General features: G+C 53.0%; 4 protein-coding genes and 1 long non-coding RNA gene across 22 annotated transcripts; 3 read left to right on the plus strand and 2 right to left on the minus strand.

The window, feature by feature from the left end:
* Window positions 1-257: 257 nt before the first annotated feature.
* TMEM42 (transmembrane protein 42) lies at window positions 258-16,128 on the plus strand. 2 transcript variants are annotated; one of them, XM_036218885.1, is made up of 4 exons: window positions 258-477; window positions 2,151-2,297; window positions 8,183-8,260; window positions 14,981-16,128. In XM_036218885.1, exons 1-4 carry the CDS (start codon window positions 310-312, stop codon window positions 15,074-15,076), a joined length of 489 nt encoding a protein of 162 aa, XP_036074778.1. In that variant the 5' UTR covers window positions 258-309; the 3' UTR covers window positions 15,077-16,128. The 2 variants fall into 2 exon arrangements, with proteins under 2 accessions (XP_036074778.1, XP_015996810.2); XM_016141324.2 differs by lacking the exons at window positions 8,183-8,260; window positions 14,981-16,128 and adding an exon at window positions 2,915-5,330 and having other exon boundaries at window positions 267-477.
* ZDHHC3 (zinc finger DHHC-type palmitoyltransferase 3) lies at window positions 5,549-52,712 on the minus strand. Of its 12 annotated transcripts, none has more exons than XM_036218883.1 (10): window positions 52,481-52,712; window positions 51,264-51,501; window positions 37,257-37,454; window positions 35,881-36,210; window positions 26,363-26,487; window positions 21,032-21,128; window positions 20,302-20,383; window positions 20,097-20,192; window positions 16,127-16,257; window positions 5,549-7,310 (listed from the first exon to the last, which is right to left on the minus strand). In XM_036218883.1, the coding sequence occupies exons 4-10, from the start codon at window positions 36,184-36,186 to the stop codon at window positions 7,053-7,055; spliced, it is 1,095 nt and encodes a 364-aa protein (XP_036074776.1). In that variant the 5' UTR covers window positions 36,187-36,210; window positions 37,257-37,454; window positions 51,264-51,501; window positions 52,481-52,712; the 3' UTR covers window positions 5,549-7,052. The 12 variants fall into 12 exon arrangements, with proteins under 12 accessions (XP_036074776.1, XP_036074775.1, XP_015996796.2 ...); XM_036218882.1 differs by having other exon boundaries at window positions 51,264-51,522; XM_036218884.1 differs by lacking the exon at window positions 52,481-52,712 and adding an exon at window positions 7,861-7,892 and having other exon boundaries at window positions 7,086-7,310; window positions 51,264-51,803.
* Window positions 22,689-26,356, minus strand: LOC118601605. The gene is made up of 2 exons (XR_004950355.1): window positions 23,496-26,356; window positions 22,689-23,380 (listed from the first exon to the last, which is right to left on the minus strand). It is a non-coding gene; the product is annotated as an uncharacterized LOC118601605 (long non-coding RNA).
* A 57-nt stretch (window positions 52,713-52,769) lies between the features above and the next one.
* Window positions 52,770-82,232, plus strand: EXOSC7 (exosome component 7). Of its 4 annotated transcripts, XM_036219149.1 has the most exons (9): window positions 52,770-52,861; window positions 60,452-60,553; window positions 60,853-60,947; window positions 68,082-68,247; window positions 72,415-72,485; window positions 75,631-75,754; window positions 76,818-76,973; window positions 77,683-77,719; window positions 79,884-80,114. In XM_036219149.1, exons 1-9 carry the CDS (start codon window positions 52,805-52,807, stop codon window positions 80,066-80,068), a joined length of 993 nt encoding a protein of 330 aa, XP_036075042.1. In that variant the 5' UTR covers window positions 52,770-52,804; the 3' UTR covers window positions 80,069-80,114. The 4 variants fall into 4 exon arrangements, with proteins under 4 accessions (XP_036075042.1, XP_015996813.1, XP_015996812.1 ...); XM_016141327.2 differs by lacking the exons at window positions 77,683-77,719; window positions 79,884-80,114 and adding an exon at window positions 81,387-82,232; XM_016141326.2 differs by lacking the exon at window positions 77,683-77,719.
* A 3,287-nt stretch (window positions 82,233-85,519) lies between these two features.
* On the plus strand, window positions 85,520-97,349 carry CLEC3B (C-type lectin domain family 3 member B). Of its 3 annotated transcripts, none has more exons than XM_016141328.2 (3): window positions 85,520-88,878; window positions 92,757-92,855; window positions 96,797-97,349. In XM_016141328.2, the coding sequence occupies exons 1-3, from the start codon at window positions 88,770-88,772 to the stop codon at window positions 97,195-97,197; spliced, it is 609 nt and encodes a 202-aa protein (XP_015996814.2). In that variant the 5' UTR covers window positions 85,520-88,769; the 3' UTR covers window positions 97,198-97,349. The 3 variants fall into 3 exon arrangements, with proteins under 3 accessions (XP_015996814.2, XP_036075043.1, XP_036075044.1); XM_036219150.1 differs by lacking the exon at window positions 85,520-88,878 and adding an exon at window positions 88,949-89,724; XM_036219151.1 differs by lacking the exon at window positions 85,520-88,878 and adding an exon at window positions 91,338-92,039.
* The last annotated feature ends 23,648 nt before the right edge of the window (window positions 97,350-120,997 follow it).

The raw sequence follows: 120,997 nt of genomic DNA on the forward strand, positions 1-120,997 counted from the left end.
CTTCTATAAGAGCAACCGCAGTACCAGAGTCCAGGCCCCCGACAGCGGTCCTGCGGCGCTCCCGGGTAAACCTAAAAAACCTAACCCTGGGGCCGCTCAGCGCTCGTGGTGGTCCCGCCCCCGCTGGCCACGCCCCCGATGGCCACGCCCCCCGCTGGTCCCGGCCCCGCGGGGCCCTCGCAGGACCCGAATTGGCCTTTCTGCTCACGTGAGGTTCGCATCACGTGATTCCGCTGTCCAATCGCAGCGCGCGCTCCGCTTCGCCAGTGGCAGGCGCGGCGGGCTCGCGGAGAGGCGGCGGTGGGCACCATGGCCACGGGCACCACGGCAGCCTACCCCGACGCCCCCGCGGAATTCCCGCCGCACCTCCAGGCCGGTGCCATGCGGCGCCGCTTCTGGGGCGTGATCAACTGCCTGTGCGCTGGCGCGTTCGGGGCCCTGGCCGCCGCCTCCGCCAAGCTGGCCTTCGGCAGCGAGGTGGATCCCGGGGCGCTGCGGCGGCGGGCGGCGGGCGTGTGGGCCGAGCGCAGGAGGGGCGCCGCGGGGCCCGCGGGGCTTCGGGGGTGGGCGGGGCTTGGGGCACAGTTAGCTGCCTCACCCCAGCCAGTCTCTTTGGCTTGGTTCGCAGCCGGGCGCTGCCATTACTTGGTGCGGGAGAGCAGCCCTCGATGCAGTGAAGTGTAGGCGCCCAGTGTAGGCGGTAAGAGACGTCAGGAACTGAGGCCTCTTCCCTTTCCGGGGAGAGCTGGTTCCCTCGGGGAAGACGCACACCTCCTGCATTTACTATTCCCCGTTCATTTTAAGCCCCTGTACCTGAACGTTTCTCTTCACGTGAGTCTTAATGTGAGAAGCCCATCTCTTTACTCCGTAATTAACGAGTGTTTTGACCGGTTTATCCTTTGCCTGGAAATTTGAGAGTTTGGGAAACGCTCTGGGCATTTCCCTGATGCTGAGAATGCCTCAGCTACCTCCCCATATCGGCTAATGTGTAGCTCTTTGCATCTGAAACCCAGGGTTAGGCCCTGCCCTGGTCGGGGGACAGGCTGATTCTTTAGGTTTAAGCCTATTTAGGCTAATCCAGTGGGAGCTGCCATGCTGGAGGTAGGTATCCTGTTGGATGTTAATTCTTGGAGGAAATGGTCCAAAGTAGGATGAGTGCCTATGAGACTTGAGGTCTTCTGGTCTTTAGCTGTGTACCGGGTCTTCATAACCCTATATATAAGCAGCCTGCCACTGGCACATACAGTGCTTATGTGCAAATTATATGAAGACATCCCTTAAGACACCCGTTCGGCTGCTGGAAAACTCTTATGAGAAATAAGAGTATGATGTTTAGATGGGCACAACCCCCAGAGGAAGCAGCTTTGTCCGCTGGTACTGGACACCTGTCAAGGGGGGCTGCATGCCCTTTGTGTAGGAGACCTCTCAAGATTCTTCTGTCAAGGCGCTCTCCTTTGAGGGAGGGGAGGAGGGAGCGAGGGAACTGTGCACGTTCTCCAAAAGAAGCTGGGATCACCAGATAGTGTCAGGTGGTTTCCCCTAGGCAGGGTTGGGTCTTGGTTAAGGCCTGGGTTTGAATCCTGCCAGCTCCCACCAGCTGTGGCGCTTTAGGCAAGTTACTGCATGCCTCAGGTTACTTATCTGTAAGACGAAGTTAAGGAATAAATGAGAATGCACTTAAAACAGTACAGGGCCTGGCACAGAGTAAAAGCTCAGGAATGCCCAGTGGGACAAGCCAGAGCGGTGGAGCCAGGAAGTGAGGACTCTGCCCCTGGTTTACTCACACTACAACCAAATAACAACAACTTGGCCCTCGGGACAGAGCTTCCGGCACTATTCAGTGCGGGACCAATGAAGGACTGGTGTGAAGTAGAAAATACTGCTGATGGCCTGGCATCACGTGGCCAGCAAGATGGCCAAAGAAGTGTTATCTCTGAATTTGTTCCAGCTGTAAAATGGGTGCGTTGCCCACCGAGGGTTAAGGGAAGGCCTGACAGGAAAGCTCTGAGGGCCCCCCGCCCCCAGGCTGATGGGATCTCAGTAGGGGCCCGGCTGCTAGTAACCCTGGCCTTGGGTGTCCTGTGAGGGGCTTTGCTGGCTGGTTGCAGTGCCCAGGCTAGTCATGGCCACAGCGACATCTTCTCCTGCAGGCGAACGTGGGCTGCTGCGCCTTAGGCATCATTGTGATGGCGGTCACCAATTCTCTGATGTGGACGTTCTTTAGCCGGGGCCTCAGTTTCTCCATGTCTTCAGCCATTGCATCTGTCACGGTGACTTTTTCAAATATCCTCAGCTCGGTGAGTAGCCTGAGGGTACGGGCCCCCTGTCCCATACCTGGGTCCTGGGTGGATTGTCCTTGGGTAACCCTGCTTTCCCAGATGGGAGAGAGGACAGGGACTGTAGCAGAGTTTGGGCTGTGGCTTGACCCCTGGTGGCTGCTCTCCGAAGCTCTCAAACTGAGGAATTCTCAAGGTAGTCGGGAATGAAGTCCAAGGCTGGAGCCCTCATTCAGGTCTCTACACAACCCAGCAGTCTCCCGGGGCCTGTGACCTCTAGCATGAGACGCAGAGGGTCTAGGTTCTTCCCTCTGGTGGCCGAGACCAACCAGGTGGTCTGAGTCCAGTCCGTCCTGCAGTCAAGGGAGGGAGGACGTGGTAGGTTGGCCCAGGTCAGCAGACACCAGGGACCAGCTGCATGCTGGGCCTAGGTGCCAGCCTCTGCTGGTCTTTCTTGTCCCCTTCGCTGGGGTCCAGTGCTGTGAGGAAAGTATGAGGAGTGTGATTTGCTAAAGGTGACAGCTGGGTTTCAAGCCCCAGACTTGCGGCTCCAGATCTTTCCTCCTGCCCTAGGAGGGCGCTCAGCTGCAGGAGGGGAGGTCGGGCGTCCCGGCCTCACTGTCGTCTCTGCCCGGCAGGCCTTCCTGGGCTTCGTGTTGTACGGAGAGTGCCAGGCGGTCCTGTGGTGGGGTGGCATGCTGCTCATCCTCTGCGGACTGACCCTGACCCACAGGACTCTCCCACCAGTCGGGAAGGCCCATCCCCTCAAGCAGCAGTAGCATCGTGTGGCGGGGTGGACGTGCCGGAAGGACACATCCCAGGGCGCTCTGGGGGTGCAGGCAGACGCTGCCCATGGAAGCGGGCCTCTGACGAGCAGCTTGCGGGGCCAGCCCCAGCTTCTGTGAGGGGAGGCACGTGCTCGGCAGTGTTCTGCCTGAAGCCACCTCGTGACATCTGCACGCTCACCCTCCCGGGCCCACCCAGTGAGCCTCGGCCCCGGGGGCCACTCGGCTTCATGTGTGGACTGAAGCAAGCTGTAATTGTAGTCCTTCGGCCTGACAGGCCAGTTGTGCAACATGGAAATCAGCGACGGGGCGGCCTCCCGAGGACGTCGCGCTGACGAGTCAGGCTCTGTGTACGGCAGGAATTGGTAAACTGGAGTGACGCTGATTTTGTAAGTTAAAACTACAAAATAAGTATGAAGTAATAAGTGTGGAATCCTGATTCTTTCCTACAGTTTTTTTTTCCTTACCTAATTTTTTGGAGTAAAAGGGAGCAGCCAGGGGAGCTGCAGTTCCTGCCCCCGTCCCCTGCCCTAGGCCTGGGGTCCTGCTGCTCTGTGGCCTGCTGAGCCCAAGTGCAAGGTCCCTTCCTGACGCCACCCTGGCCGGCGCTCTTCAGAGTCAGGAGGGACTGTCCATTCTCTTGGGGCTCACGGAGAAAAGCTTGACCCCACTTTGGGGACTAGTGTTATTTTACTTATTAGGAAAGAAAACTGGCCCAGAGGTCGCTCCTACCCCGTCTTCTCACTTGGGGCCTCTCCTGTCTTTGATTTTCTTTCCCGGATTCTCGTAACTTATCTGTGTCTCAGACCATGTGGACGTGGTTCAGAGTCGGTGTGCTTGCTGCCTGCACGGTCTCCCCGTGCAGAGCTTCCAGTGTGACCTCGCCCCCTCGGCTGGCCCCTGAATGTCTGAATGCTTCAGACATTCTCTGCTTGGAAAGGGACATGGGCGCTGGCGGTACAAGGGTCATGTCCAGGCCGGCTCCTCCTCTCTCTGCAGGGGGTGCCTCCATTGCCCCCCTCATTCTTCATGGCACAATTTTCTAAAACTCCCACAGCTCCTACTGATAGGGACCTGGCCTCAGCCCACCTCTCCCCGATTTCTCTCACGCTGCCTCCTTGATACCCCAAGGACTGAGCTCCAGGACTCCACAGTGTCTAGAAGTCAGGGCGATGTGGAGGAACCAGCGAGACAAGCAAGCAGAGACAGCGGCGAGCTGGGGGGATGGCCAGGCAAGTGTGGCGTCCAGAAGCATCTGCAGCAAAAGGAGTGACCACCCAGCCTGGTTCCCCTGAGAGTCAGGTAGGGGGAAGCCTGAGACATGGCCATTGGATCAGGAGAGAACTTTGATGGGCAGCTCTGAGAACTGACGAGATTAGGGTCAGGAGGCGAAGGTGGGGCACCCCAGTTGATTCAGAAAAGACGCCTGACAAAATTCACCCTTTTGTGATAAAAACATTCAGCAAACTACAGGGAAACTGTCTTAACATGACAGGCCATCTGAGACAAGCATCAGGCTCGAGGAAACACTGAAAGCTTTCCCCCCAAGGTTGGTGCTGTCCCCACTACTGACTGTCCCGGCCAGAGCGGTTAGGCGTGCAAATAGGAAAGGAAGTAGAACTGTTTTTGTTTGAAGATGACGTCATCTTGTATGTAGAAGATTATCTGAAGGTTCCAGGAGGAGGCTGCCTACTCTTTGTCAGAGGCCACAAGCAGGCCCAGGGGAGGGAGCCCCTTCCTCTGAGCCGGGGTCCGTCGTCATCCTGGGAAGAGGCACCTCCTTGTGCCAAATGAAGCTCTGCTGTTAATTGAAGCCCTTCCTTCTTGTTCTGCCCTCCGGAGACTTGCTCACAGGATCGGCATCTTTAAATTAATCTCTGACAGCTTCGAGATAACCGTGGTCCCTTGGGTCACTCACTTCTTTCTGTGAACAAGCATCTTAAAGCATCTTGTGCTGGGGGTCACGTGGGCACTTGGGGAGCCATCTGTACTTCCCAGGTTGAGACACTCTCCGAGGGGGTTGGGCTTTGTTACGTCGGGGTCCTTTGAGGACACCCAGCCTCTCCCTCAGGCTGTAACCCTACCGCACATCCTCCGGCAGAGGCTTGCGTACGTGCTGGTTGAATGATGGTTATTCTGTCTGTTATTTACGTGACATTCGGGTGGTGAGCTGGACTATAAAGTCAAAACCCCTCAATCTTGGGCGTTCTTGCCCCAAATGCCTACCTTCATGGCACACAGGTGTTTAATAAATGCTTACCGAACAAAAGGTGATTTCTCCTGGGAATGTCACACGGGCGATGACCCAGAGAGGAGGGTGTAGTCACTCCCCGCGTGCAGCCTGCAGCCCGGGTGCCGCTTGTCTCCCATGCTGCAAATGGGAGGACGCTTTCTTTGAGGCGCCCTCAGGTGACTTGAGAAGGAGGACACCGCCCAGGGGTCGGGACTGGACTCCCCTGCTGAAGATGGGAGACTCCGGCCACTGAGGTCAAGCAAAGAACTTTATTCAGAGAAAGGCAAGGTCGGCCCTGGTTTCATTTTGACATCAGCTTCAATGCTGCCAGTTTGAGGCCAGAGTTTGTTATGTCATCAACACTGCCACAAGAGAGAATGCCACGGTCGTCACTGATGTGAGGACGCGAGGCTCGGGTCGATCAGGCTATTACCCGCATGACGCTGGCTGGGGCCCGGCCCGGCCCTCCCAGAGCGGGCCATGGCCTAGGTCGAGCACCAAGGTGGCCTCAGTGAGGACAGAGGGGCCGGGTCCCACTCTGCAAGTAAAATGTCTCCCTGCCAACCAATCTAAGAGCAGAATGGCTTTGGGGCTGGTGGACAACTCTGCTTTCGGACCAAGCTGGCCCCAGGAAAGAGCAGTTTAAAGCTTGCGCAAGGACATTCCTCAGGACCTTGGGGTTTAGTGCACCCTGAGACCGACCTGCTTCCCTTCTCTGACCCCTAACCCTGCCTCTCCGGGGAGCCTGTGCGCCGTCCACCATGCTGACACCCCCAGGGCTGCCCTCGGGGTTAGGACAACGTTCGGGCCCCATGGTCTGAACAGCTCTACCTCGAAGCCGGAGGCAGCTGCTTCCTGCCCTAGCTGGGCTGTCACGGGCTGCAGAGCCGACCTGGGCTGCCTACCTTGTTGTTAATAAATATTAAAGCTGATACGGACCAAGAAAAGAGGCCTACAGTCTGGGCGTGGGAGCCCCTGCCTTCCTGGTTGCTCTGCCAAATTTCTGGTCATTTTTGCCCATGCGAGCTGTTAGACTCCTGCCAGGAGGGAAAGTAAAATTAAGTTCTCATGGGGGAGGCGGGCGGGTCCCGAGGAGCTCTAAATAGGTCCTTCCCCCTGCTCCCTGCTCCGCCTGGGAACGGACAGACCTGTAGCCACCAGGCAGGACAGCTTCGTGCTGTCTGACTCGGGAGAGTCTGGCATCTGTAGGACTAGACGGTAAAACACTAGAAGGCCGCCATGCCTAGGTGCTAGGAAGGTCTGATTCGGGCAGGCGGCAGGGGGACCCCCTTCCCGACTGTTTCCCAATGCCAGTGTCCCACCCTGCGTCCCTGGGTGTCCCTGCCCTGTCCTTCCCTCATGACATCATGGCCTTAGTTCTCAGAAGCCAGAAGGCAGGGCCCCAACCTCCCCAAGAGAAGACAGACGTCACGAGAAACGCCACAGGCACGTTCTTTCCTGCCCTGGCCGCCCGGCTCAGCCCCCTCGGCCGCGTGAGGACGCCCAGGCGGACGCCCCTGGCTGTCCGTCTCCGGGCACAACTCAGACCCAGAGACAGTCTCGTCCTCCTCTGTCGCCCTAGTCCGCCCCCACCCCAGACCTGGCCCGACGTGGGGGGAGGGGGGAGGGGTCACAGAGGGTGGCAGTGGCCTGAGGGGAGCAGCGGGATGCAGGGGAGCGCGTCGTGCCCGTGAGCCCCGGGGCCACGATGCCGGGCTGACGGCGACTCGTCACGTCTGGCCCTCTCCCGCAGCAGCATCACTCATCCGTCACCTCCACAGAGTCCTCGTCCTTAGTGTCCCCTGAGCGCTCCTCTGTCATTTCCGTGTTGTCGGTCTCTGACGTCGATGCCGCCTGCTGCACCCAGTCCCCGTCACTGAGAGGCTTGGGATGCCACGGTCCGGAGAAGGGGTTGAACCAGTTCAGGGAAAAGGTCCCACCAAAGATGTCTTGTACGAACTTCCAGCTGCCCCTGTACTCCCTGGGCTGATGCTTGCGTTTGAGGCGCTCGATGCCCTGGAGGGACAACGGGATAAAGAGGGTCAACGTGGCGCAGCTGCGCCCTCGCGCCCCGCCCCCCCCCCCCCGGCCCCCGTACGGCAGGACACTGCGGCCCAGGGCACGTCCTGCGCTGGGAGGCCCCTCGGAAGGCACGGGCGGGGGGTGGCGTGGAGTGGCGCAGCAAGCAGGGCCTTCGAGGGACTGGGTGGTGCCTCCCCGCCCCCCCCCCCCCAATGGGGGTGAAGAGCTGCCAGCCTCGCTGAGCAGGGCCAGCTGTGCGCTGGGCCACCTGTCCCAAGACCACTAAAAAGGTGACACCTCCCTAAGTGTTCGAAGTCGCTCCCCCCACAGCGGGCCCAGCAGACGTAGCACGATGACCGGGGGAAGGGGAGAGCACGGGAATCAAACGACACGTGCGGCGAGGGAGCAGATGTGGGTGCGGCTCGGACAGCATGCAGCGGGCGGCCGGAGGGAGCACGGGGTCACGGGGGGCGGGGCGAGGGCTGGCGTCAGGCCCGCTCATGCAGCAGACGCACCCTGCGGCCTCTACGCGCTGCCCACTCACCTGCCGCTGGGTGTTGGCTGCGACTCAGCCGCCTGGCCACAGAAAGAGGGTGTTGGGTAAGGGGAGAAGCTTCAGAGTTACAGGCACAGCCGGGCCAGCTCCGCAGGCCCACGGCACCCTCCCGAGGCTTTCGCCCGCCAGCGGGGCCTGGGCGCTCTCCATCTCTTCCAGAAGCCAGGGGAACCCGCGGCGGGTCTGTCAGCCACGGGCCCTGCTCATTCACCCGACTCCCGCCTCAGAACGGCCCCGAGTACCTCCTTCTAGGTTTTCCTTTTCACACAAGATCCTGCATAACTGGTCTCTAATCCTTTCCGTTAAGCAGAAAGAGACACTGAGGCACACACGCGGACTGAGATCTGACCATGCCCTGGGCTACTTCCTCCCACGCCATCGCAGAGATGTAAGTTTCTTGGCTTTTGAAAAACATGTAGGTAAAAGAATCTGATATCAGAGTATCTCCTCATAGGAGACTTATTAATTACAAAGGGTAAAACAGTAACTTTACGGCAGGGAAACTGCAGATGTCACCTTAGCCACGTCAAAGTCAACATCACCAGTAATGAGACGTATCAACATCACGTGCCTTCACATGCAGTGCGTGGAGAGAGCCAGAACGCCTCTCCTGGCCCCAACGCACAGCCTCCCTCGTCTGGAGAAGACACCGGGTGAATGCATGTGGGGCATGTCACAGAGCTCCTGGCCCACTATCTTCGACAGGCTCGAAGTCTAGCGCAAGTGTTTTAGAACCAGACAGAAGGGGTGCTTGCATAATATTATGAACGTACCGAATGGCACTTTAAGGTGGTTAATTTCGTTATATGAATTTCACCTCAATCTAAAAAAAAAAGGCCAAGTTCATAGAAGACAAAGACCGAGGCACCCTCATGGGTTGGAGGAGACTAGGGATGTGACAAATGATGCACTGTGGTGTCCTGGAACAGAAAGGAGTGTTAGTGGGACAACTGGAGAAGTCCGGATGAAGTACATAGATCAATTAATAGCATCGTATCGATGAACTTCCAGGCTTTTACATTTGCGTTATGGTTATGTGACGTTTTTACACTGAAAAGACTGACTAAAGGGCATATGGGAGCTCTTTCCTCTATTTTAACCACTTTTGTCAGTCTGATATTATTTCACAGTCAAAAGTTTTTAAAAATAATCTGAGACAAAGATTTGTGCAATACACTCCTGAACACTGAGTTATAGTAATGAAAAGTTGGAAACAATCGGAATGTCTAATAATGATGACTGTATAAATTATCCTGTAAAGCACGGCACTATACAGTTCTTAAAAATGGTGTTCGGACGTTTTTGCATGACGTTGGAAGATTCTGACAAGGGAAGAAAGCAAAGCTGCACGTGGGGATTTGTGGTTACCTTTGGGGATGGGGCTTTAGATGATTCGTGTTTCTGTGGACTTCCCACACGCTGCACGTTTTCACCAACGCAGAGGTGTTACTTTTACAATTAGACAAAAGAGCTGTTTCAGAAAATGGACCTTGTCGACAGTCTCGAGGGAGCCGCATGTGGTTCATGAGCGCGGGACACCGCTCAGCCTGCGGACTGGCCCCTCACCAGCTGGGCCCTGCTGAGCAGAAGCGGCAATGGCCAGCTGAGGCGACTTGCTTTGGGGATCCTGCATCCTTTCCTGGGTGATCATCCGCAGCGTGTCAAGAGAGGGGTTTTAATCACGATTGCAGGGGAGCTGAGACACATGATGTTTTGAGGGAGACAGTGGGGAAAGGAAGCCTTCAGTGAGGGAGGGTGCACTGGCCGGTGGCTTGTGTCTGTTTCACGGTGAATTCCTTTTCTTCTGTGATGTGGTTCTCAGCTCAGATGTGAATTTACAAGACACGAGAAAAAGCCCCATGGGCATGGAGGTCCCCAGAGGGAAACGAAAGCCCAGGATGTGTGCACATGCCCGCTCCAGGTTCCAACGACTCAGCCACACCACGCCCATCTGGAGGACCCCAGCTACTCTTTCCCTTTGCCCTTCTGGGCCAGTTCTTCACCCAAAGGGCCCATTGGTGTCCAGAAGCCACCGACCGGACAGATGAGAGGTGCAGGACTGCGGGGCACACCAGTGTCTCGGCTCCCCTTCAGACACTTGGGTTTCTCAGCGCTCATTTGCTGGGAGGCCACGGCTTGTGAGGGAAGAGGGGCCGCAGTGGGCACAGCCCCTCAGCACCACCGGGCCCAGCAGCACACAGCGGGCGGCAGGGACCACTTGTGAGGTGAGCCCCCGAGCCCCACGTGGATTCTCGGACTTGAACATGCATCAGACTCATGGCTGGGCTGCCGAAATCCGGGCTGCGGGGCCCCGCCCTCAGAGTGGGGCCTGAGAACGTGCATGTCTAACAAGTTCCCAGGAGCTGCGGATGCTGCTGGTCTGGGTGACGCCCTTCGGATGTACTGCCTCGCTGCGTCACCAGCAGACTCTCGAGCGGGATGCTAGCAAAATCTTCTCTCCACATTTCTTTGGTATTTAAGGGCCCCTTCTTGGCTGGGCCTCCTGACCCCAGGTTGGCCCACCCCTCAGGCTGAGGCACTGTAAGCCTCGAGAGAAACTCAAGACCCATTAGCCTGGCTGGGACAGCCCACCCTGCCTCCCAAGCCCTGGGGCTTCTGTGCGATGTGACCTCACCTGCGTGCTTGATAAACTTTTCCTAAATTGAGCTCACCTGAGAGCTTCCTGCATTGGGAAGGTGGATCCTAACTTTCTAGGCGGCCTCGCCAGAACGAGCAAAAGCTGGTTATTCAAGGTGCCTTACTTTTGGTTCTTCCAGGAAAGAAGTATTACAAAAATGAAATGGTCACGACTGAAAGATTTGGCACATGCATTGCTACCCGAATTCACCCTGCGTGTGTGAAGTCACCAAGCCGATGTAAATCTGCAGATTTGTTTGGACCTAGGGCTTTTGCATGGTCAGCCTGGTTGCTTTGCTATGACTATGAACCTGAAGTTGACAGGTGGGGAGGAGTCCCCTAATCCAGCTCCCATGTCACCTTCCTCTTCATTTTTCACTCGCGCTCTGCAGAGCCCACGTTCTGAAAGGCTATGGCTGCTGGTGGTGCGTTTCCCACGTGTGCGCCACTCAGTGCCGTCGGAACCTGGTGCCGAGGCCCGGAGCTGCGCTGCCTTTGTGTAGAGCAGTGGTCCCCGACCTCTGTGGCACCAGGGACCGGTGCGCCTAAGAGAATCTAACGCCTGGTGACCTGAGGTGGAGCTGAGGCGGGGATGCCACTGGGGAGCGGCCCCAAGTGCAGATGAAGCTTGGTGTGCTCGCCTGCTGTTCACCTCCACTGGCCACGGCCCGGGGGGGCGGGGGCCGCTGGTGTAGAGAGGTGTCCTCTTTCATTAGACGTCCGGGAATCCTGAGGAGCGTTCAGGGGAGGCCCGCTGCTTCCTGTGCCACGCCGGGCTGGAGACCACTCGCTGCACTGCAGACGACAGCCACACGCCTTAGGCATTGTGCTCGCAGTGCGTTTTCCATCTGAATGAAAACGAAGCTGGGATCACTTCCCACAGGGGACCTTGTGGCAAGCCTGTCCTCTGAGGGCAGCACTGCACTCTGGCTTTGAGGAGTGGGGGACATTCATCCTTTCAGCGAAAGGGCTCGTAAAACCCCAGAGGCGGAATCACCGGGGTGATTCGGCAGGAGCCTTCCTCTGGGGGGACAGACGCGGTCGCTCAGGTCTGAATGATGAGCTTCTATCTTTAGGACTCGAAAAAAAAAAAATACATCTTCAGCACTATCTACTGCATTCCTTAGTAATTCCATGGGGGGAAAGAACTCGGGTCACTTTAAAAAAATGCCCTTGAAGATAGGGTGGAGGGCCTCCAAACACTTGGAGCTTTCCCCCGCCTCCCAGGGGGTGGGTCCCAGAGGGCCAGAGCCTGCTAACCGCAGCCCGGACCGCAGCAGACAGCACAGTGGAGCCAAGTCGAAGTTAACGGCAGGGTCGCAGAGCTCTCTGGCCACACGCTGAAGGGATGGCGGAGAGCCCCTCGAAGCACACGCCAGGGCCGTCCGGCGGGCCGGCGGCACCTTCCTCTGGCTGCCCACTGGGCGGGCAGAGGAAAACGGGTCTCACCCCCACAGCCAAGCCTAGACGCAAATGCCGCAGACCCGATGACCTTTTCTGTAGCAGCCGAGGGTCCCCGAGCGCAGGGAAGGCACCCGGGGCGCAGAGCCCGGTGGGCGAGCTTGGTCAAGACGGGGACCGGACGGCCTTTAAGAACAACACAGTGAAAACCGCATTCAAGAGAGGAAGCAACGAACACAAAACACCCAAACTCACGTCGGCTGCAGGGTAAGGCCGAGAGCAGAGCGCGGTCAGAACGGGTTTTGGAAAAATTTTATTGCATTCTGTTTCCATGTGGAAGCACTGACAGGTGAAGAGGCAGCAACGTCCCACTTACTCTTCTGAAAAAAGTCACATGGCTAGGTTCGCGGTCCCCCGGTCCAGGCCTGGGTTAGCACACCTTGTCCCCCACCCCCACCCCAAGCAAAAGCTGAAAAAGAGGTTCGTGGTGATTGCTTAAAAAATCAGATCCACGCGTGGGAGTGCGGATGGGCAGGATTCCGATTTCTGTGGTGTTCGCGTTCGCTGGGCGCTCCCTGTCCCCCCAGCCCGGTCCCCAGGCCCACCTCCTGCAGGACACTCCACGCAGGGGGCGCCCCCAAGCGGAAAAGCTACCCAGCCCCAGCACCGCAGGCTCGGGTGTGCCTGCCCACTCCAGGCCAGGGACCGGGATGGCCGTCTGCCAGCTCCGCAAAGCCAGGGGCCTGGAAGGTCGCCCCTGCACCGCGGTCTGCCTCACGTCGGGACGAGTCTCCCAGGTTAAAACAGACGAGGCGTGGGCACGTGCACATTCAGGGGTCTAACGTCAGAAAGTGAACCCACTTCGGAGATTCACGAAACGAGGAGGAAGGGCTGACAGCGGGGCGGCCCGTCCGGCGCGGGGCCGGCCCAGCAGTGACATTGCCGCGTCTCGTCAGTGACACTGCTGGCTGAATTCCTGCTAGGGGGGCGGGTGGCGCGGGGCCGGTGAGAGCAAGCGGACGGAACAGAGAAGAATGGCGCTCGCCCGACATCACGTGACCTTTCTCTTCTGATTGTGTAAGGCATTTTGGACTGGAAAGACTTCTTTCCTTCAGACTCTCCCAAATAATCCCAGGGAATGTAACTGGTGGTTCAGACCACAAATAAGACCCTTTCACCTCCCCCTCCCCGCCCCCCAGTCATTCCACACACCCCGAGTCCACAAAGTACAAGGCAAGCAACTGATTTCGTGGATTGGGAGGCAAACTGTGTCCAATGCGGGATGAGGTCACTGTGTCAAGGGCCCTGCTCAGGGCTCCCGCCCTGATCCTGCCCCTCTAGGCCACCGGGGTTACGCGTCCATCTTCGGTGAGGTTTTACGTCCCACTGGGGTGCCCGTCACTGCCTCCTGGGCAGTGGGAGGCCACGGGCCCGCCTTAGCTTCCACAGCCAGGGCTCCGGACTGGTCCATCCACGCACCGGCATGGCGTCTTGCTCAGTTAGTAGAAGTGGGCATGGCCCGGACACAGCGCCCTCCACGTTAGTCATGCGAGACAGACAGCAGAGAGGAAACCAGAGGCCAGAGAAGTGATTTTAAAAAGGAAAAAAGAAGAGCAGCTTCGGTCACCAAAAAATAGAAAGGATGATCTTTAAAAAATAAAACATGGGGACTTTTTTTTTCTCTGCAATGCTCAGCCATTTTACTTGAGACATAAAAAAGTTTTAGAGTAGTTGTTTTTGTTTCTCGGTCTAAACATTCGTGAAAACGGGTCGGACGGTAGTGCTGTGATGTGGTTTGTGTCTGAGGGGCCATGCTGGCCAGGGGTCCTTCAGACCACATACTGGTACGGGTCTGCCTTCCCTTGGTCTGGCGTGGCAAAGGGGCTGGCCCAGCCTAGAGAGAAGGGGTGGCCAAAAACGGCTTTCATGTTCATCCATTTTGTTTTTTTAGCCCATCTTCTCTCTTCCTTTTTCAATTGTTCTATTCCCTGAAAACAAGAACAATCATACTTTCAGTCAAGCACTTCACTGCTGTGGGTTTGGGGGAGGGGTGTCCATTAGCTTGAGGCTAACGCAGTCAACGCTTCCTCGTTAAAGCTATAAAGCTAACTACACAATATATCTTTCTTCCCTTTCTCTCATAAAAAGTGTTTTGAAAAAGTCATATTGTTTTGTGGGGTGGGGGTGGGCACATGTTCGCAAGTCCCCCCAGGAAGGGCGGGGAAATGAGCGCAGTCGGCGGGCACCTAAGCCTCTGCGCCTAGCCTGCCCATCCGATGTGCTTGGTCACGTGATGGGGACGTCTACGCAGACTTTGGGGACCTCGCCGGGCTCTGCGGAGGCATTTCTGGCCGGGGGCTGGGCTCTGTGTGGGTGTGCCGTGAAGGCTTCAGCAAGCCTCAGAGCTGGCGATTGTGACTTGGGTTCAGTTCATAGGAAGTCTGAAGTTAGTACGACCACTTTGCAGACAAAAAAAAAAGAAAGAAAAAGGAACAAATCAAATGGCTGCTCGGGCACTGTCAGCTGAGAAGGAGGGACAGCGGGGAGAGACCGCGGTGAGGGCAGAGGTCACCAGATGAGGAAGGAGAAGGAGTTAGTACAGGTTAGAGGGGGCGCACGGACAGACCAGTCAGCCTCGGTCGCGGCCGAGGTCTTCCCAGTGCTCCCACAGGGAGAAGAAGTGTGACCCGAGGCCACCTCAGCAGTTGTCACGGAGCCTGTGCCACTCCCCCTGCCTGTTACGTCTCACGGGAAAAATGGGGGCTGGCGAAGAAAGCCGGTCCCTGCCTTTCCCTTCAGACGGAGCTGGCCGGTGGGCAGGGCCGGCCTGCCACGGCCTCCCGTGAGGTGGGGGACAGGGAGGGGGGCTGCGGGGACAGCGCAGTCGGAGTCTCTGTTCACAGCCTACGGGCCGACTAGGACGGCCGGGGTGAGGGGAAGACATGGGGCCCCCCCGCTTCCCCTGCCCTCCCCCACGACTGCCTTCAGGAACGGCCTGCGAGCTCTCCTGCGGGCTCCCCCCGACCCAGGGCGTGTGGCCGGGCAGCACAGTCACCTCTGGTCCCCACAGGTCTCATGCAGAGAAGCCATGTCACGTATAGTGCTTGGACACACGGCTGGACCTACATCACTGGCGACTATTTCTACAGAAACTCTTTCGCAATGACGTTATTTCTTACAAAACAAGAAGTTGCTGAGAGCCACGCAACTCTAAACCGCCGGGAGTCCCACAGGTGACGACGGCGCCCTGGCAGGCAGAGTGTGCGCCTCTGCAGCCGGACGCGTGACCCGCCGACGCGCCACACCCACGGGGGTCCTTTGCCTCCCTGGGAGCTCCCGTCCAAGGTTGACTACCCAACGGGCCCGAAGCCACCCCAGCCCCTCGGGGTCCTCCACGACTGCTGAGAGCTGCCGCCGCAGGGGGCCCTGGGAAGCCGGGGGTAGCGCCCCGGCGAAGTCACGGCCTCGCGGCTCTGCCCCTTCCCCCCGGCGCCCCTTCCTTGGGCTCCAAAGCCAACAAGGGAAGAAGGGCCCACGCCACGCCATGGACCGGCCACCCCGAGGCTTTTGGACACCTGAGCAAGGTTGGGAGGTGCTGGCAGTGGCCCCAGGGGAGCTCCAGTCCAGCTGGCAGCTTCGAAGCCCCCAGACGAGGAGCTGGGAGGAGGGGGAAGGTGGGGGCAGGGAGAAGGCGACCAACGAGGACCAGAGCTGGGCCAAGCAGAGGCGACTTGGAGGCCAGGTGAGAGCTTGCTACAGCTGATCTGGGCTCTAGGTGGGGCTGTGTCTCCTGACTCTGCCCTCAGGACCTAGTCAAGAAATCGCCTCCTCTGGGACACTGACCCTGCTTGTGCCATCCGGGTTAGGGCACCCTTTGTCCACCACTTTGTCTGCAGGCCTGTGGCCCCGGACGGGAAGGGCGTCCGAGTGCCCAGCAGAGTGCCTGACACCGGGCAGCAGTCACACAGGACCATGCTGGGAGAACTGAAGGACTTGTGGGCAAGGGTGCCCCTCCCCAAGGCTGCGGGGCCCGTTCCGGCTGTGACCTGCCGCGCCAGCCGCATGGCGGGAAGACCTGGGTGTGCACGAAGGCCCAGCATCCCTGCAGGCCGGGGCCTGGCCTGGGGCTCCCAGGTCCGGCCGGCAAGCAGCGCCCCCAGCAACACCTGCCCGGGTCCAGCCCTGGCGCGGAGGTGGGGGCCGGCCACCCGCTTACCGTCTCGTCCGTGCAGATGGAGTGCACCTGGGTCCCGAACATCACCGACGTGAAAATGAAGAAGAGCAGCCCCTCGAAGCACAGCAGGATCAGGAGGATGACCGTGGTGGGCGGCGAGAAGGAGCTGCACTCTGCAAGAGGAGCGCGTGGGGCTCAGGGCTGTGGCCTGCTGCCCGCTGCCCACTGCCCCCCGGGCTGCCACTCCGCCTCCAGCCCTGCTGGACTTGGGGCCTCCTGGGTGCCACACGTCTGGCCTCCAGGCCTCGGCGGGGACCACCCTGCCCCGCACCTGGCTGCCCCTCCCTCACACTTGTCATTCCTTGCTACTGCCTCGTTCCCTGGCCAGCGGGTGATGTCTGTCTCCCAGTGCCAAGCACGGTGCCTGGCACACAGAAGGACCCGGAGCCAAGGCATGAGGGCCTGACCCCACCACAGGAGAGCCTCTCCTCCTCAGGGCGCACACTGCGCGTGGCCCAGGTGGAGGGGCCTCAGTGCAGTCCTGGCTGTGAGTTTCCCAGGCATTTCTGTACCAGGCACTGCCACCCTCTGCACCTGTATCTGCTCAGGGGTGAGACAAGGGCAGGACCTAGGATCGCTCGGTGGCTTTTGGATTTGCAGCCCGCCGGGGGCAGTCTGACTGCGGGCTGGGCCCTGACCCTGCTGGGAGGTGAGGCCCACAGGAGCACCTGAGTCACTGAGATTGTCAGTCCCTGAGCACGGAGTCACCTCCTGGCCCAGAGCAGGAGCTTTCGCTCTCCTGGCCCCCCTACAAGCTCACACTGACCTGGGGTGTGACCCAGGGCAAGTCCTTGTCCCTCTCTAGGCAGAGCAACGAGGCTGACTACATGTGCGGTTTTGTTTTGTTCTGTTTTGAACAAAGTCCAAAGCAGAAGCCCAACCCACCGACGAGAAAAGCAGACGTGCCGTGGGAGGTGGTGGGGCGAGCAGGGGGAAGCCCCTCCTCTGGCTCCCTGCTATCAAGGCAGTGTCTCGGGACCCCCCGGGGGAAAGTGGCCCACACGGGGCGATGGGGACCCGCCGATGGCAGTGGTACCACGGTGCAGGCCCGTGGGCTCCGTGGGGTCCTGCCCTCACTGACAGCCGCCCGTGCCTGTCAAGCCCATGTCCCTCGCTGCTCCGGGCTCAGCCGGCCTCCCTGGTGGGAGAGGGGAGTCAGGCCTCCCTGGGCTTTGGGAATTCGAGGGTTAAGTTCCCCCTCGGAGCCTCCCTGCTGGCCCCTCACAAGAACATCAGGAAGGCCACAGGAGGTCGTCTGGGACCAAGCTTGGAACTCAGCTCCCAAATCTGGGGTAGGGCACAGGTCGTCTCGTCTAAATGCCCGGATCCCCTCACGATGGTTTACCACCTCAGGTCCTTGCTGGTCAGGGCTTGGCTGGGTGCCCACAGGTATGGCAGCTGCCGGCCTGGCCTTGGGGCCGAATGGGGTGGTGGGAAGGGTGTGGGCTCCAAGTCGAGCAGACATGGCGGGGTGCGGATCCTGGCACCGCCTCCTGTCACAAGCTCTCGCCAAGACGCCTCCTCTGAGACTCCGTCCCAGCCCGTGTCTTTCCGGTCCCAGTCACTGTGGCAGCCCGTTTCTGTGTGTGCTCGCCATCTGCTTCTCCCACTACACCTCCAGCTAGCTCCAGGATAGGGGGACTGTGGCCCCTGCTACATGACCAGCTTGGGGCGCTGCTGACGACAAAGCAGTCTGGGCCAGAGGCCGGGGCTCTGGGGTTTGATTTGCCCTCTGTACGATGGAATGACTGGAAAAACGTGAAAGCCTAGGCACAGCTTGGCCTCGGCCCAGTACGGGGGGTGCTCACCAGATGGGGGTGCCTTGCTCCCTCCTTACCCCCGAGCTGCCCTGGGCCTGGCACTGGGGGCAGAGCCCCATGCTGCGGCCCGTCCCCTATCTGTGCACACTTTCAAGCATCCTTCTCCTCCGGGGCTGGCCCCTGGAGCTACGAATGGAGTTTGAAGGGGCAGGAACCGGATCCGGGGAATGGGGAACCACCTCCCTACCCTTCTTTAAATATTGACTGTAAGCGCCCTCACATGGGAGACGGGCCCCTGCCCCTTCGTACGCAAGCCGGACGGCCCAGCAGGTCACCCGCGGCTGCACTGATGGCAGTAGCTGCCGCACACGGCCAACTCTCAGGCCTCCACCTTGGGGACTGTCCCGCACCCTCCCAGCCCAGCTTCCACAGGAACTGGGTGCCTCGAGCCTCCATCAGGGATCGAGCCGAAGACAATCAAGAACGTGCGGGGAAGAGCCGAGTACTGGAATCGTCCAGACAGGCTGCAAATCCCCGCTCCAGACTCGGGCTGGGCTCGCAGGCCCTCTCAGCTGTGTGAGCTCAGGAACCTGCTCAGCCCCCGTGAGCCCCGACTTTTGTCACCTGCACTGTGGGGAGCATCTCTCCTACCCTGCTGGCTTGTCACAAGGTCGAAATCAGCCACTGCTCAAAAAGCTCGGTGGGCCATGCCTGGCTTTAGTGGGCGTTAAGAAAATGGCCCCTGTCAGCTCCACTCCAAAGCCAGATGCCGCCTCGCCGAGTCTGTCATTCCCGTCGCTGCCTGTGTCTGTTAACCTGGCGACGGTGGGCAGCGTTTGCGATAAACTGTCCTTGTCAGACTCTACTACCAAGTTGCCAAGGCCACATCGGGAAATGAGCTGGACCGCCGGGCCTAGAAGGATGCGTGCACTTTCAGAATGTTTACCGGGGACCGCGCCGGTGGCCCGCCCAGCCCCACAGAACGGTGCGGGCCGCGGGAGTCCACTCGCCGCCCCGTCTCCTCCGCACCGTCCGCCAGCTTGACCTCCCCGCTCCAGCATGTGCCTGATCTGCGGTGCTCATGAAAACAGGGGGACGTGGTGCTGTGGATGAACTGTGTCCCCCAGGTTCACTCGTTGAAGCCCCAACTGCCCCCCAATGTGACGGTATCTCCCAGAGGGGAGATGAGGGTTAGATGAGGTCAGGATGGCACTAGTGCCCTTATCAGAACAGAAGCCAGAGAGCTTGCTTTTCTCTCCCTGCCATGTGAGGACAAGGAGGGGGTGGCCATCTGCAAAACCAGAAGAGAGCCTGCGCCAGGAACGGAAGCTGCTGGCGCCCTGAGCGGACTTCCGGTCTCCAGGACGATGAGAAATAAACGTTCTATGGTTTGCTACAGCAGCCCAAGCTGACGGCCACACGCGGGGTTCTCTGCTCCTAGGGGAGGTCTGGCCAGACAGCGGGGGACAGGCGCAAACTATGAACAGAGGCACGGAAAGCTTCTTACTATCCGGGCGGGAGCTACAGACACTGTCCTTGTCACAGCCTCATGAGTTCTGGGGGATAAAAGAGCAAGAAAATGCCAGGAAGAGCAAAATTCCTAAGACAGTCCAACGGAAAAGGGGACCTGCCAAGGGAAAAACAAGAGAAATGGGATGTTCCTGCTCGGGCCACCTGCCTCACAGGCCGTAGGTGTGAAAGGGCTGGCCAGGCAGGCGGCTGCTCGTAATTCCTGCAGCATCTAAACTGTTTTTCTCGTTTCTCGTTTTTATTCTTCTCTAACGTTTTATTTATTTATTTGTCCAGCACCTAGTCTTTCCCTCAGAATTTGCACAATATTCTGGTTGGAGCTCCTTCCTCGGCATTTCACATTTAAATGTGATACTTCCTAAAGCAGGAAGGATCTGTCTATAATCTTGATGTAAATTAGTGATTGAGCAGTTAAAAAATCACCACCACAAAAACCAAACAAATTAACAGAAAACCTCCACATCCTAGCCAGAAAGTTACAAATGGATTTCTGCAAGATTGGAATAAAATGACCTTTGAATAAAGTGCTTCGCTTCACTTCAGGGAAACAAAGGCTCTCCTCTGTGGCCAGGCCTCCTACTCCTGGACACGCCCCTTGGCCGGGCCAGCAGCACCCCTGGGCCCGGCTCAGGCCAGGGCCTCTGTCCAACTCACGACTTTACCTGCGGAACTGATTTTAAGGGGCCCCCTTTTTTCACGAAGGGAGATTTGGGCCTCTGCTCCTCCTTTCCTCATCAGTCCATAGGCTTGCAGAAGATCTAAAAAAACGGAGTTGGCCCCTGGCACCAGACAGAAACAAAGAGCCCACCCCCTACTGGGGTCACGTCCCACCCACGGAGCAGGCAGGAGAAGGTGGCCCATACTCACTTGTCCAATCTTCTTCAAAGCAACGCAGGAAGTGGAATCCCACCATGATGAGGGCGTGCAAGGAAATGAGGGCTATATACATCTGAAACAGGAAGGCAATGCAGACGCCATTGTTGTGAGAACTCTCGACTGCCAGGCTCCCAGCACGGGGCCGCTCGGAGCCCCCCGCTCGGGAACGCTCGCTTAGGGGGAGGACACAGAGGCATCTGGAGGCTCCCCCACCGGTCCCCCAGCCCCGGCCTCGGGCCCGAGTGAGCAGCTGTTCACTGCGAGCGTGTGGAACAGCAACAGAAACAAGTGGCCAGCACCAGGCGCGACCTGGGCTCTGGGTGGGCTGAGCCGCCCTGGAGCGCTCCGGGCCAGCTGCTCCTCCTCACCCGAAAGTCAGGGCGCTGGCTGCCAACAGCCCCTCCAGCCTTCACACTAAGTGCACCCCCACCTACCTGCAGCTGAGGGCGGCTTGCACTCATCACCAAAACTGCCTCCTTTAGCTACTTAGAACAGACACTGGAAATGGGAGCCAAGAACACGGCCCTTGCTTATAGCCAATTGACTTGAGTCATTTTTCTAGATGCTCAAACGAAGAGCTTGGGAACAGACAGGCCCTTGTTGGGCCGAGGAGAGCTTGGCAGGGAGGCGCGGGCCTACGCGGCCAGGCAGTGTTCTGAACGGCGGCGGAGCACACCGTGAGTGCTGGCGTTTGGGGGGCAGGATCCGCGAGCCGACTTACTGTAAACAGGACGAAGTACTTCTGGTTGTTCTCGCCCACGCAGTTGTTGACCCAGGGACAGTGGTGGTCCATCTTCCGAATGCACCGCTTACAAACACTGAAAAAGCCCAAAGGCAGACGTTCAGGGCCGTCCTCACGGGCGGGTGTTGTGCTGGGTGTGTGTGGAGGGGAGCGCGGGAGGCAGCGCTCGGTCCCGCAGAACCGCGATGCCGGCCCGGGGGACAGTCCGGTCTGTTTACCGTAGAGACGGGGCGGCGCGGGCAGGGACTGGAAAGCCGCTCTCCCGAGGGAAGAGTGGGCCGGGAGAGCAGTGTTTCAAGAGGACAGAATGAAGACGCGGTTTCAAAACCCTGACGGGATGAGACGGGATGAGACGGGATGAGACGGGATGCAGAAAACAGCCGCGCCCGGTTTCCCCAGAAGACCCCAAACTGAGGGCTGGTTGGAGCTTCGGCAGAAGCGTCCGGGCAGGAAGGGCGCGCTAGGGGAACTCAGAGCGGGGTCAAGTGCAGAGCATCTCAGGGTGGCAAGAAACCCGCCTCCAAGAGCCTTCCGGCTCCGACATAATGGCCGCTTAGCCAAGAACAGCAGCAAAGGCATTCCGTGTCGATCAGATGATCTAATTAATTTGCAAATTACTGACTTGCTAGCTATTGGGATCATTTCTGGCCAGTTTCGAGCTTAATTAATAGCAAACGCCCTCCCTGCCCCTCTCCGGACAAAACGAGGCACGAACACGGAACCAAAGTGCACGGGCACAGCTGCCTCGCGAGGCTCAGGCTTAGGAAGGCCCGTGCGCCAGGAGCCGCTTCCTCAAACCCCTCCAGTGCGTCAGGATGGGCTCCTTACCTGTCGTGGGTGCGTTATTTGTTCGAAACAGTTTGAAACGCGATCAACATGAGCTTCCAAATAACCCGATTAGATTTATTCTTTGAAAGTTCCTCAGTTCCCACTAGCCTTTCTGTCCACTCGTTTCCATGATGGACTTTATCTCAGCTTCCTGCAGGGGCTGTGGGCTGTGGTGGGTGGACCCCGCGGGAGGGGCGGCCTCTGGGCCCTGCTAGAGAAGGGCTGGACCCGCTGACGGGGCTGGACCCGCTGACGGGGCCGGACAAGCACTGGAGGAGCGCCTCTGGCATGGAGGTGAGCACCCCAGACTCCAGTCCAGGGGCGCAGGCCACTTGGGAGGAGGGCTCCGTTGCCACTACGAGGTCCTACCGCCTCGACTCGGAGCTGCAGGGCTCATCCGCGCCCCGAGGAGGAGGTGCGGCCTTTGCTGAGCACAGCGTGAGCTCTGGTGGCAGGGCAGGCCTGGGTCAGACTGGCTCGACTCCGAGCCTCAGGCTCCCCATCCACAGGAAGTAGCGCTGACACAGGACAAGGCGAGAACAGACCCCGGGCCTGGCTCAGGCCAGCGCTGGAGTCACTCTGGTTTCCAGCCTTGTTTTTCTCTACAACTTCAAAAGGCCTCGCTAACACATCAGACCTGGCCCAGCACAGAGATGCTGGCCCAGCTCCAGAATCTCCCTGGGGCCAGGAGGCCAGGGTAAGGACGGGAGGCAGGAAAGGGGCATGGAGGAAGTAAAAGGAAAGTCAGGTACCTGCACCTCCATGACCTGCCCTGTCCCTGTTACCAGAAAAAAAAACACGAATGACATACAGTTCACGTTTTAATCGGTAACACCTGTTGGCAGCACATGCTTTCAAAAGGCCAGACAAGCAGACAGCGAATCACGATGCTCACGATGCCTCAGCCACCAGGCCCCTTGTCCCTCCATAGAGTCCCTCCGACCGCTAGAGCCCATTTCTTGCATGAAAGGTCAGAGACAATCAGCTCGGGGTTCTCGGCCCCCTCCCCATCTCCGGAACAAACCCCGGGGGGGGGGGGGGGCTCTCCGCAGCAGGCTCTTGAGCGGTTTCTCTTCCGTCCACACTTACTTCTAAAAGAGGGTTCAAGTGGGCACTCGGGGGCACTGTTTGCTCAGCAGAGGTGCCCAGGGGCCTGGCATGCTCTGAAAGCTGCCCGAGAGTCCACACAAGCCCTCTTGGCAGACCCGCCTCGCCGGACAGCCAGGTGAGAAAACCACTCATCCTTCAGGGGACAGGGGAAGTGAGCCTGTTTCCTGTTTGCAAGGCACGAATCGCCAAGACGGCACCTCTCCCTCCGGCTCGTGGGGTTGTTCAGAAGCAGGCTCCTGGGCCAGGTGGTGGCACATGTGGTGGGGGGTGTGTGTGTGTGTGTGTGTGTGCGCGCGTGCGCACGTGTGCGTGTCCATCCATGCTGGTGGCTGGAGGGGCTGCCCAGAGGCCGACTCACCCATGGCTCACAAACACCCAGCCTGAATGGCGCTGGGGCCGGGGCCTGGAGAGGGCTAAGGCCAAGGCCTGGAGCTGGGTCCTTGAGCAAGTCCGTGAAGGACGCTCCGGGCCCAGGGTGCTGACTGCCCACACCAGGCTGGTCCACCTCTGGCACCATCTGTCATGAGGAAGCAAGCATGCGGGCCTCCCAGGATCTCTGACGCCCCACTGGGGAGTCGGTCACCTCAGAGCCAAACCTCTGCCCAGCCCCGAGGCACGGTGGCCGGGGGCTCCGCGGGCCCCCAGCGGCAGCCCCTCCCAGAGGGCCCTGCTCCACCCTCGCCTCCTGGCAACGCCCAGCACCTTCTCTGAGGCCCCCTCGCTCGCTCCTGCTCCTGCCTAGCCACGTCCGCCAGCCCTCCCCTCGCACTGCTCTCCGGCCCGGACGCCATGCCTCGTGTGCGGGGTGCCGGGGGCCGAGGCGCCCCCCCGCACAGGCCCTGAGTGCCTGGCAGCGAGTCCCAGCATGCAGCAGACAGAACTTCCGAAACAGCGGTGTAGCTGGCGGCCTTGCCTGCGGGGCTTCCAGGCCCCTCCTCTGTTGTTAAATCACCGCTTTAGAAGAGGGAAGATGCTTCTCCAACCGTCTTCCTCTAGGTCCCCTATCATTTTTCAGGCCCCAAGTATTTCCTTCACAAGCTTAGGGGAGCCCAGTAGTCTCGCTGGCTCACGTGCGTTCAGGTTCTCTTGCACTGTGATCTCTCTCCGGGGGCCCCTCCTTGGTGCTCAGCCCCAAACAGCTGGCGGAGGCCCCCCTGCCCACCTGGGTGATGGCTTCGCCGTGGAAACACAGCCGTGTCCGTGAGGGCCCCGTGTCTCCCTCTAAGGAGGCACCCACCAAACTGCACCGCGGTGGCCGAGCGCGCCTGCCCTGCCTAGGTCGGGGCCACGTCTAACCCACCACTGCAGCCCAGGGCCAAGCCCAGGGCCCTGCTCCGCAAGGGCGGCTGAGTGAAGGCGCCAACTCTACAGACCGAGATGCCCGGGCAGGGAGCGGGGAAGACACAGCGGGGAGGTGCCAAGGGGTGCTTTCCTCCCACACCTCGCGCACTAAGATGGAAGTTATCAGCAACAAAAAAAGGCACCTACCACATCCTCCTGGCCCCCACGCAGAAAATATTTGGGGTGAGGCAGTGCAGTGGAGAGAACATTGCTCTCGGGCCCCCCACTTTGGGTTCTGGGTAAAGAAATTTAGCTTCTCCAAATCACCCTCTGCAGAACTGGCCCTGATATTGCTCAGGGTTAGATATAACATATATAAAATTCTTTCGGAACAGTACTAGGGCTACATAAACTTTACCAGTAATCACGACCATGGGAAAGATGAAACAAGACTTTGGAGGCGCCCGGAGCAGTCCACGACCGTCTCAGCCCCAGCGTGTGTGTGTGTCCAGCGGGGAGGACCGGTGTGAGACTTTGCCAAGGCCAGAGCGCTCCACCTCCTTGTGCGAGAACCTCACATAAGCCTGACGCCTGGGTGGTCCAGGGTACCATAAACGGCTCCCCGCACAGAATCTCCACACGCTTCCATGGTCGCTCCCCTTGGACGGAGGACCCACCCACACGCCCCCGGGATGGGAGGGACACCTGCGGGTCCAAGTTCACGGAGCATCTGTGGTGCCCACCAGAGCTCAAGAAATGGGAGTTTTTGGCTCCTCTACTGGGCGGACAGGAGCCCGACAGCTGGCAAGCTCGACGCCAACCTCCTCTGACCAGGCGGCAGGCCTTCGGCTCAACCAGTCGTAACGCCAGCTCTGTCTGGTGATCCGGGAATTCTGCTTATCCACACGACTGTGGGTCCCCAGGTGGCGGGGGCCGGCACGAGCCGCCGCAAAGGAGCGCTCGGCGGTCAGCACACGCTCTCTGAGCGAGGGACAAGCGCCGCACAGGCGGCCTCGCTGCTCCAGTCCGGCTGAACCGGCAGCTCTGTTTCCCTCGAGCCGACTTGTTCATGCGCCCTCAAGCAAACCTCCCTCGCCCATCCCGAGGGGGAGGCCGCGGAGGCGGTGAGGGCTCGGGGAGGAGAGAGAAAAGAACCGCTTGACCCCTTTGAGCCTCAAGTCCTCACCCAGGGAGTCACTCCTGTAGCAACGCTGTCCCTGAGAGGGACCATGAGGACCACAATGAGGTGACCGAGGACGAGACAGGGCGGGCGGAGGTGCCTGGCAGAGCAGGCGCGGACTGTGGGGTCCACACGCTGGAGGCCGCCGCTCTCCTCTGAGGTGGGGTGGGCAGTGAGGCCCCCGCAGAAACGCCCCCTTTCAGGCACCCGCACCTCTCACACGACCCACACGTTTCCACGGCCTCCGACTGGCAAGGGTGACCTCCCAGCATCATTCCACAAGCACACACTGGTCTGACGAAGGGACCAAGGGACATGTTTGTGTTTCTGCAGTTCAACATTTAAAGCTCCCTGGTAATGACAAAGTGCGATTTTTGGCTAGCTGTCTTCAAAGAAATCTAAAAACCAAAAGGGGAAAACCATCACGGATGTGATGGGGAACAGGCCTGGCTGGATTCTGCAACTGCCGCACCCCCCGAAGTTCTGTGGTAAAGAAAAGCTTTCACTCAAGGGCGACCCTGCACTCCCCGCACGACTGAGGGGCCGCCCCTTCAACGGGCCACGTACCAGACCTTCGCAGGGCGACTGTCTAAAGCTGTGCCTCCCGCGCTCTCGCGCAAGTCACCACGCTGTGAAGCAGGGACAGCAGGAGCCTTCTGGAGTACGGGTTTGGAAAAGTCGACCCCTCCAGTGGGACTCCATTTGCACGCGCACCCTGGTGGGGGTGGTCACAGGCGGTGCTACCGCAGGCGTGAGACAGGTGTGCCGAGCCCAAGCCAAATCCAGGGGGCCCACGGGGACTGGGAGGGAGACTCGGGTGGCCACTGGCGCCCAGGGCGGGGACGTTCAGCGTCAGCTGCTGCAGGCCCCCTGGGGGCGCCGTGTGGGGGGGTGCGCGGGCGCGTGCGTACCTGCAGTGGTGGGCGCGGTCGGGCTTGATGCTGCAGCACTTGGGGCACTTGTACACCACCTGCCCGGGCTTCAGCTGTAAACTCTCGATGAATTCCTTGGTGGCGTTTCCCTTGGGCACTGCCCCCTGTGAGGAGGAGGACGGGTGTCAGGGTCGGGCTACAGCTCCATCGGTTCTGACGGCCCACAGTGGACAGACATTTGAAAACTGCGATTATACACATGGGATGGGGGTGCAAGACATGCCCATCCCCACAACACTGGCCTCTGCGTTCAGAATGGTGCCAAAACCAATGAATAGTTATCGACAAAGAATTTTCCTGAGGAAATAGACGGTCACCATATAATCCTGCGTACCCTTCCAGCTGTCTAAAGTGGTTCATTGAAAACTTTTCTAAAAGTGCAAAAAAGAAGTAGGAAAAAAATCTGGTCTGCAAAATACAGTCAGATGCCAGATAGGAAATTTAAAAGCAAACAAACTTTGGAAGGCAAGGGCTATATGGTATGTATAGTGCCGTTTGGGATGTAATTTTGACATAAAATGTGCCATAAAAGTACACAGCTATTGACATGGCAAATTAATGAAACTGTCAAAAAGAAAAGTAGATTTCCAAACACAATGCAGATTAGCCCATTTTGTAAAGATTTTATATATATAGCAAGACAAAGATACAAAAGTATTAATGGTTATCTCACATAGTAGAATCATAGGTAATTTTTATTTTCTTGACTATATTTAATTTAAATGTTCTAGTATGAACATGTCACTTTTACAATGAGAAAAAAGTTAAAAATTATATAAGCAAAAAAATATACCTTAGGAAGGAGCTATCCAAAGTAGAAATACAACCAACTTTCCCGAAGTTTGTAACCAAAATGCTATGACTGTCTCACCCTGAGACAGTGGAGGTTCCCGCCCCCCCTCCCCCTGCCCCTCCCCCTCCCCGTGGGGCAGGGGTGAAGGGTCAAGGTCTGGAATTCTGATGCGCAGAAGCAGGGCGGGGCCTGGACCACTCAGGTGAGCAGATGTGCAAGGGGCCGGGGAAGGGCGCTGGCCCAAACAGAGGACAGGGTCCTGCAAAAGCCCAGAGGGACTGGTTTTTAATTCTCTTTGACATAAGAAGTAACTGAGTTTGGGCAACTGTGCGAGCTTTTATAGATCCGGAAGCCACAGAACCGGAAGTCACTGTGATCACCTGTACGAGGGAAAGCACCAAGGGCCCTCTCCCCAGGGAGATGGAGCAACGGGGCTGAGTTTTCCTAAACGAAGGCCCAGGTTGGGTTCCCTCGTCCCTGAGGTCCAGTTTTTGAGGTCCCAGCCACCAGAATCTGCTGTAAACCTCGGGAGGCCCCGCATAGAGGGCTGTTAAGAGGACGCCCCTACACTGCCAGCGGCAATCGGAGCTCTCGTTCGGTTATTCTCATCGCCATCTGCTATTCCAGACCAGAGTCGAAGACATGAGATACCAGCTCAGCCTTTCTAAAAGTCGACCCCTCCAGCGGGACTCCATTTGCATGAGTCCCCTGCAAGGCCCGCTCTCACCCTGGCAAGACCCCGTCGGCCCCGCGAGCCCATCCCTCAGCGCCAGAGACCGGCTGGGCCAGCGCCAGGCGTCTGTGCTGAGGAGTCTGGCACGGGCACTTTGCAGTCTGCCTCGAACTTTCTTTTCCTCCCTTAAAAACAACAACAACAAACAACAACAAACAACCAAAAACAAAAACAAAAACAAAAAAACAACAAAAAACCCCGCTCTTCTGGGGTTATTTCCACAGATTTCGGAACTTCCTGTAATTTGTTCATGGGAAGGAGTTTTGTTCTGTGTGATTCCGGACAAAGGCCGCTGAGACGCCTGCCCGGCGCTGCCTCGCGGGCATCGTTGCTGAGAGACCCACCCTGCCCCTTTACGCCTCTCGGCGAGGCCTGGAAGCTGGGTGCGGCAGCCGGGCGGCCGGAACTTACCGACTGTCCCCCTCACTTCCAAAGGAATTCTGTTCGTGACTTTAAAAGGGAAAATCCCACCCTCTGATTCTATCACCCAGATAAGTACTACTAGCATTTTAAAGTATATTTTTCCAGTCTTTTCTCCGTCTATGTAGTAAGCTTAAAACACTTTTAAAAATCTGTAGATCCATAAAAATCTATGGGCCATATGCCTCTAAAATATTATCCCTTAGTGGGGAGTGATTTAAATTCCGATCCATTTAAATCTAGGGGAGGCAGGGGCTAGCCCAAACTTCCAGTGCCTTCCTTGACCCTATCTACTTCCACTTCTATCGAGAGAAACTGAGGCAGCCAGGGCAAACCCCCTTCACATTCCTCATCTCCCTGCCCTGTCCCTGCACCCACGGGTGTTCACCGTCTTGGAGGACCAGGGCCCCAGGCAGTCCTGGCCCTCGGGGCCCCACACTGTCACCTTGGAGCTTTTCCCTGGCGGTCTTAGCAGACTCCGAGCCCCCTCTGCCCTCCACGGCGAAGCTTCCTGAAGCCGTGTGCACTTGCTGTCTCTGCCTACTTCCCACTCACCCTTCGGTTTGCTCCGCTCCAGAGAACCACTCTCACCAGCTCACTGAGCAACTAGCTCCTTGTGGTCAAATGCAGAGGCTGATGCTCCCCCCCGCCCCATCTCCCTCGGTCCTCCCACGCCCACCAGTCCCTCCTCCCTGCCGGCCTCTCCTACGGCTACTCTGCTCTCTCTGGGTCTGGGCTTCTCCCCTTGTCTTGCAAACCTCCCCATCCTGGACACTGGTGTTCCTCAGGGTTCCACTGCCAACCCCCTTCCCTTTCAATTCTGCACCCCTCCCCCACAAAAAAAAATACCTTCCTGTATAACCACCCGGTGGTGATGCCAATCACCGGCTCCGATTCAGGCCCCTTTCGGATCTGTAGATAACTCTACAGTTGTTCTAGAACCTATTCTCCTAGATCACTCTACCTGGTTGTCCAAAAGGCAAATAAAACCAACCCCCCCAAATTCAACATGCTAGAACCGAACTCGTTATCTTTCCCCCAACTTCCTCCTATGCTCCCTTCCCCGGCCCCCGGCACGTCCATCTACACTGTCCTCCGGGGTAGAGACCCAGGAGTCACCCCCAGCCCTCCTAACCCTCCGCCTCACACCCCACCTACTCCACCGGGTTCGTTTGGCCCCAATCGTGCCTTGAAGCCCACGCTCGCCCCTCCATGTCACGGCCTCCGTTCCATGCCCCTGTCATGTGCCCCAGATACTAGAGAATGTCCGAGGTCTTCCTGCCTCCAGCCTCCCCCTTGCTCCCTGCAGCTCCACCTCGAGCCCTTCTCCCACTATTTTCCAGAGTAATCTCTCTAGGACACGAATCTGATCGTGTTATCCTCCTTGCCTAGAAGCCTTCACTGGCTCCCGAGAGGCTTCACCCGGCCCAGAGTCTACGCTCTAGGGCAGGGCTCGTGCGAGGCTACCACGATCCAGCCCTGGACCCCCGACCCACTGCTACCTCCCGCCCCTGAAAGCCCCGCCCTGTGGACGACCAGAAGTTTCACAAAAGCAAGTGCTCTCCAAGTCTATCTCTGTGGCCTCGGGGACCCTGCGTTAGCACCTCCCTCCAGCCTGCCAGGCACCTCCTTGCCTCTGGTACCCGCGCCAACACCCGCCCAGGGTCACCTCCTCTGCCTTCTTCCCAATGGCCCCGCCACTCCCAAGTCGGGACCCATCACTTATCCTTTGTGCTACCACAACTTGGATTTGTCTTATCACAACTGCCACTTAATTACACACTTGATCTCTCCTACATGACTAGAAAGTCGTGGAGGACAGAAAGAAAGCCTTTTAACCTGCAGTCCAGTGAACTAACTGCCCAGGGCCTGGCATGGAGCATGTATTCAATAAATCCAAACTGAATAATAATGGTGATAAACAGACATTTATTGAGTGCTTGCTTATATGCCGGGCATGGTTCCAAGTGCTTTACTGTGTTTTGCCTGTTAATTATGATAATAAACCTACACAGAGACTATGACAGTCATCATTTTATAGATGAGGTAACTAAAGCAGAGAAATTATGCAACCGCCTTAGATCATATGTCTAACGAGGGGCAGAACCAGTTTCAGACCCAGGCTACCCACGTCTAGAACCTATGCCTCTATCAGAGGACAAGTTATATATTTATCAGATATTTTTATTAAGTGACTTGAAGATGCATTTTTTTAGCGCCTTGCTGCCACAGTATCATGCTATAACAGCTGTACCACAATACTGACATAATTCGAACAGGCCTCGGATGCCCGTTCCAGCAAGCATCCAGGATAACGGGACAGTGCGAAGGGCAATATTACCCTAACGTCCCTAGGATAACAGGACAACGCGAAGCAATTGAGACAGGTTCCGAAGAGACACCTACAGTTCCAAAGACTAACTTTATCATTCATTGCAAGCTCCAAGGACGAAACTTGCTTAAATTGCTTCGGGGGCCACGGGGATCAAGGCAATGCGCACCCCGGTCTAGGCAGAAACTCTCCCTCTCATGGCTCTGCCAGAACTCGATGACCAGCCACAGGCCTGCGTCACAAGGCCACCTGTCTCCTCCGCAGAAAGGCAGGAGGTAGGTAACCCCCAACGGGTCACTCTCCTCTCCCCTCTGAGCCAGAGAGATTTTTCAGTCGGCATTTATAAGACGCTTAGCGTTAAGTGTGAGAAGGTGCCTGGCACGAGGAAGAACACAGCGTCTACTCAAATGAACTCCAAGGCAAGTGCCCTGACCCCACACGGGGAATGTGCACTACCTTTGGGCAGGAAGGGCGAGGCCCTTCTCGGGCTGCACCTGCTCCTGACCGATTGCCCGGCATGCAGCGGGGGACGCCAGCGCCGCTCCTCCTGTGCTCCTGCGGGCCTGACATCGTGCTGCCCTGCTCCTGGCCCAGTAAACACTTGCCACCTGGCTCTTACACGGTGCACGTTTAACAAGGTGGCCGAGAGAGATTCCAGAAGGGAATACTAACTGCACGTTGAAATGAGCCCCGGTAGTTCCACAGCTGAGTTCTGGCAGCTCAAACTAAATTAATCAGCGGCCTGCAGTGGTCTGTCTGGGACAGTCACGTGAAGTCTCCTTACAGCGAAGTGTTTATAGGGTGGAACCCAACGGGAGGGAAGGGCGGAAGTGGAAAAACAGATGTTCTTTTCCTTCGAAATGTGGTTAAATTGAATTGATTTATATCCTTCCTTTTCTCAAGTCTCAGATTTGAGATCGTCTATAACAAGGTTAATAAATTATTAGGTCCAAAGGAAGGAAGGGCAAAAAAATGCTGATCAGAAGGGTTTACCCAACTGCCGTGATTGTGTAGTTCTTGGGTTTGAGCTTCCTGGCAGTCAGGACAAAGAGAAATACGCTCTAAGCATCTTCTGGGAGACAGACATTGTCCCAGATGTAAATTTTAAAGAGAGTCCTGAGGGAGTTCAGAGGATGAAGCATTAAAACGTATCTGTAACTGGAAAAGAAAAAGTGGTGGAACGGGTGGGGGGCGGGGGGGGGGGGGACAAGGTAGGAGTTTTTGAAGCCAGGCTGTCTTCAAGGGGCCGCCTCCTCAGACGAGTGGGGCCGCTCTCGACCTCCAGAAGTCTGAAGTGTTTCAGGAACAAGAAAGCTCCTTTGATGACGTTCCACAACCACAGAGCGGGCGAGGAGAGGGCACCCTGAGGTCAACACCAGCCTGACTTGTGCACCTGCCCAGGCCAGCCGGGCTGCCAAGTGAGACCCCTGCCCCTCTGCCCCCTGCTCCCCCGGGCCCCCGCGCCAACTCCTCTCTTTACTGAGCTCTCCCTTTTACCCCATTCTGCGAATGGGAGTTTCGCCTCTGAGGAGGCCGCTCATACATTTGTGAGTCATTTCCCACTTCCCTTTTATGCTCAAACGCCATGTGGACCCATTTACTACGTGAGCCATTGACTAAACGACTGCTAAATGGTCCAGAAAGCTCTGGTGGCTGCAATTGTTCTGATGTTATATTTGGAATAGGAATTTCAAAGCTGGAAGTGGTAATTAACTATTGGGGGGAGGCTGTAAGACTTTTTTTTAACCTGTAATACCAGGAAACCAAAATGATTTACTATGTATACATTGTTATACATTATTTATAACCTTAAGATGTAACTTTTTCCGCAAGTTACACCCAACATGCATTCTCGAGATACAAAAAACTATAATCCTATTAGGGTACTACTTAGAAGCCCACAGTGACGCCTTTCTGAAAACAGCCCCCCCCACCGCCTGTGGTGTTAATAAGGAACCCCTACTTGATCTGCTTTCAGTGTGAGATCTGGGCTCCCGCCTTTGCTCCGTGGAAGGCCAGGGTGCCCTGGCGGCGGCAGCTGCAGCTCCCCTACTCGGTTCACGAGCTAGGTTTTGCATCCGATGGCACAGGCTGGGTGGGAGTGGGGAGAGGCAGGTGGAGGCATGAAGAGCCCGAGATGCTGCCTGTCTGCAGGACATGCTTTGAGTAGCTCCCCTTACAGTGGTCGATATTTGACAGGCGCTTCATTTTTTTTTTTTTTTTTTTTGCCCAGGTTCCTTTGAGGCCACCAGCAAAACCAGCTGGCTGGTATTCAGGACAGAGTCTACGGCTCTCACTCCTCTGGGACTGGAAGCCCAGCGACATACCATACTGAGGACCGTTCTCTCCCACACTCAACCGCAAGGGGCCAGATGTGACACAAGTCAGTGCGGCGGTAAAAGAATACACACAGGTGAGGGCAGCCGGGGGGAATCCTGCCCACCCCCCTCTCGCCGGACGTTCAGCCCCCTGATTCCCATGGCTCTGGAAACCAATGACCTCCACACTCCACTCTCTGATCCCGACCTCCGCCAGCCCCAGACCCGGCTATCTGCTGCCCACCAAGCATCTCTGCTCACACGCAGTATAGACACAGTTTGGCCAGAACAAAAGCCTTGATTTCTTTTCCAAAATCTGTTCTCCCCAGACTCTATCATTCGATAAATGGCATCAGCAATCTCCCGGCTGCTCAAGCCAAAAAGAGTCTGGAAGGCACACCCTCTATCCCTGACCATTCTATCAGCTCTTCTGAACGTAAGGTCTCAGACCGGGCTGAACCTGAGACTCCTGGGAGCTCTAAGGCAGCCCAATACCCAGGGTCCTGCCCCAGACCAATTACAGCAGAGTCTCTGGGGGCAAGGCCCAGGCATCAGTACTTCTTAAAAGCTCCCCAAGGGATTGTAATGAGCTGCCAGGCTTGAGAAACAGTGGCTTAAAATATACCCAAACCCCACAGCTTCTCTCCAGCTTCACTGCTCCCACCTTGGTCCGAGCCGCACGTCTTGCTGGGACCACAGCGATGCCTCTCATCTTCCTGCTTTGATCTGCTCTCCTTCAAACGCCCATCCCGGGAACAGGGCACGGTCGCGTCAGGCCCCTCTGAGAGCTTCCCACTGCATTTAGAATAAAGACCAGAGTTCTCGCTGGTCCGCGAGGCTTCTGTAGTCCACTCCACCTCTTCTAGCCCCTCTCGTCCCCACTCACCATGCTACGGTCACCCTGGTCTTAGTCCTGTTTCTCAAACACGCCAAGCATTCCCACCCTGGGGCCTTCGAACCTCCGCTCTCCGCTTCCCAGAAGGCTCTGCCCTCAGATTTTCATTTGCCTGACAAGCAACTGCATGTCACTCAGGTCTCAGACCACCTGGATGGAAAGTGTCCCCCTTAGCCCCAGCAAAGTCACCACCACATCACCCCATCACACTGTTTCACTGTCTTTAGAGCACTTACTGCTTTCTGACCTTGCCTCGTTCAGTCTGTCTTACTGCCTGGCACCGGTATGAGGGTGTGAACTTCACGAGGGCAGGGATTTTGGTCTGCCTTGCTCACAGCTGTATCCATTGCTCAGAATGGAACCTCTCACTCAATAAACATGCCAGTCATTGTTCCCCATCCGTCGGTGTCCCAGGGCTCCTCCTCACCATTGCCAGAGCGATCCTAGTAAATGAGTCTGACCTCTTCACTCTAACATCCCCGGGCGCCTCAGACTGCCCCTCAGCATCCACAGCGGCACCGCCGACCCGAGCCCGCTCTCCTCCCAAGTTCCCACCACGCCAAGCAACTCCCGGGTGCCAGGAGGAGCCACACGCCTGCATTCCTGCGTCTTGGCGCACGCTGCTCCCTCTGCCTGGAACGCAGCCAGTATCTTCCTGCCCTACTGCCCTCCCCCACCCCTGATCATATACGCTGCTCTGACGAGAAATGGCTTGGGCATCACTTCCTCCGAGCAGGCACCCCGGCTTGGCTAACGTCCCCCCTCCCTTGTTCTTCCAAGCAACCCCAGCTCCCTCCCACTACAGCCTACATCACACAGGGCGAGCCTCACCCATCTGCTCTGCTAGACAGAGGGCACCCTGAGGGTAGGAACAGAGCTTGGGGCCTAACAGAAACTAAATTATAAGGTGAGAAAATAGTACCTTTTACTCCTGGATCCCCTGTAGCAAGGGCATCAGAAACATTTCTGAATGAATCCTTAACTTGTTGCCAGTCCGACCGAGGTGATGCTATTGGGGAAACTCTTTTACACCTTTGTGATTTGGCACACTTCTGATTACAACCTGCCCGCCAGTGTGTGACCTGCCGGCGCGTGCAGGAGAAGAGGCACTGTCTGGACCAGCGGCTGACATGTAGCTGGGCTGGGAAACCGCTTTCCCCGGGGATGGAGTCATGGTCCACCGCCGGACGCAGCGAGACGTGGGGCCTGAGAGGGGACTGGCTCAGGACCCGGCGTCTTTCCTGAGCTTTCCCTGGGGCTCACGGGCCAGTGCCGCCGCCACCAGAATGCTTTCCCTTCATTTAAACACACCCTACGTATTGAAACAAGCTACAGGAGATCTTTATCAAATAACACTCTTGCCTTTCCCACACGAGATAACGAACAGGAACAGAGGATTTAGTGGCAGGGCACACGATGTTCAAGAGCCACTTGCACGGCTTGGTATATTTAGCTAAGTCAAGGTGCAGGACGCCACCGCTTTGCCCACAGATGTTCACCGGGAGGCACCTGCTGTGGCCCACAACGGGCTTGCCCAGCTTTTCAGAAAAAGATGAGCCTCGCCCAGACAAAGTGAAGGCCATTTCTGGGCAGCTTCCTGGAACTGGATGTGGCTTTAATTTCAAATCCACCTAGCTCTAGTCCTGTCTTCGCTGTGAGGCTGTCTCCGCCCAACCCCCAGCTGTCTGCCACTCCATCACCTGGCCCAGGCTCCACAGTCACCTGACTGCACCTTTCTAGCTGAGGTCAGGCCTCCCCTGGACCAAACCCCTCCCACAGCAGATCCATTAACGTACGCACCAATGTATGTATGGTGCCATTCACCCAAGACAGACGGGCTGTAGCAGACGGTGTCCCCTCGGCGGGGCCCGAGTCCACTTTCCCACGCCAGCCCTGGCCCCCCGTCGCCCACATTCCTGAGGTCAGGGGAAGCATGCAGGCTGCGGCCATGCCAGGGCCAGAAGGGGAGAGTGTGGGCTGGTCAAAACGAGCCCAGACATACTCACGGGGTCCGTCAGCATGGCCCGGCAGTGGGAGGCCAGGGCCAAGAAGGCCAGCAGGTTGAACAGAATTCCATTGACGATGCTGTACGCGTAGTCTCGGGATGGGATCAGCATGACAAAGAGGACCACAAACTCCGCGTAGAGGACCAGAAACCAGGTGACAATGGCACAAGCGATGCCGCAGCCGTCGCGGATAAACCACATGGCTCCCGCGGGACCAGGGTAGGGCGGAGGGACACACTTCTCCGGCTGGAGGTATTCTGGCTTCCGCTCAATGTCTCGGAAGTGGTGGGCGGGGGTAAGCATCATAAACTATTCTGTCCATACTGACATCTGGAAGAGAAGACAGACCCAGAGGTGTTACCTTGTCGCCTAGGAGACTTCACAAAATTACCTTTCCAAAGTGAGCCAGGTGCCTGTGTGTGACCCTCCCGCAGAAAAGCTGCCTAAACCTTCTGTTCGTTTAAAATGTGAGCCCTCCTCCCTATCCTGAGCATTAGCGGCCTCTGTGAACTAGGGCCACCTTGCCCACAGCCTTCGCAGGGCGAATGCCCTGCCCAGTGGCGGCCAGGGCAGCGGCAGCAGGCAAAGCTCACCAACTCGGGGGCAGACCAGAACCAGATCTCGTTTTTTAGGGATCTACTGGGCAGTGGTGTCTCAACAGATATGTTCAAATTGGGACCTAAGAGATGGGGGCGGGGGCGGGGGGAGCACCAAGCCCCCTGGGGACACTCTCTTCAGCAGCGGCAGCATGGACAACCCAGAGACCGATGCTGAGGCCGTCTGCGGTTAACAGGGACGAGCGGGAGGAAAGTGGCGGCCACGCAGGACTTGCGTCAAGCTGCAGCCATTAACCCTTTTCCCGTTTGCCCCGAGAATACTCGCCAGCAGCCTTCACCCCGAGATAACTTGCGAATTACAGTCCTAACCTCACCCCCAATATTTTCACATCACTTTAGTATATCAACAGCTCTGGAGACAAATGACATCATTCTATGTATAGTATTCTGTTTTTAGTAGTGGTATTTCCGTTTTAAAAAATATAGTAATTCTCGGTAGCTGAAAATGTCAGATCCTAAAAAATGCAGTATTCCTAGGCGTGATGTTAAATTAACGCTGGCGGCGAGCGGGAAGAGGGCTAAGACATTCCAACTGTCCTGCGTTAGCCAGTGACAAAGGCAAAACAGTCAGACGGGCTAGTTCCTGACACAAGCCAGGCTTGCAGCCCGATGGCCAAAAGGGTTTCTGCTGCGGGAGTGAGAGCCTGTGCGAGCTGTGCCCCTGGTGGGTGACAGGGCAGAGTGCAGGGGTGCTGGCACGGGCCGGAGGCGGTCCCCCACCGCCGGGCCGTGGGGCTTCGTGAGCGTCCGTCGCCTCACCTGCGAGAACGCACGCCAGCCCCAGCCACCTCCTCACGGGGTCGGTGTGAGGGCCGAGGGAGCTGGAGGTGCCCGTGCTGAACGCCGTGGCCCGCAACGCCCCGCACATAGCACGGCCCGTGCGCACGAGTCCTCGCTTCCTTCAGAAACACGTGCTGGGCGACGCGCCTTTTCTTCCTAACACTGCGGCTTGAGTCTCTGGGGACAGCAATGAAATAACTACGAATCAGTCACTCAAGTCTGTGTGTCCCCAGCATGTGCTACAAGACACAGCAACGTCCCTCCTCTGTGTCTTTATCTTAAACTCGGTGGCCTGTTGCATCACCGACCGGGTTTCTCAGTTAGAAACTACGATGGCTCAAGTTCACTGCCAGATGTACGTGCCATGGGAAAGCCCCCCGCAGCACAGGCTACAGCACAGCAAGTGACATCGCAGTCTTTTGAAAACTCGAGCCACTTCACGGCAGAGGAAATCACTCAAAAGCAGCCCTGGCTTTGGGAGTTCCTCTGAAGACCGCGGCCATGCACACGAGGGCGAGCTCGCAACGGCTGCGGTAGGTTATTCCTCACTTTTGTCCATTTTCCCTCTTCCTCCGCTGTCCTCACCCCCGACAGAGAGAGAGTACAGTCACGAAAAGGAAGGGCGTGTCCAGAACCCCCGAGAGGGCAGAGCAGTAGCTATGACTCAAACCGATGGAGTGAAACAGTATTCGTACTAACAATGGAAGAACAAGGCCAGGCTCCCCACTCCCAGGGTGGCAGAGAACTAACGGCTGAAAAGTAGTTAAGCGTGAACCATGTACCTGTCCACAGGAGCGTCCCTCAACAAATACTCAGAGTGACTATCGCATGCTGGGTGCATGGGAGCTGGTGAACAAGAAGTCATGACACACACAGCATCGTCGTCCTAAGCGGAGTGAAAGCGGTGGCTCCCGGCGGCCCCTCGGCCCGGAGTTTCTAAGGAAGCAATCTTGCGCTCTCCAGAAGACAGCGGCAGTTAGTGTTGCCAATGACAACCCAGGGGCATTAAAAAAAACGCAGGGAGGGATAGCTTCTGAAGCACCAAACAGGACAGGAGGTCACAGGCCAGGGATATCTCTGGACCTTGACCCGTGCCCAGCAAATTCTAAAATTCTAAACTCTGTTCAGCTCAAACCAAACACTGAAATCCCATGAAGATTTCAACCTGACTGAAGCTCGACATTTTGACAACCTCCAGATGCAACCATTCTCTTGGTCTTACCTGTTGCCATCTAGACCTGTATGCATATCACCTATGTTATCACAATTATTATTTAAACTCTAAACCAATAAAGTTTTATTGGACTACCGCCACCCCATCAATTACATATTGTCTATGTCTGCTTTGGCATTATAATGGCAGAGTTGAGTAGTTCCAGAGTTTATATGACTATCCAGCCTGAAGTATTTACTCTCTGACCCTTTACAGAAAAAGTATGCTGATCCCGGTTCTAGGAAGTTGTTACACACCAGATCAAAAACTGAGATCCAGCCGCACTCCTGCCTTTCCTGCAGAACAGCTCGGTGCGACAGAGATGGTCAGTTGCAACTCAACACCACCCTAGCCACATCGATGGCAGCAGGACCACCGGTCATCCACTGTAACCTGTGTACGCCGTCAAACTGCTCTTCGATGATCACCAATGGTGTGGTGTTCAGAAATGGAGGACCACTGAAAATTTACCTTAGAGCGATGTTCCTGTTTCGATACCTCTAGTGACTAAATTGTGCTCAGGTTATATTCGGAGTAGATGATTATCCTCTATCCTGGGAGCTGCTCTTTCTTGACTGTCTATATGACAATGGCTCATCTAAACCAGAGTTATGTTTCATAGGTGCGGTTTTCCTGAGGAATAGGCCCTTGCACATAAATAAATTTCCCAGGGACTGTGGCTCGTTCCTAAGCAGAAACACATTTTAACCACGCAGGTTAAGATGGAAGTCTTAAAAACAAAAGTAAAGGTATAGCTGTTTCTGTCTTAAGAACAATAGCCGTCCTCTTCTTCGCAAGGATTCAGTCATCAGCGGGGACGCCGGTTACTGGAGCGCGTTCGGTAACGGCGCCCACAGGCGGCACGGGGACTCGCCGCACTGGCCGCCTCACACCCACTGGCCTGTCCGGTCACCGTAACTGTGATTCCCGCATCTCTGCTGCCATTTCTGTGTCTACAGCCACCACTCCTCCCAACACACCCTGTTTACTGCTGCTCGCTGGCTGTGGGCTGGAAAAGCAAATGAAACTAAATCTTGTTAGATTTGTTTGTAAAAGAAGGGGACTCATTTGAGGCGGCAGGCCTTCAGGAGACACCCGCTCTGCTCTCCCTCCACACGGTTCTGACGGGCGGGGGCCCTGTCTTTTCATTGGCCCAGTGCCTGGCACGCACGCGGCAGCCGCTCGCTGTACGTGTTCATCACGGGCATGGGCTCTGCGACGCCGGGCCCGCCTCGTGAAAGCCTCGTCTGCTTACGTTCAGGGCTGTGGCCACATCGTGGACAGGTGCGGAGGCACCGAGCAGGACCACAACGTAGGTGGAACGTGACTCCTACTCAGGTAACCAGGATGCCCCACCCTTGACCAGCGTGGGACCAGAGCGCGCGCAGAGGTTGCTTTCCCATCGTTCCTCACTGGTGAGTGAGAATCTGTGACCTGGGAAAGCAGAGCCGGACACTAAGTGCCACTGAACTGAAGCACACACTCCGACACACACTTCAGAGCATGGAAACACCTCACTCAGAGCCAGTCGAGGCATCCTGCTGCGAGGTGTTTGTTTAACCCGCAGCCCCCTTCCCCCGCCCACAGCAGTGGAAGCTTTCCAACAAGGATTTACTCCTTAAATTAGCCAGCTGAAACTATGAAAACGAGGAGGAAAAATCCAGCCTGAAACAAACGTATACACTCCCTTCCCTTCACTCTGCCCCTACTGACAACAGAAGAGGCAGATATTTGGCTCTTTCCTGTTTCTGTTCTGAATAAGGGAACTCCAGCCCTTGGGGCTGAGGAGTGGCTCTTCGCCAGTGACCCACTCCCCAGTGACCGACTCCACACCCCTCACCGAGTCCTTGCTGCAGGAGATGGGCAGAACCGGTTGCTCAAGCCTCTGGGGCCGGCACAGGAGAAGGCTGGTGTGTCCCAGGACCCTCGGTGCCGGGTGCGGCTCCTGCCGGCCAGCTCTCCCCGCAGACGGGCGGACGGGCAGACGGGCGGCCTCCTCCAGTCCCCTCCCCCGCCCCTTCATCCCATCCCCCTGCCTCGTTTGCTCTCTAATGTGTCCTCACCGCAATTTGATTCAACTCAAATAGATATTTATGGAGCAGACACTAAACACGAGGAATTGTGCAAGGGGCTCACACACAAGGGATGACGAGGACAATAACGTGTGTGTGCCCTGTTCAGGCCCTGCCGTTCCCCGCGCCCAGCTCCCAACCTGGTGAGACCGGTCTTGCTTGGTTTCTTCCTACTAACCTGCAAGTCCCATTGGTTTAGCTTCGGAGCCTAGTATCTTGCATGGGTATGCGCTCAAATCAGTATTTCTTGAGTAAATGGATATGTAAAACAGATAATCCCAACACTTAGGTTTCTAGTGAATGGCCCAACTGAGAGGCAAATGGTACACCTCCCTCAATACAAACAACCCTCCTACTAAAACCAGAAGTGAGGCAGATTTTTTCACAGCCAGGACTGCTGAAGGGGCGGGGTCTAGGCAGGGCCCGGAAGCAGGTGAAGTGCACTACTTAGGCGAAGGCGGGGTGGGGGTGCCGGTGGGGGCCGGGCACACAGGCCTGTATGAAATATCTGTACATGGCCTGGTTTCGTAAACTCAGAATTAGGCGCAATTATTTTCCCTTGGCTCAGAAAATAAGGATTAGCAAAATACTCAAAAAAAAAAATTAAAGGATTAAATTTTCTGGGTCCCTACAGTAGGAACTATATAGCTGAAACTCAATTTCGTCAACTCCTTAGCAGATGTGATGAACGTCAGCAAGGTAGCAGAAACCCTTAAATGGGAGGCTTTTAACTCAGGTCCACATTTGTTTCAGGTGAACATTTAACAGTTTAATAAATCTAGTATTATGATGGACCACTGTTCAGGGCTTGGTCTGGTATCCTCCTGAACTTGCCCTAAAGATTCTCACATAAACTAATTTTTACTCATTAACTAAGTAAACAGCCACTTAAAAGGTCCACTGAAAGAAGGCAGCATCTTTTTTTTGATATTTCTATTGTAATTCTCGATGGAAATTCACCCTCATGAGTCTATCAATAATCGCCTTGGTTTAAATCCTATGGTCTTAAGGATAGTGTTTGCCTCTTTTAGAGCTTCTCACACGTCAGAGCGAGACACTTAAGGCACCAAAGTATGTGCAGGCCGCCCCCACCCCCTTCCCCTACTTCGAAGGGCTGGGCCTGGGAGCTTTAGAAATGGATCTGATCAAGCAGCAAGTTAATTGATCTGGGCCACAATGCTCTTAATTTAATTTGTGTAAGGACTGTAAACTTTACACCCATTTTTAGATGATTCTCGGAAAAACAAAGAATGAACCATGAATCACTATATTTGAAAACCAGAATGAGTCACTAAACTTTTTCCAAAAGGTGTGGTCCAAGGGAAAGGTGCCTTATCTTCCACAGCACACCTTGTCAGGCCAGCAAGGTGTCCAGACAGGCGGAGGCTGCTGGCCTCTTCTGAGATCTTTACCAATGAGTCTACGTTGCTCCTCCCTCTTGCCTCTTGCCTCTGTCACTCTCAACCTTTAACAAAAAACTTTAAAAAGGGAAATATTGCACCCCCAACCAAACCCAATACACACTGAAGTTCGCTGAGGGAAGTGGGAAATGCTGGGTTAAATCTGCCTTCTTGCCTCCTAACTGGCCACGTCTTATATAACCCACTCGTGTCCATGCTCAAACTCCTAACAACGGGTCTTCATTTCAGAAAAAAACTTTGGGCTTTGGACAGCTCATTGAGGCCAACAGTTCCTCCACGTACACAAAATACTTACTGTACTACAGCTGGCTCGTTTATCACCTCCCAGCTTTCTAGAACTATTAAACAATGCACACCCACATACAGGACGACAAGATATGTGATACGAACATTGGGGATCAGTAGAAACTGCCACTCCCTCTGGTAACACTTTCCCTTGCTATGGATGTGCTTTATCACATATGGCAACAATGAGAAAAGTGAGTGAGGCAACTTTAAAACAAGACTACGCATAAGAGCAACTGGTAAAAAAGAATCACTCTCTGAATTACAGAGACCATCCCAGAGATTTCAGTCACACTTTTGTTTTACAGAAGAGGACAGCAAAGCCCATGCGAGATTTCGTCTACACCACGCAGTGCGGTCTGTAGGAATGGAGACGGACGCCAGCACCGACTGAACGCCTACTGTGATCGAGGACTCGTATGAGCAGCTTGTTCCAAGTCTTCCGACCACCTAGCATGGCAGCTTTTATTATTCGTTGTACAGAGGAAAGTGTGAGGTGCAGAGGTTTGGGGTGACGCTCTCAAAGCCAGATAGTGAGGGAGTGGTACAGCCAGGATTCCAAACCAGCTCCGCTCGCCACCACAGACCACATTCTGAGGACAGCACGTGGCGGCTGCTGCGGCTGCTTTTTTGCAAGGAGGGAGAAGAGGAAAGATCAAGCAGGAAACGTCAGTCCCACTTCCTGCTCCCTCGCACACATCGGATGGATCTGAGAAGTCGCTGCAACTTAGCTTTAACGTCATCTCTAAATAACACCCATTCTTTAAAAAAAAAAAAAATCCTTCCTTCCGTAATTTTACTTCTATCTCTTTAATGAACCATACTTCTGCTGGGCTAGTTGGTCTCTTTCAAACTCCAGTCCAGCCTGTTCCACAGATGGGTGAAAAAATTAAGCTCGAGGAGTCAACTGGTTTTTCATAAAATGTTTAGAGAGGTGGCTCACTTCCGTCCCAGGCCCAGCAGATGGTACCTGCTACTTGCTTTTACTGCCATCTCCTGCATTAACTCCTCCTTCCAGGAGGTCTGCAACCCAGCAGAAAAATCTTTATAAAGGCAACAATGTATCACTGATCTAGTTAGCCAGTTAGTCTCTCTCAATGAGTGCAATACACTCATCGATGTGGAACCCTTTGCAAATAGGGTACATGATCCCATTTAACACCAAACTGCCTTCTGGCCCCTCTCAGGGCGGGTTCCAAGACAGGCACTTTGCTCAGCTGCTGCCACAGCATGGGGCGTGCTCAATGCAGAGTGGGGTCTGACTCTTCCTGATTTCCTGAATGTCAATTACCTGCCAGCCACTGGGCTGTCCGCTACATACATCTCACCCCATTTGATTCTCATGTCCACTGTGTCTTGGAGGTATAAACCTCGAGTTTCCACCCCCTCTCAGAGATGAGGAAACTGAGGCAGGGAAAGACTTGCCTAAGGCCATACTTCCAGGAAGCGATGGAGACAGGATACACTCCCGAGCCTGCTCTCATTTCAGAGCCTACTTTCAACTACTCACTACAACCATTCATTTTGCCCAATAACTAGAAAACAAAAGGGGAGCAGTACTGATGTGTCTACCAGTGACCCTGGGTTACTTACAGTTTGGCTCTCTTGCCCACGCATGGTTATGCAGAGATGGCATTACTGGGTGGGCCACGTGCTGTGTGCCATTCACAGGCCAGAGGCCTGAACTTATGCATTTTGTGCTCTTAGGTGGGGCCCTGGCTGAACACACCAGCCCACTCTCAGAAGACTGATCTCGTCTTAACCTAGGAAGCAGGAGGGCTGTGGAGCTGCAGCCAGGAGTCACCCTAAGATCGAGTCCCTAAAATCTGCTCCTGTTGGGAAACACTTCCTGTGGGGTCAAGTTCTAGCACACTGCTTCTGAGAGAAAGCCCACCCATGCTAGGCAGAGACCCGCCAGCAAAGGTTTCCACCTGAGGGTGCTGAAAATGGCACCTGACCCCACATTGTGCCATGTGCAGACATACAGCCACTGTGACATCACCCAGGCAAGAGCCTGGCTTTTTTAGGGACTAAAAGCAAAAGTGCTTGGAGGGATCTGAAAGAAGAGCTGGGGAAGAGAAGGAGAGAACCAGTGACCGCAACGGCGCCGGGCTCCAAGGAGGGATACTGCTGAACCGCCGACGGATTGAAGAAGAAATTAAAGGGAAAGAAAAATGTTTCTTGAGACAAACGAAAATGGAAACGCAACATCCCAGAGCTGGCGGGATGCAGCAAAAGCAGTTCCAAGAGAGTTCCCAGCAATGAACCCTGACGCTAAGAATTAAGAAAGATCCCGAGTAAACGACCTAACTTTAAAATGTTAAGGAACGAGAAAGAACAAACCAAGCCCAAAGTTAGCAGAAGAAAGGAAATAATAAAGAAACAGAACATAAATAAATAAATTGAGGACGCAAAATAAAAGATTAACCAAGAGTTGCTTCTTTTAAAAGATAAACAAAATTGACAAACCATTAGCTAGACTATCAAGGAAAAAAGAGAGAGGCCCCAGATCACCAAAATTATAAATGAAAAAGAGACATTACAATGAATACCACAGAAATTGAAAGGATCAAAAGAGGCTCCTATGAACAAGTACATGCCAACACAGAAGAAAACCTAAAAGAAATGAAAAAATTCTTAGAAACATGTAAGTTACCAAGACTGAATCAGGAAGAAATAGGAAATATGAATAGATCAATTACTAGTAAGAAGACTGAGTCAGTTATAAAAACATCTCCCAAAAAGCCCAGGACCAAATGGCTTCACTGGTGAAGGTTACCAAAAATTTAAAGAATTAACACCAATCCTTCTCAAACTCTTCCAAATATGGAAAAGGAAGGAACACTCCCAAACTCAGTTTACAAGGCCAGAATGATCCTGATACCAAAACCAGAAAAGGGCGCTACTAGAAAAGCATAAGCCAGTATCCTGATAAATAATATATACAAAAATTCTCTATAAACACTAGCAAGCCGAATTCAGCAACACATTAAAGGGATCACACACCACGACCAAGCGGGATTTACCCCTGGGATGTAAGGAAGGTTCAACATATGCAAATCAATCAATGTGATATATTTCATTAACAGAATGAAAGAAAAGAGTCACATGACCATCTCAATAGATGCAGAAAAAGCATTTGACAAAATTCATCTTTTTGTGATTTAATTTTTTTTTTTTAAATTAGGCACAAGAGGCACATATCTTAAAATCATAAAAACCGTAGATGACAAGTCCACACTCAATGGTGAAAGGTTGAAAGCTTCTCCTGTAAGATCAGGAACAAGACAAGGGTGCCCACTCTCACCTCTCCTATTCAACATAGTACTAGAAGTCTTAGCTAGAGCAATCAGGCAAGAAAAAGAAATAAAGGCATCAGAACTGGAGAGGAAGAAGTAAAGTTGTCTCTATTCACAAATAGCCAAAGAAATCCTGAGAAAGAAGAACAAAGCAGGAGGCATCACACTTAATGATTTCAGAGCTATACTATAAAGCTTCAGTCATCAGAACAGTATGGTACTAGCATTAAAAAACAGATAACGAGACCACTGGAACAGAATCAAGAGCCCACCCAAGCATATGTGGTCAACTAATATTTGACAAGGGAGCCAAGAATATTCAATGAAGAAAAGATTGTCTTTTCAATAAATGGTACTGGGATAATTGGATATTCACATGTTAAAGAAAGAAAATAGACCTAAATGGACTCACAAAAATTAACTCAAAATGGATTAAAGACTTAAATGTAAGACCTGAAACCATGAAACTCCTAGAAGAAAACAGAGGAATAAAGCTCCCTGACATGAATTTTGATAATGATTTTTTTAGATATGACACTTAAATTACAGGAACCATATCAAAAATAACAAGTGGGACTACATCAAAATAAAAAAAATTTGCACAGCAAAAGAAACGATCAACAAAGAAAAGGCAACCTATGGAATGGGAAAAAATATTGTAAATCGAAGTAAAAAAAAATTGATAAGGAGTTAATATCTAAAATATATAAAGAATTCATACAACTCAATAGCAAAAAAACCCCAAATAACTCAATTGAAAAATTAGGCAAAGGACCTGAATAGACCTTTCTCCAAAGAAGATATATGAAAGGCCAACAGGTGCATGAAAAGATGCTCAACATCACTAGTCAGAGTGGAAAGGCAGGTTAAACCATAATGAGATATCACCTCACGCCTGTTAGAAGGGCCATCATCAAAAAGAGACAACCAAAGTTGGCGTGGATGTGGAGAAAAGAGAAGGAACCCTTATACACTGCTGGTGGGATTGTAAATTGGTACAGCCGCTATGGAAAACAGTGTGGAGGTTCCTTAAAAAAATTAAAAATAGAACTACCACATGATACAGCAACTCCACTTCCAGGAACTATCCAAAGGACATGAAAACGCTAACTTGAAAAAATATCTGTACCCCCACGTTCAAAGCAGCATTATTTACACTAGTCAAGACATAGAAACACCCTAAGTGTCTACTGATAGATGTATAAAGAAGTTCTCTCTCTCTCGTTCTCTCTCTCTCTCTCTCTCTCTCTCTCTCTCTCTCTCACACACACACACACACACACACACAGAGGAATATTATTCAGCCATAAAAAAACAAAATTCTACTATTTGTGACAATATGGATGAAACTTGAAGGCATTTTGCTAAGTGAAATAAGTCAGACAGAGAAAGACAAATACTCATATAAAAGGATGTCAGACTTGTGGTTATCAGAGGGTGAGGGTCGCAGGAGAGGGAATTGGAGGAAGGTGGTCAAAAGGCATGAAGTTCCAGGTATAAACTAAGTAAACAGGAATGTATAACATGATGAGCATGGCTAACACTGCTGTAGGATATATAGGAAAGTCGTTAAGAGAGTAAATCTTATGAGTTCCTGTCACAAGGAAAATTTCCTTTTTCCTTTCCTTTTATTGTATCTACATGAGAAGAATCTGAAGCCACTGTGGCAATCATTGCACGATATATGTAAATCAAACCATCATGTTGTACGCCTTAAACTTATACGGTGACATGTCAATTATTTCGCAATAACGGGGCGAAAACAAAAAGAAAGAAGGGAAGCCATTTTGCTTCCAGATCTCTGCCGATCCTACTCATCCCTGGCACTGTAAGTGACGACGTGGGAGCAGAGCCTTGGGAGGACCCTGGGACCAAGGAGAGGAGGCTTAGTGTGCTCTATGAGTCCACAGGCTCTGCCTTCCCGGCGAGGTACTCTCCGGCATCCGTCAGAGGGCTCGGAAGACAAACGAGAAGCGAGTGCTAAACGGAATGGAGGTGGCTTGGAGTCAGGAGGCCAAAGTTCCACCCCAGGCCTGCTCACGACGTCATGGTTCTGGGTAAGACAGCTGCCCTCCCTGGGACTTGGCTTCCTCATCTATAAAACAAGAGGGAAGACTGCTTGCTCAGGCCCTTGCAGGGCTGAGAGCCTGTTTCCTTCATCCTCAGAACAAATTCAACACTTCCTTTGTTAATTTCTTGGAATTTATAGTTTTAGCAAAAGCATCCCTTAAGTTCCTTTCCTCATTCTTTGTTAATATTAAAAAAACCTACCAGTAATTGTTAGCAATTTTCCTAAGCATGTTTTTTTTTTAATCCAATATGGCATCTAATTACCATTCCCTTTTGTTCATTTCAATTTTTTTTCAGAATGGGAAAAACACTATCAAAATAAATCACAAAATACACTATAAAGTGGTACAAGAGAGAATCCTTAAATTCCAAAGTTAAACGTGACCATTTTTCAATGTTTAAATATTTGAATATCCAGGATCTACTTTGAGTTTTACAACTCAAAGGCCAGTCAGATAGGCCTTTTAAGGTAAAATGAGGCACAGAGAGGTTAACTGACTTGCTCAAAGTCACAGAGCAGGTTAGTGGTGAAGTCCAGATTATTGGAATATATGCCTGATAGTCTTTCCACCATAGATCCTTATCTTTCCAACCAACCTGCCTTTCTAGATTCCCGGCTACTATTTCTTGGCTTAAAAACACACACTTTTTGCATAGCAAAGTTAAAACCTGTTGCAACGGGACTGTACTTGTCCTATTAGGCTAATTTTCCTCAGGTAAAAAAATCAATCCCACCCAGACGCATTCCATCCCTAGTGACCCCGATGGAATGCCCAGTGACCCCGGAGAAAGAGCTATTCATGTCTCAGGTAGCCCAGAGAACTGAAAGTCTCTACATACTAGGAAGGTTACAGTTGTGAGGAGACTGAAAAAATGGAGTTTTTCTGGCCTTTCCTGGATGAACGGTAGAATTAGGTGGGACGTACAACTGTATCCTTCTTACCATCGCAGTTCACAGTAACTTCAGAGCCAGGAATGACCTGGCCATTTGTCTCTGGAAATCTGTTTCCAAAGAGGCGGGCGAATGACTTAAAAATGCAAAAACAGGGAGCAACTAGAGGCAGCAAGGAATTAGCCTCTTCCCCCACAACCAAGAGGTCAACATCCAACATCACTTTCTACTTCAGATTCTGTTACCTACTATGGCTATCAGGGTGTGTGTGTATATTTAAATATTTCTAGATTTACTAATCAGGACACGTGATCCCATTTGCTCACACATACCCTAACGAAAGACATAGGGAATGCCCTACCATCCTCTTAAAACAACATGTGAAGACCCTTCCCCTAAATGTAAATAAGCTTTACCCATGTTTTCCTATCAATTGTATGTCATTGTAATCCCAAGTCATTTCTAGAACAGCAAGACAGACAGACCTGCTGCCCAGACTATGACAGATTATTTACATTGACTATTGTTTAAGACAAGATATAAGCAGGACAAATCCAAAGTATTTAAAGGGAACCAGATCTACAGGGAAAACAGTAGTTCACTTTTACTTTTCTGGGGTGTTAGGCTAATTGTGAAAATAAACAGGAAAAGACCTCAAACCGGCTACTTCTGGATGGGGAATAAAATGTTTGTTCCTCTGCTAGGCTCTCTGCGACTTCAGCACCACAGGCTCCGCACGGCACTGAAGCATTCGGCACTGAAGCATTCTATCACCGGCTTCTACTGCTTTGATGACCCAAGGCTAGGTGGGTTAGATTCACTCATCTCCGAAAGATCCTTGTTGCCTCCGGGTGGCTGGCAGCAGCTCCTTACCTCCTGCCCTTGATGCCTGGCCTGCTCAATTAGCATCTTATTATAGACTGGCCTCTCGTCTAATTACCACCACCAGTGTCAATTGAACACTTTATTTTATTGTCTTGTTCATGCACTAACTAGTTCAAGTGCCTGGGCTCCCCAGCTATAATAAATCCTAGACTTGTGTTTTCAGTTTCTTATCTCTTCAGGCCCACAAGAACCAAGGGACTCATGGGCATGCATGCGAATACTTCCTGGTTGTTTAAAGAGCTTCTGGATGTCTATTCTGGGTACAAGACACATGGCTGGACTCTGGGTCTCCATGCCTATCTCAACCCTCTGTACCAGATCCATCGGCCTTCCTGCTGTTGAGGGCTGTCCTCAGCACCTTTGAGTTAAGCTCTCCTCAGCTGGTATATAGCCTTTTCCCTTATCTAAAAGGGTTAGACATAGGAATTTCCCATTAGCACCATATTCTATGTTCCTCTAAAAAAAAGGATTGGAGTTTATGTTTGAACAGACTCCTTGCTTTTGGAATTAAAACTAACTGTAGCTTATAGGGCAGTTACTGGTTCCTTAACAAACACAGGCCTCTTTCACCAAATACTCTGGTGAATAATATGGGGTCGGGGGGAAATGGCATAAGGGGATGGTTAGGTCTGCAGGTATTGGAGCTAGATTACCTGGTCTCAAATCCTGGCTCTGCCGCTTATTAGTTATATGACTTGTGACATGGGTCAAGACAATTAACTTCTCTGCACTTTGGTTTCCTCATCTGTAAAATTGTTGGATAACAGTATCTGCCCCATAAAGCTATCATGTGGACTGAATCAGTTCATCTCTGTAAAGTGCTTTGGAATACTGCTTGGCACATAACAAGCACTATGTAGAGATTGCTCAGACAGGAGAGACTCTGGACGTGAAATTTTAGTAGCTAGTATATCTAAGAAGATTAAGGGCTTAAAAAGTAACAGCAAAGAATATGCCCCCAAAGAATCTGACAGTGATAGAAAAACAAGATGGTTTAATAGAATAATGTGCCATCCTTGGCTTCTTGATTTTCTAACATACATTCTTTGAAATTCTTCAATAAACCAAAAAAGAACTCTGAATTTATAGGTTTAAAAAATGTCTAATACAATATCACAACAAAAGTGATAAAAATGTTCTGACTGCCTTGAAGTAGAATGATCAGTGAAAGTTATTTTAGTAGAGAATTTTAAATGAACATTCTACTATTTACACCTCTCACATCTACTTGGCCTGACATGGCAGACGTCATTCATAATATTATTTAGCAAATACTGCCAACCCTTCTCCAGCAACTGACTAACTTTTTTAGTCAGCTGTCAGGGGAACAGTCCGAATAGATGTTCTATATTTTTAAAGACATACTGAAAGATTTTTATATAGAGATGAATCTATGGTATCCAAACTCAGATGTTTCTTTGTCTTTTCTGATCTGTCCATCTGCTGTTACTTTTTAAGCCCTTAATCTTCTTAGATATACTAGCTACTAAAATTTCACGTCCAGAGTCTCTCCTGTCTGAGCAATCTCTAGCACAAAATACCATTTTTAATGTCAGCAGTCCCTTGTTATCTCGTCAGAGTCCCTCACACGGAATCCAGCTGTCCGGCCACACACAAAAGTGGGGTGCCTGAGCTTTCATGAGGGAAGAATCCTTCCGGTTTTACTTGCCCAATTTCCCTGGAGGGCAAAGTCCAACCCTGCAAGACATCTTCCCTGTAGGTGCACCTGTAGAGAACTATGTAGAGACATTAGAAACAATTATGTCTAGTCTACAAAGAAGTGATCATCTATTTTTGGAGCTTAGCAGTTTAGTGCTTAAAGATGTGGTCAAGTATTTCTTTTCTGTACCTTCCTCTGCTCCACCACCGGATCCCATGTGCTCTCCCATGTGCTCTTTGGTGCCATTATCATAGCTCTTAACCACCATGCGCTGTGGTTATATTGGCCCTGGAACCTTCCGCCTTCTTCCTGGGGAGCTTCTCTAGGCAAAAGTGTTTTCCTTGCCTTAAGGTTCCAAAGCTAGCCCAAAGTCCATCCACAGTATACTTCCAACAGTTATCCGTTCAAAGTGTATTGAAGACACTATCTGCGAAACAGCAAACAGTCTCTGGATGATAAAGATATCAAAACTTACTTTCACTTTCGAGAACACGGAGGTGCCTAAAAAACGCGACATTTGGAAAAGGTATCAGATCCCCTCTTTGCTTCAATCACTTTTGGTTAACTTTCCTCCGATTATCCACATGGCTCCTTTAAAATTTGTACCATCCCCTTCCTGCCTCGCCTTAATGAGCTCCTTCCGTGACCCTATATTCACCTTGCAGGTATCCTTCCTGGATATCCAAGGCCCATACTCCCACTTAGCCTTCACCTGGGGTCGGATTCCCCCCATCCCCAACCCCACCCCCCGCACTTCCTCAAGCAACTGTGCACAGCTCCCAGAGATAACTCCGTCAAGCCACCGCTGGGAAGCGCTGGGGATGCCTGGGTACTGCGCCCCTCGCCAGAGCCGGTTACCAAGACTCTCCTCGCCACTCTCTGGGACAATGCTCCGGCGACCACCCGGGGCAAGGGGATCTTGCAAGGTTGCAAGGTCCTGGCTCAGCGTTCTTTCTGTCAGCCCAGGGTCGGGGCGGGGGGGGGGCGGGTGGAGGTTAGGGAGAGAGGAATGGGGTGGGGGCGAGAATCCCTGGGGTGGAGTCGAGGACGCCTTGGGATTAGAGGACACTCACTCCTGGTCTCGTCCCTTCCCACGGAGAACCGCCTGAAGGAGGCTTCATCGCCTCTTCTTTTCAACCATCCTAGCTAGGGACCAGGGAAATGCAGGACCGGAGAGAGGGTTGGTGGTGGGAGGGGTCCCCCGGAACAACCGCGAAGTCCGCTTCACACACACACACACACACACACACACACACACACACGCACACGACCTGCTACTTCAACTCCAGCTCTGAGCAAACTGCGTCGCGCGCCTCTCTCACTATGAGTCTTCCAGCTCGGCCCCGGCCCGCCTCTCGCCTCACCCCAGCTTTTCCAATCAACCCCAGTTCTCCCTCCCAACTGACCGTGAAGTCGGAGGCACTTCCCCAGTCCCAGGCCCCTGCTGAGGCTCCCGCCGCAGCCGCCGTCGCCTCCCCGTGCAGTCCCCGAGCCGGGACCCGGCCTCGGGCTGCAACGATGGCTCCCCGCAACGAGGCGCCGCGGCTCCCTGGACTCGGCCAGACACGGGGCGGCGCGCAGGAGAAGCCCATCGAGCTCCCGGCAGCGGCGGCGGTGGCGGCTGCAGGAGCGGCCGCGGCTCAGGCTGATGACGCACGCGCGGCGGGGGGGGGGGGCGCGGTCGGCGCGGGAGCGACGCAGGCCGATGACGCAAGCGGCTGCTCGGCAGCATGGCGTCTGTGACGCTGAGCGAGGCGGAGAAGGTGTACATCGTGCACGGCATCCAGGTACCCGCGGCAGCGGCACCGGCGTCGGCTGCCGCGTTTCCCTGGTCCTGCGGGTCGCGGCCAACCCTCGGCTCGCCCGGGAGGAGCGGCGGGTCTGGGTTTACCTTGTGATGAAACGGCTCTGCGGCCGGCGTTTGCAGCCAGAAGCCGGCAACGCGGGCGTGTTTAGAACCTGGCAGCGAACGTCCATTTAGGATTGTTTGCACACTTGCAACCTTTCGGGTCTGCAGGGTTCCGAACCCGGGTACGAAGCGGCGGGCCCTGTCCCGGAGACCTGTGCTTAGTGAGGGAACACTGCCCCAGGGCCATCTCTCCACCCCGAGCGTTTTCGCTTTCCTGTTGGGGTGGGCTTATGGCCCGTTTTTTCTCACCTCGTGGTTGGAAGTCACAGGGAGAGAGAAGGCACCCTAGGCGAAAGCGCTTTGAAAATATAAATCGCCTTACGAATAAAAAGAGATGTTTATAAAGCGACTCCACAGCTGGTAGCGTAATTTTTTGCTGTTTCCCATTTTGCCTCTGGAGAACTGAGATCCCTAGAGGTAGCTGTAACTATCCTAAGTTGTTCTGTGCTCAGTCTTCAACCCCTGGTTTAGACCACTCCAGAACCAGAGTTGGAGAATGTTGGCCCTGGTAATGAGCTATCGAGGAAAGCCAAGTGTGTCCTTCTTGTCTGTAATCTCCCCGGGTCAGAAAGTCTCCCCAAAGTTTCTCCAAAGCGTAGCCAGAATCCTGTTCTTGTCCATGTAGACCTAATCATTTTGTGTTTTACTTTTCACTCTTGGTTCAGCATAATTAATTTCATCTCTTCTGGCATTCTTTTAATGTCAGCCTTTGATTCCTTTATTATTTCAAAGATGAATATAAAATAAAGACAATAGAATATAAGGTATATATCAAAGGAGTATTATAGTTAGTGGAACCAAAGGAGCTGGCTAATATTGGGGGCTGTAATGTTCTGAAGCCTTCCCCAAGGTGATGGAATGGCTTTCCTAAATCCATGTCAAGTATCCCTTCTCTCTATCTTCAGGATTCAGTATTTCATTCATCAACCCAGAACTGAGCTAGACTCCAGGGTCAGGAAGTGGCCTGCCCATTTGTAGCTCCCATGCGAGAAAGGAAAGACAGAAATTACGTATCTGTTTGTGGGTTTATATATGAAATTGTATTGAGTGCTCGAAGGCAGGAAAAAGAAAATGACCTGCCTACTCTGGGAGGCCAAGGGAGGCTTCTCTAAGGAAATAGCGTTTGAACTGAGTTTTCAGTAGGACCAAAAATTAAGTAGACTTGAGCCTTCCAGAAGGAAAGGATGGTGAATGCACTTGTGGGGAAAGATCGGATTGCAGAGGTGGCTGAAAGCCTGATCCCAGGGGTCTTAGAGGCTCCGCTACTTCCTTATCATGGATCTTGGAAGGTAATAATAATCTGTTGACTTGTTTATATGATACCTTAAGGCCTAGCCAGCATCCAGCACTTTGTAGGTACTCAATAACATCAAATGAGTAAGGTAGGCCTTAAAGGAGAGATGAGTTGGACAATGTTTTCATTTTTTAAATTAAACCCCTTTCTCACCAGTACATTGGGCATATTAGGGCCACAGTTGGTAAATGCTCAGTTCTGTGTATCACAGAGCCATGCAAACTGACTAAATAAAACTTCATATATTAACATTGGCCACAAATTTGCTACATGTGGAGGAACAAAACAGAATTTATACCATCTGAATAAAGGTCAGAATGCAGGTGAACGAGCCTACCATGGGCTCTCCACTGACTCAGTTCTAAAGTCACCTACACTTTTGTTTAGTTGGTCACTGGGTGCCAGCAGTGCACCTTAAGCAATGCCTGTCTGGAATCCTGTTTTTGCCCCTAGTGACCTAATCATTTTGTGTTTTACTTTTCACTTTTGGTCCTATTCGGTCAGTTTCAGCTTCTGGCATCCTTTCTCCTCAGCCTTTGATTCTGTCACTATTTTAGGAATATTTCACTTTGGCTTGGTGGTGGTGAGAAGCAGTTGAAGTTAACCTGATGATGTGTGTTGAGGATTTAGTTGCTAGTTATTGTTAACTAACAAACTGACTGAAGCAGAAAAAAGTATGCATGACATGGCTACAAGTGTTTCTCCAGGAAGTCAAGGGCAGTTGGAGCTTTAGGCTCTCCGTGCTCATCTCTGCTGCTTTTTATGCCTTTGTTCTATTCTTGTCTTTTCAGATTGGCTTTCTGTTTCTCAGGCCACGCGGTGGAGAGACCGTGGTTACCTCTCAGCTCTTGGGGTTTACAGTTCCCTTGTATAAGAAGCCAGCCCTTCTAATTTCATTCCAGACTCATGATTGGACAGAATCATTAGGTTCAAACTTGGCCACTGGGGGATGAGGCACACTTGAGAGAGAGGCCGTGGGGGAAGGGAGGGGAGGGGAACGCAATCTGTGGATAGGAAGATGAACCATTTTAGGTTCTGGCAGAAAATGGAACTCCATTCAGATCATTCAGGAGACTTTAATGATGGGACTCTTGATAACAGTATGTATGGATTTCAGGGAACCAGTAAGAGATATTGAAGAGCCCAAAGACTAAGGACCACAGGGAGTAGCTCCCACCTCTAGGCCAAAGGGGCAAAGGGAGGAAATAGTGTTACCAGATGCCAGTGATAGCTGGAACCGTGGGGAAAGAGCTGCCCAACAGGAGTTGTGGTCTTGGGTTGATGCAGGCGCTGTCAGAAATGTGGCCCCAGATTAGGGGTGGGAAATGGGGGAGCACTCTGTTCTCATTCTGGTACCTTCCATTGGCCAGACCGAACCAGAAGCCAGCAAAGAGAATCCAGGTAATGCTATTTGGAGAGAATAAACCTGGTGCACAATTTAGGGCAGGATAGAACAGGCCAAGGGAAAAACTTGATGAATCAGTATTTTAATATGTGATTTGATTGGTTTTTGTTATGTCCCTTCTCAGGCTTTGAAGGCTGAGATGTTCCACTTTTTTTAGGTATATATCCTAGGTTCCGACCAGGGCATAGCAGTTGAAGCAGGCCTTTGGGGCCTTGTCAAAGCCCTTTCATCGCGTTTTTCTTGGCGGTTGAAGGGAGGTAGAGCTCAGCTGATGGTTTCAGTTTCTTTCCTGTGGCTCTGGCTTTAATCGTAAGCATCGTTTAATCGTAAGCACAGAAGAGGGAGAACAGGGCCCGAGCCTGGTCTTCCGTTCTGACTGAGCAGGCAGTTCTTAGCTGCTCAGCCCGGCCACACAGAGCCAGAACCAGCTGCCAGGACTCTGGATTTTGAGCCCTGTGCCCTTTCCGTCTGCGGACCCATGGCACAAAAAGGCCGATCCCAGGCACGTAACAAGGTGAATGGAATCACATCCTATCAAAGGAATGCAGGGCTCCTCAACAGGCTTGGAAAGTGAAACGAGGATCAATATCTAGTTGTGCTCGCTGCGTCTTGAGCCTGGGCTTGCAAAGCTGGACCAGTCGTGGTCCCATTCCTAAATGGGGTCGCTTTCTAGTGGGGGAGACATTCTAGTGTCAGTTCTCTGGCAAGCTCCGAGGTATTGGACAGGTCAAGACAAGATAGTGAGGGGTTAACATCACTTCAGAGGACCTCTTGATTCGGAAACCCTCCCAGGTGTGTTGGATTAGGTGCGCTGACCTGTCAGCTTCTCTTAAGGAGTAATAGGACTGGATCACCTGGGTGTGAGGAAAAGCAGCTCTAGGCTGAGTCATATGTCCTTCCACTCTAGGACGAACAGGAGATTGAAATGTGGTCCTCAACATCCTCGTCTGTAACCTCTCCCCAGGATTCTTTTTGAGGAATCTGTGAGCTAACCTGCCCCCAGAAGCAGGAGAAGGGAACCGATGGCCAGGACACCTATGTGCCACACTCTGCTGAGGGTTCCCCTTACATGATTTATGGCTTTCAGATTCTCCGGTAACTCTGTAAGGTCAGGGGTATTCCTGCTTTCCAGAGGAAGAGGCAGGCTCAGAGCTGTTGAGGAATTTGCTCAAGGTCGCCAAGCTGGTATATGATAGCAGAGATTTAAACATAGATTGGAGGCTACTCCACCACACCATGCCCAACTGTCAGGGTTGTTGTGACCACAGGAAACAACTTGAAAGTCACCAGGAGCCATCCAGCATCCAAAGGTCCTTTATCTGGAGAGGCGCTTGAGGTCCCTCGGCTGAGGACAGCCTCTGCCCCGCGGTGCTGTCCATCATTTGCTGACATCTGTATTGATTTTTTTAAATGGAGCTTTCACTTCAGGGCAGCCCCTGTTTTTAAGTGTTCACACATGGATGGATTCCCTTGCTCCTGAGTACTGCAGATGAGTAAAAATCGTGGTAGAGTGTCTGGCCTTGAGCCAGGTTAAGCAGGTTTGGGCAATTTCCTAAGTCTTTGATGAGGAAAGCTGGATTTTAAAAAAGCTGCCCTGGGCGCCATGATATATGGACTAGTTCGTTCGTTTGTTTTGGTTTGTTTTTCTCTTATTCTTGTAAGTGCTTTTTCCTATGGGGGAAAAAAATTAAACTTGAGGTATCCTTTGAAGGGAAAGTTTGTAGCTTTTTGTTTATCTCTTGTCATTTGAGCTTGTCCCACTGAGCCTTCCCCAGGGAGCAGAAAGTGATTTGAAAGGCTGGAAAGGCAAGATCTGGTGAGGCCCAGTTTTTTGACACTCCCTCCTTCCCCTTCCTGGAACAAGTAAGTGGGTTGTCATTACAAAAGGGTGTGACTAGATCTTTCCAGAGTGAGTGGTATCTGAAAGCAGTAGTTGGAAGCCTTGTAACCTTGTGGTCTCCCCACTTTCAGAGCTGTTATCACCATCATCAAAACCAGCTGGTGTAGCCGGCCAGCTCACCCTTTGGGAGAGGCCTGTGCTGACTCCTGTTGCACAGTGAAGAGACCCCTTAGAATGCAGGAGGCCGTGGGGAATGGTGGGGCGGAGCTCCGGCTTGGAATTCAAGTGATACATCCTTGGCCGCGTGGCTTTGGGCCAGACATTTAGCATCTTTCGAGACATTAAAATGGATTAACTGTGTAGCGTTTTTAAAATGTTAACTCATATAGTAAGTGGCTATTTTATTTTTTTGAATTTTTATAAGTGTGGCTACTTTAATTGTAAATTATAGAATTAAGGAAGCACCTTCGAGGCCAAGTCAATCTCACAAATGAAGAAACTAGTGGGACTCGTCCTAGGTCAACAATTGGTCAATGTCAGGACCAGGCCTGGAGTCCATGACTGACACCGCACCTGGGGATCGATTGCTCACTCTTGTACCAGGCCTGCACCCCGTGAAAGAGTCCTTGTAAATGATGTTTCTGGGCCAGGTTTTCACTTTCCTAGCAGGGCATGCCTGGGGGTGGGGCAAACGAGAGTCAGAGTGACCCAGAAAAGCCTTCACGTTCTATGGATGGCGTCTTGAAGAGACATTGTTTTGGGATCCTCTAGTGAAGAGGGGTCACTTTATGGAGTTCTACCCAGAGGCTTGTTCTCCTAGACTTGAAATTCTGTTGCTTTTCAAGTCCATGTCTCTCCAGACTCAAGATGGGGACTGCCTCCAGGGAGGGAATGGTCTAGAAGTGATGGGCTGCAAAGGGACTTCCACCGGACCTATGATGTTTATTTTTTCCTTTAACAGGAGTTGAGCGAGTAAAAGAGCTGAAACCCACATGACAGATGGTGGTCGTGGTGCCGTGTGGTGGGAGCAAGCAGTGTTTTGCTTTTCTATATTTTAATTTCTCAAAATAAAGTCAATCACATATGCAGTTAGTTAGGCAGTTTAAAGATAAGTTTCTGACAATTGCATACTTTTGGTTTTTTATATATGTTGTGAGGAGCATTAACCCCTTTGAGAATCTAATGACATGAATAATTCTGTTTCTGAAAAAGAAAAAATAACTTTTCAAAAAATGTGTACGAAGAACAAAGATCTCTTTGAGTTGATGTGGAACGATTCCCTGTATATGTACCGTTAAATGTTAACAAGAAGCAAAGTGTGAAAAGTATCTGTAGTAGGATGCTCTTCATGTAAGAAAGGAATATAAAAAATATTCATGTTTCTGCTCATTCATGCACAGGAAATACAGAAAAGATGAACCAGAAACTAAAGAGATTGGTTACCTGCCTGGTGTGGGTGGGAAAGGGGGAGGAAGAAGGGGAGCATGAAAACAGGGAGGAGGTGAGAGCATTTCCCTGAGCATACCTTTCCTGATAGCTTTGACTCCTAGAACCATGGCGATAGTCCACGCACCCAAAAAGTGAGGAAGTAATTAAAAGTAACTGGGATGTGGGGGACCTGAACGAGAACAGAAACCGTACAAGTGAATAATGGAGCCATGAAGGGTGGGGGAAGACAACTAAAAAACAATATTTTTGAGCAGGTAAGGTATGGCTAAAGACAGAAGAACTCTACAAAAGATACTGTACTCTGTTAGTAAGTTTGTTTCTCACAGGCGTATGGGTTAGCAATTCTGAAACTGTGCATACTAAGATTTAACAAATACATAACTACATTGTAGATACCGAGAGCCAGGTTTCTTCCTGTCTGAGAAAGAAGTTACAAATAAGGTAAGGAGGAAGGTTAGAACCAACTACTAGTATGAACACATGGCTTCTTAGTAGATATGTAGATAGGTACAGAAATAAATGGGTCTGTTGTGGGTTAGCATATGTACATTTATTTTCACATACGTAAAGAAGCACTCGAAAAAGATGGGAGGCATGTTGAAAAAACATAGAAACCCACCCAAAGGAGCTCCCAGTGGCCAAATCTGGAACACTGTGCAGCAAGATAAACAATAGCAGTGTCAGATTATAGCGACAGCATAAAATAGATGAGTTACGCTGATATAAATAAAGAAGTAAGCGGGGTAAGGGACAAGCAGTACCTAGACCACTCTGAAACCCATCTTCGGCGTAGAGGTCAGCAAACTTTTTCTGTAAGGGCTAGACGGTGAAGATTGGTAGGTCACACGGTCTCTGTTACAGTTACTCAACCCTGCCATTGCACGAAAGCAACCATTAACTACTTAAGGGAATGGGCACAGCTGTGTTCCAGGAAAACGATTTACAGAAACACAGGGCCCTGCAGTCCTGGCCTTGTGGACCCTGATCTGGAGATTGCCTTTTTTAGGAGGTATTGGCTAGTCGCCTTTAGCTCTTCACAGAGTGGCTCTTGTTGGATTTGGGGGCAGCTGAGACAGTTGTGCCTGTGACTCTGACAGTGCACACTTTTGGTGCAATTTCAGAGTTGCAGATTCGGAAAGAGGCAGCTTATTTTGTCTCTTGTTAGATATTTTTTTGTATGCCTGCTCTGTCCAGTGGTGTGTTGTATGGACTTCGCCTCCCAGGACAGACCTGGGATGGAAACCTAGCTGTGTTCTCACTAGCTGTGGGACCTTGGACATGTCACTTCTCTGAGTCTCCATCTCCTCATATGTAAAATAGTAATATAATATTGTGACATCCAGAAATTCAAATAGTTCACTAAGAGAAAAAGAGATGTTGTACTGTATATTTTTCTAGGGAAATAAATAGGAGTGACTTGGCTTAGGAGTCTGTTTTTGGTTTGGGATCACGGCCTCAGGGTTGTGCTCGTTGTGCTTAGGAAGACCTCCGCGTGGATGGCCGAGGCTGTGAGGACTACCGGTGTGTCGAAGTGGAAACCGATGTGGTGTCCAACACCAGCGGGTCTGCCCGGGTCAAGCTGGTGAGTGCCATGGCCACAGTCCGTGCCAGGTGGAGGAATGGGTATGCCCTAGGGAACCTCCTGCAGCCTTTTGGAGCACAAATTGTTCTGGGGTGGGGGGGGGAGGAATCCCAGACCCAAGCCAAACCCTGGGAGAAGGGCTGTGTAGATCTAAGGACCCCTCATCTTCTCCAGGGGCAACTTCTCAAGTCCCAGCACTGCTCTCAAGAGAGGCCCTGGGCATCTGTGTGGAGAGGAGGGAGATGGTTGGTGCCTGGCAGCCTGCCCTGAGCTAGGACTCCTTTTGCACATGTCTGCAGGGTCACACGGACATTTTGGTGGGAGTGAAAGCAGAAATGGGGGCGCCGAGGCTGGACAAGCCAAACGAAGGTTATTTGGAGTTCTTCGTCGACTGGTCAGTACTCTGCAGATGTTTTTAAAGAAAAACAATTTAAAAGATGAGGATTCAGAGAATGATCCTCTGGTTTCCTGTTGGGCCCACTTTTATTTTGTGTTTAATTGTCTTTCTTCCAGCCAGCAGGTATTTGCTGAGTTCCTCCTCCGTCCAGGCCCTGGGATATGTGGTAAAGGGTGTTGGGTCAAGCTCTGCCCTTGTCCTAATCACATGGCCCTCGCTGGGCTTCATTTTCCCTGTCCGAAAAAGGAAGGAGTCTACCAGGCAGCCCAGCACGCGGTCATTCTAAGAGTCGAATGGGATTATGGGTAGTACGTGCTTTGAAAAACACCAAACATAGATGATAAGGATCATTAGGTCTGAAATGCCCTGTTTCCCTTTCTGCTCTGTCTTTGCAGTAAACTTCTCATGACTTGCTTGGCAGAGTGAGGACCTGGGTCAGCCAAGCAGCCTGACAGGCGCGGGGAGTGGCAGCTAGGCAGGCAGCGTGGGTGCTGGGAAGAACAAAGACTCAGCAGTCTCCGCAGCCAGCCGGCTTTGTGCTGGCTTTCTTCTCTGGCCAGCTGTGTGACCTCAGGGTAGTTCGTCTCTCTGCCTAAATTTGTTTTTAATCTAAAAAATGGGGGTAATAACACTGTTGTGATGATGAAGAAATGAAATAGTAGAGATAGAGCACCGGCACAATGATTGGCTCCCAGTGGGCTTTCAATAAATGCTCTCTCCTTGCCGCCTCCCTCTCCTAGGGGTCGGGGTTTTTTATTGGGTTGCTGGCCCAGTCTCGTCTTCGATCTATAACTTCACTTCTAGCTAGGTGGTGACAGCAGGCCTTCGGAGGTGGGTAAGGATCTCTACTGGCTCATGCTAGGTGCAGGTCTGCAATATTGGTACTGTATTGGGGTCCCCAGAACCACCCCACATTCAGAGATCCGCCGGGAGGACTCACAGGACTAAGTGTGTAGTTGTGCTCATGCTAGGATTTGTTAAAGCAAGAAAAATGCAGCATGCGTGTGCGTAATGATTCTGCCCAAGAAAACCCATCAAAGACTCAGCACCCACGATATTGGGGCGCTGGTCATGTGAGCACCCTCTGCTCAACACGTGCCAGACTCCCAGAACGGAAGTCGGTATGCAGCAGAAACCATGGTTTTGCTGACACGGTCTAGGCACAGCGGACCCAGCTTGACGTACTGCTTACAAGCCACTTCCAGGTTTCTTTAAGTTAATTAAATAATTTAAATAATAGTTTACTGCTGACCGGGTGCAGCCTGAGAGCCGGTTCCCACCTGCCAGCTGAGGGCCCACCGTGCAGGCAGGCCCTCGTGCGGACGGCAGCCTCGAACCTGCTACGTCAGCCCTCTTCTGCATCCGTGTAGCCAGTTACAGTCTCCCCGTCTTCACTTCCAAACTGTGTTTGTGAGCGAGGTGAGTTCAGAGAGGCTGAGTGATTTTCCTGGTATCACATAGCAAGGTCTATCCAACTCAGTCTTTTTCTACTTCCTGCAGCCTATGGAGGCCAGCTTTAGGGGGATGGTGTGCTTAGAGGTCCCAGAACATATCTGCATTCATCTTTCTGGCCGGTTTCCTTCTAGCCCATTCCTGCGTCCTGCCCTCCCCATAGAGCTGTGTCCTCTCCTGATTCTACTCAGCCGCCCTCACCAGTCTGACTTGAGCGGTGGAATTGGCCCATTCTCTATGTTACTGTGCATGATATGGGGACCTTGTTCAGGCTTCCAGCTTACCTCTTCCTTTGGTCTTGAGGAAGAAAAATGCCTCTTCTGGCTTCGATCTGCCTGATTCAGTGCAGTGAACAGTCCCTGAGGAGCAGACCCATGTGTGGGAAACTAATTTGCTTTCCTTTTCTTCCTCTTCATTACCTTCTACCTCTTCATCTTAGACAGACCAAAGAGAGGGTGTTGCACTCAGATTCCTGGCACAGGAGACACATTTTATTGTGGCTCTGTGTCTGAATATGACTCCAGGTTTGCTTCCTGCTCTTGTCCCTTTCTAGTCCCAGCTTTAAAAGGAGGGTGGCTCTAGGGCGAGAGGACCCTTTGGGCTGCCTCTTCCCATGTCCTGGCTTCTAGGAGTGAACCTCTCTGTCCTGGCCGAGAGTGGCTGTCTGCGGGTCTCTTTCCCTTTTCGTAAGTCTCAGGAGAACCCCAACGGGCCTAGAAGCCCCAGTGCCCAGGGGGTGTGATCAGCCCAGCAGGCAGAGCGTCACAAAACCCCGCTTTCCTACAGAGAAGGGAGGATTCCCAAGCTCCTCTGGCTGCCATCTTCCTCAGAACCTTATTCGAGTCTGCAGGGAGCGACTCTCAATTCCCTCAGCAGACAAACCCCTTTATTTCGATCCAGCGAATGGGAGCGTTTTCTGGGCACCTTGGCCGTGCCCAGCAGTCAGGGAGCTGCCCTCCTCTTCTCTAGGCCCTGGATATGGGGCCTGTGCTGGAGAGCTCGAGGCATTGGCCACCGCAGAATGACATAGGGCTCTCGCCGAGTGGTGAGGGGCGAAGGGACCCCTCCTGCTAGTTTGAGCCCAGCTTGATGTACTGCTTACAAGCCACTTCCAAGTTTCTTTAAATTAATTACATAATTTAAATGTTTAAATTTAAATTTTAATTTTAAAAAGTAGTAAGTATTTAAACTCCCAGAAGTACAGAGGTCTTAGAAAACGAATTGGTTTTTTGGTAACTCATTCTACTTCGGTTTGTCTGTGTGGGGAACATGGGTCCTGAGGTGGACGTTGCCTCCCACCCTCTCGCCCTGACCCTCTGACCCTGACCCCCTCACTGGTGGAGCAGTAAGGACCTGAGGTCCCTGAGCTCTGCTCCAGAGATGCCTGGCAGCACTTTTACCAAACTGGGAGCAAACTCGGACCTTCTGGCTTCTGTCTCCTGTCTTTACTTTGTTAGCTATAGCCGGAGAATAGCCCGTTTTAAATAGGAACTTTGAAACTTTGGGAAAGGTTCCATCTAAACCCCAGAGGGAGGCTGAGAATGGGATGAGCTGGTGTGCCACTCTGGGTTACCACGGGGGGGGGGGGCCCATCAGACTGCCTCTCGCTCTCTAACCAGCCTGCGGATGGGTTTAGGAAATGTGGTTTAGACTCAATTTTTAACTAGGGGAGTTGAGAGCACATTTTCATTCATAGATGTTGCAGTATGCCCAACATTTGTCACTTCCCTTTGGGACCTTCGCTCTTTTACAATGTGATCATTTGTGTTTTTCACTAATTTTAACCGGAAGCTTTGGGCCCTGTATTTTGGTGCATAGAGCCACTTGATCTGTTCCTCATCTGCTTAGCGCTGCGTGAGGGGGCACTGCTCTTGGCCGAAGGGCCGGGGGTTGAGGGCAAAACAGAGAGGCAGCCTGCAGAAGCTATTTGAGGCCGGGCATATCCTTAAAGTCTCCAGAGCTGATGAAACGATCCTCCGAAAAATGTCTAACAAGGGCCCAGAAGGCAAGCTCCGAATGTGCTCGTGTCCCCATACCCCTTTGCGAGTACACTTCTGCAGCCTCAGACGTGAGCACACGTGTACACAGGGAGGAACCGGGACCTGCCTCGGGCTGGGTGACTAGTGGAGGGGTAAGGCACCCAGTGAATCGCCAGGCACCCAGTGAATCGCCCTTTCTGCCGTGGGCCTGGCCCAGCCTGGCTAGAAGACTCCACGGCCTTGAGGCTAGACAGAAACCACAGTGGGCCTAGTGTCTAAAGTCCCACTGCAGGTAGATGTGGCCTTGATCTCAGCGTACCCCAGTGAAACCAGCGAGAGATGTGCCAAGCAGGAGGAGCGGAGTGGAGGCGTGAGTCACCAGGGGTGGAGACCTGGGAGGGGCAGTGTTCCCAGGATTTTTATTAGTTTATCCAGCTCATTAAGTGATTTCCCAACAGCCCTGAAGGAGGGGCTAGCTCTACTTTATGAAAGAGCTAAATTGGTTTAGATAACGGTATAAATAAAAAGCATTTGGTTTTATGCTAAAAACTAAGTGTATGCCCCCGAAAGAATATATTGTGATGCCTTTGAGCAGGGGGCTAGGATTACCAGCCTGTGTCTATCTTTTTAAACTTTGTACCTAATAGAGAGGCTTCTTCCTCAGGACTCCCTTGGTCTGTATTCTTTGACTCTAACATTTGTGATCTAGTGGTAAGTCCCAAGAGTACCCATTCATTACTTTGAGGCATAAGGCAGGCCCCAGGAAAGCTAACCTGGCTGATGCTAGCCTGCAAGCCAAGAGTGCCAAACCACACATCCAGGGAGAGTGCGGCAAAGCCCGGCAGATGCACCTGAGTTAGAATCTGCCCACAACTCAGTTCTCTTGTCTCTAAGTTGGGGCCGATAATAGTGCCTTCCCCAGAGGGTCGTGGGAGTTAATGAGTTAAAGCATCCAAAGTGCTCGGAGTGGTGTCTTACACATGGTAAACATTCCCACAAGTTGTTAAAGTTTCTCCTGGTACAGTGAGAGACTAGGACCATCTGAGGTCTCACAGTGCTGTCCTGCAGGCCACACCCCACCTGCGAGATTTTTGTTTCACTAATAATGTTAAGGTGAATTAAAATGCCTTGAGACGGGGCTGGGAAGTTTTCCACAGTCTCCATCACTCCCTGTTAATCGCATATGGTTCTTTGTTCAGATACACTAGTTCCCCGGGTGGCCCCTGCAGGCATTTGTGTTTTGTCCTCTGGAGATGCCCTCTAAGGCCCTTCCCAGGTCTGCATTTCTGCCCAACTCTATCAGAAAGGGTCCTTGTGCTGTGAGCACCCCTGGTGATGACGGGGGACCCTTATTTTTCTTCTGCAGCCCTTCTCTTTGTCCTTTGGCAGAATACTGGGGCTCTGGCTTTTTTTCCATTTTATTTTTTAATTTTTCAATTAGAATTGACATTTAATATTATTTTATATTAATTTCAAGTGTATAGCATAGAGGTTAGACGTTTATATAATTTGCAAAGTGATCCCCTGATTAGTCTAGTCCCTACTTGGCCCTATACATAGTTATAATATTATTGACTACGGCTCTGGCTTTTCTCGTTACCCAAAACACTGCACCCTATCCCCCACCCTGAACAATTTCCTTCTTTCCAGCCTCCTCCCCAGAGTCACTCCATGGCCAGAGTCACACCATCCAGACATCGGAGCTTTCTGTGGTCTCGTCTGCCTCTAAACCTTCTTCTCTGCCTGGCTGCCAGCTATGTCCAAAGAATGACATGCTAAATAAAGAAAAAAATTTTTTAAATGAGAAAAATTTCCAGTTTTAATTAACCCAGTATCAAAAAATCAGTGGGATGTGGTTTTATAGGTAGATTAATTTAGCTAGTAGGACCTGGGAAGTTCTGTAAACCATCCTTTAGGTCTGTGGAAGAGTTAATGAGTCATCCTCCAGTAATTAGTCACACCTGGGAGGATGTGAGCCACTACAAGCCGGAAAAGGTTAACATTTTAACCATAAGCATCTTGGACTGGATGTGTTTACACAGAGATCTATATAGAAGTGTTTTTAGACACTTAAAAGATGGAACTTATAATTGATGGCTTAGTGTTTAAATTGGGAACAGATTGTGTTTTGCTGGATGTGCAAAATAAGCTTGGTCCCTGGTGACTTGATTATTTCACCATAAATGAGCTTTTTTTCAATGGCTCAGTGCCTGAGTCCAGCAGAGGGAAAGAAGGACCGGCAGGGCTGCTCTGGTGGTAATGAAGTTTTTCTTGGGGACTTAAGATTGGGGTTCTGCTGGCTCGTAGTGGTAAAGGATGACTACATGGTTAGAGAGTCATTATACAACAATACACTCTGATTGTTTTAGGATTCATTTTTACACCTATGTTAGAATAGACTAGACAAAAACAAGTTTAATATATTAGGTGAGTTCTTTTTAGTGTTATACGATTAGGGTGGGCACAGCCTTGGGCCTTCATACAGGTTTTGCTTTGCCTGGAACGTCCCCCTGCCCCACCTGCCTGTGACCTGACCAGCGTCCACTCATCTTCAGTTTTGAGGTCTCCCAGAACCCTCAACACTGACTGAGACCCTCCCTGATCTCCCAGTTCTGCTGTTTGCTCTCTCCCTATCCTGAAACTACCCCCCATGTGACTGGAATTGCTGACTTAGGTCTGTATCCGGCTTGCCTTATCTCCAGGTCTCCAGTGACTGGCATAGGGTGGGCACCTTCCACTTGGGTGAGTGGATGGACAGATGGCTGGGGAACAGAAAGCTTCAATATGCGATTTTAAGAGTCCATGCTGAGACGATTGGTTTCTTGCCTTTCTGGGCCTTATTCATTACAGTCAAATGATTCCTGGAATGTTTACTTATCTCACAGATGTTTTAAGAGTTTGTTTTTGTTAAGCCCAAACCCTCAAAAATTTCCTGTTAAGCACTCAGGTAGTACTTAGGCTGGCAAACATTGATGCCTCTTCATTGTTTGTTGAGGTAATTGGGCATGAGATTCAAGAGGTAAGATAAAAAAAGGTTTTCTCCTGAAAAATAGCAAACAAAGCGAAAGGGGCAGCCTAATATTTAATCAGCCGTCAGTCTCTCTTCCCGCCAGCTTCGCTTCCCCGCTCTCTAGCACAGTGCTAATCTAGTTCGTGACGTGGCTCTGGCATGCCGTCGTGTGTGTCTTCTAAGTCATTCCAGCAAGGTTGCTGTGCTCAACATTGCAACTCGTATTTGGAGAGTGTCCTCACGCATTCAGAAGCTGTGAAAACTAGGGGTGCTGTATACAAAGTGACCCCTCCGTAAGCCATCCCGTTTGACTCTCAGGGCTTCCCGGCTCCCTGGGCCCGCCAGAGGAGACTATCTCCTGAACTCTCAAATAAGAGAGGTGATTATCACTGGCTGAAGTTCGCTTTACCACTGCTCTCTTGTTTCTCTTCAGATAAAGATGGCTGCTTTTGGAAGTCAGGGGGGACTGCCAGTTACACACACGACAAGTCCAGGGCGTGGCGCCAGCCCGGCACGTCGTGTGTGTCTGGAGGCTGGAAGAGTGTCAGATGCTAGCCTTTCCTGTTGCAGTGACTCTCCTTCTAGCGCGGGCTTTTCCAGCATTCCACTGGGCACCGGGAAGAAAGCCTTTCGCCTTTGCTCTCTGCATTTGAAAAGACTCACTGGCTTTCCTGTCGCCCTTCCGTATAGCTCAGCCAATGCCACCCCTGAATTTGAAGGTCGAGGCGGTGATGACCTTGGCACAGAGATTGCCAACACCCTGTACCGGATATTCAACAACAAGAGCAGCGTCGACCTGAAGTCGCTGTGTATCAGTCCCCGGGAGCACTGCTGGATCCTCTATGTGGACGTGCTGGTGAGTGTCACGTGGCCGAACTGGCCATGCTCTATCTCGCCGGGGACCGGTTGGCCCACTTTCCACTCAGTGCTTTTCTTCTCTTCAAGTGGATACTTTTAATGTCCCGGGTGAGATTACTTGGGGAAAAATCGGTCTCCTGTAATAGTTTTTTTTAAAAAATTAAATACAGCAAATGTGTAATAGCATACATACAATAACATTCTACAGTAAAGTTACAGATGTATCACGGCGGCACCTAAAATTATCCACAGAGGTTGTCAGGGGAGAAAAACAAGAGATGCTCTCTAGATGGTGCCAGACAGGGTTGTGCGCAGAATTTAGACAAGCGGCCATATTCTTCTGTGTGGAACGCCGATGAACTCTTTACGTGCATTTTCATTTAACCCTTACAGATAGAGGTTTTGCAAGTGAATACTATGGTTTTCCCCACGAATAAGTGAGAGAACTAATACACAGAGAGGTCAAGTAAGTAGCCCGGGAGCTCTCAATTTGAGAGTGGTGATATATTGGGCCTCACAGCCAGGTATTGGGCCAAGAAGTGCCAGTGTCTGTCCTTGACCTCCCTGAAAAGCACCCTGTAGTGCACCAACTTTGAGTCCCTCGTTTCCCAGGTCAGGACCCTGAGGCCCTGCCTCCCCGCTCTGCCCCTGCGGGAGCCTCCCTCACCTGGGCCTCCCTTTCCCTCCCGGTGTCTCCCCGCCCAGACGCTCGCTCTGCTTGGTTTTCGGCACTTGGCGTTCACTTCTCTTACAGCTTTAATTAGTTTTGCTTATTCACATACAGGCTCTCGTTGGGTCTCTTTTATTCCTTTTCATTAAATTTTGTGAGCCTTGAGATCAGTGACTACGTCTTCCACCCAGAGTGAGGACACTCTGAGACATTGACCAGACAGATTCTTTTCTGACTCTAAGGATAGAGCGGATCCTATGGACCAATACTGGGCTTCGTGAGGAGCAGCCTGGCTGTCTCTAAAGGTTGGCCCTGCATGAAACAATGTAGCCTTTCTGGATACTGTCAAATTAATTGGATAGTGGATGGAACATAGCTAAAGGATAACAGTGGTTACTGTTGTCCAGCAGGTTAGGGCTGTTCTCAATGCTGACGCTAATAGGTGAAAACAATAAAATCTCAAGCCCAGTTGCTTTTTCTAATCTCCAGTGAGCAGGATGTGCCTCAGAGTACAATTCCTACCAAGTAGGTGATTTGCAGGCCCTGGTTTTGAGGAGGCGGGAATCGACGGCCTGCAGTCCTTACCAGTGAGAGAGAGGCAGACGTCATAGCTGCCGGGGAGGTGCCGCCCCTCCCCGTGACCCCCGAGGGCCCACCCTGTGTCTGAAGGACGCTATAGCCACCCTTCCCCCCTAAACAGCTAGAGATGCGAGTGTCGTGGTGCGTGTGGTGCGTGGCGTTTGTCCTCCGTGACCCCGCCCTGTCGCTCCTCAGTGTCTGTGCACTCGTGTGGTCGTGCAGGGGGCCGGCCTGGTCCTGGGGCCCGGCACACTTTTCCTCCAGTCAGGAGGCCTGCTCTCTCAGCGAAGGCTTTTGGGGAACTGGCGAGTGTGAGGACGTCTCAGCTTAGAACCAGCACCCTTCTGCCGCGAGCAGGGGATGTGTGGTAGGCAAGAGTGTCTCCGGGGGTGCACTGTGGCACTGTCGCCTGCCGACCGTTTTAAGACTCCTCAGATTCGGATTTCTCCTTAACATATTTTTTGAGGTTTGGTTTATTTTAGAAGACAACATGAGCTTTTGAAATTCATCAGGAAAGTTTTTAATGAATTTAGAAAAGCATTTTTTTAAATTATTAATGCGATAGGCCAGTTTGTGTCACTCACATAATTTACATCTGTAGAGGAGTTTCTCTTCCATGAAAGCAAATGTTGGCTTTCAGCCTTGATGGGAACGTGCTTTGTGCATGTGAAATGGGGATAGGCTTTTTTTGGGTAGTAGGTTTTTATTCCACATCTAAAAATGTACTGAAGACAAGAAAATAATATATATATGTAGATATACGTATACATATGTACGTGTGTATATGTGTGTGTATGTATATATACATTGTACATTGAGTCCATGTTTGAAGCAAGATGATAACAATCCAGTCTTGTCACTAGGATTGCAAAAATGAAGTTCCTATGATTTATTTGACCAGTTTGTCAGGATAAGTGTCAGGCAGAACCCATCCTTCTAACAACACAAACGCTCGCTGGGCACGCCATGTTTGCACACTTTTGCTACAGGCACATTTACTTGAAATCTATCACAGTCAGATCATCCTCCTTTTTCCAGTATTGTTTTTTTCCCCAGTTGGGTAAATTTTTGAGAGTAGAAATTTAACTTCATGGAGACTTTACTCTTCATACTTTTTTAATGGCAAGTGGGATATCTGGTAGGACTTTGTCACCCTGACATTGTACAGGACACCTTTGGTGGGGAGATCGGTCACAGTGCGGCCTTGTGATGGCCCCGGGAGTGGTGACGGGGACCAGCACACGGTCCGTGGCGTTGGGCGTGGAAAGGAAAGAGCAGTCACCTAGCCCCTGGCTGCGGGCTGTGTGTGCCGCCAGAGGCGCTGAGCCTGGTGTCTGAGAGCAGTGGGGGGCGGGGGGTTGGTGAGGAGGAGCAGGCTTTTGGGGGAGACATGTTTTATTCTTGGTGGGCTCTACTTCCTACAAGTAGATTTAGGGGCTTTGCCTTACGAAAGGGTTCCTGGTCCCAATTCCAACGTGTATACATGGGGTTTCCCCCACACCGACAGACAATTCTCAGACACCAGCACTTGGATTTAAACCTCGCGGCCACCTCCTAAAGTATGACCGCTTTACTGAGGGGGAAACCGAATAGCAAATAGCAGAAGAGAAGACTGTCAGACCTGACACTCTTGGAGCTGACTCCGTGAGACAGCTGTGATTTTTACCCTCCACAAGGCACAGGGAGGTTTAGCACCACCCAGGGGCATGCGGCTAACTGGTGAAGACAGGAGTCGAATGCAGACGGTCCGACTAGGGGTCTCACTGGGACTCTTTGCTGTGCAGCAGCCAAATGTGAACCAGAGGCGGGCAGCACCGGTCCAGCTGCTAGAAGAACGAGCTACAGTCCCGAAGCCAGGTGCTCCCGTTGGCTGTGGGATCATATGAGGTTTGCCCAGAAAGCTTAAAGGTGGAATTGGAGATTTGCACTGGGCGTGAATGAAGTGTGTGACGGGCCAGGTGTAATTGCTGGCTGTTCCCTGAGTGTGGAAGGTCCAGGCGTAGGGCCTGCCTGTAGGTAATCTCCATGGCAGCCCTTCCGCTGGACCCTGAGGGTAAAGGATGCACAAGCCCAACAGCGTCCAGCCCGCAGGAACTCACGGTTCAGATGAAGAGACGTACGTGAAGCAGAATCACGTGGAAATACAGTCTTTTTTCTACGCGGGACTTCCTCTCTCTTCTCCCTTGTGGTAGCCCAGTTGGCTTTATTCCATGAATTCATGCCAAGGCTTCGCTGAAATGAGGACAGAAGGTCGTGTCACCTCCCACTTAATAATGTGCTCCAACCTTCCCTGGCGAATGAGCACACATAAGTGCAGGTGGCACTTTTGCTCACAGCAAAAACTTGTATGGAGACTTTAACTCATTATGCTTAATGTGGAACACGGACTGTGACCTCTTTGCGCATCAGGTGTACATTGGTAATGACATGCAGTCGGGAACCACACTGATAGACGTGGACCTGGGGGCGGCCGCAGCACCAGTGGCCACCGGTCTTTGCTTGTTTGGAGGCTGGGCGTACGTGAGCAGGATGAGAGTAACCCCGCATGTGCAACTGGGAACCATCTAGGGCAAAACCGGGGCGATCACTTCCTCCTTCAGTGTGGGCGCAGCTGGGTGGGGTGCCCACTAGAGGAGGTGCGCTGCGAGCCGGGGCCTCCGAGCGGTGGCATCGCAGCCAGGGCCGCGTGTGGCCTCGCGCGCGCGGCCCATGTAAGCACAGCCGCGACGCGGCCGTGTTTGCAGTCAGGGTGGACACGCTGTGTCCGTGAGCCAGGGCAGCAGCCCGCGTCCTCATCTTCATTTCGTAAACCCTTGGTCAGTGGTTTTTAGGAACCGGTGTCCCGTAATTGGGATAATGCTCAAGTAAGACGTGACGCTTGCTTTTTCTTCCCTCCTCACTCCCTGCCTCCCTTAGCTGCTGGAATGTGGTGGAAATTTGTTCGACGCCATCTCCATCGCTGTCAAGGCCGCTCTCTTCAATACAAGGTAAGTCTTCCTGGAAACGGTCCCCGGGGCCCGCGGACAACCTGAGCAGACCTTGCGATGGAACGTGGAGGAAATGTCTACAGAAGCTCATAGGTGAAGAGAACAAGGAATTCGAGCATTGAGAATGGGGATAGTTAATGTTAAGCTCCAGAGAACAGATTTCATAAGTTGGAACTAAATATATATATTTTTGTATTTATTTTTTGTATTGTTATTTTCATAAGTAAATATGTACCGTGTAGAAAAATACTAGAAAACTACGGGATAGCAAAAAGAGTAGAGACTAGCCACGGCGGAAACCAGCCACGGCGGAGACCAGCCACGGCGGAGACCACCCACTGTGGAGACCAGCCACTGCCTGATACTGTTCCTGGCTGAAGCTCCCGGGGCCGGGGCTGTGCCTGTTGTGCCCGCTGTGCCCCGGCCCCTCGAGCGGTGCCTGGCGCGCGGCAGGCGCTCGCGTGGTCTGCGAGCAGGGCCGCCGCCTGCGTTTGGATTCACGGGCCGGAAACGCTTATGGCTCTGTGGTTCAGCTTCCTAGACAGGCCGCGTAGCAGGGTCGTGGCTCTAAGTGCTTGCTGAGTTGACGTTTCCTAAGACCTATTCTACAGCACCCCCACCCCACCCCACCCCACCCCACCTCGTGCACCGGCTTCTTTGAGGAGAGTTTGCAGTATTTGAAAGTAAACGTGTAGGTGGGGTGTTCATTCCACAAGACCTCGCATTGGGGTGCTGGGGGGCTGGCGAATGAGGGACTGAGGAGTGGACAGGTCTAGGGACGCAGCCCAAGGAGCTGACTGGGTGAGTGAGCAGAGAAACCCGAGGAACGCCCCTCACAGCTCTGTGAGAAGTTGGGGACAACCCCGTGTCCGGACGTGGGGGTGAAGTCTACATGGCGGCGTCTTGTGTAGAAGGTTGTTACGTGGAAACCAGCCGCCAAGTGCAGGCCCCTGGTTTTTGTTCCATTGTATTTTACTTTTGGTCTGGAAATATATATATCACAAAATGGTCATTGTGATTATTTTCCATATTATGAGCAATTTAACATTTATTTGTATTTTAGAGTTTTTCTGTGATGAATTTAGACTACTTCCATAATTTGAAACAAAACAAAAGCAAAGTTAAATAAATTTAGGTCAGAAAGTATAAGATCGAAAGTTGCTGATAATGAAAGCTGTAGAGTCCCCCCACGCCTTGCTGTGCCCCTAGACTCTCGGCTGAGATAGTCGAGGGCCGGGCCTGGCCCTTGTGGCCGGCCACCAGCCGCCAGCAGCCGCAGCCTGGGCTCGGGCTGCACCGGAGAAGAAAGGCAGCTGCCGTCTGTTTTCTCTCGAGCCTCAGAACGTACTCCTCGTCTGCCAGCTGGTTTCCATGGGCACCAGGGCAAGAAGAGAGTGGGACCAGATGAGGCCGTTTGGCTGTGGGAGAGGTGTTGGGCAAACTGTACAACAGGATGGCAAAACCCAGCTGCTCAGGTTGGGGGGCACCGCCACGGGCATAGCCGTGGCTCGCCCCCGGAATAAGAACAGCCCTGCAAGCAGCGAGGGCCGGGGCCTCTACGAGGCACTGGGTCCCCCCAGTATGTGGAGAGACCTTTTGTACAGTCAGAGCCCTTTAGAAGGGTAGAGGGCATTCTCTGGACAGTGTTCTCTAGCCCCTCTACCAAACCACGTGGTGGCCAAGGGGGCGTGTGTGTGTGTGTGTGTGTGTGTGTGTGTGTGTGTGTGTGTGTGTGTACACTTATTTTTTTAAGATTCCAGAATTCAAACTGGTTACCCGATTTGTTCAAATCGGATATTACTTGGTGCCTGTACCCTGGTGGCCCCTGGCGTGGAGGCTTCAGCCGGGGCGGCCGACCCTCGCACTCCTCCTTGGTCCTCGTGGGCGTTCTGTGTCGCAGACTCCTCTGTCTGGATGTGGGCTTGAGCATGATGGCAGCAGGGCTGTGTCGCGGGGGCTTTCGTTAGCGGAACAAGGAGAGGCCCCAACAGTATTTCCGTCACAGGCGGCCTCTTCCTTCCTGGCTCCTCACCCCTAGACCCGGGTTGGACTGACTTTATTTTCCAGCACCCAGCTCAAGAAACGGAGCATTGCCAGCCCCCCAAAAGCCCTCCCGCCCGGTGTCCCTCCCATGCAGTCACCGTACCCACTGAGGCTAACCACTTTCCTAAATCAACAGAGCGGTTTTGTGCTTGTTATAAACGGGGTCACGCAGTGTTTCTCGTTTGTGTCTTCCCCATTCACTGAGCATGAGGTTGGAGGCGTCTGTGTTACGGGTTATAGTCTTAGTTTGCTTTTTGTTAGATGCTTTTCCACTGTGTGAATGCGCCACCGTTTATTCATCCAGTCTACTGTTGACGGGTGTCTGGGTAGTTTCCGGTAGGAACTATTGCAAATGGTGCTGGACATCGGCATTTTGGTACATGTCTTTTGGTGTATGTATTTACCCATTTCTGCTGGGTGGGGCGACACTTCTGGGTATGGCTGCGTTTAGTTTCAGTAGGTATTACGACAGTTTTCCAAGGTGCTTTTATCAGATGATACTCCCAGCAGCAGCGTGTAAGAGTCCTGGGCAGTTCCACGTCTTTGCCGGCCCTTGTTTTTTTAATGTTAGCCACTCTGGTGAGTGTGTCACATTGTAGATTTAATTTGCATTTCATCGCTGAATATTTAAGCTGATCACCTTTCTGTGTGTTTATTGGCTGCACAAATAGCCTCTTTTATAAAGTCCCTGTTCTCATTTCTCTGTTGGGTCATCCGTCTTTCTCTTATGTTTAGTAGGAATTCTTTATGTAATATGTCAGTTTATACACACACATGCACGCACATGCACACACACACACACACACACACACACACACACACATACATTTTCTCCACTCTGGATCATCTTTTAGTTTCTAATTGTCTTTTGGTGAACAAAGTTTATCATCTTAAGATAACATGTGTGTATGTTTCTCAATTACAATATAATTGAATCTGTAATTTTTTGTAAAGACCTCCTTTCCTCACTGCACTGCGATGTCACTGTGCTTTCGACAGGAACGACAGGGATTCTGCAGGGATTCCGACTGCTGTTCTTAGTCACAAGAAAAAGAAATTGTCTTGCAGTAAGTGGGAATTTTAATTCTGCTTCTGTTGCCAGGATACCAAGAGTTCGTGTTCTGGAAGATGAAGAGGGGTCGAAGGACATTGAACTGTCTGATGACCCTTATGACTGCATCCGGCTAAGTGTGGAGAATGTCCCCTGCATCGTCACCCTGTGCAAGGTGTGAGCTTGTATCTGATGGTTTTTGTCTTCCCTGATGGTCTCTTTCAATTCCGACCTGTTAAGCTTACTTAATAGGTTGAAAAGTTATAGTTCCACAAACTGTATAGAAAGAAGTAGCTTTCACCCAAATCTAATAGTTTGATTTTATTCGCAGTCACTACCGTGGGCAACTCTTTCTTTTTTCTTGATTGAAAGAAATGATGGAGTCCCAGGAGCACACGGATGGGTTCATAATAATAGTAGCCAGTTTGTTAAGCTCCTTCTATGTACCAGGCATTTCATCGAAACACCGTGAAGGTCTATTTCCTTTAATTCCCTCAGCTCCGTGGGGTCTAGGCTGGTTGCGCAGTCACAGAGTGGTTAAAAAGCAAACACTGTCTGCTCTCTGGGCCCCAGTGTCCAATCTTTGAAATGAGGGGTTGGAGCAGCTCCTGGGTGTCTAATAGGTCAAGTGTGCTTTTTACATTAGCACAGAGGCCCGTGGAACCTAACGTCTGGCTCATGTTGATGGGTACCCGGCACTGCCTCAGGCCTGACTGGGCCAAGATCGTCTCTGATCCACGCAGGATTTATTATATAAAAATAAGACTGAATGGGTCAGGTTTATTTCCATGAAAATCACTTCATAAACCTGGGCATTGGGACTGAGCAAAGCCACCTGCACTTGACTCATTCTCGAGCATGTCCCTTAGCACAGACCCTCTTGACTTCATCTTTGTCATCAGTGAAACATCCCTGTGGCCTCACGTGTGAATTTCTCCCTGTGCCCCTCTGTTGGGAACCCTCGGTGGCCTCTGACTGGGATGGTCTCTGAGTGATAGTTCTAACTCCCTCACCCCCATTTCCATTTCATGCTTCGTTACACGGCTCACGCGGTGCCCTGCAGTACAGTGGTTGAACGTTGCTTCAGGTATTTTCCACATGCGCAGCATCTAAGATTTGATCCTGAGTGGGCGGTGCAGGTTCTTGGCCGGTGTGGATGTTCCTTCCGGGAAGCCGTCAAGGCCGGGGACCTGGGGTGTGTGTTACCCACGTGTGCGCTCTGCTGCTCTGCCTTGCAGATCGGCTACCGGCATGTGGTGGACGCTACTCTTCAGGAGGAGGCTTGCTCCTTGGCCAGCCTGCTGGTGTCCGTGACCAGCAAGGGCGTGGTGACGTGCACGAGGAAAGTGGGGAAGGGCAGCCTGGACCCGGAGAGCGTCTTCGAGATGATGGAGGTGAGGCTCTGGTTCCGAGGCGGGTGCCGGGACCTGGCCGGGAGTGCCTGCTGCTGCTTGCCCCGTTGGTCACACTGTCGGAATTCTCGCCCTCTATGCCCTTGACCCCAGGCTTGGAGCAGGGACAACATCTGGTGTCAGCTGGGCGGCCGCCGACTTAGCCGGGGGTGGCAGTGGGGGGCTCTGACCGGAGGCGAGGGGCCTGCCAGTAACAGTTGCTTATCTCCTCCCTCTCTGATCCCAAGTTTCCACATTTCAAAATGAAAGTGTTGGCCTGATGACGGAGAGTCGCTTATAACTCCAACATGCCAAGATTTTGTGATTTGGTTAGGGAATTGAGTTACTGGCCGACTGCTTCCTGTCTCTGGAAGGGAATGAGCGAAGGTGGCGCCAGGGGACTGCAGGGCGACGAGTCCCCCTTCTCCGTGGGTCTAGAAGTGTGTATGTGGAGTCGGGACGTGGCGGGACACCCTCCTGACGGCCCGCGGCTCCGCGCTGATGCGGTGACGTGTTCGTCTCCCTCGCCGGCCCGGAAGCCCCTCCGAGGCAGGGACCAGGTCCTGCTTACCCGCGTCTGCCTAGACCTCCCTTCCCCCGCAGCCGCTTCAACTTTCCAGGAGTCTTTGAGGACTTTGAGACTGACCAACTGACTGACCGCCTGACTGAATTGCCAGGAGCAGTTAGCTGGACTCAGGCGTTTCTGTTTTAGGTAACCACGGTACCACAGCAGCTGCCCCGAAGTCACAGTAAGCAAGGTTGCCCTCTCAGCTCCTCCTTCACCCCTAGAAACAACGAGTTTTCACTGTGGACGCTCAGCACTTGGTGTCTCTTTTCTCTTTTTATCTTATTTGAAAGCAAACAATGAACAGTGCACGTAGTGTTGAGGACCCAGGCATGGGCCTGGGAGACATACTGCCCAGCGCATCCTGGCTCTGGACCACAGCGCCCCTGTGGGCAGAGTGGGATCTTAGCAGTGGTCGCACCTGCCGCTGGGGCTGTCGTGAGGCGCTAGCGAGGGCACAGCGGAGACGCACGGGCCAGAGTCGGCCGCATCACGAGGTCTCGGTCCCTGTCAGCTCACTCTGCGCTCCGGTGAGCGCCCGGAGCTCAGTATCTCCAGCCGTGCGTGGCAACAGCTGCTTTCTTGCAATTTACCAATCTTGGCAAATTGGTTCATCTTTTTAAACAAAAGCGCTGAAAATGCTTTATACGTTCTCCCAAAGGCCTCTCTAGACAAGTGGCTGTCAGATGTTGTTTTAGAAGGAACCACCCCTCGCCCAGGAGGACGCGATGACAATTCCAGCACCTAAGCAACAGCCCAAACAAGAAGCATCTCAGCTGGCCTTTACTGGGTACTCACTGTGTGTCGGACCCTGTGCACTGACATTTCATCCTCAGCACTCCTGTGAGGCAGCTGTTGTTATCCTTATTTACAGACGAGGAAATTGAGGCAGGTAGAGGGTATGTAACCCAGCTCACGAACGCTGGTGCGAAGATTCAGGCCCTGCTGTGCGCCTCCGGGGCCCCGTTCCCAGCCACCGCCCTGTTCGGACCTTATGAACCAGGTCGGCCCTGGCCGCGCGGACGGGCGGCGGGACCAGCGCTCAGTTCAGGGAGCTGCGCTTCACCCTCCCTGGACTCGGGGGGTGCGGTCTGCAGACGTGCTCAGGGGGACCGTAGCCCTGTGGCCTTGGCTCGCCGTTACCTCGCACAAGGACGCAGCCACCCAGCCCTGAACCTGGGGTTGCGCCGGCTGCCACCCCTGTCCTCCGCTGTCTCTTTCCTGCGGGTCCAGACCTCTCAGGTCCTGCTGTCTTGTCTGCCTCCTCTTCTCTCTCTCCACCTTCATTTACTTGAATAATCGGTAACTCCTATTTGACCGACTTTGATATTTTTTCTTTAACATGATAAAAATGTTTCCAAAGTCCCCTTGGACCTTGACCTTGGTGCTGTGTTTCATAGGGTCGGTCATTCCCAGCCTTTAGGCCAAGATCTTCTTTACATACGAGTTTTTGGTAACACTCCCTTGTCACAGTTCAAGGCCCGGGGAGAAGGCCCCCCGCTCTGGGGAGAACACACCTGTGACTGGGAGGACTGGGCTGGGGTCTGGGCCTGCATATCTCTCTCCCCAACATTGCTGAGAATGGAACCAGTGGCAGTTGGATTCAAACTGCTGTGGAAACACGGAAGACCTGACGAGGTGGAGACTTGAAGTTGGTTCATCGTATTCTTAAAATGATTCACGAGCCTGGTGACAGCCAGCATACATTTCATAAAGAAGGACTTTTTTATATTAGGGGTTTTTTGAGGCGCCCCCTTCCGTCTGCTGTGTGAGGGCCAGTTAGGAATCTGGTTGTGTGACCGTGACGTGTCTTGAGTCCAACATTTCCTGCCTTTAGCATCTCTGCATGGCGGTAACACCGAAGACCCCAATGGGTGTTGACTTTGGTCCCGTCTGAGAAGTTCTCCTCAGAGCTCTTCTGGCAAGTGGATTAGAAACTGCTTCTTAAGACGGGTCCTCAGCACCCTCTGTTTCTTCACCGGACTCGGGCGCGTGTGGTCTCCTGTGCCTTCTTACTGCAGTGCAGTGGCTGTCGGCTGCGACCAGGCGCAGCTTTAGTGGGCAGTATCGCGGCCCCCGTAAGGGCCGCGGGAACGCTAAGCGGTCTCTGTGGCTTGCTGCCCAGGGTCGCCATCTTTTCTTTTTCCTGTCCTGTCCTGTCCCGTGTGTGGGTTTCTCCATGACGTGTCGTGTTGGGTTGTGGGTTCTACGTGTCCGGTTACATGCAGAGCGGACGGCACGTGCGCCGTACCGGCGTGGCAAGCTGGCAGAAGGGAAGCTCTTCCCGGTCAGGGCCACGCGCCTCACAGCCCGTGCTCTCTCCCTCCCGCCCCTTCTCCGTCCTGCAGACCGGCAAGCGAGTGGGCAAGGTGCTGCACGCCTCCCTGCAGAGCGTCCTGCACAAGGAAGAGAGCCTGGGGCCCAAGAGGCAGAGAGTCGGATTCCTGGGGTGACGAGCACGGCAACCCCAAGCGCGGCGGGGTTGGCTTTCACTTTCCCCTTTAAGCCAAAGTTTGTATTTATTTTTTTTTAACTGTTGTGTACGTGTGAAATTAAAGTCTGTTTTCTGGTCTGGTTCAGTGGGGCTGGAGTTATTCAGCTGTAAGCCAGGTCGCCATTGGGTGGCCCTCCAAGAGGCTGGCCTGGGCTTCTCAGGTGCAGAGACCCGCCCCCGGGGGAGGGCTCTCGTCACAGGCCTCCCCATCGCCTCCCCAGGGTACTCCTCCGTCCCCTGCTGTGGGAGTTCAAAACAGCAGCAAACACAAGAAAAATGGTTACAGGAAATGCTTGTGATTTGTATTTTGTGAATTTTTTTCCCTGTAGAGTTTTCAATATAAGAATGACTCCCCCCCCCCCAAAAAAAAAAAGGAAGGAAGGAAGGAGGGGAGGGGAAGGGAGGGGAGGGGAGGGGAGGGGAGGGGAGAGGAGAAGAGAGAGAAGAGAGGAGAAGAGAAGAGAGGAGAGGGGAGAGGAGGGGAGGGGAGGGGAGGGGAGGAGAAGAATTCCTTCCTCTCGGATACTTGTGTGCTTCAGGGTTGTGGCGGCAGGGGGGCGGGGTGGGGGAGAGGAGGAGACAGGCGAGGCGCTCCACCCCAGGTCCGGGCCCGGGGCTCCTGCCTGGCTGGCGAGCCCGCCCACGTCCAGGGAAGCCCGGGTCTTGCTTCCTGCCGGCCAGGAGACCCAGGCCAGGAGACCCAGGCCGGGCTCCCTGGGGTCAGCGGCTTAGCGGCCAGTTTGGTCCTCAGCCAACCTCTCTTATCATTCTTGTTTTGAAACTGCTTTGTGTTTCATAACCACTCCCTGGCGTTGTGTAAGGTTTTGTAAGGTTTTCTTGTTCTGTCAGCATTAAGAAGGCCGCTTCAGAGATGTTGTCATTTGATTACCCAGCCTGCCTTTGTGCTCTGGGGACTGAGGGAAGGCCATTCTCGATGGGCTCAGAAGGCTCTTCCTGTGAGCCTGATTCTGTTCGGAGTGCACTGTGTTGGAATTACGTCCATTCCTTTCGTGTGTTGAGCAGTCTGTTTCTCCCCGGGGATCTGATGCTCCCCAGTCAGTCTGAAAGGTCCCTGGGGAAGGAGCTGCTTCCTGAGGAGAGGACCTCAGCGGGGGCATTTGCTCTCTGCATGCCAGCTAGACAAGGAGGGCAAGGAATTAGGAATCTGTTGCCTAACGGGGGGAATATAACACGAGCCGAAGCCCTTGCAGCCTGGCCCCAGAGGTCCTGGCCTGGGCACCTCGTCCAGCATGGCCAGGGTCGTCCCTGTGGAGAGAAGCAGATGCCGACTTGGACTTGGGGCTGCCGCCCTGCTGAGAACACAGCCTGGGTTGTCATTTTTTTAATGGTTTTTCAGTGACTGTCCCTCCGGGCACCATGGCCGCGCTCCCAGCGATGCAGAGCACAGGCCGCCCCCCTTCCCCTGCTCCTGCTGGCTGACCGCCCGCGGCGGAACGCTGGCGGTGGTCAGGATGCAACCGGGGTTCAAATACAGTTTAGAAGCCTTCAGCCTCGGTGAGTAAGGACATCAGCCAGATGAGACAGACAGGTGAGGCTTCGCCAGGCCAGCTGTTCACAGCTTCCCGCGTAGGCTGCGGGCTAAGCAGTTATGGTGAAAAAGGAAGGAGAGAAATATGTCAGCGTCTGTCTCTACCACCCATACCTTTCCGTGGAGGCCACCCCTCCCTGTAAGAAGTGCGCGTCACAAGTGAAACAGAGCACCAAACGAGCAAGGTCTCTCCAGCCGAGGCGTCTGCTGGAAGGGTCCGATGCTTGCAGCTCTTGGAATAAGGGAAGAAAACTGAAGGCAAAAACATGGAAGGATATTGTCCTGGAGAAATCCACACTTCACCCGGTGGGACCAGAGCTGTCTTTAGCGGCCATCAAATAAACATCAGGGAGAACACTGAAGCTGGCCAAAAGGTGATTAAGAGCTCGGGGGTGGGGGGAGGGGAAGGGTGGGCGTGGAAAGAATGCAAGGTTAGGGAATATCCAAATTAGTTTTATTGTATTTAGGATTCTTTGGTTTCCCAAATCATGAACTTCAAGCTCGTAAAATACATGAATTTAGAATATTAACTAGTTTGCATCTTGCTCACTAAGGCAATGGCCTCACATTTAAACTGCCAATGGAGCATAAATCTGTGTTATTACAGACTTAGGAAATATTCTGGTAGTGCGTATTAAAAGCCTTAGAAACGTCCACTCTCTTTGACCTAATATTTCCACTTCCGAGAACGTAACCAAAGTAAATAATTCAAGACAGAAGAGGAGTAAAGACACGAAGTGTAAAGTTCATCCCAGGATTATTTCAACCCCCAAAGAATGGCCCCAGGGTGAGTGCCATTCAGCGGGGAGGGTTCAGTCAGGCCTCACGAGCTGGATGCCCCGTGGCCGCCGCCACCCTCAGCCTCCGGCCTGCTGCGGCTGCGGGACAGGCTTCCTTCCGTTCGCTTCCACGAGCAGCGGCTTCTAGAGCTTCCCGTACACCTCTCACTTTCTGCTCTTCAGGTTCTCCGACACCAGGTCACGCTGGCAGGAGCCCACCTGGCATTGAAGTACACGCAGCCCAGAAGTGCTGCGGACGTAACGCCTCCTGAGCCAGCCCACAACCACGAGGGGCAGGAGCCGGTGGATGCTCCTCTGTTTGATCCTTGGGCAGACAGTTCCGAGAAGTGTTCAAGACACTTGTCAAAACGTGCTAGGGGGCCACACCTCAGTGCTCACGACTGATCAACTCTTTTCCTCCCCTGTTTTACTCTCCCCAATCTTCCCCCGCCCCCAACACACACACACCCTATGGGACCACCCCCCAAATAAACTACAAACACGAGTCCTTGGCTCAGGCTTCGCTTCTGGGGAGAAACCCAGACTGAGCAGCTGGTATTCGAAGTGGCCTTAGAAAGCTGACCCTCTAAATGGGCTTTGGGAACTGGGTCAGTCATTGGCAGGTGGCAACAGAAGGTGATGGCAAGTGGGTTGGCGCTGAGCCAGGACGTCCTATAGCATCGTCGTTGCCAAGACCGTCTGTGCTGGGCTGAGATCAGGTGCAGGAGGAGGGAGAGCGAAGCCATGGGTGATGTGAACGCTCCGCCATCCAGGAGCATGGAGTCGGTGGGAATTATAAGCATCGTCGAGTTGGCTGACTTATTAACTGCTATGAAAAGCCTTTACGTCAGCCAACTCTCAACTTGCGGTATGCTATAAAAACCACAAGGCTTTCACGGTGAGGTTTAAAGAGACTGATGTACAGCTGCAGTGTAGACAGTGCTGGCGTTCAGAGTCCAGATTTGCTCGTGTGAGCGGCACAGCCTTTGCCAAAGTCAGGGCTGTCATCAGGAAAGACGGGACTCAGACCTGGGGTGGGGTCTTGGTCCGCCATATTGCCCTGAAAGCTTTGGGCAGGCAGAAGAAGACCCGCCCCCTAATGAAAGCAGAACAACCATTTCCTGAAGCACTATACCGCTTAACATGCGAAGACCACACCTGAGTCAGGTACCTCAAGAAATGATAACCAGTCAACCTCTGTTCCACGTTTGCTCATCTCCGGACCAAGGACTAGGGTCCAAGTGTAGCCCAGCTCGAGCAGGGGGATCCAGTCCCTGCATGAGAAGAACTGGATCACTCATCAAAATAATCGCAAGCCCTGGTTTGGCATGTCCCAGGGGCACAGAGGCGGGAGTGGATCTTGAGGGCATTGGGTCCGGGCAGCGGCCGGGGAGGGGTTTAATGTCCCGGCCAGGAGGTCCGAAGTCGTTCCTAGTTCACTGTTGTGATAGCTCCCTGGAGTCTGGGCCGGGCACTCGCCCGCGGTCATCGAAGGGGAGAAGCCAGCCCTGAACAAAACTGAAGAAGCAACAACTCTTCTCAGACCTATAAGAAGCAAGGTCATCGGGCGAAGCACTGCTCCCCAAATCGAAGAGACCAACAGGCAAATTCAGAGAATCGCAACTTCCTGGGGCAGAAACCCACTGAAACCTCCTGGGAATCGGAACCGGGCGAGTCAGGAGCCTGAGCTGTAGCTGACGAATTGCTGGAGGCACCGTGTGGACAGCTCCGGGGTCCCACACCTCTGTGCGTTTTACCTCTGGGGCTCGACCCGGTTCTCTCAGTGAATTTCAGTGAAGAATCTTGTGTTTCTGGCAAGAGGGGGGGAAACGGAACCATTCTGAGATTCTCCAGAGCACCCTCTTCTTTTTAACAAGGCCCGCCTTCAGGAGGAACTGCACCCAGAGCCGGGCCCACTGGGGTTTCCTCAGAACCTGACTCCCCTGGAGAAAGGGACGTAGTCAGTTCCAGCCACCCCGTCCCACCTGAGGGCGGCAGTCAGACCGAGAAGCCCACATGAAGTTCATAGACCAGAGGCTCAGGCTCACTAAGAGCCCGAGACCGCCTCACAAGGCCACAGAACAGAGGCAATGCTCGTTGAGTGAGTGACAGCGTCACCCCAACACGGCGTGGAAGGGAACAAGTGACTGTCCTCATGAGGGTCACGGAGACCAAGGCTAGAGGGACCACCCTTGCAGTGTTCTTGTCGATGCCCAGCCTGGACGCTCTTACCTTTGAAGAGAGCGTGGGACGTTCTCGGGCCATATTTCTGTTGACACGGGGCCAGTGGAGCTAAAAGGAAACATCTGTGCAGGGAAAACGGCGGGGCGGGGGGCGGGGGACACAGCTCTGTGCCGGGCCAGGAGTTTTCACGCTGTCAGGGCTGACGTGGGTGGGGCGGCCACAGCATGTTTTCTGTAACTCAGACTTCCCACAGCTTTGGAGGAAGAACAGAACAAAAAACAAAACAAAAAAACAAACAAAAACTTGAAAGCTGAAGTGAGCCTTTTAGATTTCTCTCCTGATTTTTCTGCCTCTGGGCTGTTACGCAGATAGATCATTCTTCATGTAGGGAAACCGGCCCCTGAGGGTAGTGTGTAAATGCCCGGGCCCTGAGGGCAGTGTGTAAGCGCCCCCGGCGTTTCCTTGAGGGTGGGTCATTCAGGAGTATCCTCCTGGCTGAAGCCCTCCCCGACCCTTGGCTGGTAGAGGCCTCTGGGACAGTGTCTTCAGGGGTGATAGTTTATGCTGGGAGCATGAAACCCACGACCCCACCACGGCTGTCGTTGAGTCCTGCAGCTGCCTGCAGCAGCGGTCCTCGCCTGGCCAGGAGGAGCTGCAGGTGGACGAGGGGAACTGGGTAGTTAACGGCCATCAGCTCGACACTGGCAACAGTGAGGCAAGGTCGCTGCAAAGAGCCCATGAATTTGCAGTTTGCTAAGCCGTGTCCAGTCTGACCACAGGAAACGGGCCCCGCCCACAGGCAGGCCCCTTGAGATGCTTGGTTCTGGATGCTGCATCACAACGAGGACAGGAACAAGCAACTTACATCCAAAGGTGATTTTCCAAGAGGTTAACTGAATCCAGGAACCATATCAGGGAGGAACAGTTGGGAGGAAAAGGGGAAAGGAACGGGGAGGAGGGACGGCGAGGGAAGGACCCGACGGTCTGTTTCACATGTTGTCTGGCCTCTTACCTGATGGCTGCGGCGGCTGGCGCTGCGGACTTCTGGGTGACGTGTCATCAGCCTGCCTGATGACATGTCTCCCCCCAGGAGGACGTCACAACAAGCCGAGCGGCTACCGACGGACGCCGCCGCTTTGCAGAGCGACCAGCTGCTCGTCCCGGGAGGAGTCTCAGCAAGCACACGGTGGCATCCCACGTCGAGGGGCGCTTACACCAGACGGCCTCTCCAACCGGCCTTTCACTCAGAGGCCGAGGTACAGTGGGCCGCTTGCGGTTTCCTGAGGCCCACCAAAGCCATTAGAAAATGGTGACATGCCGAAACAGGGTTACAAAAAATGGTGCTTTTGAAGTTTACATTTCACGAAATAGCACTTTTAACGCACGTGCATAGGATGCAGGGGGCGACATGCTGTTCGTAAGGCAGGACTTCCTTTCACAGTGGCCTTCCGACGGTGTCGCGGGCGGTGGGCGCCCAGCGTGTGATGAGCTCGTCTTCTCGCAGGGCGGTCGCTGCGCCTCTGGCCGTGTAGATTCTCCCTGGGAGAAGGTGCGGTTCCACCTCCCCCTCGCCCCGGGGCTAATGTGGGACAGATGCTTACTGTCTCTCCGTTACCGACCTGGGCCCCCCAGTCGACACCCACTCAGCAGCCGAAATGCTCTCCACCCTCCACCCTCCAGTGCCTCGTTCTCCGTTGCCCTCCACGCCTCCGGGCTGTGTCCAGTCTCTGAACAAGGCTTGACTCGCCCCTTGCGCTCCGCCCCATCTATATCTCCAGCTTTATTTCTTCCCCGCCCGCACCCCATCCGTGCTCGGGGCCTAGAACGTGCTGAGCCCCTGATGGCTGGAGCGCTGTCCACGTGCCTTCCTCCCCTCACCTGGCCAGCCCTCTGCGCCCCTGCCTCAGCCCCGGGCCGTCCTTCCTTCCCCGCCCTGTCCTGCTGCCCTGTGCATCCTGCTGCAGTCCTGGTGGCACAGTGGGTCCCTCGCGTCGAACCCCCAGGGCCCTGCACAGGCTGAGGCCCAGTGTGGGGTGAATGAGAGGTGGATGGGGTGCTAACAGTTCCTGACATGGCTCCCATGTGTCTCCTGTGACGGGACACGGCATGGGGGCCTGGTTTACTGAATCTCCGTGGCAGAGCTTTTCCGGGCCCTGCTCCCCAGTGTACCAAGGGCAGGCACCCAGCTGCCAGGCCCATCCTGGAAAACGCACGGTCTCTGGCTGCCGCACATTTGGGAAATACATCCTTCCATTTCTCTGCTGCCTGAGAGCCAAGGTGAGCACGACCAGGAAAGCAGGGGGATTAAATCAAGAAAAAAGGACAGTGGTTTTGCCTTGCGTAACCCACTCAGAGTTCCCGGAAGCAAAAGGCTCCCTGTTGGGCTGTATAATCATTCGCCCCAAAATGTCTCACTGAGGACCCCGCTGCCCATGGAAAACCCTCTCCCACTCGGAGACCGTGAGTGATGGGGTCCAGTGCAAGGGCTCGCTGTCCGCACTAGGCTCCCACCCCCACGCTGGGTGACTGCAGTGGCCCGGGCCAGCCCCACTGGGCTGCACACAGGTCCCTCCCTGGGCAGGTCCCTCCCTGGTCAGGGCAAGGTCCCCAGAAGAAAAGCCCGAATTGCCCAGCACGGTACTTTTTGGGAACCATCTCAAGCTCACAGAACATCCGTGACTGTGGTATAAAGACCCACTGAGCTCCTCCAGCCGTTCCAGCGACGTCGTTGAGAGCAGAGGGTCCAGTCCAGGATCACATACTGCATGCGTCCTTCAGCCTGAAGCGCTTCCTCGGACAGGACCTGGGCGGTCGTGAAGGTCACCGGCCGTCGTTCTGGGTTCGTGGGATGCTTCACGGAGGTGGCGCTACATTCTTCTCACGGCTGCCCATCAAGTGCGCAGGTGCTGCAGGTTGGACATTTGCCCCCTTATCGATGAGGCTCGCTTTGGTCACTTGATTAAGGTGCTGTCTGCCAGGTTTCTCCACCGTGGGGTTACCCTCCCTCTTCGTGATGAGTATTTTGTGGGCATGTAATTTGAGACTGAAAATGCCCTGTTCCCCAGCAGACTTGCAATGCATTCACTTATCCTCTTATTTATGAACATCTGTGTGTACTCACAGTTTCCTGTTGTATCGTCACCATCACATTTCGATGATCACAGCGTCCGTGACTCTGGCCCCTGGAGGCCCCTTCGAGCTGCCCGTGTCCCCCCGGCATGCTCCCAGCCTTCCTCGAGCACGACCTTGCTTTCTGGCAAAACGACTTGTTCCAGGCTCCTGTTTTACTTTCCCTGCCCCGGCCCTGGCATCAGCCGTTTCTCCAAGGTGCTCCGCTTCCTGTCGACGGAAGCTGTGTTCGGAAGCCCGTGTTGGATGCACGGTGGGCTGGAGTCTTGGGAGGGCTCGCTGCTCCTCCAAGGCTCTCCCCGTGACCGCTGAGAACAGAAGCACGCATCTCCTGACACCCACATCAGGCCTCCCGAGAGGTGTCAGGGCCCAGCAGGGGAGGGAGCGTCCCATCTCCGACACTGCCCTGAGGCACGATGGCTTACCGCTCCCCCACCGTGGTCACCTCCACTTCAGAGAGGGATGGTTGAGAGGAAGCAAGGGGAGCGCTCGCTTCTGTTTGTAACCAGAGATGCGTCGTGTGTGTAGAGACAGAGCTACAAAATCATCAACCCTCAGCTCCCTAAAGGCCGCCCTGGTAACTGTTCGGGAGTCGCCCAGCTTGGGCTTAACGGCCGACACTGCTCCTAGCATCTGGGCGCTGGGGCAAGTCCCTTAACCTGAGCCTCAGTTTCCTCAGCTGTGAAATGGGGAAACGACAGGACCTTCCTCGTGCTGCTGGCTGGCGAGAGGCCTCTGTGAGGCAGAGGCCGGGGAGGGCATGTGTCTGCGCCCGCCCGAGGAAGCTGCTCAGCAGACGTGGGCTACGACGACTACCACCACTGCCACACACTTTTCAGAATCCTAGAAAACGACGACTGTTTTAGAAGGCAGGGCCCGGATGCTGCTGGGTGTTTCTTGGGAGGCAAGGCTCTGAGACTCCCGAGCCTTCCCCCTTTCGCAGGCTTTTTTTTTTTTGGCACTCCTGCAGCCAAGTTTGGGAGGGTTTCCTGGACAGAGGTCCTCAAGGCAGCAGCTTCCTTAAGACGTGCAGTTCTGGTCACAGCAGCCACCGCTTCTCCAACCCAGGCCCACTGCAGGAAGCAGCAGCAGCAGCAGCATGGAGCTTTGGGGGACCTACCTGGTCCTCTGCCTCCTCTCCCTCCTGACCCAAGTCACTGCCGAGTCGCCAACCCCCAAGGTTAAGAAGGCTGCAAATGTCAAGAAAGGTAAGGAGGGGCTGGGGCCCCTCTCCATCTCCCAGGGAGCTAGCTGGTCACCTTCTCCTCCACTCACCCTCAGGCTCCTTCTGGACCGAATCCAGGGCACTTAATGGAGTCCCTCCCCCCCCCCCCCACAACTCCCGGGGCCCAGGAGAGTTCTCCAGCAGCAGGGGTGGTTGCCAGAACTGTAAGGATCACCGACTCTCAGAATCAGAAAGAACCCTCCAGATCATCAAAACTGACATCCACCCTTCTCCCCCTCCCCGCTCAGTATTTCGGGCTTGGCAGTCTGGAGACGCTTGACTCTCATCAGAAAACACCAGCGGGCTCTGCTTTGTAATCTCTGAACCTCAAGTTTCTCAACTGTAAAATGGGGATTCTGACGTTTACTCCAAATAGTTGTCGTGAGAATTTAATGATACAAAACGTGTAGTGTGCAGCCCAGTGCCTGGCACAGGGGATGCACTTGATGCACATGGCGGGCGGCGGGGGGTGGAGGGAAATAAGCTAAATCTCGGTTTTACAGTGTAGCTCAGCCTTGAGGAAACAAAAACCTTCAAACTCAAACCAGGACCCCAGAGGCAGCTTTGCCTCCCCTCTGTCGCCTCTGGGGTTCGGGGTGTCCTTGGGTCGCTTTGGAGCCTCGCCTGCAGTGAGGTCACCCCAGGCTGTGTTGAGACAACACTAGTGAAATGCCATGGCAATGAACCGGGCTGTCACCCCCACAGGGCTCAGCAGGAGAGACAGTTCCAGAAAGAGCAACCGGCCGCCAGGGCCAAGAGCACAGAACTCGCAGAGCAAGAACGGGGATGGGCAGCCCTCAGGCCCCCTGCCGAGCCTCCTCTGGCAAAGGTACTTCAGGTCGGAGAAGACCCCCAGGGCTGAGACAAAGAACGTGGCAGACCTGGGCGCTGAGGGCAAATAATCTCCAAGGTTCAGTTTATAAAGTGAATGAAGGAAAGTTCAAAACAGAATAGAAATTATGCCGACATTTGTTTTGAAAAAGAAATTTATGTAAAAATGTATGTTTACTTGTATGTGCATAGAATTTTTCTGGAAGGATCCACTGGAGTTAGGGATTACTTCTGGGAAGAAAAACTAGGAATTTCAGTCTTGACTGGGACGGAGACGTAAACTTTTTGAACCGTTTCATTTTTTAAAAATTATATCCATATATGTTACTTCCTAGAAAGTATTCATTAAAAAGAGAAGACTCACGGTTGTGTCCACAAACATTTGCTAAAATTGCCCCCGAGGGATGTTTGTGGTCAAGGATGCACAGTTCCAAAGGCAAATCATAGAATTTTTGGATGTGGAAAATAGTTGCTAACCTCTCAGTTTCCGAAGATTTAGTATTTATGTATTTAACCACGTAAGTTGTGTATTTAATCATGGGGGAAAGGAGAAGCTCAGACCAGCCAATGCCTTGGTCCTCTGCAGCTGTCACACTTGAACCCCGGCCCTCCGTGGTCTCCGGATGGTGCCCCCTGGAGGCCCGGGCTGGGGGGAGACCTGCAGAGGAGCCGACGGCAACAGCAGAGCGTCCTGTCCAGCCCCCTCCTGGCGCTGAAACCCACCTCCACGTTCTGACTCATCTGGGTTTTTCTTTCCTCTGTCTACTGTCCGCATAGGGAGCAATTTCTCCACCTAGGTGCCAAGATATGCCCTGAGCGCCCTGGCAGAGGTCCACAGTCCCTGCTCTTAAGATGCAAGTCGAGGCCAGATGCCCAAGGTTCTGGCTCAGGCTCAGCATGGTCCCCCAAATGCATAAGGATGCAGGGGCCGGGGCCCCACCCCTGGAAATGCTGGATGGGGGGGCAGGAGGTGGGGCAGCATCTGCCTTTTCCACAACCTCCAGGGACTGCGAGGGGCGGCCAGGACTGAGAATCACAGGGGGCCGGTGCACGAGAGTGCGGGAGGGAGTCCGGGGGAGGGACTCGTCCCCGAGGAGACCACCGGGGTCTGGCCCGTGGCAGAGCACAGGTTGGCGGGACTGGGGGGGAAAGGCAGCGTGTGCCAAGCCCCCACCCTGGCCTCAGGGTGGGTCGAGGAGCGGGAGCTTCCTGGGTGCCTCTGGGAGCTCGTGTGCTTGCGGGCGTGGGGCGAAGTCCGAGCCCGCCGTGTGGGGGTCAGCGAGAGGTGAGGCTCACCCGGGAGGAGTCGGGCGGCTGGGCTCCAGGGGCCACGTGGCCACACCTGGCCACGGCACTCAGGTGGGCAGGATGGCCTCCTAGGTGGCCGCAGGCCGTTAGGACAGGAACTGAGGGACCTGGAGAACATCTGTTTCCATCACACACGTCAGGACTCAGAGGCCCTGAGACAGACAGGGGCGGCTCTGGGACTCCGCCCCGAGCCAGGAGGACGCTGCATGGTCATGGCTCTCCACCGGGCGCCATTGGCGCCCGCTCTGCAGCCAGTCCCTGGAGGGGGGGGGGGAGCCCTTGTACGCATGCGCACCTCGGCGCAAACGCCAAAGGTACCCTCTGAGCTGACGGATTGTAGAACGGCGCCCCTCTCTCTGGTCTGACCCAGCACAGCCAGGGCGAGGCTTAGGGGCTGCACACGCGTCCCCACTTGTCCCCCAGCTGAGTGCCCTGCACAGTACCCGACGCGGCGCCCTGTCCTGGTGCATCGTGTGGCTGGGTTCAGAGCTGCTGTGAACCGGCTGCGGCGGAGACCCAGCGCGAGGCGCACGGAACCCCGCCGGGCTACGTGCCAGCCCCCAACCCTCCCTTTCTGCCTTGCTCATCTCGGAGTCACGGAGTCACGTCACCCTCTCCTGCATATACAAATACGGTTTTGCCTGCCTTCGTTTCCTGCGATTCCCTTGCAAAGGCATCTTATGAATGGACGAAGGCTCTGGCCTCCCCCTTCCTGACCATGGACTTCATGCAGGTGCAGCCAAGTGGACCAGAGAAGCCCTTCCCCACGCCAAGCCCAGCACAGCCCTTCCTGAAGCCCCTGGGATTTCGGAAAGACTGGGGTCCGCCCACACAGCTCGCAGCTTCCACCCACACAGAAAGACCATTTCCACCTGCCCTGCCCACTCACAGGCCGGCTCCGGCAAAGCCCCGGCAAGCCCTCGGGCTCACGGTGGGGGTCTGTGCGCTCCCGCAGAGGTGGGGAAGAGCAAGTTGGGAGCCGTGGGGCCCGGGCTGCGACCTTTGGTGAGTCGCTTTAGTCCTGCCTGGGTTTCCTGTCTGTAAGAGACGCATTACCCACGTCACAGGGCTGACTGTGAGCCCAACGCTGTTCAGACGCCTTATTTCTCTTAGTCTCTCGTTTTCTTCGGCGTCCCCTGAGGTAGGGCTGCTCTCATCCCATTTTACAGATGAGGAAACTGAGTTCAGAGAGGCTGAGCAACTCGCTGCAGGTCACCCACATCCATGCAGCCTCAGAGCCCATGCTCACTCTTCCCCATGCTGCCGCCCTCGGCCCCAAGCCAGAGCGCCGGCTTCGCTCACCTGGCCTGGGAGGTGAGCATGGGAGGTGTCCGGGGCCCAGCCCTGCTTCCTGTGCTCTGCTCTCTTCTGGAGCTGGGAGGATGGTTGAGTGGTTAGGGGTCACCGAAGGCTCTGCTTGCACCCCTCTGATTCCAAGCAGCGCTCCTAAATAGATGTTATCTGGGTCTCACTTCAGCAGGAGCAAGTGAAGGTCGGGTCTCCCTGGCAGAAGGACAATCACAAACAATTGCTTAGATGACCACCCGCACGGACAGAGAGAGAGTATACTGAGATGCGCGGTCGAAGGGCGCCGCTTCCCCTCGTCCCCTTGTGGCTGACAGCGGGTGGGGTCCACCCCGCCCGGCCCCTGCCACGCTCTAATCCTTACAGCCTTCCTCGCATGCTTGTTCTCATCCCCGCTTCTTTCCGACTTCGTCCTAGATGTCGTGAGCCCAAAGATGTTTGAGGAGGTCAAGAGCCAGCTGGAGACTCTGGCCCAGGAGGTGGCCTTGCTGAAGGAGCAGCAGGCCCTGCAGACGGGTGAGTGCAGACAGTGGACTTTTCGGGCGTAGGCGCACCAGAGAGAGGGGCTCAGGCCGGCGGCCAGCCTGTGGCCTCTGGCCAGCACCAGGGCTCGAGCGGCTCTGTTAGGCCAGTCCTGTGGTCCAGGGCACCTGGTTCAGTGAACACTGTCCTCAGCCTGCTTCCTCTCGGGGAGACCCCCTGACATGTATGGAAGTGGGACTGTCCCAAAGGACAAAAGCTCTTCCAAGAATTCATCGTCGCCCACTAGAAGTGGGACCCCTGGAGCTCTTTGTGGAGCAGAGGCAGCGGCCCACCCTTAGTGAGCTCCCAGGAGACCCCCACTCGGCCAGCCTTCACAGCCCTGGGGGGCACGTCTCCTGGGCCAGCAGCTTAGCTCTCTCTCGATCCCCACAATTATGCCAAGGCAGGATTTATTATCCCCATTTTAAAGATGGGAAATCTGAGGCATAGAGCAGTCCAGTTCCTTGCCACACTCACCTGGCTGATTAGTACAGACAAAGATCTGACTGGAAAGTGCCTGCTGCTATGTGGTGGGCGTGGTGACAGGTGTGAGGACAGGTATGAGGACAGGTGTAGGGACAGGTGTGAAGACAGATGTGAGGACAGGTGTGGGGATGGGTGCGAGGACAGGTAGGCTTCGGTCTTCCTGGCCTGGCATTGAGCAGTTGAGCAAGGATGGACAAAGTCACACAGCTGAGCCGCCTGTGCCAACACTGCCTGGCCAGCCTCCCTGGGCGACCTGTTCTCTCCGTCTCTCTACCACGTTCCTCTCGTATCATGTCCATCTTCCGCACAGCTCAGCCTCACCTGCTCCATCGTGACCTTGTCCTGGAGGACACAGAGAATGTAGACTAACCATTATGGGCAGCGCACGCGAGCTCTGACGTGCTTGCCACTGCTCTCAGTGCCTTATTTGCGTCGACTCTTCACGGAAAGCCCAGGCGGTGGGCCTCCTGCTCCGACCCACCTCCATTCTCCACACAGAGACTCAGTGTCTTGCCAATGGGCAACGAGAGCAGAGCCTCGCTCTTAGCTCTTAGCTCTACTGCCTCTGAAGTTATCACCAGGGAGTCTCTTTGGCTTCTCCTTAGGACATCTACAAACCTCCTCGTGTCCACAGACAGACACCCTCTCACCTGTTGCTTTTCTGACCAAGGTACATCCATCTCGTGGGCCCTCACCTCCCCTCCTGCCTCCTTTCCACTGGGCGGTTTTCACGCCCTCGCTCCCACTGAGAAGTCTTTTCCAGCATCCACACTGCCATCCTGCTGCCCCTCTAATGTGTCGCACGCTGTACCTCCACCACGGGGCCTTTGCGCATGCTGTTCCGGCGGCCTGCCCTGCTCCCCTGGGACCACCCACACTTCCAGCATCAGCATCTCGAGAATCTCTAATCCCTCTTCTGAATCAGGCTCCTCAGCTATAAACTCTCACAGAAGGACATTCTCTCCTTTATCTCATTTTATTGTCGTTTTTAATCATCTTTTCGCTTGTTGATTTACACATAACTTTTGGACAATTTAACCTGGCAGGTAAGGAAATGGAGCTCTGAAAAAGAAGTGTCCATGTTTTGGTTTCAAGTAATAAAAAACCTAACGGTGGCTTAAACAAAAAGTGAGTCTGGAAGTAGGTGGTAGGTTTAAGTTTTTGTCCAGAAGCTTCACCACATGGTGCCAAGATTGCTGCCCAACTCCAGGCATCAGGAGTGCATTTAAAGCAAAAAAAAAAAGTGAGGAAGGGTGGCCGTGCCACATCGTCCCCATATACGAGGAAAGTGAAGGTCTTCCGTCTCCACCCAGTGATTGGTGCTCTGTCATCTGACCACCTGCAGGTCCGACACAAGGATGAAGCTCTTCCAGCCCCGCGGTGGGGGCAGAGCGGGGAGAAGGGCGTGGGAGGGGTGTGGGCTGCACGGAGGGAGTGCTCAGGACGAGCGCGGGGCCGCGCCCGGCCTCAGTGCCCTCATCCGTAACGCGGAAGGGGTCGGATGGACTTGCAGGGCACGCTCCGAGGTCCCCCTCACGTCTAAGCTTTGTGCTTGTGCGGAGCCCATGGATCCCAGGTGTCCCTTGTCTCTGAGGTGAGGCGAGGCGGCAGAGCCCTCCCTGCATGAAGTCTGTGGCATATGGAAATCCCAAACCCCCTCGCCCCCTGCCTCTTGTCTGCTGATCCCCAAGCCGGTCACAGTCTCCTGTCTTCCTTGGGGACCTTCTCCCTCTCCCTGTCCTCTCCTTCACTACCACAGCCCACAGGTCGCCCCATCAATAACCCCACCCAAAGTTGCTGAGCTAGCCAAAGAGGTGAGAGAATCAGGGGTTAGGGAAACAGCCCCCTCCCCACTCACCATCTGCCCCTCCCCCCTCCCACATGTGAAGTCCCCGCCCAGCGTGCCTCTGCCGGGCACAGGGAGGCAGAGGTGGCCCGGCCAGGACCCTGCTCTCCAAGAGCCTCCAGATACTCACGGAATCAGTGTATTCACTGGAGACACATAGGAAGTGGTCTCAGACCTGATGGGACGGCCCTTCGGAGCTGTCCTGAGTCAGGCAAGAGGGCTCATTGGCCAGTCACTGGGCTCAGGGTGGAGGGTGTGGCCTTGGGGAAGCTGGCCGTCTCCTGCTGAGGTGGTTCCCAAGGGGGCTGAGCGAAAGGCTGTCTTCCCACAGTGCTTCCAGCAGCTGGGACAGTAAGTCCTTCATCCCCAAAGGGGGTCCGGACATTGTGTCACAGAGCCTCCAGCAGGAAGGAAAGACAGTGTGGGGCCAGGCTGGGAAGGACCGTGAAGGCCGGCCTGACCGAGCTGCAGGAAAGCAGGAGGGAGGGCTGCTGAGCGGGCTCGAGTCTGTGAGCAGAGACACCTCTGTATTGCTTCAGGCCCGAGCTTTGAGTTCCTGGAGTGTCGGGTGCCCGCGGGGACATGCACAGTTCGTTCAGTGAGTGAGGGGGTGGCATGGGGCGGAGTGCAGACCCGCCCCTAACATTTGTGGGGTCAGCAGCAGGAGGACAAATGGAGGCATACGCCCCCTCTGTCTAAATATTTACATCATAAACCAAGGTAAAAACAAAACAAAATTAACGCTTAAGGAGAAACACATTGTATCCTCCTAGCTTGACCAAACATACACCATCACAGCCTTCGAGACTAAATTCACATTTAGAATTCTTGCTCTCCCCAGAGTTCCGGGCCTGAAAGAGCCAGCCCTGGCCCCTCGCCTGTGCCACCTCTTCCGGCTCTGGGGGTCTTGCAGTCTGAGCCACATCCACCCAGTCCCCACCCCAACCGGCCCTCAGAAGCCCTGAGCCAGGCCCCTGGCAGGTGCCGGGAGCTTGCTTGGGCCTCTTGGCAGGGATTTAGATCCCCGGTACCTGGAGTGTGGTGCCTAAGCACCTGGGTGGGCAATTACCCTGCCGGGCAAGCAGGGTGGTTTGATCTTAGGGAGGGTGTGGCTGGAGGAAGGTGGTTCTGGCTGGGCTCCCTGCAAAGCGGACTCCCCGCAGATGGCATTCATTTACTGGGAACAGCTAGCTCTTGGATCCACACTTGGGCAGGGAGGGGATAGAAGCAAAACCGGGCGCAGGCCAGCCCTGCCACTGGAAGGGACGTTCAGAATTACACTGCCTTGGGCAGAGATGACCCGCCTTTGCGCCCTCAGGGGAGGGGGCGGGCACCGGCTGTGGCACCGAGGGGGGCGTGGCCTTGAGCTGAGCGCTGTCTGCAGCTACGGGCTGACCTCGCTCCCAGCAGCGGGAGCGCCACGGCCTCTTGAATGGGGACCTGGCTCTGCATAGCGCCCGCTGCAGCTCGGCCCTCTGGCCTGGGTCCGGGGGCCGGGCGGACAGATGCAATGGGACAGGGCAAGGTGCGCCCGCCCCTGGTGGGCGGCCCTTGGGTTCGGGAACGGGGAGCCCTTCCTGACCGCCCTTTCTCCCCCTGCCAGTCTGCCTGAAGGGCGCCAAGGTGCACATGAAGTGCTTCCTGGCCTTCGCGGAGGCGAAGACCTTCCACGAGGCCAGCGAGGACTGCATCTCGCGCGGGGGCACGCTGAGCACCCCGCAGACGAGCTCGGAGAACGACGCGCTGTACGAGTACCTGCGCCAGAGCCTGGACAGCGAGGCCGAGATCTGGCTGGGGCTCAACGACATGGCGGCCGAGGGCGCCTGGGTGGACATGACCGGCGGCCACATCGCCTTCAAGAACTGGGAGACGGAGATCACCGCGCAGCCGGACGGCGGCAAGGCCGAGAACTGCGCCGCGCTGGCCAGCGCGGCCAACGGCAAGTGGTTTGACAAGCGTTGTCGCGACAAGCTGCCCTACATCTGTCAGTTCGCCATCGTGTAGCCCTGGGGGACGAGAGAGGGTCAGGGGGTCCTGCGGGGGCCCGGAGGAGGGGCCGGGGGCACCTTCCAAGTCCCGGGCGCCCTGGGCTCGCTGGCACCTCCACGCGCGTGGATTCTCCTTTTACAAATAAACTTGGTGCAGCTTGGCGGAGAGAGTGGCGGCGTCTGTGCGGGCTGCGGGGGCGGGAGGCGGGGGAATGTGGGGAGCCGGGGGCGTTGCGGGGTGGGGGCGTCAGGGAGATTTCCGGGAGCCTGGCCCGAGCCTGTGCGCAGAGGGGAGCAAGGGGGTGGTGAAGAAGGAGACCTGGACACACGCGTTTCACACCAAGATCGGATTCTCCGAGGGCTGCGGAGGGGGAGGCGGAAAAGGGTGCCCGGACCGCTGCTGCCTCGTGTCTTCTCATAACTCTTCTTTTTCGTACGGTTTTCAACTTACAGAAAAGTTGCAAGAATTCCCCAGACATTAGCGTTTTCCCATAGGCGCTTTATCCTTTTATTTATTTATTTTTTTCCGAACCGTTTGGCAGTAAATCGCAGACGCGATGCCCCCTTGGTCCCAGACACCCGAGTGTGTTTCCTGAAGGCCGAGGCGTTCCCTCCACGAGCACAGCGCTGCTCTCAAGGTCCAGACGTGGACGCAGGTGCAGCATTGTCGCCTAAGGTCCAGCCCCTACGCAGGTCTCCCGGCTTCGTTTCCGTAAGCTCCTCTTCCTGGCTGGGAGGGAGTCCAGCCACACCTCCCCAATCCAGAGGACAGTTGACCCCGCCCCTCACCCCTCCTGCTGCGGACCCATTTCTGGGGTGCACTGATGTGCTGCGTCCTTCTGGGGGTGGGGGAGGGGTGGAGGTGAAAGCAGAGGCTGCCTCTCACCCAGTCCTGGGGGTAGGGGTGGGGGGCTGGTCCAGGAGCCCAACATGACAGTTGCCGACACCGCCTGACCGGTGTGCGAGCTCCGTGCCAGCAATAACAGCTGCCACCTGCTGAGTTCGCCACAGTGCAGGAACTTTAAGCATGTCGACTTACTTAATCCGATGCACCCAGGACAGGATGTGTTATCCCCATTTTGTAGAAAGGGAAGTCGAGGCTCAGGGAAGTTAAGCGACTTCCCTTGGTCACATAGCTAATAAGTAGCAAAGCCAGGATTTAACCAGATTCCAAGGGCCTCGGCCTTTCTACCACCACTGTGATCGATGCTTGTTGCTTCACGCACTGGAACGTTCTCAAGCTCAAACCTCAGAGAAGTGTCCCAGTGATCTCCAGAGCCCCCGGCGTGCCCTGGCCTATCCCACCATGCAGCGACACCTCCTCAAGGAAGCCTTCCTTATCCCACCAGCCGTGGCATCGTCCGCCGTCTGCAGCACGTTTTTTTTTCTGCCCAGTTGTCTTGTAGTGTGTTTTGCCTTCGGTAGTGAATCGATGAAAGTTCGATTTGATCTATGGTGGTAGGGCGGGCTGGGGGACGCAGCATGCTTCGTGCCAGACAGTCTGCTCAGCATTGTCACAGAAAGCACCTCGTGTAATTCCACAGTTATAGGAAGAGGTAAGGAGCTCCATTTATAGGTGCAGACAACCGAGGCTCAGAAGGGTGACGTGATTTGTTCAGGATGACCCAGCAAGCAAGAGGCGAAGCTGAGACCCAAATCTGCATCTTGCACTGAGTCTTGGGCTGTTTTTACCCGACTCGGCCATTTAGCAGGAAGTAGGTGGCTGCCCATAAGAGGGCGCCCTTCCTCTGTGTGCGTGAATGCTGGTCCCCGGTGGAGGGGCACCGCTGGGCACCACGCGGACAGGCAGCGAGCGTTACCCATTTCCAGCAGCAGGTGGCAGTATGGGCAAGAGAATCGTAACCCATCATTAATCAGCCGTCAACGGACGCACTTACATTCGGGACACTGAGAATTCGGGTACACTTGTCCTGGGGTCGTGTCTTTATTTTACATGTTGACGTTTTGTTCATTATGAATTTTTTTACGTTAATTTTTATTTTTAAAAAAATATTTCATTCGAGCCTTATTTATCACCGTTACTGGTTTCTCTCTGGGCGTCCTTAAATTGTATGCGTCACCCAGGGAGCATGTCACCCGCTTCACTAGTTCCGACCCTGGCTCAGAGGTACGAGATGTGGAGAGTTTTCCAAAGGTGTGTATAGATCTTCGCCTCCTGTGTTACTCCAGTATCTTCACCTCCTGCGTTACTCCGGCAGACGTGACGAATGAGGCTCCTTCACGCCACGCTGTTCCCTCTCTGCCACGGTGCGTCGCCCTGGTGTACCAAAAGCTTTGGGGGTGTCAGACCACGGGATAGTTGGCACTATTGGTGCAGGTGCTGATGAAGTGAAAGACTGGGGTGGGGGGAACGCCTTTTGCAAGGTTAGGGGTTTCCCACGTCGGAGTACTTTACACCCGTCCTTGAGACGTTCGAGGATTAAGTGACATCGCTCTTTTCAGTCCCACCAACTTTTTTTTTTTTTTATCTGATCGAAGTTCCTCAACATTCACAACTCTAAAAGCGGGAAGTTGGGCGGATATTGCTGTTGAACGCGGCTTCGTTCTAGGATGCATGAACCAATTGAAAAAAGGAAATTCCATCCGATTAAGGGATTCCTTTCTAATCACGTTTTTAAAAATATATACTATACCTGTGACGTTTGGATCAATTTGTGTGCTAACAGCAAACCGTGTTGAGAGAATGCTAGGAAAAGAAGTTTGAAGAGCACTGGCCTGGAGTCTTTCTCTTAAGAACTATGCATTTGAAAGGTGAGTGACTGTCCCGCAGAGAGAATGGCTGGCCAAGCAGGAGGCGGCGGTTTCTGCGAAGGGTCTTCCTCTGTCAGCTTTTGGTCCGTGCTCGTGTCCTTGCTGGAGCCGTGTGTTCAGGCCGCGAGGGAGCCTCGCTCTCTCCTCCTTGTCCCATCTCCGCGGCTGCTCCTGCTTCCCATCTGCCTTTGCATATGGCCATTCCTTCCGTCTTTCTCAGCCCAGCCTGATCCAAGGGGAGGGAGAGGCAAGGGAGGAAGTACAAATGGAGACCCCTAGGTAGAGAAGAGGTGCTCTGGGAGACCCGGGGCTGGTCCTGGAGGCGCTTGCTCTGGGATCCTGGAGAAGGCCTGTTGGGCGGGCATCTCCGACTGCAGTTTCTTCGTTTGCAAAATGATGTTTAGTCTAGATGATTTCTAAGGCTCCCGAGTCCAGGATTCTGCCCAGCTGTCTTTTGAACTGTCTCTGTGGAATCTTCTCCAGAGAAGAAAGCTGTTTGGTGGCTGTTTCCTCTGCCCAAGCGAAAGCGCATCTCCTGCACGGCCATCTCATTTTCTGTGGTGACCACAGGCCATTGTTCTCTCTCTTTCTTAAATGCCAAATGCGTATTGCCACTTAGAAGTCCTTAGACACCTAAGTCAACATGTTCAAAAGGCAACTCGGTGTCTTCCCGCTCAAGTCTGCTTTTCTTCCTGAGTTCACCATCTCCATGGGAGGTCCCCACTTACCTGGTTGCCCAAGCCCCAGACCTGTGCGGTATCATGTCTGTCACACTGTCTGTCACAGGAGTCCATGATTTTACTTCCCGAGGAGCTCACCCATCTGTCCCCTTCTCTCTAATTCCATCACCACTGGGCGCAAGTCTCCTGCTTGAACCACAGCAAATCACAGCAAATCACATCCTTCCTGGTTCCGCATCTCCCCCCACACCTCTCCCTTCCTCCCTAAACCGCAGCCTCTCCTGCACAACCACTAGCTAGCTGTGAGACAGAGAAGGCTGCCTCCAGCCTTGGTCAGAGCCGGTCTGTGGAACAGCATTTTCTCTCCCACACATGTACATACACATCTGTGCTTCGATGAAAGAATGTCGCTCAACAAGTGTGTCCCTGATGCCTGAAACCTCCAGGCACATTCTTCCTTTGATTTTTGGCTTTGCTAAGAGAAAATGGAGATATTAATAGAAACAAACAAACCAAAAAAAGAAAAAAAAAAGAGCGATGTGTGTGCTCCTAATGAGCGCTGGGCACTGACGTAGAAACCCTTTATCATGTCTTGGCAATGATCCAGAAATTATCTCATTTAATATTCATAATGACCTGGGAGACAGGCATTACTAAAATATTTTATGGTGGAAGAAAATGAAGTAGAAAGAGGATAATTTTTCAAAGGACATTCCTTGAAGGGGTTGGAATTCCAGCACAGGTCTGTTGAGTTCCAAGGCCCACATACCATCCTTCCTGAATCTCAAAAGAAAGTTTTCAAATGTTTCCTGACATGAGTGTGAAAGGTTTGTGAAAGAAAGCTGACGGCGACGTGTCGTGCGGGGGGTTTGTGATGGCTGGTAGGGAATCCTGTAAAAATACCTTTTTCCTCCTAGATTGTCTAGGGTTCTTTCTGAAGCCTGATGTTAGGTTCCTCTTCGCCTGCTTCTCGTGGGTGACTCAGTTGTGAGCGTACCTTATGAATCTCACTTTCGAGCTAAAACTCGTGGTGCAGCCTACAAAACGACTAACCGTTTGCTCCGCCTGAACGCACGTGCACTGCTGTGTCACGCACTGTGAGAGCAGAGGGGGGGAGAAACGTTTCAAAGATCGAGGCCGTCTTCCAATGCAGGGACCGAGGCGCAGGCGGACTCAGTGACCGGTGAGGGCAAGCACGGTTTGTCACCCCAAAACGTGCCTTGGGGGATATTATTTTAAGCTGGTTATTTTCTAGAAATAAAGAATCAGAAAGAATCTTCGAAGCTTCCCTTTTACCTGCCTCAGAGAGTTCAGGCGGAAGAATCCTGCTTAAGGGGAAGAAGCTGTCCCCTTAGCATCATAATATGACCTAAGCGTGGCAGATGGAGAAGAACCTAGAGACTCTCCTCCGTGTCTCATTCGTTTACCACATCTTTGCTCTTTCTCATCTACCTGTGAGCTGCCTACTTCTCCTTTGAAATCCTGGAGCCCTGCCTCCCTCTCCTTGGTCTAGAATCCCATAGAAGCCTCAAATGCCTGATTCGTCCTGAGGTCCTATATTCTTAAGGAACCCGCCTATATACATAGGTAATAAATTTGGCTATTTTCTCCTGTTAATCTGTCTCATGTTCATTTGATTATTAGACCAGCCAGAAAATCTTAAAAGGGTAGAAGGTAAATTATTATTCCTTCCCCACACCAGCCAAGGTCACCCAGCTTGCTAGAGAATGAATTTTACTTTCTTAGAATAAAGAGGTTTGGTGTCAACCATTTCTCCAAACAGTCAGCCAGTGAGTGTCGAAGGCCTGCCATGTGCCAAGCACTCTGCCGGGAGCCAGGACGCGAGGCTTGGAAACTGTTCTTAAGGTGTTCGCCCACCTGGCGAGGAACCGGGTATTTTAAGCAGCTCCAAGACGATGGGGTGAGGCTGGTTTTGCCCCCTGAGAGTAGCTCTCCTGTACTGCATTGTTTGGAAAGGAATTAGGGGGTATTAGGAGGAAAACGTCTTTCAGATGAAGACACGTGAACCAAATAGTTAGGTCAAAGACGAGTTGGGAAATGGGGGTTCCCTACAGTTAATCACCAAATTTAACCAGGAAAACCTTACACCAGGTTGAAGCTACTCGTTGGCAGTGACACAGGGTCAGGAAGACACCTTGGACGTAGACTCCGGCTCTGCCACTTTCTAGTCCTGGGACCCTGGGAGAGTCACAATCTCTGAGCTGTGGCTTCTTCAGCTGCACGACTGGAAACAGGAGAACAGAGCCTCAGAGCCCAGGCTCCCAGACACTGAGGAAGACAGATTTCTTAGCCTGTCATGTCAGCCCTGGCTCGTTTATGTGTGGTGACCAAGCCTCTTCAAATCCCCTCTGAATCATTCTGCCTGAGGCTGTAGGAGCAGGCAACGGAGAAGGGCCTGGAATCCACGTCTGCCAAGATTTCACCCATCCTGCTTTCTCGAGCCAGTTCAACTTTCCGGAGTGACGAGAGGGTGTGCGTTGGGAGGGGAGAGCAGAAGACAGTCCCTTGGGGACCCTGGGGACCCAGGCTCAGGATTACTCTCTGAGGCTGCTTCCCCATCTGTAGAGAGGGCATAATGCCTCTCTCACATCGCTGCTGTGAAAAGTAAATATGTGAAGCCTCTAGGCCACTGCTTGGCACACGATTATGAAGGCCATGAGGCAATGGCACTGTACGAAAAAGCTTTGGAAATAAGATCGCCGTATGTAAAAGATAATAAAAAGCTATGGCTTTTTTATGTGGGTAGGAAAAAATACACAGTGAGCTCAACTGGTATCTATTTTTTATTATTATTATTATTATTATTATTATTATTATTATTTTAATACTCGAAAGACAATTCTCTTGGGAAGAGAGTCTGGCAACGTTGGATCCGAACTAATAGGAACCAGGCCCAGTCGAAGGTGTGGGCAGTGGTTCTCAACCTTGGCCAGACATTAGAATCACCTGAGGAGCTAAAACAAAACAAAACAAAACAAAAACAAAAACAAAAACAAAAACAAAACCTAGTGCCCAGGCCGTACCCTAGACCAGTTAAATCGGAATCTCTGGGGAGTGGGACAAGGCACTGTCAATGTTTAAAGCTCTCCAGGCGATTCAAAGCTGTAGTTGTTGAGAACAACTGGCTGCCTGCCTACTAGGTTAGGATTTGGGGAGAAAACCATCAGCCCCAGGCTATCTCCCCGCATGGACTGCCTGCTACTGAATTTCCCTCTGCTCTAAGCATTGGGCAGTGGTATCATATGCACTGATCGGTGTTGGCGACAATCGATTTGGCTACTGTTTTCTATTGATTTTAACAGGAAGTAGAGGTTTCTACTTGAAGGACTTGGTGTAACAAGTTAATTACAGTAGGAAGTAGGCATGTTTACCGATTAAGGTTAGATAACTGATAACAAGGCCTTAAACAAGATAGAAGTCTGGACACAGGGAATCCAATGCTGGTATGGCGTCTCCATGGTCACGAGGAATCGAGGTTCTCTTTATTATTGCACTCTATCATTCTAGTGTGGGCTTGCCATCTTTTAGGTTACCTCATGGTCCGTGATGGCTGCTGGAGCTCCAACCATCATTAACTACATTCCAGGCATCAAATAAGAGCAAAGGGAGAATGGGCAAGGAAGGCTCAGTCATCTTCCTTTAAAGAGTCTTCTCTTTTCCTTGTATTTCATAGGCAGAACTTTGTCAAATGCCCATCTGCAAGGAAGGCTGAGAAGTGGGACCCTGTAGGCAGGTACCTTGACATCCCAAAGAAAATTTAACTTCTTTAAGGAAGAAGGGGCAAATGGTAGGTAACTGGCAATTTGTGCCAAGGTGTCATTGCAGACCCAGAGTCTGAACATGGGAGGGAACTAGAAGTTAGGAGGCGGGAGAATGAAGAGATCTTGACGAGGGAATGATGATTCATTGATCCGGTTCCCAGCACGTGCTGCCATGGGCCTTTCAAGCAGCAGGGGCTCGTTTTCAGTTGAGTAGCTGCTTCGAGCCTTGGTTCCTTTCCAACAAACTCTTAGTTCCTAAGCATGGCCCCCGCAGCCTTAGTCTTGGGTCAGTCATCTCACAAGGTGGCGACACAACCTGCCCTCTTCTCGAAGATGCTGGACCTAGTAGGGTGTTAGGACCAGGTGCCTTCTTGCCTGTCTCTACCTGGATGGTAGAATCATCACTTGGCGGTCCTCCTGAGTCAAAAGTCACAGGGCGCACTTGGCAAACCTTGGCTGGATGCTGGAATAGTTTTTCTTTTTCACACCCGTGGAAAGTTAGCTGTACCCTGCCTCAGTTCGGGTCCCAGCAGGAAGCAGAATCCAATCAAAGGGCCATAATGAAAGGACTACGGGCTGTCTTTGTTTTGCACAATTCCGATATGCATGAATTTCAATGATCAATAATTTCAATCATTTTAAATGACACTAGTCCCCCAACGAGAGGGTTAAAATCCAGTTCCATGGGCATAGTAACTGTGAACAGTTACATAAAGTGGCAATTGCCAAAGCCTATGTGGAATGCTGGCTCTTCAGTCCACAAATCACCAGGGAGATAACAAATGCGCAGCATGACCACTGACCAATCAGGTTGCCTCTTTCAAAGCTTACTGATGGCTGGTCACTGCACATCTGTCATTTGGATCATGCACAGACAGCGGAGTATGTGGTTGTATAACCTTGTCTCATGTGACAAAAATGGATCAGGAAATGGATCATTTCTATGAACAGCCAATAAAGATAAAAACTCAGCAAAGAAATTAAAAAAGTGATAATGTTGCAAGTGAAATTTGAAGAGACTACGGATGGAGTCACGGACTAGCCAACTGGGGGTCGTGGCCACTATTGCCACTGTTGCAGCTGGAGGAACTTGGGGACGGTGAACTTAATACATCAATGAGCAAGTGAAGAAAATGGTGACAGAGATGAAGATGTCCCAGGGGAAGTGACGCCAGCAAAAACCACATTAAAGGAATTATCGGGGTGTTCTGTTACATTGAGAGTAAAAAAGATAAAATGTTGGAAGCCGATCCAGACTTCAGGGTCTGACAATCTGCCGAGGCAGAGACAAGATGCTCCCTCCTTGTCGAGACGTACGACCCAGAGGGGCTGGAGATCACTGTTCAAACTGCTCCTGACAAGACTTTCACAAAGAAAGACTTCCATTCTCGATGTTCCTAGTGTTTCAAAGTTGCGTCTTGAATATTAACTTTTATTATGTTACTGACGGCAAGAGGGTTTCAATGTTCTGAAATGAACTTTCATTTTGAAAGGTCACAGAACGATTGTAATTTTTTTCATCGATGATTAAGTTTTGTGTGGTTTCTGCTCTCTTGGGTCGTTTTTAAAATCCCAAAACAACCGTGCAAAGCGAGGACTCTTGTAATTATAGAGATATGGGGAGGATCAGCCAACAAGTGAGGGCCAGGTGGCATCCGGAGGTTAGCCGGGGCATGGCAGGGGGGCTGGGGCGGCTAACAGTGCTGCTGGAGCCGGGGAGATGCCCACGGGAGGAGAGCTCTGTGTGCAGGGACGGCACAGCCTCAGCAACGCGACCCGGAGACATATCCCAACACCTGTCTCTGCCTCGCCTCCCGACTTCGTAGGTGCTTCCCCCCGGGGGAACCCAGCCGACAGGCAGCTCGCGGCAGGTCCAGACAGTGCAGACCGCTCAGATTCCCGGGGCGCCATGCCGGGGTGGAGGCGGTGGAGCCCCAATGGGCATGGAAGTGTGCTTAACGCCGCGCTGTTATTTTTATGTCTGTGCCCTGCGGTCGAGGTGACCGGCGACAGTAGTAAAGCTAGGTGAGTGGAGATGGGAATCTGGGTTTCCGTTCTCTCAGCGTAGGGTGGCTTCTAACATCTGCTGTGCTCCAGAATGGCCTTGTCATCTCGGCTTGTCACATTGGTGGGGGACACCAGACACGAAGGGTTAGAGGTCAGTGGAGAGGAGAAAAAGCAAACTTGGTGTTTTTTTTCCGGCAGCGCTTATAAGACAAATTTTTGACACGCCCCTAAACTCAGATTTTAAGCAACAAGAGCTGGGCAGGTTTCAAAGAGCGTTCTAAATGCGACTGACAGAATGAATGTCAGGGCGGGCGTGGGAACATCTCCCTCAGATGCCGCTGTGTTAAAGCCTATTGCTCGGGGTCACGTGTTCAAGCGTTTTTACTTTCTGACATGAGCGTTTCTGTAACTTATATAAGGGAGATCTTTGTGTGTGTGTGTTTTAGTTTAAAAAAAAAATCTACTGAGGAGTCTGCAGCATTAGTTAAACAAAGCTCGCTATTTAAACAGGGAGGGCGCTCCGGTTGCCCATAGGCGGGGTGCTCTGCGAATGGTTTACTGTTGGCAGATGGCTGTATGCAGCTGGCTGGCTCCGGGGCTGGTTGAGGGATGTGTCTGTCCATGTAGGAGGTCCCAGGCCCTTGGCGGTCTCCCCATTAAGCCCATGTAAGTTGTCAGTGCTACCCGCCTCTTTGCAAGAAGGTGGAGAGGGTCAGCGGGGCGGGGAGATTCTTTGTTACGGCGGCTCTTCCGCGCACTGCAGGATGTCCAGTAGCACCCTCGACCTCTACGACTCGATGCCCGACTCGATGCCAGCTGTGATAGCTAAAAGGTCTGTGCTCATTGCCAAGTGTCTCCATTGGTCAAATCTCCCCCCACCCCACCCCCACTGAGAAGTTGAGAAGCAGCTAAGGGGTAGCAGGGTGCCTGCAAAGCCCCCACAGGGAGGAGCCAAGCAGAGTAGCAATCGAGGTAGACCTTGTCTGTTTGATGTTTCAAATTCTAAATTTGTCACTTAACGTGACTTATAAAGAAAGAGGATTTCCCAAGCCAAAGGTCGGGACACATGACAAAGCTTTTTTCGCTGCTGTTTTTTTAATCTCTTCTACGAATTTACTTGCCAAGCAGTATACAGTTTCAATCACATTTATATAGTTACCCCCGCCCGTCCCCTTTTATCCTTCGCAGGCATTTCCTCTAATCAATTTCTTGCATGTTTCATCCCGCGTTGGCCTCTGCTACTAGGAGGTCTCGACCCGGTTCGACGACTCAAAAAAAGTGGGACCAGACACCAAAGAAACGTAGGCCGGGCCGCGGAGCGCGACGCTCGGATCTGCGAGGAACCGCCGCACGGAGCAGAGGGCTGACTGCAGGGCCGCTGACTGCAGGGCCGCTGACTGCAGGGCCGCTGACTGCAGGGCCACTGACTGCAGGGCCGCTGACTGCAGGGCCACGGCCAGCCCCGGGCACGCGAGGCCGGTCTTCCCGCGGCGGCACCGGCCTGGAACCGCGCCCGCCCCGCGCGGGGACTTCTTTACTGGGCCGCGTCCCCCCCGCCCAGTGGCCAGGCCGAGATCTTCTCAGAACCGCGCGGCAGTCTGAGCGTCTCCCCACCCACCCAGTCGCTCTCCCTCGGGCTTCGCTCGCGGGTCGGACCTGTATTGCCAAGGGCGCCCCCCGCCGACTCCTCCTGCCATGAGCCCTTCCTTGATCCTTCCCAGGTATTTCCTCCAATAAACCTCTTGCATCTCCAGTCCCATTTTGCTGTCTGCTTCACAAAGGCTCAGAGAAGAAATGGACTCCCTTCGGTAAAAAGTTAAAATTACATAAAACGATGCGCGGCAAAAAATCATAGCCCAGGTTCGTCGAATGGCGGTGCTGCTTACAGGCGGGACGTACCGGGAAATTGGAAGGGACGATCACGCTACTTATATTTCCCAAGACAGTGGCTTCTAATTCCAAGTGAGGATCGGCTCGAGCAGCCACTACTTGCTGCCTCCTCGCCCCCCCTCTCCTCGGAACTTGCGAAACCCGGAAGACATCCGCCCACCAAGGTCATCCTAACCCCCCACCCACCCAAGGCGGTTTGAGAGCCCATTCTATTCAGACAGAGGAAAGGACCCGCGGACCCATTCGGGTAACAGAGATAGCGCCTCTAAGATGCCATTGCGCCCGCCTCCTCACTCTCTCTCATTCATCCTTCCTCCTATTCCTTCGAGTGTGATGACCCTTATCCCACCATGAGGACATGAGACTGGGATGCCGGGCGGGCCGGACCTCGAGGAGCAAAGCCTTTGTCTTTGCAGTGAGAAAGAGAAAAGGCAGAGCCTGGCGGCCGGGCCGGCCGGCGCTCACGGCCAGACCGCCACGTGCCCCCGCCCCACAGCCAATTTCAGATCACCAACATCAGACAAGGAAGGGCTGACAAAACGAGACGGTTCTGTAATCACGTCTGAGCACAGACGAAGAAGCCCAGGCGGCCGCGCGGACCACGTCGCTCCCCCAACGGCCCCCACCCCCAGCCAAGGCAACTGACGGATGTCTCTTTACCAACCACAGCTTAGGCTGCGCCGCCTTCGGCCGAGCGATCGCCTTCTGTATGGAAACCCAGATACCATACAGATCGTGGAATTGATCCTGCTTCCTAATAGCATCTAATTCAGAGCAAACCCTGCTTCCTAGAAACCTCCCTCACAGCCCTTAACACAAGCCCGAGTTCTATGAGGAGTCCCTTGTGACGTCTTATACTGAGATGCCCCCACGATCCCTCATGTATAAAGGTACAGCGGTCTTCCTCACTGCCACAAAGCAATCTCTCCAACTCCATTCCTGGTGGTCTTTGGCTATGGGCTTAGACCGGTGGTCCCCACATGGTGAGGTCCTGGCCTCTTCTGACACTAGCTCCCGAGTGTCTGTCTGTCTCCGAGGTGCCGGATGCATCCTATGAGAGAAAAAGAGAAGCCACGAGAGGCAGGTCAGAAGAGTGAAAGGGTTTCCGTTCATACAGTCAAGGTGTGGACAAATTTCGCGACTAGCATTGCAATTCTGACTCAAGTTGATCTGTGACACTGAACGATTCATACGGAAGTAGAAATACGTTTAACCTTCGCAGGGCTGACAGGTACGTTGTAAATGGGTCCGGGATGAGATGGAGCCACGCACAGCAGCCGGCAGGTAAAAAGCACTTGTTCGTGAGTGGAAGGAATAGGCAGGTTGGGGGAAGGATGGAAGGTTCAGAGAATGTGAGGAGATGAACTGAGGGAACATAAAAAAGATGCAATTGTTTCAGGGTTAGGGAAGAGCTAAGAACCTCAGAGAGGAGCCAAGCTGGAAATCGGGATGTAGGAGACTGGAAGGGGGAAAGGGGGAGACCAAGCTTATCCTCGTGGGGTTCCTGGCCCTGAGGCATAGCTCAGTGGGGCACCCGCCAGGTCAGAGGGACAGATGAGTAACCAGGGTGGGGCGAGGACAGGCAAGGGACATCCCTATCTTGGAATAGGGTCCAAAGGCTGAAGTGGGAGCCTCAGATGGGCAAGTGTCCTCTTACCTTCCTTTGTGTGTCAGAAGGAGGCTCGTAAGTGCCAGGTCACAGCCTCACGGTGGCCTTCATGATACTCTTCCCGAGACTCTGTGTTCTCTGAGCTGTCACCAAATCAGAAACGCACAGGCATTTCAGGAGAAAAACACCCCGGTAACGAGGGTTGCCTTCCTGAGACTTCGGAGGCCAAAGAGCCCCACTCCTGTCTCACGAGAGGAAGTAGGGAGCACCAGCCTCTCAAGACTTCTAGAAGGGACCAGATGAGACCTAAGGGAGCTGTGAGCTGGAAGAGGAGAAACACGCAGGTGTCTGGAAAGTTTCCTAAACTTCTTACCTGGGCCAGGCCGGCTTGAGCGGCGAGGAAGCTGAACAGCGCCCCTCGCTGGATGTCCCGTCACAGTGCTAACAATTTCAGTCGTGAGCTTAACGGGGGAGTCCTGCCTGTAAGGGGGGGGGGGGGCGGGGCAGGAATACTGGGTCCAAAAGAAAGAGTGGGCCAAAACCACGGCGCGGGGGTGTCTGACAGAGCAAAACTCGCTTTTACTCTCAGCGGTGAAAGGTTAAACACACACTCACTTGAAGAGCCCTTGGCACAGTTTCATGGATAAACGGGCGAGTTCTCCCCTCCATCTGCGTCCCTGACTGGGTCCCAGCAGTTTCCTCGATCACACGCTGGTGGGTCCAAGCTGGTTTTAATGGAGTTTCTTCTGCGCCCTGGTTAGGGCGCAAGGTTCCTCAGCTCGCCGCGGGGCCTGCGTGGGCGCCCCCGGGGAGCCGGGCAAAGCGGGGCTCGCCGCCTCCTCCACGGGCTCCTGTTTCTCTGCTCTGGGCCGATAGCGCGGGCGCCTGGGGCAAGGCGGTCCGGCCTCGCCATCGCAAGACTAACGGTGCCAACCGCCCCTCACGCTTGGGACTCCTAATAGGCCCCTCCCCGCAACGATCTCCTCGCCCGGTGGCCGCGAGCTCCCTCCCCACGCCCTCCCCCCAGCTCCACCAAACCGGCCTTGCCCTTGGCCTTCCGACCTCCCGCTGCTCCAGACCCCAAGGGTCTTTCTCACCCTCTGGGCCTCTCAGGCTCAGGCAGTTGTCCTCACTGGGGTCCATCTTCGACACTTTAGAATCACAGCTTGGAAGTGAGAGACAGCATGGAAAAAAGGGACGGTTATTTTTAAAATAAGCCTCAAGACAGGCCTCATTCTCTCCGGGAGATGAGGTGGAGGGAAGAAAGGGTTAGGGTGATTCCGGGCCCCGGCTTCACAGCCCTAGGATGAGAGCTTGATCTTCTAAACTAGAAAGATCTGGAAGGATCAAGGGCCGAGGGAATACAGACTCCTTGGGTGGGGATTTTTAAAAAATTAAAAAGAATTTTTAGTTACAATTTACATACAATATTAGTTCCAGGGGTACAGCATAGTGATTAGACATTTATATACCATAGGAAGTGATCACCCCGATAAGTCTAGTACCCACCTGACACCGTAAATAGTTATTACAATATGATTGACTATATCCTCTATGCTGTACTTTATATCCTTTTCATAACTGGTAATTTGTACTTCTAAATCCCTTTACCTTTTTTTTCTCTTGGGTGAGGAATTTTATTGTCATTTTGCAGGGCACAGCCCTTGGAGATGTCTAGGAAGGAGACAGTCCTTTATTTATTTAATAATCCTTTCATGGGAACTTGCTGGAAGAATTTCACCAACCAATGAGATAAAGCTCGTGGGTTCTTTTCTCCTCAGGTCATCACTCATTCAGAGAGGGGTCGAGGACGGCGTTCTGCAGAGGCTCATCCTTGGCACAGCCGTTATCTATCTTCAGGACCCTCTTCCTAATTCTTTGGGTCCTGCCTCTTTTGGGAATGGGGAACTGGAAAATGTCAATTCATCAATTTAAAATGGGACTAAAGCATCATAGAAGTGCCTGCCCGCCCCCACCCCAAACCCTGCATAGGATGAGACGGATCGAGAATGCCCCCGAGAGCGCCATCCTCTCCAGCTGAGCCTGTTTGCTGCTTTTTATTCCCACATGTCCCGGTTTCCTCTCCCGTTTGGGTGAAAAAGAATTAGGTTGCTATTCTTGAAGAAACAGTAGTTCTTTCTGCAGAGGTCTGGCAACAAGGTCAGGTCTCGATGCGAGCTCATCTCTAACAGGCGCACAGTCTATAATCTCCCAGCGGCTCTGGTTGCCAGTGCTCTTGAGGGCCAGGATAGCGTGCACGACTTGTTTTTTTTCGGTATCCAAAATAAAAGTTATCAGTTAAAGAATAATACTGAGAAATCGCTGCAACATGCTTTAATTAGTTTATAGATTCTTATGGTGTGTTTGCTAAATAACTTGCAATGTAGTCTGTTGCCTAGGGAACAGGGCTAGAAATGACATCTCGGAATTGGGAAGAGCGCATAAAAATTGGCAAAGAGCCCTCAACACATTTTATCCCTGCCCCTCCAGCCACCGCCCCGCATTCTTTCTTCTGGTTTAGAAGTGTCTTAACAGCTCAAGAAAAGCACGTCGTGCTCGTGGAAGGAATGAGTGGATGTCACCACCCAAGGTCTGTAATCTCCCTCCTTTCCACCCACTCGCGTCTGAACTGTCCCTCGCAGGGCTTCACATGGCAGCTTCTCCACTCGCACTTAGCCTTCGCATCATGTCTTGCACATAGTAGGTGTTCAATAAGAGTGTATCGAAATAACTGAATTGAATCGGATACCCAGCAGAATAAATACACCGCGCTGAACTACTCCATATTCAGAACGAAGTAGATGCGATGCCGTGCTCCATCATCGCTCAGCCCTTGGCAAGGATCCGAAGACAAACAGAAACATCTTAATCTATTTTGTGCAAGGCGTCTACTGTAGCATGTGTAGCAAGTGTAAATTTTCATCTTAAAAATCAGTGCCCTTGGCCTGGAGAAAATAAATTAGATTTTTTTTTGTTTTAAAAAAAAAACAACAAAGACAAGGGCTTTATTATCTCATAAGGAGCTTGTTATCCGTGTTATCTAAGAAAAACATAATTGAAAATACAACTTAATTCTGGATATACTAGAGTGATTTGACACTAGACATTTTAAAAAAGGTACAAGTCATTTTTTTTATCTTCAGTGTTAGAAATATCTCTGTTGCCAGTGTTTCTCAAGGAGACTATGTGCAGAGATATCACCACTGGGTTGCCATTCAAAAGGCAGTGAAGAAGATTTCTGGAAAGATCTAAACCCTGACTAGCAAGATTATCTCTGAAGGACACATTTCCCTATTATCCTTCATTCAGTTCCCTCACTTGTAAAGTGGATGGGTTGGTCACCAGATAATCTTTAACATTCCATCTAATTCTGCTTTCCCACAATTCTTTGCCTTTTGCCAATGGAAACGAAAGAAGTACCCAATTGTGAATCCATGTTAGTTTTTTGTTCTTAAAGGTGATTACGTAAGGAAGGCTCGTGCCTCCACTGGATAGTTGTGTCTATAAACAGATATTTGTACTTGGAAATGGCAGGAGAGTGACGTCTGGCCTCTGTCAACCAGACACTGTTTCGAACGAGTTGCAGACTATTTTAAAAATACAGAAATCCTGATTACTGGTTTTTTTTTCTTGAATCAGTTTTATTGGGGTATAGTTTAGTCAATAAAACATACCCATTTTAAGTTACATTTGTCCCGTTTCAACAAATGTTTGCCTTCTGTCCCTAGAACCTACCACCCCCATCACAACACAGAAAATTTCCATCGCCTAGAAAATTCCCTCACGTCCTTTTGCAGCCGGTCCTTCTCAGCCTGGGTCTTCAGCGTAGATGCATCTTCCCTTAGCACTCCAGTTTCTGACCTTCCTAAGGATACAGAGGTGAACAAAGGCTAAGGCTCCACACTCAAGGGGGCTTGCTTGCATGCTACAGCTGGAGGGTAAGCACTTCTTTAGCTGGTAGGAGCCCCGGTCTGAGCGACTCGGCCTCTGTTACTAGATGATGAGACGAGACTCCGCGTTTGGAAAATGCCCCACATGAGGACATCCTACTTCCCTCCGTGTCCCCAGCCCTTCCGGCCACCATTCTTGGTAGTTTCTCCTGCCTCTAACCCTCCCCTTGGAACAGATCCTTCTCCAACAGGATGAGGAAGCGTCTGCTGCGCCCCTAGCAGCTGGTACCACCAGTGATGTCTTCTGTTCCATTTTTTTTCCCCCCCTGGCAACAGCATGAAGAGCCCAGCCCTGGAGCTCTGAGTGGGTGACAATGGGGAGCGGAATTGCTGGGAGCTTCGCATGCATTTTGTTCTTCTTCTCTTGAAGGTGGGAGCTTGTTTTAGAAAAACAGCCCACAAGAACTATTTATTTTTCTGAAGAACTGTAATGTATACTCGGTAGAAAAAATAATGGTAAGTAAGACGGCAAAGTTAAATACAAAACTGGCTAATGTCCTATGAGGCCATAAAATCATAACCTTTGAGGATATCTTTTCTATTGGACAGAATTTATTTATATCACTTGCAACTTATCAATTTTCTACAAATGAACATTTACTCTTACCAAGTCTAGGTCCCAATCAGTAGTTAAGTCAACCCAAATTTTTATTTCTCTAGAGCACTAACCAACCCTTAGGTGACAATCCTCTGGGAGACTCTGAAAAGACATTCATTCTGTCATTTTGCCTAACTTTCACGTTTTGGATCATTTTTCTCAACACGATCGATCATACTCCTGCAAAAGAATAACCGGGCCTGATTAAACTAAAGGGCCAAGGCCACTTCCATGGCCTGTCAAGTCGTTGCAGCTGATGGCACCACTGCCCTATAAATAAATCCTCTCTGTCCACAGCTTTCTTCTCAGCGACCTGGGGAGTGGGGAGTCTCCATATGACCATATGATCCAATGATGAGTTATGTCTTGCAGCTCCCTTTTTTTTTTTTATGTTGTCAAGTGACAAAAATAATGTAATTTTAGTAACGAGGTCGATGTTCTTTATTCAAGGAAAAACAATCCATGGATTGAGGGAGGACTGTGCCTCACAAGCAGCAGAGTACTCCCTGAGCAGGAAGGAGTTTATAGAGTGTTAGAAGGGGCAACATGCAAACAGGGCTTGGAGGAATTAGCCAGGAGGTTGGGTATTCTGTGATAAGGGGGGCAGGTCCTATTTCTATGGTTTGGTGAGCTGGCCAGAGCTGAGCTGGATGGTGGTGATGGATGTGTTAGGTTTCCTTGACGGTGAGGTGTTTCCCATTGGTGCAGACTGACCTGGGTTTAGCTTTGTGACATGGGCCTGGCCTCTGGGGCTGCCGCCCTTTAGTAGGTCCTGAGGTTCGAATTACCTTTATCAGTGTCTTTAAGAAAAGGAAAGAAGCGTCGCTCACGGATGTTTTAGCTTTCCCGGAAGTCGAGGCCCTCACAGTCAAAAGACGGATTCATTCTCTTTCGGCAACTTTAAATTGAGCTTTTGGGCCTGTTAGTGACTTTACTTACAGGAAAACATGTAAGCAAAAAGGAAATAGGCCTGATCTTGAGTGACAGTAACCCCTCCAGGAAGGCCTGGGAGGACGCTGCCCTAAAGCACTGGAGGGTCCGTGTTATCGGGGGCACCGAAAGACGGCAGCCACTGCAGGGTTCTAGAAACACACTACGGAGCGACATGTTCTGGGGCAGAAGGGGCCCCAGACCAGAGTGATGCGCAAGTCTCTTGGCCCAGTGGGCCACGTTCTTCCTGCGGCCCTAGGCAAATCACATATTCTTTGAATTTCATTATTTAAATTTAAAAAAGGTTGAGGAGGAAGATAAATCTGGCTGTACTACTCTCACGGGGTGGTTATAAGAACCAAGTTGGAGTTTATGGAGTTGGTAAGAGCCAGGCACAGTGTTGCAGGTGAGATAAACGGAAACACTGTTTGTGAAAGTGTTTTGAGATAAACGGAAACATCGTTTGTGAAAGTGTTTTGCAACTGGAAAGAGAAGGTGTAATTAGTTGACAATCACTGAGATCAAAGGCCTGTGACATTTAGCCTGCATCTGGCCCTGGGTGGCTGCAGCTACCAAGGGTTTGGGTGGGGTGGGGGCGGGAGCCTTGGTAGGGGGTGGGAGGGCGAGCTGGAGGTAGAAGGTGGGGAAGGAGACTTAACCCAGAAATAACAAGTGTGCTCAGCCTGCAAGCCAGCTCAGGCAGTGCCCTGGTGCGGGCAGCCAAGCAATTAATTAGTGACTCGCGAAGAGAAAGGGGCGGAGAATGGCAGCGAGCCAGCCCAGGGCCCAAAGTACCCACTGAGTCCAAGTCAGAGGCCGAGTGGTTTCTCCACTCGCTCCCACGGGCTACGGACTTGGATTTTGGCTAAAAACATGTTTTCCCCCTCATATTACATAACAACCTCAAAACGATTTTCTGAGTAGCCCCTCAGCCTTTTCTCCCGGAACTCCAAGGAGCGGCTCGCCCCGCCCCCTCCACCCCACTAGCCCCAGTCCCTAGGCCAAGGTCTGAGCAGATCGTAGGTCTCCAGGCCTGATGCCTGAAGGGTCGGATCTGACAGTCCTGGGCAGCGTGAGAAACCAGCGAAGGGGCTTGAGGTGGCGCCTGGGCCGTCTTTCCTGATGGAGCGAGCTCATCACCTCCTCTCCCGGCCCCCGAGGACATCTTGGCCTGGGAATTCTGGTGTTAGAGGGAGTGGAGAGTCCCCGGAGGTGGTGTGGAAGAGGCCTCCTGCAGGGTTCCAACGGCCCTTCCGCTGCCACACCTTCCAGTCTTTTCCAGCCTTCAGCTTCTGAGGCGGTAACCTGGGGTTTCTGACCCAGAGCGGTTTGAAATCTGGCCAAACCAGTCACATCGCTGGGGGGTGGGGGTGGGGGGGCAAGAGAGGATAAAGGAGGCTTAAAATCTCTAAAAAGCCGCACTCACTAGAGGTGGGCAAGACTGAAACAGTTTTTTTTTTTTTTTTGAGACATTTAACAACCATAGAATCTCAAATGTTAACAAGTTTCAAAAAGGGAATTTTCCTTTTCGTTTAATTTTAACATAACACATTCTCAAGGTTCAGATTCAAAAGTTACAGAAGTGTGTGTTCAGTGCAGAGTTTCCCAGTCACACGGTTTCCTTCCACGAAGGCAAACGCTGTTCAGAGTTTCTATTTAACAAGTTCCTTTTCAAACTCTTTTTTAAAACTTTCCAATGCTCAGACGCTCGTTAGAGGCGCTGACTTCACACTGGAGAAGAAGTTGATGAGTTTCTGCCACTTTTTAAGGGAGCGGTGCTGTTGGTCGACCCTGGCATGTGAAGACTGAACCCCAGGGCCTGGGTCCATCTCCCAACTGATATTTAGCGATTAGGAGACAAGACAGAACCAGGAGGGGAGGCTGAGAAGAGAAGCCAGAGGGGAAGGAGAAAAACCAGTGAGTCTGAGGCCATCGTGGCCGGGAGAAGGGAATGTTTAATGGAGAGAGAGCGAGACAGGATGCTCAATGCCGCGCCAAGTGAGAGAGAGACTGAACGTTAAGGGTGAGGATTCGGTGAAGCTGGCCGCGTGAGCCCTGTAGGAGAGTTCCCGGCACACAGTCACACTCAGTGTGTGAGAAGTGGGATTTATATATATGTCACACACACAGACACACACACACACACAGACACACACACACACACACAGAGACACACAGAGACACACAGACACACACACACAGACACACAGAGACACACAGAGACACACACACACAGAGACACACAGAGACACACACACACAGACACACAGAGACACACAGAGACACACACACACACACACACACACACACACACACACACACTGTATTCGTGCCGTCCAGCAGGATTTTCTATGACGATGAAAATGTTCAACATCTGTGCCGTCCTATCCTGTACCCACTTAGCCACGCATGGCTAAGAACACTTGAACTTGCGGCCGATGCGACTGAGAAACTGCACTGTGGGAAGGGCTGAAAAATAATAGTTTATCGAAACTCAACTAAAAAAAAAAAAAAAAAAACCAGCGAGGCGCCAGCGTGTGCGATATATTCTCATAGCGCGCCCTTAGGTGCACATTCGAGTTAAGTATGAACTTCATGTCCCCTTGCCTAGTCACGTCGCCCTGGGACCTTAGCACCTCTTCCACATACAATCACACACCCTCGATTTGAAAAAGGAAGCCCAAGGATATTTTCATGTATTAATTAGCACCCAGTTTAAATTTTAATATTATTTAATAATATTATCAAATTAAAATTAATTTAGTATTCACATTTAAACAGCGACCTGTGGCTAACAGCTACTGTATCAGACAGAGTAGTTTTATAGTCCATCCTGTGACCTATCATCAATGATCTCTTCAGATTATCAGCCTATTTACGTGTTTTAACCAGTTACTGAATGAGTGGTCCAGAAGGGCCTTTTGGAAAAGTTTTAAAAATTGAGTGCACGGGGGAGGAAAAGCTGAGCAAGCAGGGGCTGGAACCATGAGGAAAGAGGCTGGCAGAGTTTACGGCACTTGACTGCAATCTCGGTTCTGTCGCCTGGCTGCGGGGTCCCGGCCTGGGGTGGGAGACCTTTCCTGACCTCTGCTCTGGGTCTTCCCTCTGTCCGAGTCCTGTAGCCTACTTACGGCAAAACTCTCTCTAGGTCTGTTTGTTGTCTGGGTCTCAAATGACCACCGCCCTGCTCCTGGCAATGACCTAGGTGAACGAAAATCGCCAAGGTAGAGTCGTTTATGTCAAGGGAAACCAAATGGAGCCGAGAGGCCATAACGAAGCTCGCCTGCTGCACGCCCCGCTCGTGAACTTTTGAACTTGTAAGTCATCCATGAAATCATATTCCGGGCTTTAGTTCCTCCTTCCCAGAGCAACCAGACCACCTGGATCCTTCACTTGGAAGGGAGCCAATGCTCTTCAGCAGCCAGCTCGCTTCCTTTACATGGAGGACCTAGCTGAGAACAGCACTGTGCTTTTCACCTCCTTCATTTGCATACCGGACCTAGCCAATCCTCGTTAACCAAGCCACAATCCCTCATTTGCATGGAGGACCTAGGCGAAAACCACATTTGTGGATTTCTTCGGAGAACAATTGAGGCTGCTACCCGAATCTGTGGCTCCCGGATTGCAATTCTTCGCTCAAATAAATGCTCCTTGTTCTTTATTACAGCCTAAACTTTTTTTTTTTTTTTTGGTTATCACTTTCATTAAAGGCTGGGGAGAAGGCTGCCCTGGCTCAGCCCTGTAACTCGCTCATGGGGTTGGCAAGAGGGACGTAAGAGGCCAGAGGTGGGGGTGGGGGAGGAATCGGAGGGGCTGAGATGGGGGTCCACGCCTTCTTGTTCCCTCATAAGCACCTTCAAGGCCAAGGAGCAGCCCCGAAGACCCCCGAACAGAACAGTGGGCCCTGGGATGGGGAGTCGTTCACTTGACTCCAGAGCAGGGGATGAGGGTCCCTCGATGTGACACTTTTGGACAGAGATCCCAGAAACCACGCATGTGTAAAATGTGGCTCCTCTCTTCCCTTGGGAGCAGGAGTCACCAAGAAGTGTGGGCTGGGGGCAGGGGTGAGGCTGGGGGGAGACAGGTTTGGCATCGTGCTCTGTGGCCCTGACCCCAGATTCTGGATGGGGAGGAGTTAGAAGGAACGAAACTAATGTCCCCAAGTGCAGAATGTTAGGCAATGTAAGGATCATTGCATTTAGAGTGGAGAGCTTGGTGGGGCTGGAGGGCTTCCTGGAGGAAGCGGGCTTGTGGTGGACTCTAAAAAAGTGCAGGTAGCATTTTCATTGAGAGAGCAGAAGGGAGCACAGCTGTTGGGTGGGGGCTGTCCAGGAAAGGGGGCACGAGCAAATACACGGGCAGTTGTGCCCCGTCGCACCCGAGGATGTAAGTGGTGTTGAGATGGAGGTCTGAGGCCATGGGTTGAGTGGAAAGAGAGGTCCAGGGAGGTGAGGGGGGTGGGCCAGGCGGTAAACTGGGGGTGCCATACCTTGGCAGATCGAGAACTTCGTTCCGAGGGACACATCTAGAGGCAGATTTCAGAACAAGGGAATCACACCATGAAAAACGAGTGAGGCTGGAGAGGAGAATGAACCAGCGCTGGGTCCGTTATTGGGTCTGGGTGATGGGAGGAATCAAAGCGTTGAAGAGATGGACGTGATCTTAGGACACTTCGTCTCGTGTAAGCTTTCGAGAAAAAGAACCCGAGTCAAGGGCACACGGCTAGTTACGGGCAGAATCAGCAACTGAACTGGCATGAAAAGTGGAGATTTGGGCCAAGGGCTGAGGAGAGAATGAATTTATTTGCCTCTGGAGTAATCAGGTTGGGGTGCACGGGGGCGGATGAGTGGGGAAAGCCGCCAGGCTGTGAAAACATGGGGCTGACACCAGGTAGGTATCAGCTAGGATTTGGGGCAATTATCATTACAGACAGGACACAGTGGGAATGCCATGGGGCGGTGTGCAGAGAAGAGGCCAGAAGCTCCAAGACTGAAGGTCGAGGTCCAAGAATAGAATCCGGAAGGGGCAGTCAGAGGCGGGATGTGGCCCAGACGTGGACGTGGTCATTGCGAGGGGCAGGGACGCTGGGCTGTGACCTCCCCAGTCCTGCCGTAGCGTATTAAAGATGGCTGCAGGTTCTCTGTCCCCTCCCCCACTGAGACGCAGGGGCTTTGCTTCTTCCCCTTAATGTCTGGGCAGGTTGTGGCTGATACACCCACACACTACAAGGAAAACGACGCTGTGCTAGCTTTCAGGCTCAGGCCTGGAGGGACTGGCAGCTCCAATTTCCTGACTCTGGGACCACCACTCTTGGAACCCAGCCACCATGTTGTAATGAAGCCCCCGAACCCTTGTAGACTGGCCCAGGTGACAAGAAATCAAAGATCCCAGCCCTGGGCAGCACTGACTTACCAGCCCTGTGATGCCACCATCGTGCAAGTGGATTCTAGCTGAGCTGCCTGAGAGGCTACAGGAAGCAGAGATGAGCCATCCCTGCTGAGCCCTGTTCACATGAGATCTGTGACCAGAATACACGATTGCTCTTACGTCACTAGGTTTGGGGTGCAGCAACATCTGGTCTCCTCAGAGCACTTGAGT

This window comes from Rousettus aegyptiacus, unplaced genomic scaffold (genome assembly GCF_014176215.1).
Source record: "Rousettus aegyptiacus isolate mRouAeg1 unplaced genomic scaffold, mRouAeg1.p scaffold_m13_p_4, whole genome shotgun sequence".
In the NCBI taxonomy this organism is placed as follows: domain Eukaryota; kingdom Metazoa; phylum Chordata; class Mammalia; order Chiroptera; family Pteropodidae; genus Rousettus; species Rousettus aegyptiacus.

What these genes read in the sequence shown, in the direction of transcription:
- TMEM42 (XM_036218885.1), top strand. Translation starts at nt 310, where the DNA reads ATGGCCACGGGCACCACGGCAGCCTACCCCGACGCCCCCGCGGAATTC. An exon ending in AGCTGGCCTTCGGCAGCGAG is followed by an intron (nt 478 to 2,150) that starts GTGGATCCCGGG and finishes CTTCTCCTGCAG; the next exon opens with GCGAACGTGGGCTGCTGCGC. An exon ending in TCCCACGCCATCGCAGAGAT is followed by an intron (nt 8,261 to 14,980) that starts GTAAGTTTCTTG and finishes TGGTCCCCACAG; the next exon opens with GTCTCATGCAGAGAAGCCAT.
- ZDHHC3 (XM_016141313.2), bottom strand. Translation starts at nt 36,186, where the DNA reads ATGATGCTTACCCCCGCCCACCACTTCCGAGACATTGAGCGGAAGCCA. An exon ending in AGTACTTCGTCCTGTTTACA is followed by an intron (nt 20,384 to 21,031) that starts GTAAGTCGGCTC and finishes TTCCTGTTTCAG; the next exon opens with ATGTATATAGCCCTCATTTC. An exon ending in CCTTAAAATCAGTTCCGCAG is followed by an intron (nt 16,258 to 20,096) that starts GTAAAGTCGTGA and finishes CTCCTCTTGCAG; the next exon opens with AGTGCAGCTCCTTCTCGCCG.
- EXOSC7 (XM_036219149.1), top strand. Translation starts at nt 52,805, where the DNA reads ATGGCGTCTGTGACGCTGAGCGAGGCGGAGAAGGTGTACATCGTGCAC. An exon ending in GGTCTGCCCGGGTCAAGCTG is followed by an intron (nt 60,554 to 60,852) that starts GTGAGTGCCATG and finishes ACATGTCTGCAG; the next exon opens with GGTCACACGGACATTTTGGT. An exon ending in TCCTCTATGTGGACGTGCTG is followed by an intron (nt 68,248 to 72,414) that starts GTGAGTGTCACG and finishes TGCCTCCCTTAG; the next exon opens with CTGCTGGAATGTGGTGGAAA.
- CLEC3B (XM_016141328.2), top strand. Translation starts at nt 88,770, where the DNA reads ATGGAGCTTTGGGGGACCTACCTGGTCCTCTGCCTCCTCTCCCTCCTG. An exon ending in GGCTGCAAATGTCAAGAAAG is followed by an intron (nt 88,879 to 92,756) that starts GTAAGGAGGGGC and finishes ACTTCGTCCTAG; the next exon opens with ATGTCGTGAGCCCAAAGATG. An exon ending in GCAGCAGGCCCTGCAGACGG is followed by an intron (nt 92,856 to 96,796) that starts GTGAGTGCAGAC and finishes TCCCCCTGCCAG; the next exon opens with TCTGCCTGAAGGGCGCCAAG.